Genomic DNA, 110,094 nt, shown 5'->3' with positions numbered 1-110,094 from the left:
ATCTCCAGCAAGGCAACAATTTCTGCATTTGAAAACTCTCACCGCCTTCAACTCTTGTGTTGAGAGTTGTGCTCTCTTGGTTGAGTATCCACGAGTGCAACGGTCCTAGTTCTGGTCGAAATCATCATTCGAATAACATGGACAGTTTAGATCATATTGATGGTACACGATGGTGGCCCACCGATCACGACCGATAACCACCCGATTTAAACGAGTTCGGGTGCGAAGGCAAAAAAGAGCGGAATTCTCTCATTTCAAAATTTATGTTGGGTCAACAGCTTGTTGACCCGGACGGTAGTTTGTTGCACGTCGGATGCACATCTTGTAGGTGCATGTGCAGGTTGAAAGTGGGGTTCACATTGATCATTGAGGCCATTCAATCTGTCCACACACTTCTACTCACCTAGATAGGACATCCGACTGGCTTTGAGATGGATCTAGTGCTCAGGTGGACCATTTTATTTTATTTTATTGTGATTTAACTGACGATTTCCATCGGTCTGATGATCAGATCATTCTAAAATTGAACGTCAATGGTTAAAATGGTCCCAAGAAGTTGTTCATATGGTCGAGATGCTTCATGGTCCATAATGGACGGTTAGATGGTCAATCTAGTGGATAGATGAGCTTGTAATATGGACTAATAGCTAGTGAATGGGTGATTTTAAGGTCTATTAGTGGAATTGTTTCAAATTGTCGAGCAATTGGCTAATAAGAATCCATGTACTAATTCAACAATTAGGTGGTGGATTAGCAGACTGAGTGTTGTGGCCTTGCAGGACGGTGTATTTGATGCTTTGGGTCCCAATGAATGGTGGACCCGATGATCTGATGGTTTGGTTGTTGTCAACAAATGATCGATAGCCGAATTATGTATCATGGCCTCAATGGATGGTAGATTTTGGTGCCATGATGATCCATCTTGGATTCTAATAGGTTGATGCCTTGGTCCATATATGAAGATTACTTCTAATCGTTATATTTAGGCTGAGATGAATGAGCGGTTCCATAAGTTAGGTTATCGGGTAACACCTGAGTACTGAAAAGTATAAGGTGTTACACCTTGAAACCTTCTTGGGCTCCACCTTGATGCTTATGTGCTATCCAAAGTATTTATAAGTCATTTACAAGGGATGAAGTGAAAACACCAAAAATATAGCGTGATACAAAAATCTGATGACCATAAGAATGCTTCAACAATGCTCATTGAATGTCCACTGTTTCCTCTCATGTGAACTACTTGAGTATTATATACACCTTTTTTTTTCCAGCACATCCTAAAATGAGCTCACAAAATGGATGGACAGGATAGATTTCTCACAAACACATCGGTGGGCCGCACCCGGCATCCTTGGGCTAGAACTTGGCAAGAAATTTGCATCCCTTTTAATGGCCTTAGTTTCACTATGTGGCGCATCTAATGGACAAGTGGATGGAATTGACACATGGTGAGCCCCAAACAGATAAAACCAATCACAATACAATTATGTTGCACGTGATAAACCATGGAGTTACTAATTATTTAGCTTGTTGGGGAATAATGGATCCGAATCATGTATATAGCATCCAATTCAAGGGGTGTTTGGCACATGGTATTGGGAAGGATTAGGTGGGATGGGATTCAAAAAATGTAATTATGACGTATAACACAAATTGCCCCCTGTTACCATGGAATTAGCCTAATTTCATGTTATGTTTGTAATACAGTGGGATTCACGCTTTGGTTTGATGTGCATTGAATAGATATATCCACCATCATTTGAAACCATTGAGAATAACACATATACATTATATTCAAACCGTTTATCTCTTTTGTAACTTCATTTTATGTCATGAGCCTAAGAATGAGGCAGATTCAAAACTTATGTGGCTCTAAAGAAGGTTTCAACGGTAGTTGTTCAATCCCCACTGCTTTATGTGGTGGGGTCCACTTGAGCTTTAGATCTACTTGATTTTTTGGCCCATGCTCTAAAATAATCTCCAAAAATGGGTGGACAGTATAAATATAGCCCACACATCATGGTGGGACCTACACAACTTACTAACATTGAGTGGAATCGACACGGACCAAATGCAATTCCATCAAATCTAATTCCAAGCTTTTGTGTTCTTCCCAAACACGGAGTGGAGTTGGCATGGGCCAAATGCAATGCCATCCCACCTAATCCCATCTAATACCATGTGCCAAAGGCCCCCTCAATGAAAAATGCCCGATCCAATTTTAAGATCTTGGTGGTATTGGGACAGATCTGCTCATCAGCTGGACCACATGTCCATTGGTCTCAATGATGTGGCCCACATGATGAGCAGATCAGCTTGATTTTTGCACCCGACGATCTTCAATATGGATCTTTTCATAGCGCATATTGACCATGTAAACCATAACTTTACAGCCTCCATGGATGTATTTGAACTGTCTGCATCGTCAGGGTGGGGTGCATTTCATACCGTTTTCTAAATCCATGGGATGGACTGTGTGGATACAGTACATATATCATATTGGGCCCACAGGCAACAGAGCTTGGTGACGTCGATACAAAGTCCGTGGTGCATGTCCACCATACAATCCGCGTCATGCGTAGGCCAGATGATCATTGGATTGTTCCAATTTTTATTTAAATCAGATACACGTGGTACGTTGGATCTCAATGACGGCTTGACTGTTCAACAAGGACGCGGATTTTTATTTAAAGGAAGTTGAAAGTCGAGAGCGGTTTAGGTGAGACCTGGCCTCACCCAAGACCGTGCGGCCCTTTCCGTGCCTTACCTTTATGTATGTATTATGTATCTACACCGTTCATCCGTTTTTCTATATCATTTTAGGGCATTATTACAAAAATTAATAAGATCTAATTATCAGGCCACACCATCATAAACAGTGGCCATTGACCATTAATGGGCCACAAAAGTTTTGGATCACGATGATATATATATATATATTTTTTCCCTTAATCCATGATTATTTGACATTATCAACGGATTGGATGCTAAATAAACACTATTGAAACATTAATGTGTAACCAAAGTAGTTTTTATCGGTAGGACGGTCAATCACTAGTGTTTCTTACGGTATGGTTCACCTGATAATTTGGTCTGCTTCATTTTTGGAAATGTTCTAAAATTATATGAAAAAACGGATGAACGGCGTGGATAAATAATAAATAAGCCCACGGTAACCCCACGGCAAGGGCCAGACCGTCTAAAGCTGCGGTCTCACCTAATCCGCTCACGTTGAAGTCAGTGTACGGCGCTGGGACGCCCGTTCCTAGCTCTGAACGGGCAGTTCTGTGGGCGGGCCCACCGTGATGTATCTGTACATCCAAACCGCCTATTCCTTTTTTTAGATTATTTTAAGGCATCATAATAAAAATAGGCGGATTCAACGATCAAATGGACCACGTCAAAAATGACTCTTTGCATCTAATGCAACTGGCATTTAATGCTTTGTGCATTTTAATGCAACTCAGCTTATTATTTGGTGTGGTCTACTTGAGCGTTGGATATGCCTCATTTTTGTGTTGGTGCCTTAAAATAAAATGAGAAAAGTGATTGACGGTTTGGATTTACAGATACATCACGGTGAGCCCGCCCGCAGAACTGCCCTTTCGTAGCTGGGGACGGGCGGGGATAGTACGCAATCCGAATGGCCTTTACCAGGAAATCCGGCTCCGCTGAAAATGGACGCTACTTGCCACGGCCCACCTGTAATCGAAATGCCCGTGGGGCTTACTACGATATTTGTGTTATATCCACTCCATCCAACAGTTTCTCCAGATAATTTTAGGATATGAACCCGAACATGAAGGAGATCCAATTCTTGATTGGGCCACACGAATGAGGATTGAACTCTCACAATTGAAACCTTCTCGGGTCACAGAAGTGTTGAATCAGGGTTGTGTATATGTATTGAAACCTCCATCTACATTGGAATCAAGTTATGAACGGGTTGGATGGCATCTAAACATCAAAGTGTACTCAGGAAGGTTTCAACGGTGGGTGTCTCTGTCCCCACTGTTTCATGTGACGTGTATAATTTGAGTTCTGGATCTCTCTCTCATATTTTGGCTCATATCCCAGAAATATCTTAAGAAACGGATGGACGGTGTGGATATAACAAAAATATCTTAGTGGGCCTACATCTATTTGGGTTAAAGGGGAGCCATGTAACCCCTGGTGAGTCGCATCAGCCGAAAAGGGTTGGGATCTCCCATACATATCTTCTTCTTCGCTAACACGATTCTGCTATAAATACGACAGTTTTTTATCAAGCGGATTGCGTAATAACTCACACGCTATAACGTAAACGCTATGGACCCCACCGTGATGTATGCGTCTTATCCACGCCGTCTATCCGTTTTTACAGATCATTTGAGAGCATGGTCCCAAAATTGAAGCATATCCAAAGCTCAAGTGGACCCCACCACATGAAACAGTGGGAATAATGATGTCCACCGAACCTTCTTAGGGCCAACAGTGATGTTTATTTGTCATCCAACCTTTGGCCTTTGGGTCACACATAAATGGATGATCCAAAACTTCTGTTACCCCCGGGAAGTTTTCAACGAGAAGCATTCAATTTCCGCGGTTTCCTGTTGTGTGGTCCACTTAAGCTGTGGATATGCTTATGCCTAAAATGATCCGGAAAAAACGGATGGACAGCGTGGATAAGACCATACATCACGGTGTGCCCCACCGCCTTCTCATTTCTCAGAAATCCTTTCCAAGACCCTCTTTCTCTCTCCGCCCTAATCTGGCAAGTTACTTTACGAGGTAAGCTTTTGAAGCTTTGAATTTCATTTCAAGGAATTTTATAAAAACATAGAGAAATTTCTAAGGTTTTTCATTTAGAATTTTGTAGATTTAAGGTGACGATAAAAGGGAAACTGAAAGATTCAGAAGGTTGGTTCGTTGCCACTGCTACCACCGATGGGATCACTTGATCATGAAGAGGAACTAATAGCCTTAGCGGAGTCGAATGAGGCCATCTTGTATATTAACGGCATCCGTCATGTGTTGCCAAATGGACTGGCCCACCTTACTCTTCTTCAGTATCTCAGAGGTAAAATTCTCCATCGGGTCAGATCATCCGAACCGTTGAATCTGGGCTCTCGCTTATGATGTATCTTTGAATGGGATAAAGTTTGAATGAATAGAGTTTATTTACGTCATGTTACAATTTTCACTCTATTTGGATAGTTATAGCCCAGAGGATGTGTAGAAAATCAGCTTGGGACGTGCCTGTGGAAACCACAGACTGAAAAAAGACATAAAAAAACACACAACGCTCAAAGAACATTAATATTTTCACACTGAATATCTCTTCCCCTCCAAAGCAAGTAGAGAGCAGAGAGCTCATTTCTGCATTTTCAAATAATTTCAGCTATTGAAAAACTTACTTACTTAATTTTGCATTGATGCTGAGGCTGTTACGATTTTTGTTTTGCTCGTAATCATGCATCTGTGAAGGATTGAATAATTTGGCTTGGTAGCAGAGGGACCTGATCTGCATCTTAGGGGGGAAGTTTGGAAATTCAAGTTGTTTTTAAATATTGACCTGTTCTGGAGTCTTCTACTACAGGGCATTGCTGCCATGAGTTGGTGCAGCCTATATGTTGCTGCCAGCATAGGCTCTTGATAAAGCATTTCACCATTGTTTGGCTGTCATACTTGTTAAGAGGTGTGCTATTCCCTCACATGTGAATAGCCCAGGCCCTGTTCATGCCTTCATTCGTGATAACGTGGCACACGTGTGGAACTTCTAAATGGTCCATCAGGTGGGTCCTTGTAGATGCCCAAGGCCACCCAAAGAAGGTGGGTACTAACCTGGTGGACTACGATGTACAGAACAAACGGACAGCTAAGGAAAACATGGTTTAGCAGTCTGTTTGTTTTGAACAGTGTTCCAATTTGATGAGTGGACCATTCTGATTATTTTGCCAGGGTATCCATAAGGTGGGTCCCACTTGATGTATGTTCTGATGTTCCACGCGCATTTGGTGGAGGAATGCACTGGAGGTTGGGCTATTCACACATTTTGGATCAGCAAACCTCTGATTGCGAACATTATTAGTAGAGGGCTGACTGAAGATCTAGTTGTGGTAGCATTTTATGCTTTTCGTTTTGATGGCCAGTGTTTGCAATGGGCAGGTTGTGGTCTCAGCAAAATCGATATTGAATGGGCCCGGCCTGATGTTGGGATTTTGGCTTGCGGAATTACACAGATCTAGATCTAGGATAGTAATCCAATGGCACCAAGCACACACAAGAGAACACACAGATTTAACTTGGAAAACCCTTTCGAGAAAAAAACCACAGCACAAAGCGACAGATCTCCACTATGAAATAGAAATTACAAGAGAGAGAGGACTTACCCGATTCGAACAATCTCGAATCTCACCCTTGCTACACCCTTTGATAACCCTAGAACCCCTTTAGAAAGCTTTAGAATTACTTAGAATAGACTTAAGGACCCCTATTTATAGTTTAGGAAACTTTCCTTTCGCACCCTTGCGAAACCGCCTCAGATTTCTGCAGTTCGCACAAGATCCGGACTCGAATCTGCGTAACCTCGACTGGTCGAGCCGAGGCCTCGACCGTTCGAGCCATCCCCTCGACTGGTCGAGCGGCCCGGACACCAAAAACAGAAGCTCGCTGGACTTTAAGTCGATCATGCCTCGACTAGTTTAGCGGCCCACTCGACCGATCGCGCCAGGTTCTCGACCGGTCGAGCAATGCCAGAATGGTGAAGGCTTTTAAGTTTGACAACAATCTCCACCAAGTCATCAACATTCAACCGTGGAGGTTCTTGACCTCTTCTCTTATCTCTGCATCACATCATAACTTCTCGTGTACAATCAGTCTTTCTTATTCGCCATCACCAAGCCCAGAGAAGTTATACAGAACTTGAACTTCTCTTCAGGAACGATCTAGGTGAGCATGTCTGCCGGATCAAAATCCACGCGCTGAACCACCTTTGCTCCTGTCTTCTCAAAAGGAAAGACGTAGTCTTCTTACCATCTCACCGGTACCTAATATTGCTTGCCGGGGTACTTGCTCACAACACTGATAGCTTGTGAAATAATCGGTCTAATCCAGACCATGACATACATTGCCAACCACATTCGAATAAGGCTCATGAGATATCCTGCTTTTCCTCATCTGTTTTGGGATGTCCTGAGGAAAACTTGAGGAGGGACGCGTAGGGAATGCTCTCCGGCTTTATTTGGCTCATCACATCCTTAATCAATACATACACAAGGTATTCCTCCTGTGATTACCAAAGCTTACTCCTCCTTCAGTCTCAACGCTGAGAACCATCTTTGCAACACCCCGATCCTTAATCCTAAATGTCCCACTTAACCGAGTTTTCAGTACATTGATTTTAGACATGTCATAATTGGCGATCTACATGTCATCAATTCCTAACTCACCATGAAGGAATCAAACCATTGCCTAGGCGACAGGTCGAAGCATGACCTCTTGCAAAGTTTTTTCTCAGCCCCTTTAACTTTGAACCACTCTGGTTGCTTTATGTAAATTTGCTCTTCCAATTTCCCTTGCAGAAGTGCAGACTCCACATCCATCATTCCAGCTCAAGATCACATTAGCCAATCAGCGCCAATCACGGATCTAATAGACACCTGCTATACTGTTAGCGCGAATATCTCTGAGAAGCCGATCCCTTCTCTCTGAGCATAACCCTTCGCTACCAACCTCGCCCTGTATCTATGCTGTATCCTCCTGAAGATCCACCTGCATCCAACCACTCTCCGACCCACTGGAAGCTCCACCTTCTCCCATATGTCGGTCTGGTACCATGAATCCATCACATCGCCCATAGTCACTTTTCACTTCTCAGCACCAGGCTCGCTTAGAGTCATCTGAATAGAAGATGAATCCCCTGCGATATTGAAGTCGTCCATGTACCTCACCGATATCCTGCGATCATGCCGTGTGATTCTTCTCACAAGTGGTTGCTCCACCTGCTCTGTATCCATGCCCGCACGTCTCAGCCTTCTTGTCCTGCTCGCTCATGTGGCCACGCCCAACATGCCACACACGTGCAGAGGTGGAATCCGCTACATCCACTGCATCTCCACCATTTGAAGTGCTCCCGATCAACCTGTACAAGTTACTGAGTCGTTGTGCTTTCATGATTACCCGTGCTCCCTTAGATACTTTAAGAGCACCATCAATACCTGTATACTTGCATCCTTTTGCCTCAAGTACACCAAGAGAAATCAGATTCTGCTTTAAATCAGGAACGTGCCTGACATCAGTCAAGGTACGCTCCACCCCATCAAACATCGTGATACGCACCGTACCAACAGCCACAACATTACAGGCAATGTCATTGCCCATAAATACCTGTTCACCATCGCACTCCCTGTAGCTGGTGAACCAACTTCGATGAGGAGTTATGTGAAAAGATGCCTTTGTGTCTAGCATCCACTCGTCCTTACGATCATCGTATGACCGCTTGATAGTAGACACAGACAAAACATTACCATCACATCCACTCGATCCATCTGAAGTGGCAGCATTGGCCTCCCTATATGAAGCCTCAGAATCTTCTTTCTTAGATTTACAATTTTCACAATCCTTGTTTACATGTCCTTCTATCCCACAATTCCAGTACTTTACCTCTCCTCTGCCCTTGCCCCTGGATTTGGATCTAGAACCTGAAGAACCTGTACCTTGTTCAGAATTCCTACCCCTTGTAAGCAGTGCCTCAGAAGATATCTCCATGTCGACGTTAAAGTTTCTCATAGCCTTTCCTTGAAGGGCCGAGATAACGGTGTCGACACTCAGGGTTTTATTCGTGCTGCACATATTGTCCTTGAATGACTCATATGACGCTGGAAGAGAATTCAACAACATATATGCTTGTTTTTCATCTTTTATCACTTCCTCCATATCCAGCAATTTGTAAACTAATTCATTAAAGTTGCTGATGTGAGCCTCCAGATCTCCACCCTCTATCATCTAGAAATTATACCACTGCCGCTTCAAGTGTAGGCGATTTTCAGAGGATTTTTTCGCACAGACATCCTCTAACTTCGCCCATAACTTAGCCGCAGTTTTCTCCCTCATGACGTTGTAGAGAACTTCATCCGTGAGACATAAACGGATTGATGATAAAGCTTTCTTATCAAGAGTATTCCAATCATAATCAGTCATGGTAGACTTTCGCTCCTCAAGAGCACCATGATGCAAAACATGAAAATTAAATATGATATGCGAGATTTCAGGCTTAAGATCATGTTAGTTCATAAACAATTACACAAATTTCATATCCCACATGAAAGTCCAAACATTCAATTAAGGGGAGTCTATGCAGGTCCAGGCCTACACATGATAGGGCTGGATCAATAAAAATTATGAACCAAACGATACTTAAAGATAAGAAATAATTATTAATACATGCGTAGTAATTAGTCCCTAATTCAAGGGATTACCAATTTCAAATCAAGGAACCCTAGGATAAGAAAAGGGGCATAAAATTAGAGATTTGAGTAATTTAGGTTAGGTTTAGGGATTTTGGGTGAAAGTGGAGTAAAAGAGAGGAGAGAGACGAACCAGAGAAGTACCGTACGCGTGGACAATAACAATGGCCCAGACGCACATGCGTGTGATCTTGGCCGCATGTGTGTGGGGCCCATTATTCAGAAAAAGGCCACCTTGGCCCTGGTCAGCTAGGGATGGACTCCAAAACCCCCAAATCTCAGCTCGATCCGATGTACGGTTTGTGCGTGATGCTCCGCCGAAGTTTCAGCTCTCCTGTAGGGCCAAATTCTGAAATTCTGCTATGGGGAGGAGAATTGCTGCAATAGATGATTGATTCGAAGTGCAAATAATGGAGTGAGATGAGAAGAAAGGATGGTAGAAAGATGGCGATGGATGGGGGCGAATCGGGATCGATGTAGCTTCGCACCACGGTAGTTAATCCTTCGATGAAGGGAGGGCTTCGCACCCAATTAGGCTTCACAACTCAGAGAGTAGGAAAACGCAAAATTTTTATTAATCTTCAATGAATGAAAAAAAGTTACAAGGGGTGCCTATTTATAAGAAAACCATATACTCCAAAACTCGCACCATGTGCGCAACCTATTACTTGGCGATGAAGTAAACCAAAATAAAAACTAATCAAAGAAATCTGAAGTGTCTATGATGTTCTAAATAACATTAATAAGCAAAATCTAAAGTATGAAATCAATCTGACTAGTGGGCCATAATTATGAGATCCCGTGATGGGCTTTTCTTGACTAACGGGCCCACTCTTTTGAATGAAAACTTTGTCTTCTAGCTAGGAAGCCCTCTCTGGATGTCGTCATCGATCCAGATCGATGGTGGGGCCCTCATTCTTCTGGCGTATGTGCGTAGGGGGGCGGTGTGAGTGCGCGTGTGCGTGCGATGTTTCCATCAATTCTCCCTGGCGAAATAAAACTCCAGGATCAAGTCTCTGAAGCTCATCCTCAGTGAGTCACGTGCTGTCTGAAGCTGTGCGTGACTTCCATTTAACCAGGTACTTCTGAAACTCGCCGTCCGACGTTGAAACTATCTAATGGTACAGGATATCCTCTATTTTCTTTTTGGGTGTGTGAAGGTTAGGTATAGGAGGTAGAGGCTGAGAAAATGGGTCGGGAAGGATATGTATGAGAGGTAGAGGCTGAGAAGATGGGTCGGGACGGGTAGGTATGAGAGGTAGAGGCTAAGAAAATGGGTTGAGAAGGTTAGGTATGGGACGTAGAGACTGAGAAAATGGGTCAGGATAGGTAGGTATGGGAAGTAGAGGCTGGGAAAATGGGTCGGGATGGGTAGGTATGAGATATAGATGCTGGGAAAATGGGTCGGGAAGGGTAGGTATGGGAGGTAGAGGCTGAGAAGAAAGGTCAGGAAGAGTGGGTATGGGAGATAGAGGCTGGAAAAATGTGTCGGGAAGGGGCCATGGATCAAGGGATAAATATGGGGAATGAGGACGGGTAGGCGAAGGGCCGGACAAAGTATCAGTGGTCCCCTAAAAAGTAACTAGATCCTCCACATAGAATGTGGAACTAACTCCCATAGAAGGTGGAAGATCTACTTCATACGCATTGAGACCGTTTCGTTTTATAATTTTGAAGGGTCCAGCGCTACGCGCGTGTAACTTACGAACGACCCTTGGAAAGTACCGCTCGGGCCAGATGCGGACTATCACAAAGTCCCCAATATTGATTTCTTTGAAGCGTTTATGTTGGTTTGCAGAAAATTTGTAATGTTCATTACTAGTAGTGATCTTCTGCCTGATTTCTTGATGCCATGAATGAATGTGATGCGCAAAAGACTCTGCAGGGTCTGACACCCTATGGGACGGTGACATAGGGACAAGATCAATAAGTTTCCCAGGTTTATAAACAGTAACGACTTCATAAGGACTGAGATCTGTGGACCTATCGATAGAACTATTAAACGCAAACTCGGTTGTAGGTATTACGGTGTCCCATGTTCTGGTGTACTCTATATCCCTCCTAGGGGGGACTCATGTGGTAGATCATTAGGAAAGACATCACGTAACTCATCCATTATCGGAATGGCCTCAGTGGGTAACTCTACACTAGCCTCTGGTGCACTCTCCAGCCACAAGGCCGCACATGTCGTACCCCTCAAAATAGTGGTCTTGATGTCTCTCATGGGGTGGGTGCACACCAATAATTGATTCCTTCACTAACTCCATTCATTGGTTTATCCTCTAAGCCACCTGCCTGAGATTGGACATCTACCCCAATGGTGGGGTTTGTCCTGGCGATGGTCTTTAGTCGGGTAATGCGTACATTAAGCTGTTTAAAGCATTGGTCTATTTCCAAGCGCTTTATCAAACTCCAACTTCTGAGACAGCTTGTTTAGTGACTCTTGCAATTGTTCCATGTTTAGTGTAGGGTGCCAACCAAAATTCAGCAATATAATTGTCAAAATATAAGGAAATTTTTTTTTTTTGAAGAAACAACCTAGTTTCTAAAAACGAAAAAGGAAAGTTTTTTTTTGAAACAAGTTAGGAAAGCTTCTAAAAAAAAGCAACCTAGTTTCTAAAAACGAAAAAGGAAAGTTTCTAAGAAAAACAAATTAGGAAAGTTTCTAAAGAAAAGCAACCTAGTTTCTAAAAACGAAAAAGGAAAGTTTCTAAAAGTAGAAGTTAGTTTCTAAAAAAGAAAAAGGAAAGTAAACTACTTTCTAAAAAAGAAAAAGGAAAGGAAATTAGTTTTTAAAAACAGATTAAGAGAGTTTCAAAAAAATTAGTTTTTAAAAAACAGAAAAGGAAAGTTTCTAAACCTAGAAATAGAAAGCTAAGTTAATTTCTAAAATAATTCAAATAAGGGGATAACAAAAAATTTCAGTAGCTTATGTCAGGGTTCATGGACTTCTAAACAACCATATATGATGAGAATTGATGTGCAATGGACATAAACAACCAAACCCTAATCATGTAATGAATTCCCCTACAAGAACCCTAGGATTTGATACCAAATTTGATGCAGAACATGAAAATTAAATATGATATGCGAAATTTCAGGCTTAAGATCACGTTAGTTCAGAAACAATTACACAAATTCCACATCCCACATGAAAGTCCAAACATTCAATTAAGGAGAATCTATGCGGGTCTAGGCCTACACATGATAGGGCTGGATCAATAAAAATTATGAACCAAACGATACTTAAAGATAAGAAATAATCATCCACACATGCGTAGAAATCAGTCCCTAATCCAAAGGATTCACCAATTTTAAATCAAGGAACCCTAGGATAAGAAAAGGGGCGTAAAATTGGAGATTTGAGTAATTTTGGGTTAGGTTTAGGGATTTTGGGTGAAAGCGGAGTGAAAGAGAGGAGAGAAACGAACCAGATAAGTACCGCACGCGTGGACAACAACAATGGCCCAGACGCACATGCGTGTGATCTTGGCCTCGTGTGTGTGGGGCCCACTATTCAGAAAAAGGCCACCTTGGCCCTGGTCGGCCAGGGATGGACTCCAAAACCCTCAAACCTCAGCTCGATCCGATGTATGGTTTGTGCGTGGTGCTCCGCCGAAGTTTCAGCCCTCCAGTAGGGCTATATTCTGAAATTCTGAGAATTGCTGCAATAGATGATTGATTCGAAGTGTAGATGATGGAGTGAGATGAAAAGGGTTGGTAGAAGATGGGTAGTAGAGATGGCGATGGATGGGGGCGAATCGAGATAAATGTGGCTTCGCACCATGGTAGTTAACCCTTCGATGAAGGGAGGGCTTCGCACCCAATTAGGATTCACAGCTCAGAGAGTAGGAAAACGCAAAATTTTTATTAATCTTCAATGAATGAAAAAAAGCTACAAGGGGTGCCTATTTATAAGAAAACCATATACTCCAAAACTCGCACCATGTGCGCAACCTATTACTTGGCGATGAAGTAAACCAAGATAAAAACTAATCAAAGAAATCTGAAGCGTATATGATGTTCTAAATAACATTAATGAGCAAAATCTAAAATATGAAATCAATCTGACTAGTGGGCCACGATCATGAGATCCCATGATGGGCTTTTCTTGACTAACGGGCCCACTCTTTTGAATCAAAACTTCGTCTTCTAGCTAGGAGGCCCTCCCTGGATGTCATCATTGATCCAGATCGACGGTGGGGCCCTCCTTCTGACGTACGTGCGTAGAGGGGCGGCGTGAGTGCGCGCGTGTGCGCGATGTCCCCATCACACCATCTTTGCACTGCTTGATTAAGGAACTGATCATCTTGATCTTTCATAACTCAAAATTATTTTTCCCTGAGAACTTCTCAATCTCATACCTAGTGCTTCCCATTATTACTAATCCCTCAGATTCAGATCTGTGCCCCAACAATTGCTTTGATATCACATGTTTGGATTTTGGCTTGCGGAATCACACAGATCTAGATCTAGGATAGTAATCCAATGGCACCAAGCACACACAAGAGAACACATAGATTTAACGTGGAAAACCCTTTCGGGAAAAACCACGACACAAAGCGACAGATCTCCACTATGAAATAGAAATTACAAGACAGAGGACTTACTTGATTCGAACAATCTTGAATCTCACCCTTGCTACACCCTTTGATAACCCTAGAACTCTTTTAGAAAACTTTAGAATCACTTAGAATAGCCATAGGGACCCCTATTTATAGTTTAGGAAACTTCCCTTTCGCACCCTTGCGAAACGGCCTCAGATTTCCGTAGTTTGCACAAGATCCAGACTTGAATCCGCGTAACCTCGACTGGTCGAGGGACCTCCTCGACCGGTCGAGCCATCCCCTCGACTGGTCAAGCGGCCAGGACACCAAAAACACAAGCTTGATGGACTTTGAGTCAAGCATGCCTCGACTAGTCGAGCGGCCCACTCGACCGGTCGAGCCAGACTCTCGACCGGTCGAGCAACGCCAGAATGCTGAAGGCTTTAAGTCTGACAACACCTGACTAGTTCAGAATCCAATCCTGAACCAACCCCCATCCTACCGGTTTGCCAACCATATTGAAAGTAGGTTGCTTAGGACAATGGATTTTTAAAATTTATTTTATTTTATTTTATTTTTAACACTGACCAAAATTCATTTGGATGCATTGCCCACCTCTGGAGTTCCAATGCATAAACTGTAGAATCCCGATTTAATATTCTGTCTGTAATTCTTGCTGCTAATTTTTTTTTTTCGTTTTACATTTCCAAATTATTTTTCCTTGTATTTTCCAACCTATTTTTGCATGTGTATGGAAGTAACATTTGCATATTTGTTTATTGAATAGCATATTCATACATTTTGTTGGGTTTCTTGTCTATTTCATCTTATATGTACTGCTGCATGTGCAGCTAAATTTATATTTGGAGTTAGATGGCATTTCTTATCACCCAGTAGCAACCCACGTTCCTCCAAAATGCTTTTCTTCTCTGTGACGTAGTATTCATTTTCTTAACTTTTAGCTTATCTCAATGCCCACAGGCAAACCTACTCCAACCCGGTGTGAAAATGCCCCTGCATTAATCATCTCCGGTGAGGAGTCTTGAACACGAGACCTCCTGCTTTGATACCAATTTGATGCAGGACAATTAACCACTTGCTCTGAAAGCTTGAACTGTTAGAGCATGGCGAATCAATCCCTTTATCTCATAGCCTAGGCCCCACATCTCATGGGCTAGGACCTTGGCTGAACCCCCCTCGTGGGCCCTGCATCACATGGGTATTGCCTCACGCGAGCCACCCGCCTCACATGGGTGGGGCTTGCCTCACATGGGCTGCCCACCCCGAGTGTGCCCCTACATCCCACATGCAACCCCACTCGAGCCTGGTGTGAAAATGCCCCTGCATTACTCAAGCTATATGTGAGGAAAATAATACTATAAATACGCGTCGAACTAAAATGACTCATTGTTATCTGTTAACATGTTGTATTAGTTTCCATTTGTCACCATTGTTTGAAATATCACTATACTTCCAAGTATTTTGTACTTTGGAACAAATATTGCAGTATTTTCATTACTTTCATGAATTTCATCACTGTGCTTATAGTTTGCTATCTTTGCTCTGTCTAGGACCTTCCTGGAAGAAGTATTGCAGTAGAGGCACCTTCAGATGGGCTGGCAGACAGCTTCCACATCAGCAATACTTTTGTCTCTGAGCAAGGTTTCTGGGACTCAAATATTCATCCCCGTGGGCTGAGAGAATGCTGGGGAGCAATGTGAAAGACAAAAAAAAGTTCTGATGGACTGTCTGCCAGCCCATCAAAGGATGTTTCTACTGCGGTACTTCTTCTCAGGGAAAACACTGACAGGCCTTTAGTTGCAGTGCCTCACAATTTGATTCAAATATGCCATTCCCTCCAGAGTTTCTGGTTCTCAGTTGTCTGCTGATGCTGGTGCTTTCCTTGAATGGTGGTATCAAATTGATGTTGTCACTTTGAAGTCGATTATGATTGCTTAGCAAATTCTGATGCTGATTTTCATATGGAATATAGATTTAGGTCTGACAGGAACAAAACTGGGGTGCGGAGAAGGTGGTTGTGGGGCTTGTACAGTGATGGCTTCTTATTACGATGAACATTTGAAGAAATCTGTGTGGGTCTTTCATTCTTCCCATTAATGTTTTGCATAATTTTAATTTTGGAGTGTGTCAATCAGTTGTAGATTGAATACTGTCCCGAGAATGTCTAACTTCCTATTTTATTTTGGTGAAATTACCATCTGATGATGAACATGATTGTTGCTTACTAAAACGAAGTGGAATTCAGTGTTTGAATTGTCGACGAGAAATCGATAATATCGGCGGTATTATCGGTGTCGCTGAACCGGCGATACCGAAACCCCAAGCTTTCGTTTCTCTTCCAAATATCGACGAAATATCAGCGATATTTTCGATTTTATCGAAAAAATAGCTATTGTTCTCCTTATTATTGAAAAAAAAATTGAAATAAATACAAAAAAATATATACAAAAAAGATCTCTTACCTTCTTTTTCTCTCGATCTACTTGCGGAAGTGGATTTCGGCTAGATTTAGTGGGCAAATCGCTGTTGATAGCTCTGAATTATCCGAGATAAGAAAACCCTTTTGTTTTCTTCAAAGAAAGAGATCTGATAGAGAACTTGATTTCACCGAGATTTACGGAGATTTCAGTTCGGATTTGAAAAAGAAAAAGACAAATTTCTGGAAAGATTTTTTACGGAAGATGAGATTGATTGCGATTTTCCGGAGAAGAGAGAATTTCGTAAAAACGAAATCTCTCTCGCGTCCGAGAGGGGATTAGCTACTGACGGGTTGAGTATACTCACAGGTTGAGTCACGAGACTAGCTACTGAAGTGACGTCGGCAAGTTCCGTGGGCCCCACCATGATGTATGTTTTGTATCCACACCTTCCATCCATTTGGAGAGATCATTTTAGGGCAATATCCAAAGAACGAGTTAAATCCAAAGCTCCAGTGGACCCCAGCACAGAAAACAGTGGGACAGTGACACCCACCGTTAAAAAGTTCTAAAGGCCACAAAAGTTTTAGATCAAGTTGATATTTGTGTTTTCCCTTATTTAATGTCTTTTTTAACTTTTGAACATGTTGGATTTCAAATAAACATTATGATGGGCCTTAGGATAGTTTCAACGGTGGGAATCACTCTCCCCGCTGTTTTCTTTGGTGGGGTCCACAACAGATTCATACTTTGGTTCATACCCTAAAATGATATCTAAAAATGGATGGACGGTGTGGATATAACATATACATCATAGTGGGGCCACATAACTTGGTGATGTCACTTCAGTAGCCGACTGGCTACTCAACTTGTTAGTATCCATCTAATCCGCGTCCTCTCACACCCGCTGTATAGCTGCTGTATACGTAAGCAAGTTCTTTGGGTCTGATCACAAGGTATTTGTTATATCAAAACCGTCCATCAATTTGGCGAGCTCTCTTAAGGCTTGAGACGAAAAATAAAACAGATCTAACTATCAAGTGGACCACACTGCAAAAAGTAGTGGGAGATTGAATGTCTACCATTGAAACCCTTTTTGGGGTCACAGAAGTTTTAGATCATTATGAAATTTGTTTTTATTCTTCATTCAGGTCTTTGTAACCTTATGAACAGATTGGATGGAAAATAAACGTTATGGTGGGCCCTACGAATTTTTTAACAGTGAAAATCATTATCTCCGCTACTATTTGTGGTGTGGTCCAAATGATCTTTGGACATGATTCATTTTTTGGATAATGCTCTAAAATGATCTCTAAAAATAGATGAACGATGTAGATATAATAAATACATCACTGTGGGGCCCATGTAACTTTGATCTGCTTTGAACCATTCGTACAACTTGGAGCTCGAGCAGCGTCAGTGCACTTCTTCGCATTACACAAACCTGCAGCAGCTATATAGCTGGTGTGTGGTACACCAGCCAATCCGCTTCCAGTTTTAAGGGAATGGAATGCGCTTCCAATTTAATGGTGGGATTTAATAGCTGTTGTTCCCTTTGATGTGGTCCACTTGAGATTTGGAACTACCTCATTTTCTGGACCATGTACTAAAATGATATGCTGAAATGGATTAATGGAGTTGATTTCTCGCATATATCATGGTGGGCCCACGGAACACTCTAGTAGCCACCTCGTTATTCACAGCATCATAAAATACATGGGATACGGTGGGTACCACAAAGTCCTTACACCGCTTGGAGGACTTGATTTGGCTAGTGACGTTGCCACTGTCAAGGTGGCTAGTGGCTGGTGCTATGTGGGCCTAATCATGATGTATTTATTTGATCCATGCTGTCCATCTATTTTTTCAGATCATTTTAGATCTTGATCCAAAACATCAGGCATATATAACTCTCAGGTGAACCACACCACAAGAAATAGTAGCAATTGAATGTCCACCATTAAAAACCTCCCAGAGTTCAATGTAATGTTTATTTGACATCCAACCTGTTAATTAGGTTATACAAACTAGTTTGATACAAAATTTGTGGCCCTTGAGAAGTTTTTAATGGTGTGCATTCAATCAACAGTGTCCTATGATGTGGTTCACTTGAGATTTGGATCTATCTATTTTTTGGGCTTATACCATAAAATGATCCGGAAAATTGAATGGATGCGTCAATATGTCAAACAAGTGCCATATCCAAGCCATCAATCACCAAGTACACCAATATATAGATTCCATGTCCCAAAAAAGGTGTACTGTTTTAGTTCATTAACTTTTACATGTCCTAATTATTATATGTTAACTGCATGTGTATTATATGAACTCATTTTGATTACAATTGGAGCGATTTCTTATGGTAGCATATGCTTTTTGGGTCCCATTAAATGAAAACTTATTATTTAATGTATTTTTTTTTTAAAATTTTTTTATTCCTAAATATGCAAATATGTGTATTTAGGCATGCCCTAAAGTTTTACTGAAAAATTCCATCATTTTCCCCATTATTCGTCATTTTTTTTTTTTTCGCATTTCTGGTTATCGGCGATAACAATAATATATCTTTATCTCCAGTCAGCGAAACTTTTAGCGATACCGATAACTCGAACACTGGTGGAATTTTGTTGCTCGGGGGCTTCCTCACTGTCCATTCTCTTTAGGGCCTGTTTGTTTTTTCAAAGCCAGTGTAAATACACTGGAAATAGGTAATTATTACGGTTTACCGTGTTTGAAAATTCATATGTATTTGTGCCATTGAAACTAGTTCAAAAGAGATAATTTTAATTTTTGAATCGTACGGTAATGTATATGATATATCCGTTCCGTCCATCTATTTTACTACAATATTTTGAAGCATGAGACAAAAAATGAAGTAGATACAACACTCAGGTGGCCCACACCAAAAGAAACAGTGGCCTTACAAAGTTTTTAACGGTAAGTATTCGATTCACTTTTTCGTATGTTGTGGTCCACTTGAGTTTTGGATATACCTCAATTTTTTTGCTCATACTATAAATTCAAATGGCATAAAGGATGAACGGTGTGGATAAGCGAAATGCATCACAGTGGGACCCATATATATTTTGTAATGTTTTCGGTTTTTGTGTCAAAAAAGTAAGTAGTCAAATCAGGTATGTTGTAAATACACGGGGAAATAATTATTACTCTTTTACCTGGTATTTACCAGTTCACTAGAAAATCAAACACGCCCTTAGTCTCTCCAGTTCTCTGGGGCAGTTTTTCTGAGTTCATTTTTTCAATATCTTACCTGTTCCTCCATTAGCTAATCTTGTTTCAGGCTGGAACCTAGAATGTTTTATAAGAGTGCTTGATTGCTTTTATTCTGCAATTTGGTCAATCTGCAGACCAATGTTTAGATGATTCAATGTGCTGAGAAAGTTTAGGGACATTTTAAAGCAAATTTATCCATATTTTTGGTACTTAAATTTGTGGAAAATGTGTGGGATGCTCTTTTCTTCATTTTTGTTAGGAATGTTTCCAATAGGATGTGGGTCTTTGTAATTTTAGATAGATAGGAGCATGCAGTATCCATCAGTTAGTGCAACTTTGCAATGGTGTAGCTGATTTGATGATGAAAAATATGATGCAGGCATTATGCAATCAATGCGTGCTTGGCTCCACTGTATTCTATGGAAGGGATGCACATAATAACAGTTGAAGGCCTCGGGAATCGTCGCAATGGCTTGCACCCAGTCCAGGTTTGTTGGACTATTCTTCTATTTGTTTTGTAGTGATGCTTGTACCTAATTCATGAATTGTGATGCAGGGTAATACCTTTATTGTGTTGCTCTTGTATTCAAAACAGTCTTTGAGTTGCTATGTGCAAGTGAAATTTTTTTTTTGGAAAGATGAGGAATTCATTAAAGGCACAACAAAACAAAGTCTGCACAAAGGAAAAGGAACAACAAACAAACAAGCAAACAACAAAGAGAGCTGCTGAGACAGGGGCTCAATTACAACCCAAGAAATTCCAAACTATTGTCCCTAAACTTGTACACACTGAAGCCCTTCGATGATGCAAGAACAAATTCTAGGAGACAAGGCTTCCGTAGATCTCTTGGTATTGTCGAAGCACCCCGCGTTCGTTTCATCCCATATTGCCCACCAAATAGCAAGAAGAGCCATTCTCCAAAGTGTCTTCCTAGGCTGAGCGAGACTCGCACCATGCCAATCAAGCAAACAACAATCGACCAAGCATGAGAGACTCCAAGAGATTCCGAAACAACCCATATATCTGTTCAAATTGGCACCAAGAATGTACAATGCAAGAAAAGATGATCCACCGACTCACCACTTGGCATGTACATAATACAAACATTTGAGATCACCATGCCTCTTTTCTGCAAATTATCCATGGTCAGCACTTTCTTCCTACCAACAATCCACCCAAAATTAGCAATCCTAGGGGGAACAAGATACGACTACATGAAGCATGTGCTCAATGAAGCTCTTTGACGAAGGGCACCACAAAGGAGGGAATAAAAGGATTTGACCAAGAAACGGCTAGAGCTGTTCACTTTCCAAATCATCTTATCCGCTTTAGCGTTAACTGGGGCAAGAAGGTAAATGCGTTCCAAGAGATTGGCAAACTCATGAACTTCCTCGTCTCGAAGCAAGCGTCTACAAGGATGCCCCCACACAACCGCACCATTAACATGGGAGAAGAAATTCGCTATGCAAACTGAGGGATCCGGCATCAAGCCATAGATGGAGGGATACAACTCTTTAAGAGCTGTGTCGCCACCCAAACGTCGTCCTAAAATCTGATTTTTTCACTGTTACCCAAGGAAAACCCCACACCTTGCCAGAATGCCGCCTTTGTGGAACATACCCCTTTCCATAACGCATAGGCTCTATAATTAGATGTCTCTCTAGTTTCTTGACCTCCTATCAAAGACCCATATTTGCTTTTGAGGACCTCATTCCACAAGGCCCCATACTCTTTAGCAAGACACCATAGCCATTTACCAAGTTACGCAATATTCATAATTTTGAGATCCTTTATCCCTACCCCGCCATTGTCATAAGCTTTATAAACTTCTTTCCAACTAAGAAGATGAAACCTTTTTTGATGTAGGACCGATGCATGAACTCAAATATTGGTGAGATCAATCAGCAAAATTAAATTAATTAAAAAAATAATACAAAACTTGCTATCATCATCACAAATATCAAAATCTCAAGAGAAGATCATGCATAATTCCAGCCTAAGTTATTAAACATCATCCTACAAGACCATTAAATAAAGGAATCTAGAATGTAACGGATGTAGGGACATCCAAATAGCATAGGGTAAAGCGTATTTCAAAGGAGAAGATCGAATACTGCCTAGGGTGAAATTAGGGTCTAGGAAATTTAGAGAAAACTTGGAAAATTAAGCATTTATAGGTTTAGGGTTAGGTTTTGGAAAATGGAGAGTAGTGTCTTGATGTAAGGGTAATGGAAAACCATAGAGACGAGTGTGGCCGTACGGCCAACCTTATGGGTTCACACGTGTGGTCGTACAGTCACACGTGTGGGCTAAGTTGTGAGAGTTTGGGTCTTTAGGGTTTGGTTCGTCGATAAGTGTGGAATGATGAAGGATTGGAAGAATGGGGAATGTTTGGGATGAAGAAAATTGAAGAACTTGAAGAATACGTCGATGGTTGATGAAAGGATGATAATGAGAGTGATGGATGGAGACCTCACACCTTCATTGATGAAGATTAGCATTGTACCAATCTTGATTCCAAATCACATGGAAGTCACCTTCAAATCACATGAAGATGGAAGAAGAAGAAGCAAGGAGCTTTTTTTTTTCCTTAAAAAAACCTGATGAAGAGAGGTTGCATGCCCACCCCTCTTTTATAGCTTTAATAAATTTCAAAAATTACAAATTCAACCGTCTTATGAAATTTGATGAAAATGATCATTGTCTAGAGAAAAATCAACTAAATCAGTTATAGTGTGTCCAAACATGAAGTAATCATAAATTAAATCCTAAAAGATGATAGAATTTAAAAACTGATGAAGATTATTCATGATCAATGGCCTGATTATGTGATCCATGCGATCCAACGGCCCGATCGTCACGTCCCTCGAATTCGACGGTCCAACCCACTCCCTCAAACAACCCATGTGCATCTTCTCAATGTGGGGTATTCTAGATGCTCACATATGCACATGGAGTGTTCAACATGATCATAGGTACTCACCTAGCCACAAAGAAATCGGTGCAGCCTGCCTCCTCCTCTGATAGGTACACAAAGGTGTAGGTGAAGTGATGTCCTCATCACTTTTCTTTTCATCAATGTCTTGCCACAAAAAGTTCCGCCTAAGCCTGTCAAGCACGAATGGCTGACACTTGAAAAGCGACATGAAATATAAAGTAAGATTGGATAACGCTGCTTTGATCGAGGTAATCTGACCACCAATCGAAAGGTACCGGGCTGTCCATCGAGCCAACATCCATTGAAATCTTTCTACCACCTTGTCCCCAAGATGTTTTGCCGGCTTACCCATGCAAAGTAGCCGGGAGGGGAGCAGCACACCCGAAAATGTCAGCCAAAACCTACACTTTGTTAGGCTCCATCCGAACCTCAATCATCTTGCTCTTGGACAAATTTACTTTAAGACCCGAAACCGCCTCAAAGCATTTGATAATAGTACTCAACTTATCTACCATGTCTGGAGACGCATCACAAAAAAAAGAGTGTCATAGTCATCTGCATACTGTAAGTGAGAGATAGGACTAGACATTCTATCAATTGAGAAACCACAGAAAATGCCTTCATCTTGATGAGGCAATTTAGTTAAATTTAGTATATGCCGATCTATGTGCAAGTTATGTGCCTATCTTTGATGAGGCAATTTAGTAAAATTTCTTTTCTCCATGTGATTTCTTGTTGCATGAGGGGCATTTCAGTCATTTTACCAAGTACTAACTTTTTATTTTATTTTATAAATATGAGAATATTATTAAAAAACAAAGAAAATACAGGAAACAGAACCAAAACTATAAGAAAAATGAGACAAGGCTAAAAAGCAACCCAAAACAAAAGCTGTCCCCTGACAGCACCCCCATTCCAAAAAAAAAGAAAAGAAAAAACTTAAGGAGCCCATTCCTTAAACAAAACACCAGCTGCGGAAACGCTAGAATTCCTAAAACAACGGTTATTTCTTTCCTCCCCAATCTCTCAGAGGACATTTTTTTTTTTTCCATAGCCCCTCCAGATTCTGCATGCCTCACATAAAGGAGCCCTTCCAATGAGTGAGGCATAACCCACACAATCCCTGCCAATCTGAAAATGGTCCACCATAAGTCGGAAACGAAGGGACAGTGGATGAAGAGATAGTCCACTGATTCTTCAGATTGGTAGCAAATGAGACAAATGTTGGGGATACACATTCCATTTCTTTTGGAGGTTGTTGACGGTGAGGATTTTATTCCTTCCCATGAGTCACCCAAATGCTGCCACTTTAGGAGGAACTCTGTAGTGCCATAGGGGAGTCATATGGGACTTAGAAACAGGAGAGGAAGCAGCCGCTGCAATGGATTTGCAGGAGCGAACAAAGAAGTTTCCGGATGCAGACAAACTCCAACGTAATGAGTCTTCCTCATCATTGCAAGGCTGAAGAGCCTGCCAATGAGAAAGAAGGAGAGTAAGATTCTCTATCTCACAATCTAACAAGTTTCTACGAAAAGGTGGAAGCCAAATACCTCACTCTCATAGGAATAAAATAATCCCTAATGACTATATCTTTGTAGGAAGATACAACAAATAACGTAAGAAAAGATTCTGCCAATGATTGGTTTCCACACCAAGAATCCAGCCAGAATTTGATTCTTGCACCATTCTTTAAGTGGAAAGATGTTCACTCGGACACCAAGGGGGCAGCTCTGGCTATCCCTTTCCACAAGAAAGAAGCCCTCGAAAGCAATGAAGATTTAGTCCACCAACTTTGGGGAGAGGCCTTAGCTGATATAACTTGGTGCCATAAACTATCAGATTCTTTTCTGAATCTCCAAACCCACTTGCCCAAGAGGGGGCCTCATTGAAAAGGAGGAGATTCCGGATACTAGCCCCCCCTTCTCCATAGGGAAGACACACCTCTTCCCAATTAACCAGAGGGAATTTTTTCCTTTCAGAACCTTCTTGCCATGAGAAGTTTTTTCTCAACTTATTGATCTTAGCAATGACTGATATAGGAGACTATTATTAGGTTTGTGTTTTTGAGCATTATCAAGATGCCTAATTCTTTTTTATCAGTGAGGATAGGGCCTTAGATAGGAAAGGCTGGCAAAACTGGATACATAAAGGTGACCGCAAATATCTGGGATAAAGGTGGTGACGATCATATGGCACGTGATCTTCACTCAGTTTTGATATATGTTCCATGGGTGCATAGCTTATCCTTTAATAAAATAATAATTTTCTTTGTTTATCTGTATTAAGCATGAGAAAAGTCCAGATTTTTCTTCAGTTTTGAGCACAACGTTCTCAATAGTAAACTTTTATGTGGCTAACCTGACACTAAACCTATACAAGCCATCATCATCATCATCATCATCATCATCACCACCATCATCATAGCCTTGTCCCAGGGGGTTGTCTTCCTATTTCAGCCATTGAAAGATTTGAAAAAAGGAATTCTACTATTGATTGACAAAATTTTGGCAACGGTCTGCCAGCCTGACATCAACCTTCCTTTATTGGCTTGGGACTGGCTGACACGTTACTACCATGCAGAGTTTCTAAATAGCCAAACCATACATATTTTTTGAAGCAGTACACTTTAATTATCTTAACTATTCATCATCATTATCATCATAGCCTTGTCCCAGCAATTTGAGGTCTCATCTATGAATTCTATTTTGCCAATCATTCCTAACCAAGCTCCTATCCTTGGTAAGTAAATGAGCTTTCATATTCTTTCTCACCACCTCGATCCTAATTCTTTTCAGTCTCCCCCTTCATCCTCCTTTCATACCCTTTAACCCTGATCAAAGTTCCCCTCTCTACGGAGGCTGCGTTGGTTTGATTGCACTTGAGTAGACCATCTCAAACCAATTTTATCAACTGTTAGCTTTTCATAATTTGTTTAAGAAATGTTTTGCTGAGCCTCTGAACCCTTCTCTGTATTTTGTTGAGCATGACTGACATAGTTCACCCATATCAGATTTATGACACCCGTATGTCATGCCCGTCAAAGATTTTAGGTAATTAGATAATTGGTCCAACAATCCCAAGATATTTTGTGCTGAATATTTTGTCTGCTTCGTGGGTACATTGGTTGATACAAACTAGGAAGCCTTTAGACAAGGCTAAAGTTGACCAAGTTGCACTATAGGAAAGTTACCCTACAGCTCTTAGGGAAAAACAGAGGTGATGCACCAGATGTGAGGCATTGAAGAGCTCACATTTATGCATGAAAAATTGAACTTTGATGTGATATTGAAGAATGAGCTGATAAAGGAAATCCAAGCAAGCTAGAACAGGTGGGCATCAGTTGAAATATTAGATCTAATATAGAAATGCATTTGAAATCATACATTTAATCTTGTGAGTAGAGGTTACTTGATCAAGAGTTTAGGAAAATTTAGAATGGATGTCTCTATCTCTGCTGCTGCTGCTGCTGCATTGGCAATGATGTACTCCATGAGCTCCCTTGTGTCCAGGACGTGATAAGGGTGTTTGTGGAAGAAGATTTTGGGCTAAATTATAATGCTTCAATGACTTCAATCACTTGCATAGGCTTTGAGTCGACAAGTTAATGCATTTGAATTCATAGTAAACTCCTTGGAGGTTTAGAAGTCCTGCTAATTAGGGGCTTGAACAACCTATCCCCAAATGGTCTACATGTGCTATGGCATGTTTTGATTGTAGAAATTCTCTAAATATGAGCTCGATGAATTCTTTATAGATTATAGATTGTGATTTGTGATGATGGTGATAGAAAGTAGTCTATCCCTATTCAACCTATAAGGGTAAGAGTAGAAGTTCTATGAGATTCCAACCAGTGATTTAAATCTGTATTGACCCATGTATCACACACTTGGGATATGGAAACATATCGTTATTGCATGTATCACGGAATTTATTGTTGTTTTTGGGAAGCATTGGGAAATTGATCGCATTTTTCAATGAAACTTCAGGGGATGTTGAAAAAGACATTATTATACTCTTAGATCTCAAAAGATCGCAAACAAACTCGTACATATAATAAGTTTCCTTTGCATAGGATCCTAAATTATGCATAATATTTGACAAAAGTGATGCTATTATATCCAAAATCAGTTCATATCATTTATAAATCATATAAAACAAGTATGAAAACACACCCAATACATAGAAATGTTAAATAAATAAAAATAAACCAATGCCCTCAGTACACTTGAGCGACTGTGCCTCAGATTCCTAGTTACATCTGCCCATAGTTATACCCTTGGATGTCCTTGCCATACGTGTAAGCATACTCCTACCCTTATATGTAGTTGAATGACTACGTCTATGTACCATAATTGTTGGAGTCGTTGCTCCACGAGGCCTGTAACCATATAATTCATATTTATAATGTGGCATAGGACTAGAATTGTCCTGCCCACCACTAATGTCAATGGACCTCATGCTCCGCGTTAGAGACTCCTCAATGCCACTTAGCTCCTCCTTTTTACAACGATAATACTTTGGCTGAGAAGCCCCCACTGGGCATGATGCAAACCATGGTCTTTGTCCCCAACGACATGCTTAATTCTCTCCCCAATGAATGGGCTAAGAGGCCTCAAACTTTAACTCTCGCTACGAACATCATCAATGCTGTCACCCTATGGCTACCGCTATCATCCCCATCATTGCCACTGTCGTCACCTCTGTCGCTCTTCGTGATGTTATCAATGTTGGAAAAAGTGTGCCCACCACGTGCCCCATGAGATCCTGATGCTTGATTGCCTCCAACGCTCCTCGACAATAGATCAAAAGCTTCGTGGAGGTATCTTGCCTCCTCTATAACTGCATTAACATCGGTGCCTTGTGATGCTGCCTCCTTTGTTATCTTCGTACCCAGTCAACCATCTACTTGTTTCAGATCAGTTGACTTAACCCACTTGTAAAGTGGGTCATTTGTACCCCCTTCATAAAATTCGTTTTGACTGTTCTTGATGTAGGACATGAAAATTAAACATGATATGCAAGATCTTAGGCTTTAGATTATACTAATTTAGAAACAATCACATAAAGTTCCATATCCTACACAAAAGTTCAAACATTCAACTAAGGGGAATCTATGCGGGTCCAGGCCTACACAGGCTAGGGCTGGATCAGTAAAATTATGGACCAAACGATACTTAAAGGGAAGTAAAAATCAGCCACACATGCATAACAATCAGTCCCTAATTCAAGGGATTCACCAATTCTAATTCAGAGAACCCTAGGGTAAGAAAAGAAGCAAATAATTTGAAAGTAATGCAATCTAGGGTTAGGGTTAGGGAGAATAGGTATGAAAGGAGTAAAATGGACGGAAATCTGAACCTGTAGATAGTCCCCGCGCGCGGACAACGGGCCAGATCTGTTGCACGTGCGTAGGGGTCTGGCCGCACGTGCGAGAGTGTCGAATGCGGAAAGCGACTCCTTGACTCTGGTCGGCCAGGGGAGGGCTTCAAAATCCTCGAGTTTCGTGTCAATCGGACGCACGGTCTGTGCGTGGTGTTCTGCCAAAGTTTCAGGCCTTTTGTAGGGCCAGAATTTGGAATTTTGCTGTAAAGAGGAAAACTTTTGCAAAGACAAATTTGAGGTGTGGAGGGTGGTAGGAGATGAGAAATAGAGATGGTAGCGGATGGGGGCGAGTTGGGATCGATGTGGCTTCGCACCATGGTAGTTAGCCCTTCGATGAAGGGAGGACTTTGCACCCAATTGGATTTCCACAACTTGAAAACTCAGAGGAGTAGAAAACGCAGAATTTTTATTAAGCTTCAATGGATCAAAAAACCCTACAAGGGGTGCTTATTTATAGGAAAACCCTATACCCCAAAACTTGCACCGTGTGCGCAACCTATTACTTGGCGATGAAGTGAACAAAAATAAAAACTAATCAAAGAAATTTAAGCCGTCCATGATACTCTAAATAACATTAATAAGCAAAACTTAAAATATGAGATTAATCCGACTAGTGGGTCATAATTATAAGATCCTATGATGGGCTTTACTTGACTATCGGGCCCATTCCAACGAACCAAAACTCCATCTTTCAGTTAGGAGGCCCTTTCTGGACGTCGTCATCAATCCAGATCGATGGTGGGGCCCTCTTTGTCCTTGCGTACGTGCGTAGGGGGGGCAGCGTGCGTGTGCGTGATGTCCCCATCAGATCTTCATGAGATCTTCTAGCCAAGGTATTCCAAAATGGCCATGTAACAACAACAGTGGTAATTACGCGTTATGGGGTTGTAACGACCATTACAGAAAATTGATATATAAGATGTAACAAACTATTATGGGGCCGAAATAGTTTATTTATTTTTCCTCCAAAAAATAAATAAAAGACCCATAATGGTCGTTATAGGGGCCAATAATGGTCGTTATAGGGGCCATATTATAACGGTAACAGCGGTGGCCATTATGGCCATCATTACTGTCATGTAATACTTTGCTTCTTGCACTTTCTACCCGTTGCAGCCTCTCTTGAAGCATTATGTTGTAGTGACAGAATATCAGTTTCTAGAGCCTCTCGTAACCCAACTTTTTGTGCTTATTCATGTGAATAAGATAGAATGTATGCAGTTTTGCACACACTGTGATGATGACACCATTGTGAGAGTATGCGGATAGCTAATCACTAAAAGGTCTCACTGTCACTCCCGTACATGACTCACCATTCACATGTAAATTGATCATGGTTGTATCTTAGTACCATATATAATTTTAAAACATGAAAACTAACTTTTGCCTACAAGTTTGCATGCACCAAGTCACATGGTATCATCATCTTTCTTGACTCTCTTGTAGTTTTGCACCAAAACATGCCCCTCGCATCTCAAAAGTTCACAATTTGTTGATGGCATTTAATGCTAATTGTTAGTATAATGTGTGGCAGGAAGTCAGACAATAATTAAATGCAACAGTTTACCTCATTTTTGAAATGAGCTTTCCCTTGAGAAGTAGTGAATAAATTCTCATATACTTCGTGCACCGCCTTCTTTAAGCCATTGTCCTCATTGAGTCTACGACTGTAGTGGTACTTGAGTTTCAAGAAGTATGCTGAAACCCATTACGGTGTATATATTTACTTATTAGAGTCAAGAAAATAACCATCCAGGTCCATACCATGCATGCAACCAATAAAGTATCGAAACATATAAAAGATTAAATCTAATTATTTACCAGCCTTGTGACGTGGGTGCTCGAGAGCCCCCCTATCACATTGGTCACTAATGATTGCGTACACCCACTTATGCGTGCACCCATTGGACATATCCATTGTATGGAATAGTAGGTTTCCTTCTAGTGAACTGTATCTATATGCAATTTTTACTTGTAATTGTGCTTATTGCGTGCAAGGTATGCTCTAATAGTAATGGCGCTGTAACGGACACCAACGTTACCATTACCCCTTAAAAAAAAAAAATTGTTATAGGACCGATGCAGGTGATTTTTTCTGTAACAGCTATTACCGCCCTGTAACTCATAATGTTTTTAACTGTTAACCGTTTTGGCAAGCCATGATCATGTGGCTTGTTAATTGGACATATTAAAGCTGACATGATCGCACCTTCTATTTCTGAAACTTTTGAATTTTCTTTTTGCAATGTTTGTAATGCTGAAGCATGTTTGAAGCTTAATTGGTATGCAGGAATCTTTAGCTCGTGCCCATGGCTCACAATGTGGATTTTGTACTCCTGGTTTTGTAATGTCCATGTATGCATTATTGAGGTCAAGCGAAATGCCGCCTACTGAAGAGCAAATTGAAGAAAGCCTTGCTGGAAATTTGTGCCGTTGCACTGGATACAGACCAATTATTGATGCATTTCGTGTTTTTGCCAAAAGTTATGATGCATTGTACACTAACGTATCTTCTGCTAGCACACCAGGAGGTGATTTTGTTTGCCCCTCGACTGGTAAACCTTGCTCCTGTGGATCAAATGCTGTAACTAACAGAACTTCAGCTGAAAATGTAACTTGTGGCAATGGCTACAAACGTGTTTCTTATAGTGAAATTGATGGAAGCTCCTACAGTGAGAAGGAGCTTATTTTTCCTCCAGAACTTCTTTTGAGGAAGACGAAGCCTTTGAATTTGAATGGAGCTGGTGGAATTAAGTGGTATCGACCTCTTAAACTTCAGCATGTATTAGATTTGAAATCAAGATATCCGGATGCAAAATTAGTGGTTGGTAATACTGAAGTAGGGATAGAAACAAAGTTTAAGAATGTTCAATATCAGGTCCTGATTTCCGTGATACATGTACCTGAACTTAATACTTTGATAGTGAGAGATGATGGATTGGAGATTGGTGCTGCTGTACGACTGACAGAGCTTCTAAACCTTTTGAAAAAGGTTGTAGCAGAGCGTGATGCTCATGAGACATCATCATGTAAGGCCTTCATTGAACAGCTAAAATGGTTTGCTGGGAAACAGATAAAGAATGTAGCTTCTGTTGGTGGGAATATCTGTACTGCCAGTCCAATATCTGACTTGAATCCACTCTGGATGGCTGCTGGAGCAAAGTTTCGAATCATCGATTGCAAAGAGAATGTCAGAACAACTCTTGCAGAAGATTTCTTCATGGGTTACCGCAAGGTGGATCTAACGTGCAGTGAAATTTTACTGTCAGTTTTCTTGCCATGGAGCAGGCCGTTTGAATTTGTGAAAGAATTCAAGCAGGCTCACCGAAGGGATGATGATATTGCAATTGTAAATGCAGGTATGCGTGTTTCTCTTGAAGAAAAAGATGGGAAGTGGGCAGTTTCCGATGCCTCCATTGTTTATGGTGGGGTTGCTCCTGTTTCCTTGTCTGCTCCAAAAACCAAACACTTTCTTATTGGGAAAAGTTGGGATAAAGAACTGTTGCAGGGTGCTTTGGGGATATTAAAAGATGATATATTTCTTTCCGACAATGCACCGGGTGGGATGGTGGAGTTCCGCAAATCTTTAACGTTAAGTTTCTTTTTCAAATTTTTCCTGTGGGTTTCTCATCAGATGGAGGGGAAACAATCCTTCACAGAAGGCCTTCCACAGTCCCATCTGTCAGCCATACAGTCTTACGACAGGCCATCATCTAGTGGAATTCAGGATTATGAAGTGATGAATCACGGGACTTCTGTTGGGTTTCCTATGGTTCATCTTTCATCAAAACTTCAGGTATATCTTTCCTTCCTATTGTTTGTTTTCTCTAAATCATGTCAATTTTGTGGTTGCTGCATACTCTCTCTTCTCTAAATCATGTCAATTTTGTGGTTGCTGCATACTCTCTCTCTCTCTCTCTCTCTCTCTCTCTCTCTCTCTCTCCCTCCCTCCCTCCCTCCCTTCCTCCCTCCCTCCCTCTCCCTCTCCCTCTCTCTCTCTCTCTCTCTCTCTCTCTCTCTCTCTCTCTCGATAAGCAGCATATATTGGTTTCTATGTCTTATTCTTCTTCTTTTTCGTGGTTTGTATGATTGCCCACGTGCATTGTTACATATTACATATCTAAAAATGGTTTATCAGTGGAACATTTCCAAAATGTCCTACTTTTTATTTGTCAGTGCCGATCATATCCGGGTTGATGATTGCAAGTCACTCACTAGCATGTGTTCTTATTCTGGTTCATTTGATTATGTTTAAGCTTCTGTACTTTGAAGCATATAATATGTGTATGTGACCTGTCTCAAGCACTGGACCTGAACATGTTTTTTCATCCTTTTTTTTTTTTTTTTGGTAATTGATATACATGCATCATTCATCCATATTGAACAAGGTCTGGTTATAACCTACATGGTAAACAAATATCAACTCGGTGATGTATGTAAGTAATGCACCAGAAAGGATAAACTTTGATAGCCAATCAACCAATAAAGGAGGTTAAGCAGTTGAGCTTCGTTCTCCTGATTCTTGCCTATATGGCATTGTATATGTTTCCTTTCTGACAAAGTGTATCCGTAGTTTCAACTGCTGATTGCTTAGGAGTTCTTTAAATTATTCAAGTTCAAGAGCTTTGGTACCCTGGTACAACATGGTTATGGAACTTAAATTTTAAACTGGGGCAATGGACACAATAACAACATCTTTGCCGTAGGAATATTGACCATCTGTTGTTGAAGGAATTTACAGGGATTTATTGGAAACAGGCCTAGATGTTCCAACACCTACACTGTCTTATCAATTTTAAAAGCTGTTCTCTGACTTGCCTGATTGATTAGATTTAGTGTTTTAAATAGCAGTAGCGTGTTGCGTAGTGTTAAACCCTCTATAACGTGTTGCATAGGTAGCTTAAGTAACACAATACTATTTTTTTTTTTAAATTTTAAAAATAATAAAAACATGATAAATAGTTTTTAGAAAACAAAAAAAAAAAAGAGCCTAAAATATGGTTCATTTTTTCAACTATAAGCATGTTCAAAAGTAATTAATTATCATTTTATCAAAAGCCAATCCATATATATACACCAAATCAAATCATTATCACATTAACAACTTTCTAAGCAAACCATTTTAATTAATACTGTTTGATTGAAACCACAAGTCACAAGTATGAAAAGAAATTAAAATCCCATAGGATGAGAGTATTAAGTATAAAATACAAAATACAATTATTATTTATTAAAAAACTTAGCGTATGCTACATGTGCTAGTGCTACGCTATGCTACGACGCTACATACGCTACGCATACGCTATGACCCTTGTAGCGTATGCTACGGGGGATCTACGTCATTTGCTAACACTACACAACATCATAGCTACACTACGCTACGCTACTCATCCTATTCAAAACACTGTTAGATTAGATTATTAAATTATGAGATTTTCTAGCAAGGTTCTCCCCTTGGAGCCCCTTGTGCTTGACCACATGATGATTTGGACCATTCATTTAGAAGCTTCTCATAGTATATGGTGAGTTGTTTTTTTCACTGATGGGTGTTCATCACCATTCATGCTAAGGTGAGTTAGAAACGGCTGTTTGTGATTGTGGTTTTAAGTCACTATGTGTGGATGAATATCCCCCCAATTTGAACCATCTAATGTGGGAACTGGGGACTTCCAGATCAACAGTCTTAATCATCACATGGTGGGCCATAAACAAGCAGATGATGAGCGTCTAGGTGAGAGCCTTGGTAGCAAACCACTTAAATCATATAGCATTTCAAAAGGATTGACACTGTAACAGGCAAGAAACCATTTACCATTTCATCTAGCTAAAACCTGGATGAGACGGTGCATGCTAATCTAATGGTAACATGTTCCCTTGGAAAAGCAATCTCTATTAGCAAAGAAAAGCATGGCTGCGGTTCCAACATTGCTCTGGTAACTAGCGAACTCTTGTGAAGAAATTAAGGCCTAGAGACTGAAATCCTTTTCTCAGAAGGAGCAAGAAACTGCGGAACTTTGAAGATTATACTACAGTCTATTGAACAAAACCCAGACTTTTGGAGGAATGCAACCTTGAAGTTGAGAACAAAAATTTAAACAAAGTCTTTTAGTTACAGCTATGGTATTTTGTAGTAGAAAATTCTCAATAGGCGATGAGAGGAGGTATCTCTCATCGAGACTGAATTTAGGGTTTGAGCCTTGTAATTACATGAATTGGAGTAAGGATGAATGTATCTTTGAGCAAAATAATCATCTCATAACAGCCTTGGATGGGAAACTGTAGATGAAACACAAAGAGCAACCCAATCAATATAGCAACATGTAATGGCTCTTTTTTATTACAATGAACAGTTGCAACAATGATACTGGTGTAGTAATCTACCCTTGTGAGTTCAGCAGAGCATGGTATTGTTTTTCATTGTACAATTTAAATTTTCTGTCATTCAGTTAATGGCTTGATGCCAATGCTGGGGAAAGTGCTTATTGTATTGGAGAGATTCAAGAGAGACCTAGAAGTGGAAGTTTCTCAATAAATTATTTATCTATCCAGAAAAAAACGACTGTTCTTTTGGCTTAATTCTCACTGCAATTACTTTACACAGGTTACAGGGGAAGCAGAATATGCTGATGACACACCCATGCCTCCAAATGCTTTACACGCGGCTTTAATATTGAGTAGAAAGGCTCATGCTCGTATACTCTCTATAGATGATTCAGGTGCCAAGATTTCCCCTGGGTTCAAAGGATTGTTTACATCAAAAGATGTTCCTGGAAGTAATTGTATTGGACCAGTTGTGTACGATGAAGAGCTTTTTGCTACAGAAATTGTAACTTGTGTTGGTCAGGTATGGAGTCCATATGCTAAAATCAATCATTTTGTTGTTGTTATTATTATTACTATTATTATCTGGATGGCCCAATTGTATTTGTTTTGTTATTATTATTATTATTAGTATTTGAGTTCAGGACCAATTATTTATTCACTGCAGAAAGGGACCCTTTTCTTATTATTTTATGCAGGTCATAGGCGTGGTTGTGGCTGATACTCATGAAAATGCTAGGTTAGCCTCACGAAAAGTACATATCGAGTATGAAGATCTGCCTGCAGTTTTATCCATAAAGGATGCCCTTCAATCTAACAGTTTCCATCCTAACACCGAGAGACATATGAAAAAGGGGGATGTAGAGTGGTGTTTGCAATCAGGCGAATGTGACAAAATTATAGAAGGGGAGGTTCAAATAGGAGGTCAGGAGCATTTCTATCTGGAGCCGAATAGCAGTCTGATATGGACAATGGATGGTGGCAATGAAGTTCATATGATTTCCTCTACTCAAGTAGGTTGCAGTTTTTTGTACTAAAAGCACTTATCTACTGCTATCTTGTTACCGTCATCATCTACAATCAATTTACCTTGGGGTGTCTCCTAGTCCTCTTCAAGTAGTGTGATGGTCTAACTTGTGGTCAAAGGATTTTTTGGCTAGGATCTTTTCCATTTGTCCTTTGATTTCTCGACCTCTGTTATCCAGTGTTTTAATTAGCAGTAGCATGTTGTGTAGCATTCGATCATCTGTAACGTGTAAGAGAATAGTCAGTAAAACACACACACACACACACACACACACACACATATTTATATATGAGAAATGCTCACACACAACTAGTTGTACGTCCAACTAGTTGGTGTGTGGGGGCCACTATGGTATTTGTATGACATCTCGTCCGTCGAGCAAGGTTGTCCCACCATAAAAATAGGATGTGCGAAAAATCAGGACGATCCAACCATGAAAATGTGATGCTTCACGGGAATATGGAGTTTTAGGTGTTGTTTCATGGTTTTCTATGGTTTACCCCACCTAATAGTTGGATCAACTTGATTTTTGGGGCATCTCATTTTCATGATGGGATAATCTTAATGGATGGGCAAGATGTCATACAAACACCATGGCGGGTCCCACACGCCAACTAGTTGGATGTACAACTAGTTACGTGTGAGTATTACTCTCTCTCTCTCTCTCTATACACATATATATATTCCTGAAATATGATTCATTTTTTCATGTACAAGCATGTTCAAACAAGTTATTAATTATCATTTATCAAAAGCCAATCTACATATATAAATGAAATCAAATCGTTATCACATCAATAACTTTCTAAGCAAACCACTTTAATTAATAATGTCCAATTGAAACCACAAGTCACAAGTATGAAAAGAAATTAAAATCCCACTAGTTGAATATTAAGTACAAAATACAAAATACAATTATCATTTATAAAAAAAATGTAGTGTGCACTATATGCGCTACGTGTACGCTACATGGGCTATGCGCACGTGTCGATGCTACATACGCTACTACTCCTGTAGCGTATGCTATAGGGGATTTACGCTATTTGCTAATGCTACATAGCGTCGTAGCTACTCTACGCTACGGATGCTATTCAAAACATTGCTGTTATCCTTAAAAAAGAAACTGTCTACAGTTGTTGCAATTCTTGACCTCATATTTAAAATTATAGGCATCTCCTCCGGTGATGTAATGCATTTAACTTCATGCAATTGTTAAACAAGATTTGTTTTGTCATGCACAATGTTTTAAATAGCGCATAGCGTTCATCCCTTTGAAGCGTGACGTGTAAGCTACATGCAACTTCTAGATTTTCAATCAGGGCGCTTGGTTGCACCAATGTCATGATATTCTATACTGGATTAGACTGTTTAATAATGAAATTTAGCAAAATTTCATGATATTTGTTGCAACAAAATGCAACCTAAAGTAATAGGAAAGAGTAATGATTAAGTATAAACGTAAAGAAAGAGCAATGAAACTGATTTAATATTGTTATTTATATTATTTTACTAATAGCATTAAAAAGGTTAACTAATTTTTATTGGAAATGGAAAAATGTAACAAATCATTGAAAACATCATGTGAGCTACATAGCGTGTAGTGTAGTCAATGTAGCACATGGCACATGCAAATTATGGTAATTCACTCATGTGCTGACCTCCTAAGATGAGGCGGTGCAACAAATGGACGGCTTGGATACTACGCAGACATCAGGGTGGCCCATACAACTTTCTTTGTTGCACGACGTCCTCACACAGGTGCAGGCTACATACAAAAAGGAATCTCAGAATGTGGCACTCGCACCAAGTAAATCAGAGGACAAAATTGCCCCTGTTTGAAGGGCTACATCCATGAAAAACAACTAAAGCTTATGTCTATTCACATGACTAACTGCAGGGTTAAATTGGCCAAAAGCTACTTGCATCATACACAGTAGAGATGCATATGCACATGTCTGCTAGTATTGTAAGTGGACAAGGCTTTCAGACATATGGTTTTGTGCATTTCCATGTGTTCAATGTGTGCATCTACCTGTTCTTGTGGATGGGTGAACATGAACATATAAGCAATGTGTGCTATGTGCTTTTGGCAAGCGTGTACTCGTGAGCTAAAGGTTTGCATGCACGGTGTTTCAATGCCATGAAGCATATTGCAAAAATTTGTATTGATTCTTGATGGCTCTCAGTGTTACATGAATATATTCTTGTTGGTCTTACCTGATGCTAGTCTTATTTTTTTATCATTTCTTAACATACAGTGCCCTGACAAGCATCAGAAATATGTTGCCCATGTTCTTGATCTTCCGATGTCTAAAGTTGTTTGCAAGACAAAGCGCATCGGGGGTGGATTTGGTGGAAAAGAGACAAGATCAGCCTTCATTGCCGCTGCGGCTTCTGTACCATCATATATTTTGAAGCGACCAGTGAAAATCACATTAGATAGGGATTTGGACATGATGATCACTGGGCAGCGACACAGTTTTCTTGGAAAATACAAGGTACCATTCGTTATAGGAGAGTTGGATTATGGTACTATGTCTACAGATTGGCATGTATATGCAGTAGGAACTAGACAGTTGGGTGCTTTTGGCTGCATTAAACTGGAAATCTTGAAATGGTGAGTGCAGGCATGCTGCATGCATACATCGTGATCTAAGTAAATTGACTGAGGGTTTTCGACTTCTTGTGTGTTAAATTGAATTTTTGGATGAACACCTGTGTAGTCTGTAAGAGATGGTTTTCATTCAGAGAGCTCTTGTTCTGCGCCATCTTCTTGGAGAGATGCCAGCCAGTATTATCTATAGCAGGCCCATGATAATAATACTGAATTGGGTCTGGATGAGATATGCCAACCAGTATTATCTATAGCAGGCCCATCATAATAATACTGAATTTTGTCCGAATGACAATGCCATTGTCAATACATTCCTAACTCTGTATTTTGGTCACTCTTTCTTGCAATATGCATCATTAGTGCTGACATGTGTGAGTGAACACAAATGTAGCTTTAAATGATTCAGTGTCCTACTGAATGTTAGAGAAGTTTGGTCATATGGTGGTTAGTCTTTAAGTTACTATTTCTAATTCATCCCTTTTCAACTTTTCAAGAGAGCCTGCCAATCCTGAGAAAATTTGCACATGATACAATTGTTCTTTCATCTGTTTTACAGAACCATCACCTCTCTGAATTTCTGTTTTCATGTTTAAAATTTCTTCATTTCGTAAATTCATGTTGATTGTACCAGTAAATTACACTAATATTTCCTAAAAGACTTTGGTTTCTGTTTTTTTTTTTTTTTTTTCATTCTTTCGTTCCTTTTCTGTTTCTTTTCATTTTTGGTTCTTCTGGCTTAAAATTTCCTGCTTTTATTGTTCACTGCATGTATGTGTGTGTTGATTGGTTGTAGCAAGATCAATATACATGTAGGCTCAAGCTTGAGGCCCCACTGCTGAAGCATAGAGCTTTTACCAGTTCTTATCCCCTTTTGTGGTGCTGGAAGGAGGCTTTCTATGCTGGTTATCTGGAGTTTGGTTAACATCTTACATTTAGGGTGTTAGAATAACTCATTAAATTACTTACCTGCCACCATTAACTTATGTGTGTTTGCAAAATGTTACTTTCCATTTCTCTTGAATTTGTGCTTCGTAAATGAGAAAATACTTGTTCTAGGTGGGCTTCACAAAAGAAGGAAAGGTGCTGGCGTTGGATCTTGAAATCTACAATAATGGTGGAAATTCACTGGACCTGTCTTTTGCTGTCCTGGAGCGTGCGATATTCCATTCGGATAATGTCTATGACATACCACATGTTAGGCTGAGAGGAAAAGTTTGCTATACCAATTTCCCAAGTAATACCGCTTTTCGGGGATTTGGTGGCCCTCAGGGGATGCTTATTACTGAGAATTGGATTCAACGAATTGCTATGGAACTTCAGAAAAGCCCTGAAGAGATAAGGGTAACTATTCTTTAGTCAATAATTTGTGCTTTTGCTGCACTAATTAGGCATCGGCTTGCTCATTAACTATTTAATTCATATAGATGTCTTTATTTGTAGGAACTTAATTTTCAAAGCGATGGATATGTACTGCACTATGGTCGCCAACTTAAACACTGCACCCTACACCAGGTCTGGGATGAAGTAAAGGCATCTTGTGACTTCTCTAAGGCTCGGGAGGCAGTGAATGAGTTTAATTTGCACAATCGGTGGAAGAAGCGGGGTCTTGCTATGGTTCCCACAAAATTTGGTATTGCATTTACGGCAAAGTTCATGAACCAGGTAATTTTAAGATGAAGCTCCACCTATGAGACATTGTTAATGGTCTTGTGTTCTTCTTCTGCATCTTTGTTGAAATGTCCATTACATCACTTTTGGAGTTGAGGCCATGGGAACTCACTTGAGGTTATGTATGATAGAATCTCTGAACCCTCTCAGAAGTCAGAATCTGGAGAGTTCTGAATTGTTACTGATAACATATACATACATGTGTGTATAAAATGTATGTATATACACTATAGAGGGGGAGTGTTAGTGTGCACAAGGTGTGTGTACACCTGCGGAGTACACCACCGATGGTGTACATAGACTTTAATGCACCTGCAATGTACAGTTTGAAGAGATTTAGCTTATGTTACTTAACTTGTATTTAGCTCCCATCTGCTTAAGTATCCTTATTGTAATCTAATTAGGATTATAGTGGAAGTAAGGTTATAAATGAAGGATTAAGGAAGGAAAGAGGGTACAAAATATCTCTCTCTTCCTCTTCTCTTTCTAATCTTCCTCCATCTATTCCTTCATTCACCTTTAAACCTAACACTACTTCAAAGCATCTGATGTTCTTTGTTAGGTTATCCACCTTGGTGTTGTCCGCATCACAAAAAATGATAATGTCATCAACGAACTGAAGGAGTGAGATTTAAAACTCCTTGTCCATTATGAAACCATTGATGAGATTGCATCTAACCCTCTATCCATTATTCTACTTAAAACTTCCACGACCACCAGTGAGAGAAAGGGGGATAGAGGATCCCCCTGCTGAATGACCCTTGATACCTTGAAGAAACCTTTAGGAGACCCATTGACAAGCACAGAGCATTTGCCCGATTGAATGCACACTCGAATTCAACTTCACCATCGTTGTTCACAACCCTGCCTACCCAACATATAATCAAAGGAAGTCCCAATCGATGCAGTTGTACGCTTTTTCTATATCAAGCTTATAGATGATGCTGTTTCTCCTTTGCTTATGGCATGATTTGATGCATACATGGGTGATTCGAGTGCTATCTTGGATCTGCCGACCAACCTCAAATGCTCCTTGAGCTTTGGACATAACATTAGCAAGAACTGAGCAAAATTTGGTAGCCAAGCTTTTGGCTAGAATCTTGTAAAGCCCACTGATTATATTGATAGGTCTAAAATCCCACAAGCTTTTGGCCCCTGCTTTTTTCGAGATAATAGTAGAAGGAAGACCCAACTCCGCAGATAGACAACTGCTTTCGAAGAACTCAACAATGCAGTTCATCCAGTGTTCGAAATATCGATACTATCGGCCGATATATCGGCCGATATTATCGTTATCGCACCCCTGCGAGACGATACACTCGCGATAACCCCCGGAAGATACCAAAAAACCCAAAATCTAGATATCGGCCGATATATCGTCGATATCGCACGATATTTTGACGATATCGGACATCATCATCCGAAAAAATTGAGAAAAAAAATTAGAGGGTGGATTTCAGTACCTGTAAAAGAGATCGCCATGATCGGAAGCTTCCATTTGGCGGGCCATTTGAATTGAAGCATCATTCCTAGGTTTCCACAAATAAAATCTCCGATTTTGGAGAGAAATCCCGAGACATCTTCGCCGATTTGGGAGAAATTTTAGGGTTCCGCCAATTTGGGAGAAATTTTAGGGTTCCGGCTTCGATTTGGGAGAAATTTTAGGGTTCCGGAAGCCGGAACCCTCTCTGCTTAAAAACGGAAAGGTCGTTCGAGCCTTTTTTTTGACGTGGATTAGCTACTGACAGGTTGAGTCGCGAGATAGCTACTGAAGTAACGTCACCTAGTTACGTGGGTCCCACTATGATGAATGTGTTATATCCACACGGTCCATTCATTTGGAGATATCATTTTAGGACATGAGTCAAATAACGAGCCGGAAAAAAAATCTGTAGTGGACCCCACTACAGAAAACAGTGGAGAAAGTGACATCCACCGTTGAAACCTTCCTAAGGTCCACCGTGATGTTTATTTGAGATCCAACCCGTTAATAAGTTAAAAAATATATTATAAAAGGGAAAAAATATATATCAGCTTAATCGAAAACTTTTGTGGCCCTCAGAAGTTTTTAATGGTGGGCGTCACTATCTCTACCGCTTTCTGTGGTGGGGTCCATTGGAGCTTTGAATCTTAGTCATTCTTAGGTTCATGGCATAAAATGTTCTCTTCAAATGGATGGACGGTGTGGATACAAAACATACATCATGGTGGGGCCCACGGAACTTGGTAACGTAGATTCAGTAGCTACTCAACCCGTCAGCGGCCAATCCGCGACCCCATCCTTTTTTCTTTTTTTTTATCAAAATCTAGTACCGCGCACACCACCAAGCTGTGTGTTGACGTCACCAAGTTCTGTGGGTCCCATCATAAGCTATGTGTTATATCCAGACCGTTCGTCCATTTGGCAAGCTCTTCTTAAGGCTTGAGCCGAAAAATAAGACAGATCCAAAGATCAATTGGACCACAATGCAAACAGCAGTGGTAGATTGAACGTCTACGATTGAAACCCTTTTGGTGGTCACGGAAGTTTTGGATAATATAATATTTATTTTTCCTCTTCATCCAGGTCCGTGTCACCTAATTAACAGATTGGATGGAAAATAAACATTATGGTGGGCCCTTCGAATATATTAATGGTGAGAATCAGTCCCCCACTACTATTTGCGGTGTGGTCCACTTGAGCTTTGGATATGACTCATTTTTGGGTTCATGATCTAAAATGATCTCTCCAAATGCATGAACGGTGTAGATATAATAAATACATTATTGTGGGGCCATGTAACTTTGAAATATTTGTACAACTTGCCCCAAGGAGTGTCGGCAGAGTACTAGGATTTCCTGCCAAAGCCTTCCTGCGCTTGAAACCTTAGTGGGGCCTGTCATTGATGTTTGTGAGGAATCCACTCCATCCATCCGTTTTGTGAGATCATTTTAGGACATTAAATAAAAAATGAGTAGGATCTAATACTCAAGTGTGCCAAAAATGTGAGGATTGAACATCCACACTTGAAATATTCGTGGGGGCACATAAGTTTTGAATCAGACTAATATTTGTATTTTCAATTCATCCATGTAGGAATAACGTTATGAACGGTATGGATGGCATGTTAACATCATTGTCAACCCAGGGAGGTTTCAACGGTAAGGAATTTTCCTACCCACCTTTTCCTTTAGTGTGGCCCACTGTAGTCTTGGATTCTGTTCATTTTTGCTCTCAAGTGCTAAAATGATCTCAAAAAATGAATGGACGAGGTGGATTTCTTATAAACATCACAGTGGGCCCCACCTAAGTTTTGAGCGAAGGAACATGGCAGGAAATTTACATACGACCAACGCCCCACCCTAGTATGGTGGGAAGTGGATCCCTTAATGAGGGGTGTACTTTGTAAACTTTATGGGCGCACTATAATTCATGTATTTTATCCACTCCGTCCATCCATTTTACCAGATAAATTTATGGTTTGAATGAAGAGAAAAAACTACTATTAGCTTGATCCAAAACTTTTGTGGCCCATTAATGGTCAATCACCATTGTTTCCTATGGTATGGTCTACCTAATTATTGGATCTGTTTTATTTTTTGGATAATGTCTTGAAATGATATGGAAAAATGGATGGACGGGGTTGATACTAAATATAGTTGTCTTATTTCAATCGGACAACGCATAGCTTAGGACCCTATACAAAGGAAATCTATTATGTACACTTCTTTTTTGAAACTTTATGAATTAAAAGTGTGTATTAAGGGCCTTTTTAACAATCCCCAAAGTTTCATTAAAAAATTCAACCATTTTCCTAATGTTTCCCCATGTTTCCCAAAAAGTGCGATAAACTATGCGATACAAACGATATATCCCGTGCGATAACCGATACGTATCTGTATCCCAAGGGTGCGATACATTGTGCGATACCGATATTTCGAACACTGAGTTCATCAAGTTGAAGTCACCCTTTACTAGCTCCCAAAATACCCGAAAGAAAGCCATTTGGCCCTGGGGCCATATCACCACCAATGGCAACCACTACTGCCTTCATTTCCTCCTTAAAGAAAAGGTTTTTTAGGAAGCACAATCTCCTCTTTCAAAAGATGATTGAAAGGCGGATTATCTAGACGTGGGTGCACGCCTGCACCCATTTCTTGCCCATAAGGAAATCCTTATAAAATTTAACAATGACATCACACTTGCGACTTTTCCTCAATTTTAACCCCATCCACCACAATGCTGCTAATATTATTCCTAGCCTAGGCATTAACAATGTCATGAAAAAAAATTGTGTTCTTATCCCCCTCTTTAAGCCAAATCACTCTAGACTGTTGCTACCATTTGATCTCCTCTTCCTTCAACATATTCCTGTATCCGAGGGGTAATTTATCTCTTGTGGACTTCTCCTCCTACGCCAACTCCATTCCTCATTGTCCAAAGCTTGAGTATCATGAAGGATGGATTTTGACTTTGCCTCTTGGTTTCCAAGCATCTCCTAAAAAAATATCGATTTTTCCTTTAAGAAGTTTTGAGTTTCTAGAATAAATGAAGCTAGCATGTCCATCAACCTCGAATGAAGACCACTATTCCTTTATCAGAGCCCCTTCACTTCTAACCACGACAATTCAAATCTGAACGATTGTGGGCCCAGTTATCCTCCACCTCTATGGCAACCAGGCAGTGATCAGAAATAGGCCTTAGGAGCCCTCTTTATTGCATTGAGGGAAATTTCTCCACCTAATTTGAAGATGGTAAAAACCGATCCAACTTCACCACCCTTTCTTGCCCATTTGTCCAGGTAAAATTCACATCCCCCATCGAGATATTCACCATCTTGTTTATGGAAACCGAGTCCGAGAACTCTCATACTTTGAGTGACATGACAACTATAAAGCTTCCTCCCTCTCGAAACACCCACCCACCCAATAACGTCAAAGCAAAGACTTATTATGAGACGAGTCCAATTCTGCCCAAAACTACGCACACTAACCTGGACTGTTTGGATTGTAGACCGAAGTGAACACCCATTTGAAACCCAACGTCACATCCCTTAGCAACACCGAGATAGAGAACAGGTTGCATCACCTATCCTTCTTGACCTAAACTTTGGAATCCCAGATAACCACAATACCACCAGTTAAACCTACTACATTGAGAGCCCCCTATCTTGAACCTTGCACCCCAAACAGAGTCCACAGTCTTCTAATCGAACGACTATAGCTTGGTTTCTTGAAGAGTGACTGACTAGCTACACCTTGAACCGCTTGCACAAATCCCTGAATTGAATCCCCTTCTATGAACAACCTATGCCCCTCATGCTCCAATTGATTAGCTTCATCGGATCACCACTCCATCCCTTCTGCCCTTTCTCCCACTCTTGGGAGAAACCCCCACTCAATAATTTACGGAGGACACTAGACCTTCAAGCTCTTGTCTCCCCTTAGATGGTTTGATGACCTGCTTGTGATGGTTGACCTGAGACTTTTGAGTTCCCTTCTCCTCCACGAATTGGAATAGAGCAGTAAGGTCTTCTTTACAATCCCCAAATGGGACACCAACTAGCTTGTCGACGTGTTTGATTGCCTCCTTGATCCATTGCGTACTCCAAGCCATAGACAAGTGACCTCCTTTCGTCCTTCGTGGAGGAGCAATTGCACATAACGTTTGACTTCTGCCACTACCTAATTATACTCTTGCCCTAGAGTCCACCTGCAGAGGGGTGATGTCTAGAGCTTCGAATAGTTGCTTGTCATCGGGCCACATCTCCTGCTATGTTGAAACATAAGACATTTTACCCTCTTGAGAATCATTGTAGCATTGACATGCCATTAGCTTTGCTTGACCTTCCAAGACAACTTCAAACGACACACCTAACCCTACACCATTGTCTGAAGAAGAGAAACCTCGTTCAGAAGCCAAAGCTTGTTGCCTTCGAGCAGGAACGAGGGAGAATTGGGGTTGACACTCACTAGAGGCAATGCCAAAGCATGCTCTTCCTCTCCGTAGCTAGTCTTCTCACTAGTAGTTGAGAGGAGAGGAGACGAACCAACAACATGGCCTGAGGAAGGAGGTCTTCTTGCATGTGAGAGGAGTAAATAGATCTACTACCCATGAATTGCTGTGACAGAACTCTAGAATGGCGAGCCCAAGCACGTGAGTTGAAGAAACATCACTGATGAAGTGAATAGGAGCACTTGGCACACCCGAGACCACCAGCTCACTATGTGTCTCTTACCCAATACACGTCACCCGTCTCGTCCACCTCTTCTCTACTACACCGCACCAACGAGACATGAGGCAACATCTTGATCCCAAGGTCACCCCCTCTCACTTGCAGTGAATGCATGGCCGTCTACTCCACCACGTCTCTGCCACCTCGACCATCTGGCAGGACGTGGTGACAACTCATGCTCTGCTGCTACCACCAACTCCGTCCATCGTACATGCTGATGGTCTCTTGTTAGAGGCCTTACTACGTGTCCACTCCTCCAGCGCCCTCTCCCCACCTACTTCTTGCGTACCAATTGACGCCTCACTTGTCGCTTGGACCACATTCGGCAGTCCAGAGTGTTCCTTCTTTCCTCTCCATGACAGCTTCTCCTGGCATCTACGAATCTACGGTACACTACCGCTACCACCATCCCCTCCTCACCTACCCAAATGCCTTACCTCAACCCCGGCCTTATCCTTCTCCACGACAGCTTCTCTTGGCATCTACGAATCTACTATACACTACCACTACTACCATCCCCTCCTCCTCACCTACCCAAATGGCTTACCTCAACCCTCGCCTTATCCTTCACCACTTGAACGAAGACCCCATCTCCTTGACAACAATGGGAATCCTCTCTAGTATTGACGGCTCTCTTCCACCTTACCCATATCCTGGTAACCTTGATCTCCTCACAAGCTTCCGTATTATGGTTGATGGCTACTTCCTCCCTAATATAAGACCACACTTCCGTGAATACCTCCAAGATCTAGAGCTCTAAAGGAAAGACCTTGGATTTGAAATTAGGCATCATCTCAATCTAACTTTGACCACCGAGCCTATCTGCAAATCAAAAGGATTGGACCATCTCCGAAAAGATAATCGGTGAGAATGATACTATCAAGGCTTGCTCGAGGCTACAATGTTATCAGTATCTCCGAGTTGCTGAGAAACTTGAGGACCATATAATCTTCCTTGAAACCACAGTTATTGGACAACCCCAGTGTCACCAAGCTCCATTAGAGCGTCTTCTAAGCATTCTCTATCACCTTCGGGTGAACCCTCACCACAGGATAGCCATGCGCCATTTCCCTCGAGGCTCAACTGGCCTTCACCATATTCGGGGTACCCCCATCCATGTAGCCATCTCCCATGGATGTCGAGAGATTAAGAGATTCCTCCACCACTGCTAGGGCTGAAAGTTGGGCAGGTTCAACTCGACCGACCCATGACTGATCCGACATTGAGTTGGGCTTGGGGAGGATGTATCGGGTTTGGTCTCAAGCTTGGGCTATATAAACACCAACCCGATAAAACTTGGCTTGGGCTCGGGTTGCTCAACCCAACCCGAACCCAATCGATATATATATGTTACTTCTAAATTATAATTGAGTGCGGATCGTCTTTGTTGAAGGCACAAGAAATTCCAGTGCCATTGGGTCTCATTGGTCCACATCATTTCCGATGACTCAAACTAACAAGATGTGACGGATTTCTCTCTCCCAAATAGATTGCGTGCTACACAACATGACTTTTAAAAGAGTAGTTGTCCTATATTTTAGCTTGTTTGTTTAGAAAAAAATGAAGTTCTTTACGGTAAATAACTACATATATAATTAATAAAATCATAGGTACAAAAAATAAGATGTGTATTGAAATATAGTAGACTAATGTAATAATGAAAATATTAGCATGTATCCACCCGACCAACCCGACCAACCCAACAGAGCCCACTTGGGTTGGGCTTGCGTTGAGAATTCCCAACCTGAGGTTGGGTTGGGTTGGGTTAGGGTTGCGGTAACCTTGGGTTGGGCTAGGGTTGAGCACCAACCCTACCTAACCCACCCAACTTTTAGCCCTAATCAAAACATCATTGAAAAGATTTTGGAGTTCCCTCCACTTATCTCCCTACTACAGACCTTAAGGTAATCCTTACTCGGTCTCTTCCTAGGAGCTACACTACTCTTCCCTTCTCTCCTAACCTCTTTCTTGATGGAGGCCCAATTAACCAACCTCCAGTCCATACTTTGCTCTTTGCACTGACAGTCTCTTCCCACCAAACTGACATCCATTCAACCTGCAACTGCACGACTCATCTCCTCTGGCCTCTCCATTCTCACAAAAGCATACCTGCACATTATCACTGCCCCCCTAATTCAAGGGATCACAACCTCTTTATCCTCCCCAAATCGACCAAAAACCATTTGGAATTTCAATTTCAATTGCTCCTCCGGGAAACTCTCTTGGTACAACATGGGCAACTCCGCAAAACACGTCTCAAACCACCAAAGGAACTCTTGAACGAATTCCCTTTCTAACAGACTGTTGACCATGCTCCTGTTCATTGCCGGCGTCGTTTGTCACTCTTGGCAACTTCGTTGACTTCTCCCCCCCAAATCCATTGTTCTAATTTTCACTCTTCTAATTGAAAGTGAGAGTTTTGGGGGGGGGGGGGGGGTGTGTGTGGATCTTTTGTTGGAAGGAAGAGTTGGCAGGTTTTGAATTCTGCATGGGATCGTTAAGTTGAGTGTAGCTGGTCAAAATTCTCTTCTTTGTTATGACAGAGAAGTGTATGCAAGGGCCCTAGAGACTACAAGGCCAAGGAACAATCCCTATCTTTGCTGCCTGTCATTCTTTCCATAGCGACGGCCGTTGCCTACTTCGCTGTGGAAAGAACCAAGCTCCTTGGATCATTTTGTCAAATGCATGCATGGGGAATAACGGCTGATGATCTCCTGGCCTAATTTATTGTTGATGTTGGTGATTTCTGCCCGTTGGAAGAGGGGAAGAGATGCTGCTATCATAACTATGGACAGCAGTTATGGTATGGGAATGGATATGGATATGAAATAATTGTACCTTCTTGGTTTATTGTGGTCAAAATGCTTGCTGCTGTATGGTCAGTTTCCATGTTTTAAGGTGCCTGAAATGCCATTGTTTGTACTAGGGCTGAAAGTCGGGTGGGTTGGTCCTCAACCCTAGCCCAACCCAAGCTTCCTATACCTCAATCCTAACCCAACCCAACCTCAGGTTGGGAATTCTCAACCCAAGCCCAACCCAAGTGGGCTCGGTCAGGTGGATATATGCTAACATTTTCGTTATTACATTAGTCCATTATATTTCAATACATGTCTTATTTTTTGTACATATGATTTTATTAATTATATATGTAATTATTTATCATAAAGAACTTCATTTTTTCTAAATAAACAAACTAAAATATAGGACAACTACTCCTTTAAAAGTTGTGTTGTGTAGCACGCAATCTATTTGGGAGAGATAAATACGGCATATCTTATTAGCTTGAGTCATCGGAAATGATGTGGATTAATGAGACTCGACGGCACTGAAATTTCATGTGCCTTCAACACAGACGATCCACACTCAATTATAATTTATAAGTAACTTATATATCGATCGAGTTCGGGTTGGTTCAGGCAACCCGAGACCTCAACCCGAGCCCAACCCAAGTTTTATTGAGTTGGTGTTTGTATAGCCCAAGCCCAAGACCGAACCCGATACATCTTGCCTGAGCCCAACCCAATGTCGGGTCGGTCATGGGCCGGTCGGGTTGAACCCGCTCGACTTTCAGCCCTAGTTTGTACTCTTTCTTTTCAAAGTCATAATATATAACAGACCTAAGCCACATATTTCTAGTATGGAATAGGCTTGTAACATTAACTTTTGAAGAAGATAGATTGATTTGGAGCTAATCTCCCAATGAGGATTTTTCAGTGAAATATGCCTAGGATAGTATCCGTTCTATATCTCTGGGTCACTCTTGGAGCCAGTGTTATCATAATTGTATGAATCATACGATTCATATCGTATCGTACGGGTGTACAATTTGAATTGCACATGCAAATCATACATCCCAAACAATCGTATGAATGGTATCAAATTGTATGAATCATACGATAATCGTAGATTACATAAATGGGCCCAAAAAGTACTTAAAAAATCATTTTAAAAAAAATCGAAATTTCTTATTTCTTTGTACCCTTTTGCTCATAAAACATGAAAAAGGCCTCCCCTATTAAATATATCTTCATTTAAAAAAAAATAATTTAGAGAGAGAGAGAGAGAGAGAGAGAGAGAGAGAGAGAGAGAGAGAGAGAGAGAGATTTGGGGATTTTGATATTCAAAAACCCCATAAAAAGAAGAAATCAAGATACTATTCACAATGGAATCGAATGCCATTTTTTCTAACATGATTCTACACTTAAGAAAGGTACAAAAGAACAAAATTATTAAAGGCAACAAAAGAAAACAAAGGAAAAAGATACGAATCCTTTAATATCATGATATGTATACCATATACATTTTCTCAATTGATAATATCATGATATGTATTACTTTTTTGGTAAATGTTGATGGGAAATGGATGATTAATGAGTTTTTAATCTTTTTTTATGTAGTTATATTTTTTCATTTGTTTTTTATATGTATATTTTTAAAATTAGTAAAAATCTTACTATTTATGATACGATTTGCAATATGATAATGATTTTGATAACATTGCTTGGAGCAAGTGATTTGGCGTAAATCCATCCCATTGATGGTTTCTGTGTTTCTGTAGAAAGTTTCGCATGGCTGTATCCCAGTTGTTGATGTGGTCCCCAAACGGTATCAATTTCATGTCAAAGTGCTGTTGCTGCATGGATAATCCTTGAATGGAAGGCATTAACATCTGTTTTGTAATAGTTAGTTGGCTTTTGAGATGTGGAGCTTTTTCAGTAATATTTTTAATATCAGAAAATTTCAGATTTTGTTCTATTCAGCAACAATTGAATTATTAGCACCAGAAGGCTTCTGCCCAAAATTGGGGGCAAGTTTTCCTTTGCCTAGCTTCCTCATTGTTTGGGAAATATAGAAGGCCCCTAAAAGGTGTAAATACACTGATCAGGTCTTGTTGAGTGGCAACATAATCCCTGATGTTATAAATTGGTTGAAAATGGCTACAACAGGCCAACATTTTTGAAGGAATGTTCATTTCTGCAAAATCTCGCTTTGGAATGTCTTCACATTAAGGCTCAGAATGTTATTAGGAAGTGCACTGTGGTATGGTCTACATCCAGCCATGACCTTTAAACTTAACGTTGGTGGATCTTTGAGAGGCAATCTTGGCCTGGTGGGTGGAGGACTTGTCCATGATTGGAATGGTTCATTTGTATTGGCCTTTTCTGATTGTTAATAAAACTTGTTCCAATACTTCAGCTGATTTCAGAGCTGTGGTGGCTGGTATTTGGTATTGCATTGGTCTCCATATTTCTCAGATCGTTGTGGAAATTGATTGTGTGGCAAGTGGAAGTTAGGGCTTGGGAGCTGGGTAGTGAAATTGAAGTGATGTAACTACTTGATGATTCGAGGATGGTTGCACTCTTACAGTCTATGATGAATCTTTAACCTAATCCTTTCATTCATGTTATATGATTCCATACAACTCTTGCACGATCTATTAATAGATGGGTTTTATTTTGTTTAGTTTTATTCTAAGTTCATCACTGAATTTTTTCATGGCTACAGGCAGGTGCTCTCGTGCATGTCTATACTGATGGAACTGTTTTAGTGACGCATGGGGGAGTTGAAATGGGACAAGGTCTTCACACAAAAATTGCTCAGATTGCTGCCTCATCTTTCAACATTCCTCTTAGTTCCATCTTCATATCAGAGACAAGTACCGATAAGGTGATTTCTGTTCCGAAGCAAACTGGTATAAACATCAAAGATGTGTGCATAGTTTATGTTGTTTTGATTTTAAGGTTTGGTTCATATGAATGTCAAGGAGACATGTTAGACATTTTGGAAATGAGAACATACTGCGTATATATTACTGATCCAAGTTGGGTATTTATGGAATACAATCAAGAACTGACTTCAATGCACTAGTTCCATGAGAACCACTGCAACACAAACCACAAGTAAGCCTAAACAAATGCCATTCTCATTTCTTGAATAAAAATTAAAGTCGAGGTGATATACTGTGACCCTTGGGACAAAAAGACCCTCAACTCTTTTGTATCTTTCAAATAGAAGAGCAATGCTCTCCACTCCCTCTGATGAAATGTTTGCAATGAACAGTGTAAAGTTTTCTGGAATTTGTAAATTTCTTCGTGTCTGATCCCTTTTCTTGTTGGTAAATTAAACAAAAGAGCAAGGTCCTCATCTTTAATAACTTCGTTTAACTGTTCTTTTCAAAAAAAAAAATAAAAATGTTTGTACCCTTCTCTTGGTTTTTGCACAAAGGAAGTGGTATTTTGTCCAATTTAATTAGTCAGAAAAATGAATTGATTTTTCCTTCATTAATGGTGTTTCCGTCCATCTGTAATCTTTGGTCAGTATGGTAACAGATCCATTCAGCGGGCATCTCTTTAGAATGCTGTTATTCTTCTGAATAAATAACAGTAATGGCTCGGGTCAATAAAACACTTGAGACTCCTCAAACACCTCTCAGAAACTTGTGATTGCACCATGGAATGCTAGAGCACTCCAACAAATATCCTGGATGTGTGAACTGCTATGCAGGGAAATGTGAACTACATGTTTTAAATCAATGTCTGTTGAACCTCTCCGTGTTAAACAACAGGATGAGGTGGCCTTTCAATAATATCTATATTGATGCTGTGACTTTTTTTTTTTTTTTTTCCCTTGGAAGTGGACTGAGTGATTTTTTCCCTTCTAGATCATAGATGATCCTACCACAGGGGCTTTGAGGTATGTATATTGCTGTCCCAGATATAAGATTCTGTAGAATTACTCTTTTGTTCAAGTGGCAATTTTGGGTTCTCCAGCTTATTATCTAACAGCAAGATCTCATCTTGTTGTATTTTGCACTTTATGTATATTTCTCAATTAGAAATCTCTCTCTCTCTCTCTCTCTCTCTCTCTCTCTCTCTCTTCTAGTGATGTGTTAAATATCCCTTATAATGTAGGTCCCCAATGCAACACCAACAGCAGCTTCTGCAAGTTCTGATATGTATGGTATGGCAGTTTTAGATGCCTGCGAGCAAATAAAGTCACGGATGGAGCCTATTGCTTCAAAATATAAGGATAAGTCTTTTGCTGAGGTAATTCTGCCACTATATTAATGTTCAATAGTATTGTATGTTACAATGATTTTCTTTGATATTCATATTGCCCGTTTCTTCTTACAGAATGTCAACTTCTGAACTCCTATATTTTGTAGAAATAGGGAAAAGAAGAGAGTATTTATTTTCCCCTCTAGAACGAATGCTTTATTTTATGATATCTTGATCATGAAGATAATCTTCTATTTACAAAGAGATAATTACCAAAACAAATCAAACCAAAAGACATCTAAATGGTAATAACTAAGAGATATACATCAACATGGTGTTCATCAGGGACACACAAGACTGTGTACACCATTAGGATGGTGCTCTGCATGTACAAACAGAGTTATGTACTCTAACACTCCCCTCAAGCTGGATCATGTACATCATGCATGCCTAGCTTGTTGATGGGTCTGTGGGCTGTGGGAGAGGCAGATTGCACTTTTGATGTGATGGGGACATCTCGTGCATACGTGCACACACGCCGCCTCACCTACGCACGTACGCACGGAGTAGGAGGGCCCCACCATCGATTTGTCTCGATGACGACGTCCAGGGAGGGCCTCCTACCTAAAAGATGAAGTTTGGTTCAAAAGATTGGGCCCGATAATCAAGAAAAGCCCGTCATGGGATCTCATGATCGTGACCCACTCGCCGGATTGATTTCATATTTTAGGTTTTGTTTATTGTTATTATTTAGAACATTGTGAACGCTTTAGATTTCTCTGTTTGGTTTTTATTTTAGTTTACTTCATCTCCAAGTAATAGGTTGCGCACATGGTGCGAGTTTTGGGGTATAGGATTTTCTCTATAAATAGGCACCCCTTGTAGTTCTTTTGATTCATTGAAGTTAATAAAAAAATTCATGCTTTATTTTTTTGCTCTCTTCGTGAGTTGTGTAAGAATTCAAAAGTGGGTGCGAAGCCCTCCCTTTTCGAAGGGCTAACTATCGTGGTGCGAAGCCACATCGATCCCGATTCACCCCCATCCTCCATTTTTTTTTTCTATCTACCCCCACCATCCGTACTTCGAATTCGTCCTTTTGTTGCATTAGATTTCTTTATTACAGCAGGTTTCCAGATTTCGGCCCGCAGGCGAGCTGAAACTTCGACGGAGCACCACGCACAAACCGTACATTGGATCGAGCTGAGATTTGGGAGTTTTGGAGACCATCCCTGGCCGACCAGGGCCAAGGTGGCCTTTTTCTGAATAGTGAGCCCCACACATGTGCGGCCGGGATCACACGCACGTCCATTTGGCCATTGTTGCTGTTCATACGCGGGATCGTCTTTTGGCTCAAGTTTTTATCCTCTTTAATCCTCTCATAGCCGTTTTTCATGAATCCTAGCCCCAGATTATGTTTTCCCCAAGTTATTTGCCAATTTTCTTACCCTAGGGTTCTCTGAATTGGAATTTCTGAATCCCTTGGATTAGGGACTGATTACTATGCATGCGTGGATGATTATTTCTTATCTTTGAGTATTGTTTGGTTCATAATTTTTATTGATCCAGCCCTATCATGTGTAGGCCTGGACCCGCATAGATTCCCCTTAATTGAATGTTTGGACTTTCATGTGGGATATGGAATTTGTGTAATTGTTTCTGAACTAACGTGATCTTAAGCCTGAAATCTCGCATATCATATTTAATTTTCATGTCCTGCATCATGATGCCTCCTGTGATGTGAACTGTCGGCACGTTTGGTGGCTACCGAAGGATCTAATGACGCTTTCGAAGGTTGGGATTTGAATCGTAGGCTCTTCCAATGGCACTGCGACACTTACGGTGGTGGAGATGTAAATCAATGTCTCTTCTGGTGGCTGAATAATGATTCGACAACAAATTGATGACGACATTGGTTCAGACTAGAAGCTCGAGAGATTTGAATTATAGTAGTCTTCTAATTATTTACCAATAATGATAGTGCTGAAGGGTTGGAAAGGGAGTGGGCCCTGTTGGATGACAACGAGTGTAGAGGGATGTACTAAAGATTGTCAAAAGACAAGAAAAATCAGCCAAGAGGCTCTGATACCATGTAGAATAGGGAAAAGAAGAGCAGAGAGTGTTTTTTTTTTTCTCCTCTAGAATCTTTTATTTATAATCATCTGATTACAAAAATATTCTTTTTGTGAAGAGATAATTACCAAACAAATCCAATAACAGAAAGAAACACACGCACACGCGAGTGTTAACTGCGAACTCGCACTTTCCGCCGGAGGGGTGGCTAACTTGGGTGGTGTCCACCCAGGTGTTAATGTAAAATCCACATCGACAATCAGGTGTGTCACAAAAATCAGCCCCATCAGTGATCCGTGTGGAACACATGATTGAAAAAGTGTATAGGTCAAAACTTGTTGTCCAAAAATTTTCCCTTGGTATGGCCCACCTGAATCACAGATGGTGTAAAAATCAAGGGTGGATGTCTTTGAAATAGCGTGGATTATCTAATACGATACCACAACACGCTGAAGCTTGCGGAGCTTAGAATTATGGCCAAGTCCTAGAATGGGGGTGAATAGGACCACTTAAATTATTCACCAATTAATTCGATTAAGTGATTTCTAGATCGTAAACTACAAATTATGCAATTATGTGAGCAAAATGGACTAAAAGGTGATATATGAAATATCAATTATGTGTGCAACAAATTAAGTGCTTAGCATACACTCTAATCATGCATCCATATGAATTAAACAAAATCAATCACAAGCAAGAACATAAATGCATCCACATAAACAATTACAGACACAATAATATATAGTGATTCGGTTGAGTACCTACTCCACTCTCGGTGGACGCACTCAAACTCAACTGTACCGGATTTCACTATCTCAATTGGTTTTCCATAGGTTCACCAAAAACCTTTACAATGGTTTTCAATAGGTTGACCGCTAACCTACACGTACACACCCGTATCAGTGGCGGTCCTACACAAGGACCTACATGTACACACCTGTGTCGGTGGACATGTGGCTCCCTTGGAGACTTAAAAGGTTTTCTATAGGCTAACCAATAACCTATGCGGTCCTACAGAAGAACCTACACACACACACACACAAACTTGTGTTGGTGGCTCCCTCGGAGACTTACTAGGTTTCTATAGGTTAACCTAGAATCGATGTGATCATACATAAGGACTATGTACACTCCCGCAAGAGACGGTCTTACAGAAGGACCGATTCAAGTTTGGGTTGCAAACTTTATACTCAATCCTACACAAGGAAGGAGTGTATGAGGGACTCAAATATAGACTCTTACTATTTGGATTGAGCTCCGTTGATGCGTCTTCTTGAGATACTTGATCAATGCTTCTCCGCACTTGAATCGGCTTCCCTTTTGCTCCTCCGAACTTTGATGTCGATCTTCTTCGACTTCAAACCATCGACCACCTTGAAGATGTACCTATGAAGTGTTAAGATATTGGGAGAGATGGGTTGGTTGAATCTCCTACAAGTAATGGCTTAGTTGATTTGAATTGGGGATTCACCTATATGGGCATTCTAGAGGTTGATAGACAAAAGGATTTACCTATAAAGTTAGTGTCACATCTCTAGAGACTGTAAGATACCATGTTCATCTTCGAATGGAGCTTGAAATGCTTATTAGAGTGATGAATCACAAGAAAGATGATATGGATCTCTTCGGGATAAGTGCCTAGCAGTAATGGGAAGGAGTGGGATATGCTAAGGCTTCTAAATCACCAAAAACCATAATTTGCAATGAGGTCCGAATGCTCCTTTTATAGAAAATAGAATTACGATGGCTATAAGAAAACGGCTAGTTCGAATGATCAAAGTTTCACAAAAATGTCCAGATAACTCGTTGGACAGTTTCAACTGTCTTCGATCGGAACCTTCAATCAATCGAATTGAATCGAATCAATGGGCTGTCAATTTGACCGACAATCTCCAGAAATCACTTTTTTTTTAAAAAAAAAAGGTTTCTACCAGTTCTGAACCTTTACGAGCCTAGCTTATAATGTTCATTTTAAGATTAAGGCTTGGGATGATTAAACTAGGATTTTCCTTTGGGAGAATGGATCATCTAGAGGTAGGTTTTTTTGGAACTAAAGGAGTCTAGGGCTAGGATTACCAAGGCACCTCAATTTGTCTGTTGTCTTCAGGCTTTGATGCTTCAAGTCTTCATGTCTTTGGTCTTCAATGTCTTCCAATTGTGGCTCGACTGACTCAAGACTCCCTAGCTCACGTCATTGACAAACCAAGGTACTAACAATCTCTCCCTTTCTCAATTACGTGACAAAACTAAATTAGACCCCGTCATGGTCCATACCAATGACAAACCAAAATAACTCAAAATATTATATGTCAAGATTATAATGATTTACAATATAAATACAATATGACATGTAGACACTTGCTATGCTCCCCCAACCAAGGTGTTCCGTATCCGTTACGATATGTCCGTAAAGGCTGATATGTATAGGTAATGGCCATGACCGTTACATGATACAGGGGTGAGATGGGACAGTTGATTTTTTGGGACCGTATCGGCCATTACGTTGGCCGTAAAGGCCGTTATGGGGTATAACGACTGTTACCCCTGTAATAGTCGAAAAACGAGTACTTTATTTTATTTTATTTATTTCTATTTAAATCCATTTCTCTCCTCCCCCCCCCCGTTTTAGTTTTCTCATTCCAAAAACTCTCCTAGATCATTTTACAATACATTTTGACCACTCTTACTATAGTTTTTAATATTAAAATCGTAGATTGAAGTGATTTGAGCGAATAGAAGCTCTGATGGCCTTTTTCTTCAAAAAAAAATATAAAATAAAATGAAAAAGTAGTATTTATGCAAATTTTCTTATTTTTAGGTTTAATGCTTGATTGTGATGTGTAAACATTAGATACATATAATCATGTTCACAAATTTAGTGGACAGCCCGATACAACACTCTTACCAAAGAATGGACCATTACACTACCATAAACATGTTCAAAACAAAAAATGAATACATATTTGGAATATATACATTATTCTTGATTTTCTAAAAAAAATTTCAATTTTTTTGGGCAAAAGAAAATTTTCAACCGTTATGGTGGTCGTAATAGTCGTTACGCCCTCGTATCGGCCGTTACAGCCGATACCTGTATCGGTAATGGTGGTGACCGTTACGGCCACCATTACCGATACGGAATACTTTGTCCCCAACTCTATCAAATCCCTGCAACAAAGAGAATATGTAAAACAACATTCGACTTGTTTTGGTGGGATTTTGATTTCTCCTCCTTTTTGTTAGTAAATGATAAAGAGACAATTCCATGATTATAACAAAAGCACAAAAAATGGTAAGTTCTATAAATAATAAATTTACTTATAAGCACATACTAACAAGTTGATATAACAAGGGTGCATATAAACATTAAATTCATGGAGCATGCATAATATGGTCATTCAATAGATCTAATCAAGCAACATGACCAATTATAGTTTAGCAAAAACATATAATAAAAGTGAAGCAACTTAAGGCTAAACAATTTAAAAAGGGTAATGAGGCTATAATCCTCAGATTTTCCTATAAGCACACATAGACCTTCTAAGGTCACCTATCCTTCCTCACAACCCACTGGGGTGTGAAATTACTATGACCCAAACTGTTATCGGAACGGAGTATTCATTTATTGAATTCATCTCTTAGGTGAGATCTATATTCGGTAGGGAATTTTTTTATTTGGTTCCTACCATTGTTGTTGTTACCCAACTAAGCAATTTTTTTTTTTTTTTTTTTTTTTTTTAATTTTTCGTTTTCTCATTGAGAATGACAACTTGTTTAATCGACTTCTTCATACAATTATTCATTTTTAGAGGGGTTGGGAAGAACTTCTTTTTCGATGATCGTTTAGGAGGAATCCTTCATTGGTGTGCCGATTTATCATTCATGATATATTCACCTATATGGTTTGGGACTGAGGTGGATTGTGGCCTTTTATAGATGAGGTATTCAAACTTCAAATGACCCACATCTCCATAATTGTGGCACACACAAGAGGCTCTCGATCTACTTCCAGAAGCATACGAGTCCTCACCGAAGGGGTAGAGATTGTAATATGAGTTTTCCTATTATGATCAAAACCTCTGTTGTCCCCATTAGGTTTACCCATACCAGAAGATTTTTCTGTTTGGTCTTTTTTTTGGGCAACCTTAGCATTGGCAATATAGGATTCAAGATGGCTCTTTTAATCTCAGATCTTAATTTTCATATTTAACTGTATCAAATTCAAATTCAAGACTTGTATATCTTCCTAAAGTCTCCTCAAGGTCAGACTTTAAGATTTTCTTGTATTTGGAGTGTGTGTACTGACATGGGTGTGCACTAACAAGCTAACCCAACACACCCCCCCCCCCCCCCAAAAAAAAAGGGAGAGATTTTCATATTCAACCTTTTCTAATTGGTTAGCCAATTGATTCCTTTCAGCATTTACCAAACCCAACTTTTTAATGATTTTGATATCTCCTTCATCATCTTCTTCTTCTTTGGAGGATATCTTTTCTTCTTCTTTCGAGGTGTTATGGTCGGAATCTCCTCCCATGTCTCTAGGGAGCAGTGATGGAGGCCATTGGAACTCTAAATGATCCAATGTCTCATCACTATGAGAATCCTCACAATCTGATTTGGACTTCTCAAAATCATCCCATGTTGTTGCCATAGCATTTCCTTCTGATCTTGGCTTGCTAATATATTTAGAGGCAACATGACGATAACCCTCATAGTTGTAACATCAGTCATCATTCGATTTTTTGAAAGATTTAATTATTCGCTTGGGTTAAACCGATTTACCATTTGCGTCACAACTTTTCCCTCTTTTTTTTTTTTTTTTGAAGAACCTCATGATTTCTTTAGTCATTGAGGTCACTTCTTCATCTTCATTATCACTGTCATCTTCAGATTTATTTTTCTTGTGCTCGTGTGAAGTCTTTAAGACAACGCGTTTCTTCTTAGAGGTTGTTTATCTAAAATGAATTTCAAATGTACGTAGGGAACCTAGTAGTTCTACTTTTATCCCATCTCTGTCTCTATACTCTTCTATAGAGGTTACTTTGGAGTTGAATCTATCCGGAAGGGATCTAAGCATTTTCCTACATATACGGTCCTTCGAAAATTTCTCCTAAACCCCACATAGAGTTGCAAATATTACTCAGTTTAGAATAAAACTCCATAAAAGTTGTAGACTCTTTCATCTTAATATTCTTGAATTGTGTGGTCAAGAACTGAAGCTTGGAACGTTTTATTGTGCTAGTTCCCTCATGGCTAGTTTCTAAAATGTCCCACACTTCTTTTTCCGTTTCACATGTATAATATATGTTTAAATTCATTAGGGGAAATGACACAGTAAATCACATTGAGAGCTTTGACATAATAGTCATATCTAGCTCTCTCATTAACACTTCATTTGGATTTATCTCTGGGAGTGGTAATGGTAATGCCATCTATCACAAATTGTTCTATAGGCATACTCCATCCTTGTTCAATAATCGTCAAAACCATAGGGTTAAGGGATATCAAGAATATCATCATTCTAGCCAAACAAAAGGCATAGTTAGACCCGTCAAAATATGGAGGTTGTGAGATGAAACTCCCCTCATTGTTATACATTATTCTTAAACTCCTACGGATCTTACTCTAGACAGTTGAGTCCTTAAAGAGCAACCCGCTTTGATACAAATTTGAAATTGCGTGGAAGCTTATGGAGCTTAAAATTATGGCCAAGTCCTAGAGGGGGTACATAGGACCGCTAATGCGGGGGCATCTTGGTGTGATTCAAGGTTGCACCGTATCTCCATGCTGGGGTGGGGTGGCCGCTGGGGACCGTGCAATTCAGGGACCTGTGCGAAGCGAGGGTTGCCAACGGGAAGATCTCGTTTGGGAGGGCTTGCATATAGGGATAAACCGGTCCTTCCCCATCAGCTCTGAAGCTTTTGGTGCACTGGTTGGTTATCCATTATCAAAATGGTATCAGAGTAGGAGCCCAATGTTCGAGTTTCCTTATTGGCATGGGTGGATGATGCGGGAGCGTTTGGGTGTGATTCAAGAATGCACCGTATCTCCATGCTGGGGTGGGGTGGCCTATGAGGTGGGATCTATGAGATGCAGAATGGCCACGAGGTGGGGCCCACTGTGGGACTGTGCGATTCGGGGGCCCGTGCGAAGCGGGGCTTGCCCATGGAAAGGTCTCGCCTGTGTTTTCCTTGGAGGGCCTGCATATAGGGATAAATCGGTCATTCCCCATCAGCTCTGGAACTTTTGGTGCGTTGGTTGGTTGGTCGCTATCAACTACTTAAAATTATTTACCAATTAATTCGATTAAGTAATTTCTAGATCATAGGCTACAAATATGCAATTATATGAGCAAAATAGACTAAAAGGTGATATATGAAATATATGCAACAAATTAAGTGCCTAGCAAACTCTAATCATGCATCCATTTGAATTAAACAAATTCTATAACAAGCAAGAATAGAAATGCATCCACATAAACAATCACAGACACAATGATGTATAGTGGTTCAGTTAAATACTTACTCCACTCCTTGTGGACGCACTCAAATTTGATTGTACCGGATTTCACTATCTCAGTTGGTTTTCCATAGGTTCACTAAAAACCTTTACAATGGTTTTCAATAGGTTCAACCCAACCTACACAAACACACCCGTGTCAGTGGCGGTCCTACACAAGGACTTACATGTACGCCCGTGTCGGTGGACACGTATACACTCGTGTCGGTGGCTCTCTCGGAGATTTAAAAGGTTTTTCTATAGACTAACCAATAACCTATGTGGTTGTACACAAGAACCTACACGTACGCTCGCATGTTGGTGGCTCCATCGGAGGCTTACTAGGTTTTCTATAGGCTAACCTAGAACCGATGCGGTCCCATACAAGGACCTATGTACACTCCCGCGAGAGACGATCCTACACAAGGACCTATTCGAGTTTGGGTTGCAAACTCTATACTCAATCCTACATAAGGAAGGAGTATATGATGGACTCAAATATAAACTCTTACTAGCTGGATTGATCCTCGTTGATACGCCTTCTTGAGATGCGTGATCAATGCTTCTTCGCACTTGAATTAGCTTCCCTTTTGCTCCCTCGAACTTTGATGTTGATCTTCTTTGACTTTAAACGATCGACTACCTCAAAAATGTACCTATAAAGTGCCAAGGCAATGGGAGAGATGGGTTGGTTGAATCTCCTACGACTAATTGCTTAGTTGGTTTCAATTGTGAATTCACCTATATGGACATTTTAGAGGTTGATAGACAAATGGTTTGCGTATAAGGTTAGTGTCTAATCTCTAGTTAATGGAAGATACCATGTTCATCTTCGAATGGAGCTTAGAATGCTCATTAGAGTGATGAATCACACGGAATATGACATGGATCTATTTGTGATAGAGCCTATGAGTAATGGGAAGGAGTGGATACACTAGGGCTTTTAAATCACCAAAAACCATAATTTGCAATGAGGTCCGGATGCCCTTTTTATAGAAAACAGATTTGCAACGACTATAAAACGGGCAGAAAATGGCTTGTTTGATTGATCGAGCGATCCTTCGATCGATCGAGGTTTCACAGAAATGTCCAGATTACTCATTAGATAGTTTCTACCACTTCGATCGTAACCTTCGATTGATCGACCAGATCCTTCGATCGATCGAATCGAATCGATGGAATGTCGATTCGATTGATAGTCTTCAGAAATCTGTTGTTTGTGTTTTTTGGTTTCTTGGTTTCCAACAGTTCTGAACATCTATGAGCCTAGCTTATAATGTTCATTTTAAGACTAAGGCTTTGGATGGTCAAACTAAGATTGTTCTATGGGAGAATGAATCATCTAGAGGTAGGTTGTTTTGGAACTAAATGAGTTTAGGGATAGGATTACCTTGGCACCTCAATTTACCTATTGTCTCCAGGCCTTGATGCTTTAAGTCTTCAATCTTCAATGTCTTCCAATGGGGGCTTAACCGACTAAAGACTCCCTAGCTCACGTCATTGACAAACCGAGGCACTAACAGTCTCTACCAACTCTGATATCCCACACACTTGGCAGGTTGGAACGTGTGCTGCAGGTTAATGCGCGTGTCATAAGGCTGCTTGTGGGGCTGGCAAACCTCTATTCAGGTTGGTCTGGCTAGCCAGCCTTTGGAAGCTTCTCATTTAGTTTAAAAATTAATAAGAAAGTTAGTCCTTATAGCTAGGTTTTTCTCCTATCAAATGGCTAAGCTTGGCTCCGCTAACCACATCTCTTGAACCCTTTTTTATTTTTATTTTTTTATGGTTCATACATAGAATAACTCACTCTCTCCATACATGTATCACACATGCAAACCTGGCATGTGTCTGCAACATCAAAGTCGTGCAACTGGTGGTCCCACCATGTAGATGATCTGGAGACTGATCCCCTTATTAGGTGGGCCATCCTATAAGAAAACACTTTTTTTAGGTAAAGAAAATAAAAAATAACTGGGGAACACCCCATAGTCAATGTTCATGCATGGCGTACGTAATAAGTGGACCGGCCTAGTTTAGCACCACATCAAATTCATGATGAGCATCATCACACTATGCAGAGCTCAGATGTCCAATGCACTTGCTAGACATTTGCTTTGTGTCATCTGAAAAGTGCATGGGGTGCCTCCACCATGAAGATGAGCATTCACATAAGTTACGCTGGTCTCATCAGGTGGCCGCTTCTACATTAAAAGAATGAACGGTTGAGTGTAACTTGCCTTCCACATTCAACATACATGTGTCATGTGTGGCTCATCTCTTTGTGGACCTTGGTGTTTCTGCATATTTTCATCCTCAAGTCAAGGCCACCTTGTACACTGTCAGATGTTCCACGGACTTACCAGGTTGGTGTGTGTGCTGCATGTAAATGTGGGTGTGAAGGGGTGCGTGTGAGGCAAGTAAGCCTCCTTTTAGCAATATATTGTGCTGTGTACTCTTCTTGGCATCAATGATATCTAGAGTAAAAATTTGCACAGAGAAGTAGCATGAGGTCAAATATTCACTACAAGGTGGCCCCTTACATGCCAGTGAGGTGTGGATTCCTGCATTATTTCATTAGTTCCTGTTCTCATGTTCTTATTAGTAAGCGCTGACTAATTTTACAACTCGCTGAACTTCTGAACATCTGACCTGATTCCTGTTTCCTCTTTAGACCATGGGTAGGTATGTTGTTAAAACTTCTATATGATAACATGCCCACCTGTTTATCCTTCAAATGATGAAATCCTGTCTTGCTCATGTTACTTGTGATTTTGAATAGAATTACATGGGCAATCATGCATCGCGTATTTCTGATCTATATGACAAATTGCATTTGATCTCAATTCTTACATTTATTTTGAGAGTTGCTTTGCCTTTTGCAAATCAGATAGCACGTGCATGCTACATGGAGCGAATAGACCTATCTGCTCATGGATTTTACAAGACACCTGATATTGGCTTTGATTGGGTAACTGGCATGGGGAATCCATTTAGATACTACACGTATGGAGCTGCATTTGCGGAGGTTGAAATAGATACACTTACTGGAGATTTCCACACAAGGAAAGCAGATATTGTCATGGATCTCGGATTTTCTCTTAATCCAGCCATTGATATTGGACAGGTAAATCTCTTGTGCATCACCATTCAATTTGAATGTGCCATACATTCAAACTATATTGCTTATTATTTAAACAGCTCCATAAATTTATAATTATTGTTGCCATCTCAAGTAATCACATGAGTGGACTTTGGGTTCTCTTGCAGTCGGTACTATCAAGCATTGATATATTATCACTTGCAGCTACATCTATATGTTTGTTTGGTTTGCTTCTCCTTCCTTTTTGTCTCTCCCAATGAACTGTCATTCAATAAGGAGACACTAGGTCTAATCACGGCATCTATGACCTTTATAATATATATATGTTTAATTCGATGGTAGAGGTAAATATTTAAGGCTTTAGTTGGAGGTGATCTACAAACTCTGTCATTCTTGGATGGTTTGCATTTCAACGTGTAATGTGAATCAATGAATTTGAAATCATGCATGATATTAGTAAAAGCTTCACTTCGCTTCAGTTTGTTTCCATGGAGGAAATCTAAATCATAGGGTGAAGTTTCTTTTGATATTGCGGTGATGTATCTTGACAGATTGAAGGGGCCTTTGTGCAAGGTATGGGCTGGGTTGCGTTGGAAGAGCTAAAATGGGGAGATCCAGCTCACAAGTGGATTACTCCAGGCTTTTTGTACACTAGTGGCCCTGGAAGCTATAAACTTCCTACTGTGAATGATATTCCTCTGGAATTCAAGGTTTCGCTTCTGAAGGTATTTTCCTTTGTTCAATCTTGGATGTTGACTACTCTCATTTCTTCCCTGACTTCTGTGTTTTTTTTTTTTTTTTTTCAAAATGTATCTTACACCCAGTGTTTCAAATAGCGCCTTTAGCGTAGCGTGGCTGTAGTGCTACGTAGCATCCTAAATTGTGTAAATCCCCTATTGCGTACACTACAGGGGTCGTAGCGTACACTACAATGTATTTTTTTACTATTTTATTTTTTTAATTTTATTATTATTATTTTTTTTTTCATGTTTTCTTTGTATCTAACGTTGAGGAATGTGACACTTGTATTGTACTTAATACTTCTAACCTATGTGATTTTTATTTCTTTTCATAATTGTGACTTGTGGTTTCAATTAGACATTATTAATTAAAGTGGTTTGCTTAGAAAGTTGTTAATGTGATAATTAATTGATTTGGTTTATATATGTGGATTGGCTTTTGATAAATGATAACTAATAACTTGTTTGAACATGCTTATAATTGATAAAATGAATCATCTTGTCGGCATTTTTATACCTTTTCCTCTTTTTTTTTTTTTTTTCACTATTTATTATATTTGCCCTTTTTTTAAATCAACAAAAATAGCAGTATCATGTAGCTTACACTATACGCTACGTACTTATGCTACACGCTACGTACTTACGCTACGCGCTATGGAGGGTTGAGTACTACGTATCATGCTACTGCTATTTAAAACACTGCTTATTTCATTAATTTGTACACAGTTCAAATCACCTTGTTAGCATAGTCCTTGTGTGTTCACCTGTCATACTCATATCATTGAAGAAATCTCTCATTTCACTTTTACAAAATCTATGGTTCAGATATTTATATCGATCTATTTTTCCGTGTAAAAGTAGAGCTCTTGACTTCTCAGAATTCTCTATCTTGCTTTGCCTGGTCAAATTACTCGATACAATTTTTCTTCTTCTTCTTCTATACTTGGAAGAGTTGGACAGTTGGAGAAGATGTGACAGCTTCATTAGATGCTTCATGTGGGTGTTTCCAGTTTCCATCCAGTCGGGGTTCAACTGCAGGGTTCAACTGCATATTGCTAGAGTTTAGTTGGAGTCGTATTCTATATATGTGTTTGCACCTCAAGGGGTCAAATACACACGTGCATACACACCAACACATGCACACACAGGTACACACACAAATTGAATGTATGGACCATGCTTCAGAATCTCCCATATTAAATGATCCTTGTCTATCCAATCTGTGTTATATATATATATATATATATATATATATATACATGTGGGCTCTACCTTATTTTTTACCTGTGGGCCACAAACCAAAGGTCGTCTCTGTTGGGGTCCAGGCCAACTGTCTGAATCACCGGAGAGCGCTCTACTTGTACCTTCTCGGGGACCAAGGACATATAATATCCTTGGGCTGAGAATCATATGATTCCTTTGAATATGTGAATTATTTGCTGACATTCAGCATGTCAGTGAGAAGTGTACTTCGTTGGCCACCCTTATTGTCCTTTGATTTCCTATTATGAAGTTGTCATAAGGTGTGTGGGCATGTACGCTCGTGCATTTTTTAAATGGAGCTTTTATTTATTTACTTATGAGAACCCAGTTTGATCTCATAATTACATTTGAACTGAATTCAATTTGAGATTCAAGACAGATAAAAGAGTAAAGGTGACATATAACACATTCATATGTGCTTGCATTCACACAATTTAAAGCAACTTCCACCCGATATTTGCAATTTGCTTCTTTTGCGTCTTGTTGTTAAGTCACAGGGAGTTCTGTTTTACAGCTCACACTAACATTTCACCCATTTTTTTTTTTTGGTCCATGTGTTTTCTGTTAATTCACAGGGTGTTCCAAATGTGAAGGCAATTCATTCATCTAAGGCAGTCGGTGAGCCTCCATTCTTTCTTGCCTCCTCAGTATTTTTTGCCATCAAGGATGCAATCATAGCGGCGAGAGCAGAGTCAGGGTACAGTGACTGGTTCCCTCTTGATAATCCAGCGACTCCGGAACGGATCCGTATGGCTTGTGCAGATGATTTCACAAAGCCATTTGCAATCTCTAACTTTCAACCCAAGCTAAGTGTGTAACCCGATAATGTTTTCAGGCATGTACACATGTACAACTGTAGAAAAGAAATAAAGAAAACGAGAGAGAGAGAGAGAGAGAGAGAGAGAGAGAGAGACCCTATCATCATCATCTATTCATGTCATAAATTTATAACCACCAATTGGATGGTCAGGATCATTCAAGCAGTGGACTCAAGGCTCTATCCTCAATGAGCCCTTGGATTTGGAGATGCAGATGAAAGTGTAGCCATGCTAATTGGATATGGATAAGACACAACTGGGGAGATGCTGGTTATGCTCATTGCAGTTTTATCGTCATTCATCATTCTAAGCTTTGTTAAGCCCACGCATGTGCATAAGCAGCCTATCTATGTTCTACCGAATGAGCTAGCATGGCCCACCACGTGGGGCAAGATTGAGACCATTCATCAGGCGGGTTGGGGGCAAGATTAGTTGGCATGTGTCCATGGCCTACATAATCTTCTCAAGATTGTGAAATGGAATAGCAGTCGACTTTTCCTTCTGTAAGGATCAGTGAAATCTATCAAAAAGGGTGCCTTTTGAAATATCCTAATCCTGATTAGTGATCAGGAACCTGACCAGATCAATTCAAAACCATTCTTGACCGGATCAAGGTGACAGATCGATCCAAACCATCAATCAAGTGGGTCCATGACACCCAGGAGGTAACTGTTGGGGATTTGTACTGCGGAACCACATAGATCTAAATCTAGGATAGCAATCCAATAACGTCAAGCAATCTCAAGAAAACACAAAGATTTAAGGTGGAAAATCCTTGCGGGAAAAAATCACGGCACAAAGTGACACAAATCTACCATGAAAAGAAATTACAAGAGAGATGACTTACCCGATTCGAACAATCTCGAATCTCACCCTTGATACACCCGTAGATAACCCTAGAACTCCTGGAAAACTTTTAGAAAGCTTTAGAATACATTAGAATAACCTTAGGGACCCCTATGTATAGTTTAGGAAATTCCATTTGCGCACCTAGTCCGGAAAAGTCTGAAAATCGCTTCAAATTTACACAGTCCGCGTAGGATCTGTGAAACCTCGACTAGTCGAAGGGGGGCCTCGACTGGTCGAGCAACCCGCTTGACCGGTCAAGCCTGACCCTCGATTGATCGAGCCTGACGGACACCTAAAAATCCAGCTCACTGGACTTTGAGTTAAGTGGGCCTCGACCGATCAAGTGGAACCTTGATTGGTCGAGTGGTCCGCTTGACCGGTCGAGCAGCGAGACTTGAAGACTTTTTGACAACATTCTCCACCAAGTCTTCAATCATTAACCGCATAGCTGCTTGACTTCTTCTCTTATCTCTGCATTGCATAATAGCTTCAATTAACGCTTCTCGTGCACACTCCGTCCTTTTACGCCATCGCCAAGTTTAGAGAAGTTGCACAGAACTTGAACTTCTCTGTAGGAACGACATTGGTGAGCATGTTTGCTGGATTCACGTTGGTGTGAATCTTTTCTAGTGTAACGCTTCCTTCCTCAAGCACATGTCGGATAAAGTGGTGACGAATATCAATGTATTTAATACGTCAGTGATAAACAAAATTTTTAGCCAAATTGATAGTGCTCTCGTTATCACAGTTAACCGGCATGGCTTCCTGTTGAAGCCTCGCCTGATTTATCATGCCTCTGAGCCAAACATCTTCTTTAAACACTTCCATTACTGCTATATATTCTGCTTCGGTTGTGGAAAGAACTACCACGGACTGAAGTTTCGACATCTAACTAATTGCTCCACCTGCTAGTACAAACGAGTATCTTAAAGTAGATTTTCTGGAATCTATACTGTCTGCGTAGTTAGAATTCACATACCATACTTTGTCCCTGTTTTCTCAAAAGTTAAGACGTAGTCTTTTGTACCTCGAATGTATCGAAGTAGCTATTTCACCGCTTCCCAATGTTGCTTACCGAGGTTTGATATGTATCTGCTCACAATATCGACTACCTGTGAAATATTCAGTCTCATAAAGACTATGACATACATTAAACTGCCAACCGCATTCGAATAAGGCACATAAGACATAACTTGCTTTTCCTCATTTGATTTAGGACATTGTTCTGAGGAAAGCTTGAAGTGAGCCGCATGGGGAAAGCTCACCGGCTTTGCTTGGTCCATCTTATACTTGATCATCACATTTTCAAGGTAATCTGCCTGTAATAACCAAAGCCTGCTCTTCTTCCTGTCTCTATAAATATCTATGCCGAGACCCTCTTTGCAACCCCCAGATCTTTCATCTCGAATGTCCCTGATAACTGAGTCTTCAGTACGTTGATTTCAGACGTATCATAATAGACGATCAACATATCATTAACATACAGTATTAGGATGATGAATTTTTCATCACTTAGTGTCTTGTAATAGACACAGTGATCGTATTCACTCCGAGTGAATTTCTAACTCACTATGAAAGAATCAAATTTTTTATACCACTGTTTAGGCGACTGTTTCACGTCGTACAACGACATCATTAACCTGCAAATCTTTTTCTCTGCCTCTTTAACTTCGTAGCCCTCTGGTTGCTTCATGTAGATGTGCTCTTCCAATTCCCCGTGTAGGAATGCAGTCTTCATATCCATCTGTTCCAGCTTGAGATCGTATTAGGCAACCAACGCCAACACGAATCTGATAGATACCTACTTAACCACAGACGCGAATATCTCTGTGAAGTCAATTCATTATCTCTGAGCATAACCCTTCGCTACCAACTTTGCTTTGTATCTATCCTGTTTCCTTTTGAATAACCACTTGCATCCGATCGCTTTTCGGCCCACTGAAAGCTCCACCAGATCCCATGTGTGATTTTTGTGCAACGAGTATATCTCATCGTTCATAGCCGCTTTCCACTTTTCTGCATTAGGCTCATTAAGAGCCTCCTGAATAGTAGACGGGTCCCCCTCATCTGTAATGAGAGTATATGCAATATTAGAGTCGTCCCTCTATCTTGCCGGTAACTTGCGATCACGCGGTGGATTTCTTCTCACAGGTGGCTGCTCCACCTGATCCTGTACCTGTCTTCGCATCTGTCTCTGCCTGAGTATTATCTGTGTCAATCTGGATGTCTACGATCACCCTTTCTGGTTCATCTTGCTCCTTTTGATCATTCTTGCAAAATAAGGAGCTTTCATCGAATCTGACGTCACGACTAGTGATGACTTTACGTGTGACCTTGTCAAATAACCTGTAACCTTTCACACTAATGCCATAGCCAACAAAGATATACTTCTTGGCTCTATGGTCTAGCTTATCTCTCTTAATTGACGGTATATGAGAGTAAGCCTCACAATTAAATATGCGTAGATCTAAGTAGTTGATTTTCTGATCACTGTATACTTCCTCTGGAATTTTACATTCAATTGCTGTTGAGGGAGACCGGTTCACCAAATAACAAGTCGTGTTAACGGCCTTTGTCCATAAGTCCTTGCCTAACGCAGCATTACTTAATATGCATCTGGCCCTCTCCAGGAGAGTCCGATTCATTCGCTCAGTCACACCGTTTTGCTCGGACGTGTGGCGCACTGTGTTGTGCTTGATGATCCCTTCATCCTTGTAATAATCATTAAACTCAGTGGAAGTAAATTCTCCACCATTGCCAGTCCTTAAAACCTTTATTTTCTGCCCTGACTGTTTTTCCACTATTGCCTTCTATTGTTTGAATATGGTGAAAACTTCGGATTTACATTTCATAAAGTAAACCCAAACTTTCCTAAAGTAGTCGTCAATGGAAGAAACAAACCATGACGACCTCCCAATGAAAACTTCTGGTGATGACCCCCATACGTTAGAGTGCACATAATTAAACACTCCCTTACAAACATGTTTTTCAAATTTAAAAGACAGTCTAGATTGTTTACCATATATACAATGCTCGCATATATCTAAATCAGAATTTTTAAAAGCTGGAATCAAACATCGATTAGAAAGTACCTTCATGTCTCGCTCGCTCATGTGGCCCAGACGAGTATGCCACATACGTAGAGACATGGAGTCTGCAATAGCTGCTGCCGCTCCACCTGCCGAAGTGTTTCCAATCAACCTGTAAAGGTTTCCGTGCCTCTGCGCTCTCATAACCACGAGTGCCCCTTTTGAAACTTTAAGGATACCATCAATACCGGTGAACTTGCACCCTATAGCCTCGAGTGTACCGAGAGAAATCAAACTTTTCTTCATATCAGGAACGTGCCTGATGTTAGTCAAGGTACGCTCCATCCCATCAAACATCTTGATGCTCACCGTGCCAATAGCCACAGCATTAAAGGCATTGTCATTGACCATAAAAATCTGTCCACCATCGCATTCCTTATAACTGGTGAATCAACTCCGATGAGGAGTCATGTGATATGACGCTCTTGTGTCTAGGATCCACTCATCTGCATGATTGTCGTGAGCATGTTCGATCATGGACACAGACAGAACTTCACTACCACTTGTTTCTTCATCAGATGCGACAACATTGGATTCCTTGGAAGAATATGCAAAATTTTCTTTCTTCGCTTTAGGATTTCTAAATCATTCTTCATGTGTCGAGACAACCCACAATTCCAAAACTTTAATTTTTATTTGCCTTTGCCTTTGGATTTGGATCTAGGCCTTGAGGATCCTATACCTCGCTCAGAATCTCTGCCCCTCGTAATCAGTGCATCGGAAGATGCCCCCATGTCGCCGTTTAACTTTCTTATAGCCTTCCCTTGAAGGGCTGAGATAACGGTGTCAACACTTAGGGCTTTATTTGCGGTGCACATCGTGTCCCTGAAAGACTCATATGATGCAGGAAGAGAATTCAACAATATACATGCCTGTTCCTTATCTTTGACCATTTCCTCCATATCCAACAATTTGCACATCAATTTATTAAAGTTACTGATATGGGCTTTTAGATATCCACCCTCTGTCATCTTGAAGGTATAACACTGTAGCTTCAAGTGTAAATGATTTTCAGAGGACTTATTTGCATAGATGTTTTCTAACTTCGCCCACAAACTAGCTGCAGTTTTCTCCCTCAAAACATTATAGAGAACCTCATCCGTGAGACATAAACGAATATAGGCTAAAACATTACTATCAAGGTTTTTCCATTCATCATTTTTCATGGTAGATTTTCGCTTCTCAAGAGCCTTAATCTCACCTTGCTTGGTTAACAGGCTAATCATCTTAACCTTCCATAATTCAAAATTATTTTTTCCTGAGTATTTCTCAATATCAAACTTGCTATTTCCCATTATTACTAATCCTGTAGATTCAGATCTGTGCCCCAACGATTGCTTTGATACCACTTGTCGGGAATTTGTACTGCGGAATCTCACTGATCTAGATCTAAGATAGCGATCCAATAACGTCAAGTAATCTCAAGAGAACACAAAGATTTAACATGAAAAATCCTTGCGGGAAAAAACCACGGCACAAAGCGACATAAATCTACTATGAACAGAAATTACAAGAGAGAGGACTTACCCGATTCGAACAATCTCGAATCTCACCCTTGCTACACCCTTTGATAACCCTAGAACCCTATAGGAACTCTTGAAAAACTTTTAAAAAGCTTTAGAATATATTAGAATAACCCTAGGAACCCCTATTATAGTTTTGGAAACTCCACTTACGCACCTAGTCCGAAAAAGTCCGGAAACCGCTCAAATTTATAATGTCCGCGCAGGATCTGCGTAACCTCGATTAGTCGAAGGGGGGCCTCGACTGGTCGAGCAACCCGCTCGACCGGTCGAGCCTGACCCTCGACTAGTCGAGCTTGACGGACACCCAAAAACCCAGCTCGTTGGACTTTGAGTCGAGTGGGCCTCGACCGGTCGAGTGGACCCTCGACTGATTGACTGGTTCGCTCGACAGGTTAAACAGCGGGACTTGAAGACTTTCTGACAACAGTAACTCTCACTCACAATTTGGGCCGTGGATTACGAAACAAATAGCCTTGAGAGAAAACGTTTTTTAAGCTAACAGCATGCTTCTCAAACTGTGGTCTAATTCTGATGAGCCTGTCCGCCTGATTTTCATCATGGAACCCATCTGAGTTTTTTAAATCTCCGAGAGGGTTTTGTGGTGTGGTCCTCACTCACTATGATTGTGGCCTACCTGATTGGACAAACCTGGCTTGTGGGAAAGGGGGAATCCTCACGTAGATCCCCATCTGGTAGATGGCCTGATTGTCCACACGTGCCACAAATGACATTCCTGCGGCGGTTGGCCTGTTTAACCCTACCTCTTATATATATTTAAGAAATAGAAATGTTTTAATGGACCAAGTGTATGAAAACATTCCCATGCACCTTGCTCAATATGGACTTGTTGTCATCTGCAGCACTTAATCTGTACCATTCATTAGGTCTAGTCCATTGATCTTCTTCTATGGTGCAAATAATCACAGCAATTAGCTGGTCATGAACTTTGGTGTCCAGACCTATTCTTCAACAACAATTTTGTCCATCCATTTTTTCGTGCGGCCGAATGGATGATGTAGATCACCCAATCAGTATGACTTTTACAAGGCTGCTTATGAAGTGGACTGACCTACTCAGTCCAGATAAGAGTATGTGCATTTATATTCATTGAAGTGTATCCAAGTAAATTGCAGTTACACCCTAATCCATAGCTCAAGTGGTAGACTGAGTGAAAGATACCTCGTTTCAACACTGGCCTTGGTATCCATCCCCTAGTGGGGGTGGCTAACAGTGAAGTGTGAACTGACAATGGGTGTACTAACAAGCTAACCAAAAGAAAAAAGAAAAAAAAGAGAGTAAATTGCAGTTAGATGTACTTGAATACACTAAAATGCATTTTGTATTTCAAGCTTAAAGCTTTATATTAGATATGGGCTCCACATGATGGTCAAGATGTGAGCGGTGCAAGGATTGGTCATTGCACAAGTAAAATTATGCTAAAACGATTCCCTACCAGTATGACAAATTGAAATGGTTGCTTGGTTGGAATGATTAAAATAACAATTCTAAGTTGACAATCATTAATTGATGTGGATTTCTAAGCCCAACGGAAGGAAATAACTTAGGAATCTTTTGGATGCCTATAAAAACCAGATAAACACTTTACACGGCTAGGTGCTTGTTTGGATGACAAAATTTGAGTTGTAAATGATTTACAAGTAATTTTTAAATAATTATTTTTCAGATTACCTTGATGCTCTCCTTTAGCTCTCAAAAATAGGTTGATTGATCATCAAGCGGGCAATATAATAAGGAGCAGATGAGATGAGAAATCCACTATTAAAAACCTTCTAAATTATGTGTGGGGCCTACTATGATGGGTGGAGGATATCTGATCCGTTGAATATGTGCATCCTTTGATGTTCTCCCAAAGCAACCAAACGAACCAATATCTCTACCCCTATCCGAGTATCTCAAAATCTGACTTACTGCAAACCAATATTAAAAGATCGAAATGCTTGCCAATTGGAGAAATAGAAATATGGAATTTGATAATAACTATAAACAAATTTCAAGTGTATTTAAAAACAGCTCTCGGTTGCTGGCAGCCAATGGCATAATGACAGCGACGGCTGAACAGAATGGTAGAGTATAGAAACTTAATTTTCTTGGAAATCTTTGGCAAGAAATAATTGGCAGGAAGAGTAGAACTTGGAAGCTTTTATGTTTTTAAATCTTGGCTTGTACTTTAGCTAGCTTTTATTTTATAATGAATTTATTAGTATCTTTGGAGTGGTTAGCCCACCGCCTCAATGGAGACAGTCCAGATGTGCTTGGAATTTATTTTAAACAATCACACAAGAAAATAAATCAGGGTTCGTTTTGGCGTAAGTTGCCACTCATGTCCCACCACGGGGCCCACATGTAGGGATGGACATATGATCATGTCCGTTCATCTCATTGCTGTTACTTTGATTGGGTGACAATTTGAAAATGCGAGCTCACAACTAATGGTCTAAACATAAACAGGCATGATTGAATGCAGACCATTTAAAATAAAATGCTTAACTGTTGATGTTAAAGTCTATAAATCAATGGTCCGTATCATGTTTTCTACATGGTTAATTCGTGATGGCCCAGACACAAAGCGCCGAGAGATGAACGGACATCAATGCATGTGGGCCACTGGGTGGCATGTGGTGGAGAGTGAGTGGAGTTTGGCAAAGAAGAACCCAGAAGGAAGATGGGCCCCCACTAACGTCGGCGGTGCTTAGAGCGCTGACTTTGTAAATTTTTTATAGATTACTAAATAACTAAATAATTACCTAAAATGAATAAAACAATTATAGAATTCCTGAAGAAACGTGTTTTTGAGTCCATTAAATAATTACATAAAATGAATAAAACAATTACAGAATCCCTGCAGAAACGCGTGTTTAACTCCATTGACACGTGGACGTCTTATCCCGAGTACTATGGGGCACAGATAGGGTACTACCCCGTCAGCTCCCAACTCCCTCCACCTCTGACGTAGTGGAATTTGATTGGATGATTAGCTTCTGTCACATATCGGCCGGGATAATTATGCACTGGATTTAATAACTTTCAAACATGCTTTATATGATCCTATCTTTAATAAGTTCAAATTCTACCACATCAAGGATAGAAAGAGCTTGGTCTAAGATGAGTACCTATCTTTAATAAGTTCATGGGTTTGAGTACCTATTGTAGTGTTTGTGGGTTTGAGGGTGTGAGTGTTTAAAAATAAAAATAAAAAAGTCCAATGTTATGGACCTTGAAAACTTGCTCCTTCTAATGGTTTTTTTTATACTACTGTTTATACATTTCCTAATTTGCAAACTCCAGGGAGGCTGGTGAACTGTCCCGGCCCTGCCCCATGAAACATGTCCAAGTCTAAACCATGATCAAAGGACCTTAATCTGGTCTGGGTTCACCAGCAATTAAGGCCCAAGATCCAAGTTCGAGCCCAAAAATTGACTGGCTTTGAGTAGACTGTCAATAGGTTGGGCTGGTCCGTTTCAATATGGGCTTGGGCTGGAGTATCAAACCCGTGGGCTAGCATTGTGATTAAAATTCAAGCCTGTCAATTGGGCCAGGTTTGCACCTTGTACAACAAAATATCAGCCTAGCCCATCCAATTATTGTTTAGAAGGGCAATTTTGTAATATAAAAAATATGAAAAAAAATCCTCAATTAACTCACTACCACAACACAAGCCTACTATCTCTCTATGATCTAACTGGACCAACTAATGGGCGTGGGCTAGGGCCCAGATTAAACATTATGGGCTGGGCTCATGCTGGGCTATTTTGGCTCATCAAAATGACCATGTGGACCTCAGGCCTATGCTTAACAAGATAGGCCAGCTTGGATAGTGCTTGGCTGGCCCTAACTAGGGGTGTACATTGAGCCGAACCGAGTCGAGCTGCCTCAGATTGACTCGGATCGGCCAGTGGCTGACCTCATCTTGAACTTGGCTCAGCTTGGTCCTCAAGCTTGACTGGCCAGCTCGGCTCGGTTTGGTCAGCAACTCGGGCCAGCTCGGGCCAAGATCGATTATTGTAAAACAGAAGCAATGGTTTTACATGTATTTTATCAAACACCTTTTAAGCAATATAAAAACTAAGAAAAAAAGAGTATGTGTTTCATGTACATACCTTTTTTGCCACCTGCCACACTTTCTTGAGTCATTTGATCAAACATTTGGTGAGCAACATCAATGGCAAAGTAACCGAGTTACTGAACTAGTCTGATCTGAGTTCGATTTGAGCCGAATTTGAGTTAGATTTGATCGAAGTCGAGTCAAGCTGGGGCTGCTTGAACTCATTTTCGAGCTAAAAAAATCAACTCGACTCAGCTTGAACTTAGCGTCGAACAAAGTTGAACCGAGCTTTTTCGAGTTGAGTCAAGCGAGCTAACCGGGCTAGCTCGGTTCACGTACACCTCTATCCCTAACTGCAATATTTGACACTCCTAGATAAGGTTGGACCGAGCAAAATCCCTATTTCCAAAGGTGATCGATCTAGTGAGATGCAAAAATGCAAATGCTAAAAAAAAATAAAAAAAATAAAAAATAAAAAATAAAAAAATAAAAAATTATTGTATCTTGAACGGTTCAGCTGATTGATCTGAACTGTTCAAAAAGTTTGAAAAATATTCCAAGGACTAACAATGTAAAAATCACACCGATTGATGATCCAATCTGTCCTTGATAGCAGGACACCAATTGATAATCTAGTTCGTTGATCAATGACGGCCCACCAACTAACAAATTCTTTCTGGTCACTCTACATCAGGACAGCAATTGACAATCTAGTTCGTTGATGAATAACGGTCCACCAATTAACAAATTCTTTCTTTGATCAGATGTTCCTATCTAATCGGTGGCTTCCTTTTTCTTTGGTCGTAGAAAGATAGGATTCACTAGAGATCAAAGGTTAGGGACCATTTGATCAGCGATCACCATGATCAGATGATCAAAGCCATCCAATTGATGGAATTCAAAATAAATAGCAAGAGTAAAAATGGTGTTACCATCCATTTTGTGGCCGTGATTATCCAGTGTGGGCGAATCTGGACCCTTATATCCGATGGGGTGCACAGAAGAAGGTAAGGGCAATTTTGCAATTCTGTGGTGAATCTGGTGCATTTTTTGAGGTTGAGATTTTAAAATACGGATGATTGCCAGGACTAGGTCTCAAGATGCGATCGACAACCTAACTGTAGTTAGCTTCACTAAAACTACCACGTGGTAGTACAAGTCTACGGAGAGTGGATGGCATGTCTGTTTCTCCTGACCTCGTCTACCTAATGGCTGTAGTTAGCTTCACTAAAACTATGGGCGCGGATTAGCTGCTGACAGATTAGCTACTGACAGGTTGAGCAGCGAGACACGCTACTGAGGTGATGTCACCAAGTTCCGTGGGCCTTACCATGATGTTTGTTTTGTATCCACACCTTCCATCCATTTGGAAAGATCATTTTAGGGCAATACCCAAAGAATGAGTTAAATCCAAAACTCCAGTGGGCCCCAGCACAGAAAACAGTGGGGATAGTGACGCCCACCGTTAAAAGCTTCTAAAGGCCACAAAAGTTTTAGATCAAGCTGATATTTGTGTTTTCCCTTATTTCATATCTTTTTTAACTTTTGAACAGGTTAGATTTCTAATAAACATTATGGTGGGCTTTAGATAGTTTCAACGGTGGGAATCACTCTCCCGGCTGTTTTCTGTGGTGGGGTCCACTAAAGCTTTTTATCTTCCACATTCTTTGGTTCATGCCCTAAAATGATATCTTAAAATGGATGGGCGGTGTGGATACAACACATACATCATAATGGGGCCCACAGAACTTGGTGACGTCACTTCAGTAGCCGGCTCGCTACTCAACCTGTCAGTATCTAATCCGCGTCCTCTTACTATATCGATAGAAGTGGACTGGCTGGTGCAGCACACACCACCAATCTGGCTAGTGTGTTGACGTCACTTAGTTCTGTGGGTCCCACCATGATATATGTGTTATATCTAGACCATTTGTCCATTTGGTGAGCTTGTTGTAAGGATTGAGTTGGAAAATAACACTGATCCAAAGATCAATTGGACCACACTACAAAAAAGCAGTGGGGGATTGAAAGTCTATCATTGAAAATCTTTTGGGGTTATAAGTTTTAAATCAATATAATATTTGGTTTTCCTCTTCATCCATCGGGGTTTGTGTGACGTTATAAACAGATTGGATTGAAAATAAAAGTCCTAATGAGCCTTAGAAATGTTTTAATAGTAAGAATTTTGTCCCCACTTTTATTTGTAGTGTGGTCCAATTGAGTTTTGAATATGACTCATTTTTCAGCTAATATTGATGCTCTAAAATGATTTTGCCAAATGATGGATGAATGACATGGATATAATAAATACATCATTGTAGGCCATGTAACATTAATGTCATTTGAATTGTTCGTACAGCTCGCCCAAGCAGAGTCACCGTTGCAGGTGTGGGTACATGCCGTGCAAGTACGATCGTTGACGTTGATGCTCCTTGAGCTCCCAGCAGCAGGAATGGTTCAATGGAGATCGAAGTTATATAGTCGTCGAATGATGTATCTATTATATCCATACCGTTCATCATCTGGTGACATTATTTTAAATCTTGATATGAAAATGAATCATATACAAAACTTAAGTAGACCACACCACAAATGACGATTCCCACACCACAAATGACGATTCTCACTGTTAAAACTTCGTAACATTTAATTTCCATCCAATATGTTCATAAGGTCACACAGACTTGGATGAAGAGGAAAACCAAATATCACATTGGTCCGAAATTTCTATGACCGCCAAAAGAGTTTCAATGGTAGACATTCAATCCCCCACTACTTTTTATAGTGTGGTCGACTTAATTATTGAATCTATCTTATTTTATAGCTGAAGCATTATGACGAGCTTGCCAAGTGGATGGACGGTTTGGATATAACTCATACCTCATGATGGGACCCACAGAACTTGGTGACGTCAACACACAAGCGAAGTCGGTGGTGTTGGGTACACCAGCCAATCCGCTTCCACATTCAATATAGCTCAGCTTGGTTCGGCTTAGCAAGTGGGCATTGCTACGGACCTTTTCTTCCCGGAATGAGTACTACCCCGCCCAACCCTACTCCGTAGCTGGGAAGGTTTATTCAAGACATGTCACCAATGAATTTTCTTTTAATAGTCATTCACAGCTGTTTTAATCATTGTGTCACCTAAGACTTAAAATCTGTTTAATTTTTGGGACCACATTCAAATTGACCTGAAAAAATAGATGCACAACTTAGATATACAACACATTAAAAAAGGTTGGCACCACACAGTAAGGATAACACCTAATGAGGTGTTCTCCATGTATTACCCTTATTGCGGGGCCCACCTTATTGATTTGTCGTGTATCCATGCAGTACATCCGTTTTTCCGGTCGATTTTAAGGTGTGTTCCCAAAAATTAAACAGATCCAAATCTATGGTAGAATACAATAGGAACTAATAGCCTACCACTAAAATTTTTCTAAAGCCCACATTATTAATGTTTATTTGACATCCAACCTGTTGTTAAGGTTGAACAGACTTAAATCTAAAGAAAATACGAAGATTGGTTTTATCCAAGACTTTCGTGGCCCATGGAAAGTTTTTTATGGTCATTCACCACTGTTTCTAGTGGTATCGTCCATCTGAGACTTGTATCTATTTAAATTTTGAGATCACGTCTAAAATTAGCGGTAAAACTGGATGGATATACAAAACATTCACAGCCTTTACTGTGGGGCCCAACTTGATTTATTGATTATGTATGCATACTGTCTGTTATTTTTTTTAAAATTTTTAATTTTTAATTTTTTTTTAAACGTCATTTTAGGGCATGATCCCAAAAATGAAAAGAAGTCCAACACTCAGCGAATCATACTCTAGGAAATGGTGGTGATCCAACATTCTACCATTAAAAACTTCTTAGGGCCCACTTTAACATTTTCGTAGTGTTTATTTGCCATCCAATCCGTTGATAAGGTCAAATAAGCCTGGATGAAGGGAAAAAACAAATATCAGTTTGATCCAGAACTTTTGTGGCTGACTAATGGTCAATCACCACTGTTTTCTAAGGTATGGTCCACCTGATAACTGATTTTGCTTCAAAATTTGGGATCATCCATTAAAATGATCTTAAAAAAAGGAGAGACAGCATGGATACAAAATAGATATATCAAGATGGGTCTTGCTTTAAGGGCCGTACCGTCTTGGGTGAGTCTAGGTTCTCACCTAACACCAGGATGGTGCCTTCCTCATGGTGGTGTGTTGATGTCGCGAAATTCTGTGGGCACCAATACATTGTATGTGTTATATACATGACGGTCAGCCATATTTTAAGACCATTTTAGGATATTGGCCCAAAAATAAAATGGATTAGAAGCTCGAGTAGACAACACCACAAAAAGCAGCGGGAAAATGAATGCCTACAATTGGCTACAAAATTTTAGAGTCAAGCCATATTTGTGTTTTTCCTTCACCAAGTTTTATGTGCCGTTATGAACAAGTCAGATGGAAAATAAACATGACTATGGGCCCTAAGAAGGCTTCAATGGTTGCTTTTTGTGGTGTGGTCTACTTGAAGCTCAGGATCCTGCTCATTTTGGTTTATACCCTAAAATGATCTCAAAAAATAGATGAATGGTGTGAATATATATAATGGTGGTTATAGAAATTGGTGATGTTATACACCACAGTAGCCAATTCACTTCTAGAACGGCAGGGGCCAAGGTGCCACTACGATGTATGGGTTTTATCAACACCGTCCATCCATTTCTCTATATCATTTTAAGAATCAAGTCAAAAGAAAAAACAAAAGGCAATTCCAAAGCTCAAATGAATCATAGAGTGAGGATTAAACACTCACTTTTGAAAACTTCCTAGGCCTCGAAAGATTTGGATCAAGCTGTGCTTTCCCTTCATGTGCGCAGGTCATGTGACCTTATGAACAAGTTGGATGGTACTTAACTATCACAGTGGGCCCCAAAAGAGTCTCAAAGGTGGCCGGTGAGTGTTATTATCAAAGCAGTAGGACACACATATCATCATCATCATCAATGGGGCGGATATTAAGAAGCCTACGATTCTGACCATCACCACGTGTAGAGGAACTCATACCATATAAAAAGAATAATTTTCATCAAGGACACATTCAACTTCACAGATCAATAGTCAGGATCGTCGCTGAAGCGTGATAATGGGACCGTGGCTTGTTTATGATCGCACCGAAAAGATGGCCCGTTCAAATCGGACCATCTCAGCATGCGGGCCGCAATGGAGTCAGACATGGAGGCAAGATGAAATTGGATTGAGCATCAACTGTTTGAAATTGAGAACCATGTGACATCCACATGAGTGGGACCCCTCAAGGGTTCCAATCACCAAAGTGGCCCACTAGCACCCCCCCAAGACCTTACAACATGCATACAAGTTGCCACCAAGTAATCAGATAGGTTGTGAGATTCCGAGTCTTCTGACAAGTGGGGCCCACTGTTTAATAATCAGGACCATTGAATTGTTATGTCCTTTATGAGTGGACCACACTAAATCAGGATCGTAGCCACAGATCTTGGGCTTCGCTTTTTAGTTGATGTATGATCGAAAGATATTAAGAACGATGATCGAGATGTGTCCATCCATTGTAGCCCCAAAAGACCAATGGTATGTGAGCCCTCATTTATCGGTAAAGAAAACCGAAAACACGTGTAAAGGTTAAAAGGAGGCTCGATCGCCTCATACGCACCTCTCCTAAAGCACGTTTGCATGCACCACACACGCCAACCTGGCGAATCCCTTGAACATCTGACCGGTGTATGAGGAGGTCCCTGAAAGATTAATGAATGCAACACCATCAGGGTCCATCCTAAGGTGGGCCACACATATATATATGTTTTGCGGACCATATGCCTAAGTTAAACCGTCCATTCTAAAAAAAGGACAATGCAGTACAGCCGCCTATGCTTAGTGACGTTTAAAATAAAATAAAATAAAGCCTACTTGTAAACCCTTTCCTAAAACCAGTCCATCTTTCACACCGTTAGCCAGCTCATCTTTCACACTAATTTTACCGCAGTCCGTCTGTTACTGTTACTTATCAGATGTTATATTTTAAAAAAGACTGACATATCCATGCTTCTTTTAATAGATTTTGTTTTTCACCTCCCACTGCTATCTCTCATCTCTCTGTGAGTACCATGGATGAATGGGTCGATGATCCGAGACCTCCATCTGTGCGCCGGCCGCCTGTGACGAGTGTAAAAGCGAGTTCTTGTTTTTGGAAAATGACCCAAAACATAGGCGGCTACGTGACATTGTCTATTCTTTTTAACGCAAGACTAGTCCACCCGAGACCAGCCTAATTACTTATGCGTGTACTCATGTTCATGGTGCAGTGCCTTATCAAGGGAAGTGGTCAGAGGAGCCAAACTCAGCATTTTGATGGAAAATAACCCTAACTTAAGGACCAACTCTTTATCATTATTATTATCATTAATATTTTTTTAATTTTAAAACTCAGTAAGAAGCTTTCGAAGGCTAGCTAGATCCAACTTGAACGGAGGTTTGCTGGCCCCACAGGCAGCCTTCACGCGTTTATGCACATGTGCCAGACTGCTAAGTGTGTGGGATATCTGAACAGTGCATCAGGTGGCCCTTACAGTGAAGATAACGATATTAAAAAAAATCAGCTTGCCCACTCCAATAATTAGAGGGGTCAGTCCCAGATGAAACTAATGAGCATCTTTAAAAAAAAAAAAAAAAAGTTACACCGTTCCACGTTCGCCACACCACACGCTTTTGGCTATCCTGATGAATGGACAGGGACAATTTTTGCACATGAATGCCCCACCTTATGCACCCCTCTGATGTTCCACACGTGGTAGGATGGAACGTGTGGTGCTGATGGGGCTACCATATATGATCTGATTGAGAACTGGTCTCATGAAATGAAAAGATAAGCAGCCAGACATACTCTTACCAACTCTGCTTTCTTCAAATTACTTGCATTTTCTTCATTGACTTGTTCTTCGTAACCTAATCAAACGAAGAAAAACTAAGAGTTAGTGGGGCCTCAGTACCAGATCATAGAAAAAGATGGTATCCAAGATTATAATACAACTTTTGTACAGCTTGCAATCTCATTAAAAATACACAACCTAACAGACAATATTCCATGTGCTTGCTATATAAGGGATTAGCCCTTCCCTGCAATATCACAAACTAGCACAAGACAAGATCTTGTGTTAGGGGTTTAGGTCTAGTACTACCTGAAATTGTCTGAGTTCAAGCGGGCTGCTACATCTGCTCTCCCGAGCATGAGAAGTCCATGGATGGCATGGCAGTCGCCATGCCTGGTTTTCGTGGTGGCATTATGCTTGATTGCCACCAGCGCCAAGGCTGATGATAATAAGGATAAGCCATATGTTTATGCTTCTCCTCCCCCACCTTACTACTACAATTCACCTCCGCCACCTTCACCTTCGCCTCCACCACCTTATTATTACAAATCTCCGCCCCCACCATCACCGTCACCTCCTCCTCCATACTACTACAAGTCCCCACCACCTCCGTCACCATCTCCACCTCCACCATACTACTACAAATCGCCACCTCCGCCATCTCCATCACCACCTCCGCCCTATTACTACAAATCACCACCACCTCCATCTCCATCGCCACCACCTCCTTACTACTATAAATCTCCACCCCCACCATCTCCTTCCCCACCTCCTCCATATTACTACAAGTCTCCTCCACCCCCATCGCCATCACCTCCCCCTCCTTACTACTACAAATCCCCACCTCCTCCATCGCCATCGCCACCTCCTCCATATTACTACAAATCGCCACCTCCACCATCTCCATCGCCACCTCCTCCATACTACTACAAATCTCCACCTCCTCCATCCCCGTCCCCTCCTCCCCCATACTACTACAAATCTCCACCTCCGCCCTCACCATCGCCCCCCCCTCCTTACTACTACAAGTCTCCTCCACCTCCATCCCCATCACCTCCCCCACCCTACTACTATAAATCACCACCCCCACCTTCGCCATCACCTCCACCTCCCTACTATTATAAATCACCACCTCCACCATCGCCATCACCACCGCCTCCATACTACTACAAATCACCACCTCCACCATCCCCATCGCCACCTCCTCCTTACTACTACAAATCACCACCTCCACCATCCCCATCCCCACCACCTACCTACTACTACAAATCCCCACCACCTCCATCGCCATCCCCACCTCCTCCCTACTACTACAAGTCACCTCCTCCACCATCACCATCCCCACCTCCTCCCTACTACTACAAGTCACCTCCTCCACCATCACCATCCCCTCCTCCTCCCTACTACTATAAATCACCACCCCCACCATCACCATCACCACCTCCTCCATACTACTACAAGTCACCACCTCCACCTTCTCCATCCCCACCTCCTCCATACTACTATAAATCCCCACCTCCACCATCTCCATCCCCACCTCCTCCATACCACTACAAGTCACCACCTCCACCATCTCCATCCCCACCTCCTCCATACTACTACAAGTCACCACCTCCACCATCTCCATCCCCACCTCCTCCATACTACTACAAATCCCCTCCACCACCATCTCCATCCCCACCTCCTCCATACTACTACAAGTCACCACCTCCACCTTCTCCATCCCCACCTCCTCCATACTACTACAAGTCCCCTCCACCACCATCTCCATCCCCACCTCCTCCATACTACTACAAGTCACCACCTCCACCATCTCCATCCCCACCTCCTCCATACTACTACAAATCCCCTCCACCACCATCTCCATCCCCACCTCCTCCATACTACTACAAGTCACCACCTCCACCTTCTCCATCCCCACCTCCTCCATACTACTACAAGTCCCCTCCACCACCATCTCCATCCCCACCTCCTCCATACTACTACAAATCCCCTCCACCACCATCTCCATCTCCACCTCCTCCATACTACTACATGTCTCCCCCACCTCCCAAAGGCTATTAATAGCCCCATTTCTCTAGCGTAAGTATGAAAACAAAACGCATTGATGCACCTGACTCCATGTGCACACTTCTCCAACTAGTCAATGATGGCGAGCAGTAATCTTAACATGCATTTCAAAACCAGCATTTGGAAATTTACATCTTGGAATGCCTCGTAGATCCCAACTGCAACCATCTTTTAGTGGCGGGAGACTGTGTGCACATCCAATCTCGGTGCGCTGTGTGCACAACTTCTTGCTCTAATCAAAATTCATTGTCTTCATGTCTAAAGTAGGTCAATTTTCTGATTCATTCTATTCTCTTGCAGTATGTAGAAAGGTCGAGAGAATAAACGGAAATTTCAAAGGAGAGCTTTTGAGACTGTCTTCCGATCAAGCCATCAGCTATTTTATTCGATATGTTGGAGTTCATTTGAAAAAAATAAAGGAATTTAAGCACGCCACGCTTTACAATTTCATTCGTTTGCAACGTACATGTACTATAGCGAAATGTTGTTATGTTGTGTTGGGCCACACATTTGATTTATATGTACTATACGACGTGAACTGTGGGTCTTTTCTGAATAAAAAGGATCTCTCATATATACTAAGGTTCTCAGTTCTCTCGATTTTGTTTATTTTTTTTTTTTTTTTGAATTTAGCCCTACTACTCCATATGGCACATGCAATTAGGACCAGCGATGAGTGCAGCCTACCTGGGCAAAATTGATATTTCGAATAGGCTCAGTTCAATAAGCCCAGCCTGACCAGTTCAAATTTCGGGCCTGAACCAATCCCAAGCCTGCCCATTGCCAAGCCTATGAGCAACATGTTAGCTGTATTAGTTGTATCATTATCATGTATGGTTCTCTCCATGTACAATATGCGGTCACAATATTGCCTGCTTTAAACAAGGCACTTGTAGGGCTACCTCCGGTACTAATAATTCTGAAAAGCCAAATCTTTAAAGGACATATGGCAACAAGGAAACCTGACTCATTCTATCGTAGACTTTACTAATATCCATTTTCATTGCTATATTTTTCCAAAATCTTTTATGTTCATTTCGATCGGATCTTCAAAGGCTATGTTAACGGCGTGACTTTTATCTTTAACAAAAGCTTCTTGTTCAGAAGATATGATCGTAGAGCTGACGCCTCCACCATAGATTTTTTTGAAAGAATTTGAGAAAGAAAATGACATGAACTGATTGTCCTAAAATGAGAGAGAGAGGTTATTTGCAAGACAAAAGAAACCGGTGGAGAGGAACGTGATTTGCAAGACATAAGAAACGGTGGAGAGGATGTATGTGGACTGTATTAGTTCCATCAAACCGTCTCAAATCCACTTTGGATTAAAAGTTTAAATTGATTTAAGTACATTAACCTTTGGTTCTTAAGCATTGTTTCTTCGATTCGTAACATTAACTGTTTCCGTCTTAACCATCCAATTTGAAAATTCAATGCAATTAATTTTCAATTGAAGAGTCTTGCAAATAATCCAATCCAGAAAGGAATATTGGGTCTCATCTGTCTTTACATTCTTCTCTACTATATATGCATGATAAGGTAGCCAATGCTCGAGAAAAAAAGGCTTATTGTGACTCAGGTCCTTAACTCTTACTCCAGTGGTAGACTCTCAGGAGTTTCAACACTTGGTTGAGGGTTCGAGTACCCATAGGTGTTGAAATCCTGCAGGGCGTGAGTGTGTGGTGGTGTGTGTACGTGTGTGAAAAAAAAAAAAGGATTATTGTGACTCATCATACTAGAGTTACTATTGTATGCTCGTGAAAAAGGATTTTTACATTCGTGTTTGTGGTGGTACAAGCTGAGCAAGTAGAGCAATGATTTTTTATTTTATTTTATTTTATTATTATTATTTTTTTAAACTTAAAGAGGTATTTTCATTTCATATAATCAAAGAAGTACAAGTGGACATTCGAGTCCCTCCAGGAGAAAAAGAGTCTCCGGGAGAAAAAGAGTCTGGCAGGGACCTATCGTATAGAGCCAATTAACAACGATCATGAACAAGGCCGAAACTCATCAACAAAATTAAGGACCAACTGACACCCGGGCTGAATTAACCAATACCGATTCTTGCTGGGGCCATCCTAACTGAGCCGAGACCAACTTTGTCAAGGAAATGGCTGCCCCTAACCTGACGGGGGAGGAGGGAGAAGTCCCTGAAAGTAGGGTTCCTGCAAGCAGCTGCCAAGACAGGCCATCCCATCAGCAGGGTCGTTACCCTGGCGATAAATGTGGGAGAAAACCGCATGTAAGATCGAGCGAAAACCATTAATACGGCAGACCCAATACGACCATTTCCAGGAGGGATTCAGCCATGATTCATTGACCACAAAGAGTGCATATCTTTGGTCATCACTGTAGATGCCCCGTGTATCAAAAACCCCACATATTGAAAGAATCCTAATCTTCTGGTTGTCGGCCAAAAAATAAATGGTTAGAAAAGAAAATCCAGCAACGGTTCACATTCACCGATAGGAATTACACCGAATATTTGATTACATCTTCCGGCCCAGGGGACTTTTGGTGCATAGGCCATCCATTATGAGACCCATCATATCAATGGCTTGGATCATTGAACCATGGGCTCCATTCACATGAACTGTGAATCCCAACAAATACTGTACAGCCTAATTCTTCTTTAATTGGTTGAAAAATTGCTAAAAAAAATCTCGCGAGAATAGCGGATGATTTTTATGGGAAGGTATCATAGGCCTCTTATTTGTACCACATGACGCATGAACAAAATCCAAGCCGTTCATCAAATGCGTGACTTTTTTTTTTTTTTTTTTTTTTTTTTTTTTAAAAATTTAAAGAAACTAAAAAATATATATAGAAGCTGGGAAAATTACAATAGAGATTTCGGGTGGACCCGAGGACAAAAAAGACAAGGGCCGGCCTATTGTGGAAGCGGATTGCGTACTGAGCAACTCAGTACCCTTAGCGTACTGAGTAAACTGTGTGGGGTCCACTGTTGTTTATTTATTTTATCCACTCCGTTGATCCATGTTAACATATAATTTTAGTGCCTGATCCCAAAAAATAAGCAAATTAAAATCTCAAGTGGACCACACCACAGGAAACAGTTTGATGTTTGTGGTTTCTCTTTATCCATGTCTTTGTGACTTATGAATAGGTTGGATGACAAAAAAAAATTACTTTAGACCCTCAGAAGGTTTCAAGGTAGAAATCATTCTTCCACACTGTTTCCTGTGTAATGGTACACTTGAGTATTGGATTTACTTCAATTTTGGGATCAACCCCTAAAATTAGCAGTAAAAATGGATGGACGGGATAAACCACATAAATTCACAATGGGTCCAACTGAGTAACTCAGTACGATAAAAGTGTACTGAGTAACTCAGTACGCAATCCGATTTCGCCTATTGCAACAAGGAATGGAAAAAGGAAATTATCTCTTTCACAGATTTCCCAGCCCTACTCCGTTCAGCAAAAAAAAAAAAAAAAAAAAAGCCCTTCGGGAATGAGTGCGGATCCTCTGTGTCCTGGAGGCCGGAACTCCCTGCCTCCAGCGTTTTCATTGGTCAACGTCACTGTAAGGGCCATGTCATCAATTTTTTAAATATATAAAAAAGCGTACATTTAAGAGGACTGTAACGGAGACGTTAACGGAAGCGGTTTACCTGCCGTGTAACTCAGTATGGTAAGCGTAATGAGTAAAGTCCATGGAGCCCACCGTTATTGTCATTCGTGCATTGTATCAACTCCATCCATTTCTTTTATCATCTAATTTTAGGATTTTACAACAAAAATTAATCATATCCAAAGAACAAGTAGACCACACCACCTGAAACAGTGTGAATTGAATTCTACCGTTGAAAAGTTTCTGGGGCCCACAAAAGTTTTATATCAAGATGATATTTGTTTTTTCCATTCATCCATGTCTTTGTGATCTTATGAACAGTTTGGATGAAAAATAAACATCATTGGGGGCTTAGAAACACTTCAATGGTGAAAATCAATACTTTAACTGTTTCCTTTGGTATGGTCTACTTGAGCTTTTGATATACTTTAGTTCTGAGCTCAACTCTTAAAATGATCTGAAAAAATGGATGGACGGTGTGGATAAACCACATGAATTCACAGTGGGCCCAATAGAATTTACTCAGTATGATAAGACTCGGTACGCAACGCGGATTTCCTGCCAAAGCCTTCTGCAGTAAGATCCTGCGCAAGGATTCCGGATGGGCCCATTGCGATGTTTGTAATAAATCCAACCCGTTCATCCATTTTTAGATATCATTTTAGGACATCACACAAAAACTAATGTATATACAAAACTCAAATGGGCCACACGAGAGGAAACAATGGGGATTTAGTGTCCACCGTTGAAATACTTATATGGCCACAAAAGTTTTGCATCGGTCTAATATTTTGGTGTTTTCACTTCATCTAGTAAAAATGAATTTATAAACAGTTTGGATGACATATAAACATCAAGCGGCCCAGGAAGGTTTCAATGGTAGGAATTTCTTTCTCCACTGTTTCATCTTGTGTATGGCCCAGTTAAGTTTTTGATCATCCTAATTTTTAGTTACATGTCTTAAAATGAGCTCTAAAAATGGATGAATAGATTGGAATTCTTATAAACATCACGGTGGACCCCACCATACATCCCAGCGCTGGAACTTCATGCAAAAGGCTTTCCATAGTGAATCCGTGTCCAAAGTTTCCATTGGAAATGTATTGGCTACTCCCCTGCCACTTGGTGCTATGTGGACCCACCATGATGTATGTGTTTCATCCATGCCGTCCATCTATTTTTCTAGATCATTTTATGATCTGAGACCAAAAATGAGGTATAACCTAATCTCAAGTGGACCACATTACATGGAACAGTGTTGAATAAACATTGACTATTAAAAATTTTTTGGGGACCATAAAAGTTTTGGATCAAGCTGATCTTTGTTTTTTCCCTTCATCTGGGTCTTTATGACCAAACCAACAGATTGGATGTCAAATAAACAGTACGGTGGGCCCTAGGAGGACGTTAATGATGGATATCTAATCACCATTGTTTTTCTATGGTGTGGTCCATATGAGATTTATATCCCTCTCATTTTTGGGATCAACCCCTAAAATTATATGTAAAAATAGATTAACGGAATGGATGAAACACATACATCATTGTGGGGAAGTGATGTCACCCATTTATATGGGGCCCACTATGATGTATGTTTTGTATCCACACTATCCATCCATTTGGAGAGATCATTTTAGGACATGAGCCAAAGAATGAATCAGATCCAAAACTCGAGTGGACCCCACCACAGAAAATAGTGGAGAGAGTCACGCCCACCATTTATTACGACTGAATCTAATCCAAATCTCGTCACTTTGTCTACTGAATCTCGTCACTTTGTACTACAACCCCGTCACTTTGTCTATGCAACCCCGTCAGTTTGTACTGCAACCTCGTCACTTTATCTACTATACCCCGTCACTTTGTACTGCAACCCTGTCACTTTATCTACTGAACCTCGTCACTTTGTCTACTGAACCCCATCACTTTGTCTAGTGAACCCTGTCACTTTGTACTGTAACCCCGTCACTATCTAGTGAACCCCGTCACTTTGTACTACAACCTCGTCACTTTGTCTACTAAACCCCATCACTCTGTACTACAACATTGCCACTTTGTCTACTGTACCCAGTCACTTTGTGCTGCAACCTCGTTACTTTGTCTACCGTATCCCATCACTTTGTTTAGTAATCCTACTTAACCCCATCACTTTGTCCAGTAACCCTACTTAACCCCATCACTTTGTCTAGTAAAACCCCATCACAAAGTGACGGGGTACTTCACAAAGTGACCAGGTACAGTAGACAAAGTGACGATGTTGCAGCACAATGTGACTGGGTACAGTAGACAAAGTGACGATGTTGCAGTACAAAGTGATGGGGTTCAGTAGACAAAGTGACGGGGTTGCAGTACAAAGTGATGGGGTACAGTAGACAAAGTGACGAGGTTGCAGTACAAAGTGACGGGGTTTAGTAGACAAAGTGACGAGGTTGCAGTACAAAGTGACGGGGTTCACTACACAAAGTGACGAGATTGCAACACAAAGTGACGGGGTACAATAGACAAAGTGACGAGGTTGTAGCATAAAGTGACAGAGTACATTAGACAAAGTAATGATATTGCAGTATAAAGTGACGGAGTTCAGTAGACAAAGTGACGAGATTGTAGTACAAAGTGATGGGGTTCAGTAGACAAAGTGACGAGGTTGCAGTACAAAGTGACGCGGTTTACTACACAAAGTGACGAGATTGTAATACAAAGTGACGGGGTACAGTAGACAAAGTGACGAGGTTGTAGTATAAAGTGACGGGGTACATTAGACAAAATAACAATGTTGTAGTATAAAGTGACGGAGTTCAGTAGACAAAGTGACGGGGTTGCAGTACAAAGTGACAGGGTTCAGTAGATAAATTGACGGAGTTGCAGTACAAAGTGACGGGGTTCACTAAACAAAGTGACGAGGTTGCAGTACAAAGTGACGGGGTTCAGTAAACAAAGTGACGGGGTTACATGTAACGTCTCGAAAAAATTCGTATAAGGACCTGAGTACCACCTCAGACAGAAATCACCCACGACCAAAACCTTTAGAAATTATGTTAATGCTAGCAAGTGCTAAACTAGAGTGCTTATGAAATTAACACTAATCACTTTAAATATGATTTGCAAGACCCGAGCCATGCAGAATCATTAACGCTACGTTACCCTAAAATATAGAATCCATCCCTAAACCCGGTTGCTCTCGGGAGCACACCGAAACTCCGTATCAGACCTGGACCGTACGTTGAAAGTCCAATGACCGCAAAACTATATAGTTATGACCGCATTACTAGACTTGACCACTCCCTCAGAAATCAAGTCCTAATTGTGTCTAGAAATGCACAACTTGAGCCTGGAGAAAAGTGTATGAGAAACGTGAAAATATTTACAAATAAAATCTGAATTTAAGTAATCTGAATCGTGTTGCTTGCGGGTCAAATATAAGGATTCAGACCGTCAGAATCTGACCCAAATACACCCTCGGATCAGGAGAAATGTCCCACACATGTCGGTGTACTTGTGACCCCGATCGAGTGCCCGTGACCGTTGAACTGAAACGGGTCTGCCACGGCTGATTTGTAAACCCGATCGGAACTAAAACTCAGCCTGACCTAGATCCATGGTCAGGGAGCTTAAGTCCGACCGCACGTGGAAATGAGGCCACTAGAAGTGCTCCGTTGGACCGGAACGGTCCGTATTTGGATATAACCTAAGTATACCTTGGCCCTGGGGCCATTCCCATCAGTCTTGGCCCTATATAAGAACCTTAAAACCCTCTCTCTCTCACCCCATACGAATTAGAGAAACCCTAGGGGAAAGATGAGAGAAAAGAGAAGGGAAAAGAAAGAAAGTGAGAGTGAGAGTTGGAGATTCTTCATGGGATTCAATCCCGCTACTCTACGCAATCAACTGCTGGTCCTGTATCGTTATACAGGCGATTCCGACTCCGTACTTAGGTAAGAAAACCCAATCCTAATTTATCTTAGGGTTTCTAACTATTATAATAGATGAAATAGCTGACATATTCCCTGATATAGGTTATTGTGGTGCCGTAGACAAGACTTAGCTTTAAAACTGAGTTCGTTACTAGTCTATCGGTGAAAGGTGCGGACTATAAACGTATAAGTTATGATTTTCAAAGTTTTCAATGTCGGTTAATAGTTTATTACTAATGTGGGTGCTATTTCACATGCCAAATGCGATATTTGTTTCGCGTTTTAGATATATATGAACTATATGAAGTCTAGTGTATTCCATGTATTTGTAGAACGGGTCGAATACGTATGGAATTTGAACGTGTGTTTGCTATGATTAATTGTCGTGTGTTTATGCTAGTTGTATGTGTAACAACTCCTTGGCGAAAGGATTTGCCCTAAGACATGCTATCACCAACATACGTCATGTATGTTGGAATGTGTAGTCTAAATGTTTGTAGAAATGTCTGAATGAACAAGTGTGTAATAAATTGTACTTTATATGGGCATTGAGAAGAGATTCTCAACTACCTTAACGATGTGTATGATTTTCTCCATGTAACTTATATTCTTTGTCTGTTTTACTTACGCACTGCATATGTGTGAATTCATGTTTAAGTTGAAATTCATAAATGCTCACATGCTTGTATGATTGGAATTGTTGTTCTATTATTGTTCTGATTAGCTTGTATGATTATCTGTTATAATTGAATGTGTTTGGGACTACGGAATAGTCCAGGCAATCGATAACAGGCATTGAATAGGTGGCTGAGGTTGTCTCGCCATATAAGACGTGATTGATGAATCCGAGCCATACTTAGGATATCGGCAGTGGTTAGGCCACACGGAGTGCTTACGCACTTCATGTCGATCAACTCAACGTGCGCTCGTACTAGTCGAGCTCGTTAAGTAACCCGATTGACCCGATGTATGTTCATCATGTATGGACGCTACTACTTGAATCTAAGGTACTAAACTCACCAGTGAAATCTCTTTTAACCTTGGTACCTCGATCCGCTAAGACTCATGAGCCGGGCATGGTGGTATGGGACACCGTAGTCGAGCTATCGGCCTACGTTGGGGTGACGAGCCTTCCCGTAGTGTCCAGTGGGCAATGCAGTCTCGTGAGCCGAATACGATGGTATGAGACACTGTATTCGAGCTGTCGGCCTACACTGATAAGGTGACGAGCCCTTTGTAGTGACCTCGAGCGTACGCTAAGATTGCGTAGAGGCGACGAGCCCTTACGTAGCAATAAGAGTACAAACTAGGCTTGCATTGATAAGGTGACGAGCCTTTTGCAGTGACCTAGAGCCATATCATCGTATGAGATTTACTAGGATTGACGACCTTAGAATGGATCATTATTTGAGAACTGATATAAGGGAGGTACCTTAGCTTCCCAATCTTGCTGTATGGAAAGGACTAATAAGAATTTGGTAATCACGTTCATGCACCGTACTGCATGTGCCGTTTGGTGTTGGGCAGAGCACTAAGGAAGTGACTGACATGCGTGACCGTTAGATGAAGATCGCAGAGGGAGTGCAGGCGAGGGCATGCATCATTTATACATACCATTCTTGCATTAACCAGAGTACTTAGAAATATTTGATTGTATTGCTTCTTTTAATAGATATTGTTTTTCACCTCCCACTGCTATCTCTCATCTCTCTGTGAGTACCATGGATGAATGGGTCGATGATCCGAGACCTCCATCTGTGCGCCGGCCGCCTGTGACGAGTGTAAAAGCGAGTTCTTGTTTTTGGAAAATGACCCAAAACATAGGCGGCTACGTGACATTGTCTATTCTTTTTAACGCAAGACTAGTCCACCCGAGACCAGCCTAATTACAAATGCGTGTACTCATGTTCATGGTGCAGTGCCTTATCAAGGGAAGTGGTCAGAGGAGCCAAACTCAGCATTTTGATGGAAAATAACCTTAAGGACCAACTCTTTATCATTATTATTATCATTAATATTTTTTTAATTTTAAAACTCAGCAAGAAGCTTTCGAAGGCTAGCTAGATCCAACTTGAACGGAGGTTTGCTGGCCCCACAGGCAGCCTTCACGCGTTTATGCACATGTGCCAGACTGCTAAGTGTGTGGGATATCTGAACAGTGCATCAGGTGGCCCTTACAGTGAAGATAACGATATTAAAAAAAATCAGCTTGCCCACTCCAATAATTAGAGGGGTCAGTCCCAGATGAAACTAATGAGCATCTTTAAAAAAAAAAAAAAAAAAGTTCCACCGTTCCACGTTCGTCACACCACACGCTTTTGGCTATCCTGATGAATGGACAGGGACAACTTTTGCACATGAATGCCCCACCTTATGCACCCCTCTGATGTTCCACACGTGGTAGGATGGAACGTGTGGTGCTGATGGGGCTACCATATCTGATCTGATTGAGAGAACTGGTCTCATGGAATGAAAAGATAAGCAGCCAGACATACTCTTACCAACTCTGCTTTCTTCAAATTACTTGCATTTTCTTCATTGACTTGTTCTTCGCAACCTAATCAAACGAAGAAAAACTAAGAGTTAGTGGGGCCTCAGTACCAGATCATAGAACAAGATGGTATCCAAGATTATAATACAACTTTTGTACAGCTTGCAATCTCATTAAAAATACACAACCTAACAGACAATATTCTACGTGCTTGCTATATAAGGGATTAGCCCTTCCCTGCAATATCACAAACTCGCACAAGACAAGATCTTGTGATAGGGGTTTAGGTCTAGTACTACCTGAAATTGTCTGAGTTCAAGCGGGCTGCTACATCTGCGCTCCCGAGCATGAGGAGTCCATGGATGGCATGGCAGTCGCCATGCCTGGTTTTCGTGGTGGCATTATGCTTGATTGCCACCAGCACCAAGGCTGATGATAACAAGGATAAGCCCTATGATTATGCTTCTCCTCCCCCACCTTACTACTACAATTCACCTCCGCCACCTTCACCTTCGCCTCCACCACCTTATTATTACAAATCTCCACCCCCACCATCCCCGTCACCTCCTCCTCCATACTACTACAAGTCCCCACCACCTCCGTCACCATCTCCGCCTCCACCATACTACTACAAATCGCCGCCTCCACCATCTCCATCACCACCTCCGCCCTATTACTACAAATCACCACCACCTCCATCTCCATCGCCACCACCTCCTTACTACTATAGATCTCCACCTCCACCATCTCCTTCCCCACCTCCTCCATATTACTACAAGTCTCCTCCACCCCCATCGCCATCACCTCCCCCTCCTTACTACTACAAATCCCCACCTCCTCCATCACCATCGCCACCTCCTCCATATTACTACAAATCGCCACCTCCACCATCTCCATCGCCACCTCCTCCATACTACTACAAATCTCCACCTCCTCCATCCCCATCCCCTCCTCCCCCATACTACTACAAATCTCCACCTCCGCCCTCACCATCGCCTCCTCCTCCTTACTACTACAAGTCTCCTCCACCACCATCTCCATCACCTCCCCCACCCTACTACTATAAATCACCACCCCCACCTTCGCCATCACCTCCACCTCCCTACTATTACAAATCACCACCTCCACCATCGCCATCACCACCGCCTCCATACTTCTACAAATCACCACCTCCACCATCCCCATCGCCACCTCCTCCTTACTACTACAAATCACCACCTCCACCATCCCCATCCCCACCACCTCCCTACTACTACAAATCCCCACCACCTCCATCGCCATCTCCACCTCCACCATACTATTACAAGTCGCCGCCTCCACCATCATCATCCCCACCTCCTCCCTACTACTACAAGTCACCTCCTCCACCATCACCATCCCCTCCTCCTCCCTACTACTATAAATCACCACCCCCACCATCACCATCACCACCTCCTCCATACTACTACAAGTCACCACCTCCACCTTCTCCATCCCCACCTCCTCCATACTACTACAAATCCCCTCCACCACCATCTCCATCCCCACCTCCTCCATACTACTACAAGTCACCACCTCCACCTTCTCCATCCCCACCTCCTCCATACTACTACAAATCCCCTCCACCACCATCTCCATCCCCACCTCCTCCATACTACTACAAGTCACCTCCTCCACCTTCTCCATCCCCACCTCCTCCATACTACTACAATTCCCCTCCACCACCATCTCCATCTCCACCCCCTCCATACTACTACATGTCTCCCCCACCTCCCAAAGGCTATTAATAGCCCCATTTCTCTGGCGTAAGTATGAAAACAAAACGCATTGATGCACCTGACTCCATGTGCACACTTCTCCAACTAGTCAATGATGGCGAGCAGTAATCTTAACATGCATTTCAAAACCAACATTTGGAAATTTACATCTTGGAATGCCTCGTAGATCCCAACTGCAACCATCTTTTAGTGGCGGGAGACACTGTGCACATCCAATCTCGGTGCGCTGTGTGCACAACTTCTTGCTCTAATCAAAATTCATTGTCTTCATGTCTAAAGTAGGTCAATTTTCTGATTCATTCTATTTCTCTTGCAGTATGTAGAAAGGTCGAGAGAATAAACAGAAATTTCAAAGGAGAGCATTTGAGACTGTCTTCCGATCAAGCCATCAGCTATTTTATTCGATAAGTTGGAGTTCATTTGAAAGAAATAAAGGAATTTAAGCACGCCATGCTTTACAATTTCATTCGTTTGTAACGTACATGTACTATAGCGAAATGTTGTTATGTTGTGTTGGGCCACGCATTTGATTTATATGTACTATATGTCGTGAACTTGTGGGTCTTTTCTGAATAAAAAAGATCTCTCATATATACTGAGGTTCTCAGTTCATCTCGATTTTGTTTATTTGTTTTATTTTTGAATTTAGCCCTACTACTCCATATGGCACATGCAATTAGGACCGGCGATGAGTGCAGCCTACCTGGGCAAAATTGATATTTCGAATAGGCTCAGTTCAATAAGCCCAGCCTGACCAATTCAAATTTTGGCCCGAACCAATCCCAAGCCTGCCCATTACCAAGCCCATGAGCAACATGTTAGCTGTATTAGTTCTATCATTATCATGTATGGTTCTCTCCATGTACAATATGCGGTCACAATATTGCCTGCTTTAACAAGGCACTTGTAGGGCTACCTGCGGTACTCATATTTTGGAAAAGCCAAATCTTTAAAGGACATACGGCAACAAGGAAACCCGACTTATTCTATCGTAGGCTTTACTAATATCCATTTTAATTGCTATATTTTTCCAAAATCTTTTATGTTCATTTTGATCGGATCTTCAAAGGCTATGTTAACGGTGTGACTTTTATCTTTAACAAAAGCTTCTTGTTCTGAAGGTACGATCGTAGGGAGAGTAGAGCTGACGCCTCCACCATAGATTTTTTGGAAAGAATTTGAGAAAGAAAATGACGTGAACTGATTGTCCTAAAATGAGAGAGGGAGGTTATTTGCAAGACATAAGAAACCGGTGGAGAGGAACGTGATTTGCAAGACATAAGAAACGGTGGAAAGGATGTGGACTGTATTAGTTCCATCAAACCGTCTCAAATCCACTTTGGATTAAAAGTTTAAATTGATTTGAGTACATTAACCTTTGGTTCTTAAGCATTGTTTCTTCGATTCGTAACATTAACTGTTTCCATCTTAACCATATCCAATTTGAAAATTCAATGCAATTAATTTTTAATTGAAGAGTCTTGCAAATAATCCAATCCAAAAAGGAATATTGGGTCTCATCTGTCTTTACATTCTTCTCTACTATATATGCATGATAAAGTAGCCAATACTTGAGAAAAAAAGGCTTATTGTGACTCGGGTCCTTAACTCTTACTCTAGTGGTAGACTCTCAGGAGTTTCAACACCTGGTTGAGGGTTCGAGTACCCATAGGTGGTGAAATCCTGCCATGGCGTGAGTGTGTGGTGGTGTGTGTGCGTGTGAAAAAAAAATAAGGATTATTGTGACTCATCATACTAGAGTTACTATCATATGCTCGTGAAAAAGGAATTTTACATTCGTGTTTGTGGTGGTACAAGCTGAGCAAGTAGAGCCATGATTATTATTATTATTATTATTATTACTATTTTTAACTTAAAGGGGTATTTTCATTTCATATAATCAAAGAAGTACAAGTGGACATTCGGGTCCCTCCAGGAGAAAAAGAGTCTGGCAGGGACCTATCCTAAAGAGCCAATTAACAACGATCATGAACAAGGCCGAAACTCATCAACAAAATTAATTAGGACCAACTGACACCCGGGCTGAATTAACCAATACTGATTCTTGCTGGGGCCATCCTAACTGAGCCAAGACCAACTTTATTGAGAAAAAGGCTGCCCCTAACCCGACGGGGGAGGAGGGAGAAGTCCCTGGAAAAGTAAGGTTCCTGCGAGCTGCTGCCAAGACAGGCCATCCCGTCATCAGGGTCGTTACCCTGGCGATAAATGTGAGAGAACCGCATGTAAGATCGTGCGAAAACGATTAATACGGCAGACCCAATACGACCATTTCCAGGAGGGATTCAGCCATGATTCATTGACCCCAAAGAGTGCATAATTTTGGTCATCAGTGTAGATGGCCCATGTATCAAAAACCCCACCTATTGAAAGAATCCTAACCTTCTGGTTGTCGGCCAAAAAATAAATGGTTAGGAAAGAAAATCCAGCAACAGTTCACATTCAACAATAGGAATTACACCTAATATTTGATTAGATCTTCCGGCCCAGGGGACTTTTGGTGCATAGGCCATCCATTATACGAGACCCATCATATCAATGGCTTGGATCATTGAACCATGGGCTCTATTTGCATGAACTGTGAATCCGAACAAATACTGTACAGCCTAATTCTTTTTCAATTGGTTGAAAAATTGTTAAAAAAAATCTCGCGAGAATAGCGGATGATTTTTATGGGAAGATATCATAGACCTCTTATGTGGCCCACATGACGCATGAACAAAATCCAACCTGTTCATCAAATGTGTGACTTTTATTTTATTTTATTTAAAGAAACTAATATATATATATATATATATATATATATATAGAAGCTGGGGAAATTACAATAGAGATTTCGGGTGGACCCGACGACAAAAAAGACAAGGGCCGGCCTATTGTGGAAGCAGATTGCGTACTGAGTAACTCAGTACCCTTAGTGTACTGAGTAAACTGTGTGGGGTCCACTGTTGTTTATTTATTTTATCCACTCCGTTAATCCATGTTAACAGGTAATTTTAATGTCTGATCCCAAAAAATAAGCAAATTAAAATCTCAAGTGGACCACACCACAGGAAACAGTTTGATTGAACCTCTACCATTGAAATTTTTTGGAGGCCAAATAAGTTTTGGATCAAGCTGATGTTTGTGGTTTCTCTTTATCCATGTCTTTGTGATCTTATGAATAGGTTGGATGACAAAAAAAATTACTTTAGACCCTAGGAAGGTTTCAACGGTGGAAATCACTATTCCACACTGTTTCATGTGTAATGGTACACTTGAGTATTGGATTTACTTCAATTTTGGGATCAACCCCTAAAATTAGCAGTAAAAATGGATGGATAGCGTGGATAAACCACATAAATTCACAGTGGGTCCAACTGAGTTTACTCAGTACGATAAAAGCGTACTGAGTAACTCAGTACGCAATCCGATTTCGCCTAGGAAGCGGATTGTGTACTGAGTAACTCAGTACCCTTAGCGTACTGAGTAAACTGTGTGGGGTCCACAGTTGTTTATTTATTTTATCCACTCCGTTAATCCATGTTAACAGGTAATTTTAGTGCCTGATCCCAAAAAATAAGCAAATTAAAATCTCAAGTGGACCACACCACAGGAAACAGTTTGATTGAACCTCTACCATTGAAATTTTTTGGAGGCCAAATAAGTTTTGGATCAAGCTGATGTTTGTGGTTTCTCTTTATCCATGTCTTTGTGATCTTATGAATAGGTTGGATGACAAAAAAAATTACTTTAGACCCTAGGAAGGTTTCAACGGTGGAAATCACTATTCCACACTGTTTCATGTGTAATGGTACACTTGATTATTGGATTTACTTCAATTTTGGGATCAACTCCTAAAATTAGCAGTAAAAATGGATGGATAGCGTGGATAAACCACATAAATTCACAGTGGGTCCAACTGAGTTTACTCAGTACGATAAAAGCGTACTGAGTAACTCAGTACGCAATCCGATTTCGCCTAGGAAGCGGATTGTGTACTGAGTAACTCAGTACCCTTAGGGTACTGAGTAAACTGTGTGGGGTCCACTGTTGTTTATTTATTTTATCCACTCCGTTAATCCATGTTAACAGGTAATTTTAGTGCCTGATCCCAAAAAATAAGCAAATTAAAATCTCAAGTGGACCACACCACAGGAAACAGTTTGATTGAGCCTCTACCATTGAAATTTTTTGGAGGCCAAATAAGTTTTGGATCAAGCTGATGTTTGTGGTTTCTCTTTATCCATGTCTTTGTGATCTTATGAATAGGTTGGATGACAAAAAAAAATTACTTTAGACCCTAGGAAGGTTTCAACGGTGGAAATCATTATTCCACACTGTTTCCTGTGTAATGGTACACTTGAGTATTGGATTTACTTCAATTTTGGGATCAACCCCTAAAATTAGCAGTAAAAATGGATGGATGGTGTGGATCAACCACATAAAATTCACAGTGGGTCCAACTGAGTTTACTCAGTACGATAAAAGTGTAATGAGTAACTCAGTACGCAATCTGATTTCGCCTAGGAAGCGGATTGCGTACTGAGTAACTCAGTACCCTTAACGTATTGAGTAAACTGTGTGGGGTCCACTGTTGTTTATTTATTTTATCCACTCCGTTAATCCATGTTAACATGTAATTTTAGTGCCTGATCCCAAAAAATAAGCAAATTAAAATCTCAAGTGGACCACACCATGGGAAACAGTTTGATTGAACCTCTACCATTGAAATTTTTTGGAGGCCAAATAAGTTTTGGATCAAGTTGATGTTTGTGGTTTCTCTTTATCCATGTCTTTGTGATCTTATGAATAGGTTAGATGACAAAAAAAAATTACTTTAGACCCTAGGAAGGTTTCAACGGTGGAAATCATTATTCCACACTGTTTCCTGTGTATTGGTACACTTGATTATTGGATTTACTTCAATTTTGGGATCAACCCCTAAAATTAGCAGTAAAAATGGATGAATGGTGTGGATAAACCACATAAATTCACAGTGGGTCCAACTGAGTTTGCTCAGTACGATAAAAGCGTACTGAGTAACTCAGTACGCAATCCGATTTCGCCTATTGTAACAAGGAATGGAAAAAGGAAATTTATCTCTTTCTCAGATTTCCCAGCCCCACTCTGTTCAGAAAAATAAAAAAAAATAAAAATAGGCCCTTTGGGAAAACGACGGACCTCCCATAGAGAATTGAGAATCTTGAACGATTGGGATCCACTACCCAGTTTTGCTACGCTGTTGGCAACACCGTTTGCCTCCCTGGGGGCGTGAGAAAAAGAAACTTCCATATCAGATGTGTCACTGCATCTAACTCCAGGTCCCAAAAATCATGCCGATCCGTGAGTCAGGTGGGAACACATATGTGTAAATTTATTGATTCGCGCCAAAAAAAAGGGCCCCACCTATCATATATAGCCAGCCTAAACTGTTAATTATATCCTTTAAGAGGGCTCGGCAAATCAGCCGGCCACAGCGACAGAACCTTTAAAAAACAAAAATACAAAAGAAAAAAAAGAAGAAGAAGAAGAAGACAAAAACAGACAATCTGTTCAAATTGCTCCACAGCCTAATCAAAGAGGACAAAAGAAAAGGCCAGGCTTGCTAGAAAGAATTGAATAGGCTGGAACTTCCCAAAGTGGCCTCCATGCAAGCCAGAATAAGAACAACAGACCCTGCTACTGATGGACTGACTGAAATCGAATGCAGAGTCCTGCCCCATCTTGCTGAAACTGAAACAGCCTATGACTGCTAGATCAGTACCAGCAAATGATTTTCGAACCCGGATTATCTGACAAATAGAAGCAGGAACCAGATGCTCCAGGGAGCATCAGAGCTGAAATAGGCCGACTATGTTGGATGTACCAAATTGATTACCAGACCTTTGATCCAAATCGTCCACTTATCATGGCAATGATCTAATGAAGAAGTTCCTTCGATCATAATGATTTTTCATGGTGTCACATGAAAAATGTGGTGAACCTGATGCACAGTATAGAACACGTGGATGGATGATATGTATGGTTTTAAAACCATAATCCATGCATCCATGATATGTCCAACTGGATGGATGGTCTTGATTGGAAGGGCACCCTGCCAGGCGTACTACAGAGGGATGTCTCTGGCAATCCTAATCTACACTGAACCTGGGGCCATGCCAATGATCTGAACCGTTCATTGGGCGGAACCAGTTTGGATGGTGCTTCCTGTAAAAAATCGTACCGATCAAATAAACAGCGATCTGAAATGAACAGTTGGATAAAGACCGCGAAGGTGTATCCATCTAAACGCTGAGATCGTCCAATCACAACAATTGGGGTCCACAGTTCGGATCAACCATATTGATCCGGTGTGTGCAGGCCATTAACTGTGGGGATCTCGTGGGTTACTTAAGTTTACTACGGCATTCATGAAGCCATGATAACAATGGGCCATGACAGAAGGAACATGGACCGTTTAGATTGATTTAAGAAAATTCCTGAGATGCATCGGGACACAAAGAGTGACCTGCCACCGGTTTCTTACAGGCGGGGTCCATGAGTTAGTGATCCAGACTATTGACCCAGTTGGCGCCCGACTGTTCATGGTGGGACCCCGTAGGTCTTCCTCCTTGGGAGGTTTTTGAGGAATGATGATATGCGGCATGGGAGCCAATATGTTAGATATGTGTAGGACCTACTTTTTTTTATGCTAATATAGAATTTGTACAGTGATCCATTGTACCCTGTACTTCCATGAAATTACAAGATTAATGGATGGAGTTGATTTTACCATGCGATGGTGGACCTCACAGACGGTGTACGAACACCCTTAGAAGTTTTCTTGTGATTTAGTCCGTTTAAGAAGTTTTTGATGGTAACAGTTCAATTAGTGTTTCTTGTGGTGGAGTCCATTTAAGTCTTTGATTTACTTCCTCTTGAGGCTCATGCCCTAAATTGTTCTGTTAAGATATATATAGATTGTATAAATAAATTATATACATTACGATGGTCCACAACAGTCAATAACAATGGCCGGTAACCGTTCACTCTTAACCATTTCCTTGTAGTAGAGTCTACCTTATTTATGGATGTCACTCATTCTTTCGCCATAAAAAGCAGTGAGATTGAAAACCTACCATTAAAAACTTCTTAGAGCTACAAATTTTTTTGATGTAATTTATTCTTTGGCCTGTGACATTAAATTAAATTCTGAATCTAATAGACGGTGTAGATCTTTGACACATATCCCATGGTGGGCTTTATAACTCTTAACAGATGAAACCTAGACCCTTAACACAAACAACATCTTTATAATCTTGAGAGTCAGGGTCGATGTTGTCATGTGTTAAAGGATTGAGGTTGTCATGTGTTAAGGGTTGAAGTTAATTGTCATGGTCAAGGTTTTCATGTGTTAAGGGTCGAAGTTTTCATGTATTAAAAGTCTAGGTTACTATATGTCAACTTCGATCCTAACACATGACAACCTAGACCTTTAACACATGACAACCATGACTTAAGCCCTTAACACATGATATATAACCTAGACTCTTAACACATGACAACTTAAAACTTTAATACATGACAACTACAACCCGGGTATCTATTAGATTTGTGTTGGCGTTGGTTGCTCAATACAATCTTAAACTAAAACAAATGGATGTGAAGATTGTTTTTTCTATATGGGGAGTGAAAGAGCAGATCTACATGAAACAACTAAAGAGGTTCAAAGAAAATGGGACAAGGAATAATGTTTGGAGGTTAAAGAGGTTGTTGTACGACTTGAAATAGTCGCCTAGGCAGTGGTACGAGAAGTTTGATACTTTTATGGTGAGTTTTTATGGGGAGTCAGCAGTTTACAAGGAGTGAATATGATCATTGTGTCTACTTTAAGACACTGAGTGATGAAGGATTCATTTTATTCATGCTGTATGTTGATGATATACTTTCGCCAATTAAAACATGTTTGGAATCAACATATCGAAGACTCAGCTATCGGAGACATTCAAAATGAAAGATCTAGGGGTTGTAAAGAAAATTCTCGGCATAGACATATATAGATAGAGAGAGGAGCAGACTACCATTATCTCAGGCAGAATACATTGAGAAGGTGTTACTCAAGTTTTGGATGGACAAGGCTAAGCCAGTTAGCACACCCTATGGTACTTACTTTCAACTTTCTTCAGATTTTTTTTTTCTTTTTAAGAGAAAGGTGCCAGGCCCTAATTTCATTAACAAGATCCAGGATATACATTCGGGGGTACTCAGAAAAAATGACTGGGAACCTCTAGCATAGTTCCAAAAAGAGAGACTACCAGCCTACAAAATAAAAAACCTCTCAAGCCCTCCTAGACTGATCCCTTAACGCGCCCAGGCCGACCTTATATAGGAATAAACTCCCTCTGACGTTCACCGGCAAATCCTGGAGGCAACTTTCTTCGGATTAATGTCCTATTACATATGAAAAAAAGCAGGATACGTCTCATGTGCCTTATTCAAGCCAAGTTGAAAATTTGATACATGTCATGGTCTTTATGATACTAGATATTTTACATGCTGTCGGTGTTGTGAGCATATACATGTCAAACCCTGACAACCGATATTGGAAGACAGTGAAATGACTACTCCATTATCTACGAGATATAGTAGACTACGTCTTGATATTTCAGAAATCAAAGAAAAAATTAATATGTTATATATGTGGATTCATATTATGCGGGGAATGTGGACAACAAGAGGTCGACTTTTGGCTACTCGTTTGCGTTAGCTGGTGAAGCAGTCAGTTGGATGTCAAAGCTTCAATTTGTGGTTGATCTTTCCACAACATAAGATGGGTATATAGCGGTGATGGAAGCATAAGGAAGGTGTTTGGTTGAGACGAGTGGTGAACGAACTCGAGTTTCAATAGGAGCTGTGCCAGTTAATTATGACAAGGAAAGCATGATCAATTTGGCGAAGAATTCGATTTACCATTTTAGAATTAAACATATTGATGTTCGTCATCATTTTATCTGGTAGGTGTTTGAGGAAGGCGATGTCACTCTTAAGAAGATCCACATGATGAGCGTGAATTTGGTGGACACGCTTACAAAGGTGATTCTCATAGAAAAGTTTCGATTATGTTTGACTTCTTTGGGTCTGGTGAAAGGTTGATGAAGAAGGAGTGTGCATGAAAAACGATGACGATGGTGAAGCTATAATGGAGGCGATTAGAGATATATGGAGATGTGGTTCATAATGATTGAAGCCATGTTAGAGATTATTGTGAAATGTCATCAATTTGTATATGCAACAGGGGGATTGATCAATCAATCACCCCGGTCGATCAATTGATTGAACTTAGAATTATACAGATTGGTCGCTGGATAGTTTTGGATAGTCTTAATCGATTGAACTCCTGTGTTGATCGATTGACAGAATTAGAAAAATACTTGTAAACTCTGAGGACAATTTTGAGCATGTTCGATTGATCGAGCATATGGTTTCAATCGATCGAGGATTGCTCGAGCGATGCTTCGATTGACAGCGCGTGCAATTTTGCATAATTATGAGATCAATTTCCTATTCCGAGTGTTATGCTATATATATGGGTGTAATTGTGAGATTAATGAATTCCAATCGGGGCTTTAAGGTTTCTAAGATTTTGAGAGGAGAAAATAATGGTTTTGTGATCTGTAAGTTATTCTATTCTCTTGTAACTTGTTATTCATAGTGATCGTACTTATCACTTTGTGCCGTGGTTTCTTCCCACAAGGGCTTTTTCACCAAAAAAAAAAAAAAAAAACTTGTGTTTTTTTGTATTAGTGATTTCTTCCTTGCATTTGTCGTTCGACTATTTGATCCGGACTTTACTTCTGCAGCTTTTCTAGCATAGGGATGAACGTGATGAGGTTGAACACTGTCTCCCTCGAGAGGATAACTGTTCTAAATCCATGGAACTTGTTTGGACTCCTCACAGGCTTCTCGAATCCACGAGAAAGAGAGCAAGCAAAACAAAAAATAAATTCTATAAAATTCAAAATTGGTTAATAAATTAAATAAACGAGTTCACAGCCCTTTAAATAGGGATACCAAGTGATAGGAGAGAAATCAGAAGCAAATTACAACTAAAACTCCTAGAATTCGCAACCTACTATAAATAGTAAACGTACTATTTATAGATGGTCGTGATGTCTACTAGTGCACAAGGTTTTTGGCCAAAAATAGTAAGTGTCCTATTTGGCTTCACCAAGCTGATCTCTTAATTATTCTAAGCTCTTTTCATGTTGGGCGCAACTCCTAAAGCCCAACGGATGAAGAGTTATAATTAAACTAAAACTTACTATTTATAGTAAAAATGGAATTAAAATAGGGAAACGACTATTGATCCGGGGGTATTTTGCAAATCCGGCTTGCGCAACCCAGCGTAGCGGGGTTGGGTAGCTAAAATAGCTCGTTCTACCCCAAAATCATATATTTTACGCTTGATAATTTATTCCAGATTGTGAAATACGCCCGATCTAAGGTCTGACAGTCCAGATCACTACCGTCAACCGGGCCTTTTTTGATCCATCTTGGCCATGAAATTGTCCACCACCCACCCGCTCTACATCATTTTCCAAGATCAGGCCCATATTTTTTTATGTCATATTCCTAAAGAGGTTATCGGTGTAGCGATATTGGGGAGTGGGTCTCAATGCCGTGGAGAATTCTTGGAGGTCAGCAACCTCTTGCGGTCCGTTAAAGGCTCCCTTTTCCTTGACCGTGTGGGTTTAGGTAATCCGAGGAGGGGTGTTTTGAAAAGATACCCTTGGTGGGCGAAGCGTTTATTATAGGAGAGTCCAAGACGATTATTTTGGGCTTTGGGCTGTCCCGAATCCGTGTAAAAAAAAATCTACATGGTGGTGGCATCATATCCAGGGAAGGGAACTGGTCAGATGAGCCAACCTCAGACCTCCTCGTACGGACAACAAATTCTAGGACGAAAATACCGCTCCATTTCACGGAAACGGATTGGGTACGCCTCTGCCACCCGCCCATGGCGGATAGTCAGTGGTATGTGGGCCTCACCATGATGTTTGCTTTTCATCCATGCCGTCCATATATTTTTTCAGATCATTTTATGTTATGAGACCAAAAATGAGGTATATGCAAGTCTCAAGTATACTACATTACAGGAAACAGTGTTGAATGAGCATCAACCATTAGAAACTTAGGTGGAGCCCACTGTGATGTTTGCGAGAAATCCTCCTCATCTAAGTTCATTCATAGGGTCACAAAGACCTGGATGAAGAGGAAAAACAAATTTCGTAATGATCAAAAACTTCTGTAACCCCTAAAAGGGTTTCAAAGGTTGACGTTCAATTCTCCACTGCCTTTTACAGTGTGGTCCACTTGATAGCTAGATCTATCTTATTTTTCGTCTCAAGCCTTAATATGAGCTCGCCAAATAGATGAACGGTTTGGATATAACACAAACCTCATGATTGGACCCACACATGCAACACAGTAAAAAAAAAACCACAGACAGTCTGGCAGATTTTTTATTTTTTTTTTTATACTGTGAGACTTTTTCTCCCTTACATTTTTCTCTAATACATAATTATATAAATATGTATATATAAGTATATAAAAATATTTTTTTATCTTTTAATTCATTTCTTTGTCCATGTATTCAACAAGCATATCTCCTAAATTAAAATGATTTGTTTTTTTTCTTTTTTACACACCCCCACACACTCACACTAGTGGAATTTTACCACCTATGGATACTCAAACGCTTGACCGGGTGTTGAAACTCCTAAGAGTCTACCACCCGAGGGAGAGTAAGGATCCAAACTAGAATGATATACTTAACGTACTATATATGATTTTGGGGTAGGAGAAGTTAATTTAGCGGGGCAAGCATGAAATTCAGTGGGGCAAACATGAAATTCAACGGGGCAAACATGAAAATGAGAGGGCAAGCATGAAAATTAGCGAGGCAAACATGAAAATGAGAGGGCCAAACATGAAAATGAGCAAGGCAAGCATGAAAAAGAGCAGGGCAAACATGAAAAAGAGCGGGGTAAACTAGAAAATCAGCGGGGGAAACATGAAAAGCAGCGGGGCAAACTAGAAAATCAGCGGGGGAAACATGAAAATCAGGGGAAACATGAAATGCAATGGAGCAAAAATGAGTGGGCAAACAGAAAAACAGCGGGTCAACCTGATTTATTAGCGATGAAAACTAGAAAAATAGCAGCTCAAACTGCATTATGAGCATTGCAAACTAGAAAATCAGCGGGGCAAACTGAAACATGAGCGGGGCAAACTAGAAAAACAGCGGGGCAAACTAGAAAATCAGCGGGGGAAACATAAAAAGTAGCGGGGCAAACTAGAAAATCAGCGGGGGAAACATGAAAAGCAGCGGGGCAAACTAGAAAAACAGCGGGGCAAACTGAAATATGAGTGGGGCAAACTAGAAAATCAGCGGGGGAAACATGAAACGCAGCGGGGCAAACTGAAATATGAGCGGGGCAAACTAGAAAATCAGCGGAGGAAACATGAAAAG

General features: G+C 40.7%; 3 protein-coding genes across 10 annotated transcripts; all 3 read left to right on the top strand.

The window, feature by feature from the left end:
* Positions 1-4,696: 4,696 nt before the first annotated feature.
* Positions 4,697-67,603, top strand: LOC131221098 (xanthine dehydrogenase 1-like). 8 transcript variants are annotated; one of them, XM_058216231.1, is made up of 15 exons: positions 4,697-4,770; positions 4,859-5,059; positions 15,987-16,086; positions 20,045-20,153; positions 30,277-31,782; positions 34,588-34,830; positions 35,006-35,320; positions 37,593-37,832; positions 39,005-39,289; positions 39,389-39,610; positions 51,337-51,498; positions 52,743-52,877; positions 64,285-64,521; positions 65,049-65,222; positions 67,076-67,603. In XM_058216231.1, exons 2-15 carry the CDS (start codon positions 4,927-4,929, stop codon positions 67,316-67,318), a joined length of 4,104 nt encoding a protein of 1,367 aa, XP_058072214.1. In that variant the 5' UTR covers positions 4,697-4,770; positions 4,859-4,926; the 3' UTR covers positions 67,319-67,603. The 8 variants fall into 8 exon arrangements, with proteins under 8 accessions (XP_058072214.1, XP_058072204.1, XP_058072218.1 ...); XM_058216221.1 differs by having other exon boundaries at positions 4,707-4,770; positions 4,849-5,059; XM_058216212.1 differs by lacking the exon at positions 4,697-4,770 and having other exon boundaries at positions 4,784-5,059.
* A 16,370-nt stretch (positions 67,604-83,973) lies between these two features.
* Positions 83,974-86,328, top strand: LOC131221123 (extensin-2-like). The gene is made up of 2 exons (XM_058216270.1): positions 83,974-85,838; positions 86,127-86,328. Exon 1 carries the CDS (start codon positions 84,114-84,116, stop codon positions 85,818-85,820), a length of 1,707 nt encoding a protein of 568 aa, XP_058072253.1. The 5' UTR covers positions 83,974-84,113; the 3' UTR covers positions 85,821-85,838; positions 86,127-86,328.
* Positions 86,329-96,093: 9,765 nt separating this feature from the next.
* Positions 96,094-98,195, top strand: LOC131221130 (extensin-2-like). The gene is made up of 2 exons (XM_058216284.1): positions 96,094-97,610; positions 97,900-98,195. The coding sequence occupies exon 1, from the start codon at positions 96,174-96,176 to the stop codon at positions 97,590-97,592; it is 1,419 nt and encodes a 472-aa protein (XP_058072267.1). The 5' UTR covers positions 96,094-96,173; the 3' UTR covers positions 97,593-97,610; positions 97,900-98,195.
* The last annotated feature ends 11,899 nt before the right edge of the window (positions 98,196-110,094 follow it).

The sequence above is a fragment of the Magnolia sinica genome, chromosome 1, assembly GCF_029962835.1.
Source record: "Magnolia sinica isolate HGM2019 chromosome 1, MsV1, whole genome shotgun sequence".
Taxonomy (NCBI): domain Eukaryota; kingdom Viridiplantae; phylum Streptophyta; class Magnoliopsida; order Magnoliales; family Magnoliaceae; genus Magnolia; species Magnolia sinica.
This window is presented reverse-complemented; position numbering and strand designations above follow the sequence as displayed.

Bases quoted from the DNA above. Each gene is read 5' to 3' on its own strand.
- LOC131221123 (XM_058216270.1), top strand. From the start codon at position 84,114: ATGAGAAGTCCATGGATGGCATGGCAGTCGCCATGCCTGGTTTTCGTG.
- LOC131221098 (XM_058216231.1), top strand. From the start codon at position 4,927: ATGGGATCACTTGATCATGAAGAGGAACTAATAGCCTTAGCGGAGTCG. The intron at 16,087-20,044 runs GTGGGTCTTTCA...AATATGATGCAG, and splicing joins GAACATTTGAAGAAATCTGT to GCATTATGCAATCAATGCGT. The intron at 34,831-35,005 runs GTATGGAGTCCA...TATTTTATGCAG, and splicing joins TTGTAACTTGTGTTGGTCAG to GTCATAGGCGTGGTTGTGGC.
- LOC131221130 (XM_058216284.1), top strand. From the start codon at position 96,174: ATGAGGAGTCCATGGATGGCATGGCAGTCGCCATGCCTGGTTTTCGTG.